At 57.3% G+C, this 126896-nt stretch overlaps 2 protein-coding genes and 1 non-coding gene across 12 annotated transcripts; 1 reads left to right on the plus strand and 2 right to left on the minus strand.

The window, feature by feature from the left end:
• Positions 1 to 6456: 6456 nt before the first annotated feature.
• Positions 6457 to 6646, plus strand: LOC116663410. The gene has a single exon (XR_004319662.1). It is a non-coding gene; the product is annotated as a U2 spliceosomal RNA (small nuclear RNA).
• Positions 6647 to 11571: 4925 nt separating this feature from the next.
• Positions 11572 to 78047, minus strand: NACC2 (NACC family member 2). Of its 7 annotated transcripts, none has more exons than XM_032478762.1 (7): positions 77253 to 77788; positions 41811 to 42239; positions 41288 to 41444; positions 20511 to 20675; positions 18479 to 18584; positions 18060 to 18157; positions 11572 to 16642 (listed from the first exon to the last, which is right to left on the minus strand). In XM_032478762.1, exons 2-7 carry the CDS (start codon positions 42174 to 42176, stop codon positions 16137 to 16139), a joined length of 1398 nt encoding a protein of 465 aa, XP_032334653.1. In that variant the 5' UTR covers positions 42177 to 42239; positions 77253 to 77788; the 3' UTR covers positions 11572 to 16136. The 7 variants fall into 7 exon arrangements, with proteins under 7 accessions (XP_032334653.1, XP_032334648.1, XP_032334652.1 ...); XM_032478757.1 differs by adding an exon at positions 53774 to 54052 and having other exon boundaries at positions 41288 to 42239; positions 77253 to 77787; XM_032478761.1 differs by lacking the exon at positions 77253 to 77788 and adding an exon at positions 77817 to 78047 and having other exon boundaries at positions 41288 to 42239.
• A 14550-nt stretch (positions 78048 to 92597) lies between these two features.
• Positions 92598 to 96635, minus strand: TMEM250 (transmembrane protein 250). 4 transcript variants are annotated; one of them, XM_032478765.1, is made up of 3 exons: positions 96263 to 96596; positions 95403 to 95595; positions 92598 to 94871 (listed from the first exon to the last, which is right to left on the minus strand). In XM_032478765.1, the coding sequence occupies exon 3, from the start codon at positions 94764 to 94766 to the stop codon at positions 94347 to 94349; it is 420 nt and encodes a 139-aa protein (XP_032334656.1). In that variant the 5' UTR covers positions 94767 to 94871; positions 95403 to 95595; positions 96263 to 96596; the 3' UTR covers positions 92598 to 94346. The 4 variants fall into 4 exon arrangements, with proteins under 4 accessions (XP_032334656.1, XP_032334655.1, XP_014407350.2 ...); XM_032478764.1 differs by lacking the exon at positions 95403 to 95595 and having other exon boundaries at positions 96263 to 96594; XM_014551864.2 differs by lacking the exons at positions 95403 to 95595; positions 96263 to 96596 and adding an exon at positions 95991 to 96240.
• Between the last annotated feature and the right edge of the window lie 30261 nt (positions 96636 to 126896).

Raw genomic sequence — 126896 nt, forward strand, 5'->3', positions numbered from 1 at the left:
AACACTGCAAGTGATCAGACGAGGTACGGCTGGACCTCAATACCCAGAGAATCATCAATGGGTCTTTAATTTCCATACAATAACTGTCTTATTAAATCTAAATTTAATGTGCTTTTGGAGTCCTTAATTGAAAGTGTTACTGCACCGCCATCTGCTCCACTCTCCAAGTACAACTGCGGGGAGCACGTGACTCAGAGCAGCGTCAGAAACCAGGTGCTGGGACTGACAGCACAACTCTCACTCCTGGAGGTGGGCCCCTCCTCCCGCCAGGCTGGCCCGCAGGGCTCTCTCCGGGTGGCACAGCCCCAGAGCTGGCCGAGGAGCCCGACCGACTGGGGAGGGGGACGTTGCAGGCCGGGCACTCACAGCTCTGGGAGCTCCGGATCTCGCCAGGGCTGAGGCTCACTCGGCCACCTGCTCAGAGCAGCTGGCCCTGGGCCCATCCTTGCTTATGCTGTGCCTCTGCTCCGACATCCTTCAGAGCCGCTCTGGGACACTGCCATCAGGAAGGCTTTCCTGACCCCTGACCGCTGCCCAGAGCGCCCAGGGGCCTCTGCCCCTCCCTGTCACACTGTGCCAAGGTGTCCCTGGAACTCGTTATGGGTGCCTGTGGGCACTGGACTCAGCCCTGGGGCAGGTCTTGGCTTCTCTTCCAATTGTCCATTACGGTTTGGACCGCTCCATTAAAGGGACAAGGCACTCACTTCCCAGGTGGCTGAGGGGCCGAGGGGGATGGGAGCATCTTCCTCTCACTGACTGGGGAGCTGGGGTTCACAGGCAGATGACTGAGTTAGGAGTCGGGGAGGTGGCGGGTGGGGCGTCCACTGGCTCTGAGGTCCCTCCTTTCCCTTCCCCTGCTGCTTGGCTGCCTCACCCCCCAGTTTTCCTGAAGTTGTCCTGGAAGCCCCCCAACCCAGCCCAGGTCATCCGTAGTCTGGAAGGGGGCCAGGTAGCCCCTCCTGGGTCCAGGGTGCCTTGGGTGGGTTCTGTGCTGCGGCACATGCCTCCTTCCCAGCTCTCCTGTGCCAAGTGTCCCCACGTGGGCGAGTCACCCTCAGCCATATTTCGGCACAAGCAGGAGCAGACCGGACACGAGCACAATTAGGGCAGAAGTGCTTGTCGCCGCCTCCGGGATGCCCATCTGGGGAGTAAAGTGACCCGCTTGCTGCTCCCTCTGCTCACAGCGCAGGGACCCTGGGGCCAGCAGGACCCCCACCTGCAAGCCCCCACCCGCATGAGTGAGGCACCCCACCTGCACAGTGGGCCGCTCTGCGCCCAGTTTCCTGTCTCCCCTCCACTACTCACTGGCCATTTTGTTTTTTCCCAAAATCATGGTAAAACACTAAACATACAGTTTACCATTTTAACCACTGTAAGCTGAACAACTCAGTGACATTAAGCACACTCCTATGATGCTGTGCAATCAACACCACTGACTCGTGCCAGAACCTTCCCCCTCAAAGAGACCCTGTACCCATTCAGCAGCCACCCCCCATTGCTCCCTCCCTCCCCTGGCCCCTGACGACCCTCCACCTGCCTTTGCCTATTCAGGTCACTTCATATAGAGGGAGTCATAGTCTCTTGTGTCCAGCTTCCTTCACTCGGCATCGTGTGGTCCAGGTTCCCCCACGTGGTAACGTGAGTCTGCATTTCATTTCTTTTTATGGTTGAATCATATTCCGTCATGCGGATGGACCACATCTTGTTTATCCTCTGTCTGTTGATGCTCATGTGGGTGGTTTCTACTTTTGGCTGCTGTGAATATGTGGCAGTGAGCAAGGGTGTGCGATTTGGTTTAAACATCTGTCTTCAAGCCCTTGGGGTGTAAGCCTGGGAGTGGAATTGCTGGGTCAGGTGGTGATTCTATGTCCGGCTTTTCGAGGAACCGCCAGACTGTTTCGTGCCGCAGCTGCACCTGCTGTGCGCTGCTCTCCCGTTCTTAAACGGGCTGTGCCGGTGCTCCTGGGAACCCTGCGTTCTCGGGTCAGCCAATGAAGCCATAACAGTCGGAGTCCTGTCTGGGGGCCCCTGCAAGGCACCAGCTGCTGAGTTTGCTGCACGGAACAGTTACTCTATCAGTACTGAATGGAGAGGTGATTTCTGATTTCCATGACATCCTAGCAAGACAGAAACTGTTATCTCTATTTTATGAAATCTCACATAAGTGACTTCGAAAGTCCTCCGGAGGGTGGAGCTGGGAGCTGGTCACAGGCCCACCGGCTTCCCGAGTGCAGGGCCAAAGTGCATCTGCATGCAGGTTGTTCACTGGACCAGGGTGTCCAGCAAGGGGATGGAAGGAAGGGGTGACCCTCCAGTCCCCATTCTGCTCCCCCACTGTGCACAGCAGAGGCCCTGCGAGGGCTGGTGGAGGCCTGGGTAGGTCCTTGGCGACAGAGGGGGATGCCCACACTGTGCCAGGACCATCCAGGGAGCTCTGGGCTGCCCCACTGCTGCACATCAGTGACATGGGTACAATCCACTTCTGTTGCAGGAGTAGGCGGAGGCTAGAGGCAGACCTGCCTCCCTGACCAGGGCCCGAGAGGACCTGGACCCCCAGACTGGTCCAGCAGCCCAGAGGAATCACTGGGAGAAGGCAGCACAGACAAGTGCCAACCTCCATGTGGGGGTGAAGGCTGAAGTCCAGACCCTCCATGTTCCCACTCTCAGCAGAAGGGGACCGGGGAGAGGCCGCTATGATCATGCTCTGACATCGTGCCGCTCGCCTGGTGGACATCACCCCTCCTCCCTCAACAGCTTCAAGGTGGGACTTACTGCTCCATTTATAGAAGAGGAGACCGAGGTTCAGAGTGGCCAGGCTAAGGCGCACAGAGCATAAGTCCAGGGTCCTTGCCTTCACAAGGCTTGTCTCCGATGTTACTTGTCCCTCATGTAATTGGCTGTGGCTGCTGGACCCAGCTTTCCCTGGATACTTGGTACAGAATCACCTGCTGAAATGCTCCAGGGCTCCAAGTGTGTGTCTGCTGGGAGCTGAGTGTTTGCTCCGCCTGAGAACCCACCTGGCCAGCATTCATCGAGTTAATGCTATATACCAGGTGCCAGTGGGCTTTTTGTGACCATGGCCCCTTCAAGTCCCCCAAACCCTGTGAGGCAGCACCAGCATGACCCCATCTTATGGAGGAGAAAACTGAGGCGGCCAAGCACTTACCAAGGCCAGGCAGGGAGTAAGCAGCAGGGACCCCTCCTGCTGGCCCATGGGGTGGGGGCAGGGCAGGGGTGCTCTGGGGAGGCCCCAGCCACGCCCCCGCCCCCAGGATTGCAGGCGTTTCCTCAGAAAGTTTCTGGTGTTGTGCGGAGCTGGGTTCTGCCTGGAGCGCAGCCTCATCACTGACTGCTCTCTAATCAAATTGATTTCCATTCCAATGAGCCCTGCCTGCCGCCTCCATTCCAGGAACCCTATTTTGAACACAGATGTATAATCAAACGACAAAAAGCAGAGGGCACTGTGGACCTCTCTGCCAATCGAATAAAAGCTAAATGGCCCGAGCTTTTAGGCCTAATCACTTCTGTGTTCCCGCTTGGGGTGGGTCTGCAGCAGAGCCAGGCGGATCCCCCGCCCGGGCTTATCTGCATTTCAGCGCCGGACGGTGGGTCGGTGGGGCTGCAGTGATTTGATTTTCCTCGCAGCCAGGCTGCCTTGCCAAGGCCAACACCCGCTTTGCTCTGCTCCCTTCCGCACCGTCCAGCTCCCCTCCAGAGGGGGCTCCACCACTCGGTCTTGGAGGCATCACTCTGGGCCCAGGACTGGCAGCCTGCTTCCCTGGCATGTCCCTGGCAAATGGCGTGGACGCAGAACCTGGACCCCCGCTGAGGCCAGGGCGCTGCAGGTGCTCCAGTTCGGGCTGCCTTGGGGTCTACAGGAGCCGTTGATGGGGTGGGGAGGGGGAGTCCCATAGCCACCTGACTGCCCATGCCCCGCGTGGACACAGACCACAGCACCTGGCTCTGTTCCCCTCTGCAGCCCCCAGGACCCCTGCAGCCCCTCCCTGAGCCCACAGGGACCCTTATCAGCAACACCCACTGCCGCCCCCCCCCCCCCGTGTCCTGGGGATGGAGGATCCAGCTTCTCCCTCCTTCTCTGCCCTCCCACCTCCCACCTCCCCCAACCCTCTCCCAGCCCCATGCCCCTGTGGGGCCTTCATTTCACAAACCCCCCACCCCCTATTCCCACATAGCTGGGCAAACCAGTTCTGGAGCCCCTCCCGGAGGGTCGGAGTCCGTTTGGCCCAGGGCACTCCCACCTGCCCAGCTCCCCACCCTGGTGCCCCTTCATCCTTGTGGTGCTGGCGCCCTGAGACAGCCCCTCTGTGGGCCTCTACAGGGCAGAGCAGGTGTTCAAGGGCGTGGGCCTCCTTCCCACCCCGCTGGCCAGCTGTGAGCTGTGGCCGCGGCCCTCTGCAGGCCTCAGGCTCCTGTCCACGTGGTGTAATGGGGGCTGTGACCGCAGGTCATCGCTTCCTTGTCAGGGATGGGGTGCCTCATGGAGCTGGGGCCCTTCTGGAACTGATGAGGGCCCTGGCTGCTGAGTGGCAGAGGGCTCAGAGGGCTCCGGCCCCTCTCCTCCCCCTGCCCCACCGGAAGGAGCTCTCAGGGGCCATGGTTTGTAATGGATGTGGTGTTGCCCTCAATGCATTACCACTGATCGCAGTTGGTTCCTCTTGACTCTCAGCTGAGGCCCCAGGCTCCATTCCAGGGATTCAGCTCCCATCCTAGAAGCTGAAGGCAGAACAGGGGCAGGAGCCCGTGCAGGGCTCCCATCTGAGAGCGAGCTGCCCGGGAACCTGCCCCTGCACACTGGGACACAGAGGGGCTATGTCCCTTCCAATTCCAGGTCCAGCCGCCCTCCCTGGCCCTCAGCCCTGACCCTGCGCTCTCGTCTGTCCTGCCCTGCAGTGGACAGATGGCTCATGCCTCCCAAGCGCCCTGCAGAGCCTCCACTGGTGGCTCAGCTGGCAGTGACACCAAGATGGGCTTAGAGCAGTCCTGCTCCGGGGCCAGCCGGCCCTCCCTCCCCTGCCACCTTTGTCCCCAACCAGACGGGCAGCTCCGGGTCTACGGAACCAGTTCTAGTGCAGCCACTTAACTGAGGCAGTGGGGCGCCAGCCCCACGGTAAGTCCTGCTCCCCATAGTCAGCAGCCGGTGGGAGACCCTTCCCCAGGGGAGGGGCCTTGGGGTGCCTGGCCCTCCCTCCCACCTGAAGGGGCCTCCAGCTCCACAGACGGGGACAGCCAGATTCTGAGTCCAGGAGAAAGCCTCAAGGCACGTTTCTGCCTCCTGGGTCGAGGAGGACTGCAAGGCTGTGGACAGAAAAGTTCAGAGGCTCTGTTTGGCCATAACCACCCCTCCTCCACCCCCACAGAGGACACAGCGGGCTGGGGCTTTACAGGAAGGCTCCTCAGATGCACACGGACAGGGTAACCCCGGGTCAGAAAATGGGGAAAGACCTGAGAGATGCTTCACTAAGGAGGAGACACCGGCGAGCTTTGTAGGAAGCAGAGTGTGATTTTCTGCCTATGGATCTGACGAAAGTTGAAACCACTCCTGCACGCTGGCGTCTGTAAGAAGGGTGGATACCTCCCCTCGGAGCACCCGGGAGCCGAGCCACGAGGAGCCAGCAAGGATGCGTGGACCACAGCAAGAGTCTGGACCACTGCTGGGGACCCGGAACGCCAGACAGCGCGCTGTCGTGGGCGCCAAGCGTTGTAGACCCAGTGGGCCACCTGACATGTCGAGCCTGCACTTGGCATCCACTCCATGCCCCATCTGCGCATCTAGACCCGCATATTCTCTGATTCTCTGCACGTGGGGCTAAATGATGAGTCGGAGTCTGTCCACCAGAATACATGAGGTTAGAATGCAGAGTCCCAGGCCCACCGTAGCCCACAGAACCACAACCTGCATTTTACCAAGGTGCCCAGGGGATCTGAGGCACAGCTGAGTTTGGGAAGCATGATCTAGCCCACCCTTTTGCTGGACATGTACGGGAAACTGAGGGACAAAAAGGTGGCATCGCACAGGTGTTTTACATTCAGTTTGGGGCACTTCCCACCGTGCCAGGCTGTCTTTCACAGAGGAAGTGGGGCTGCTGGGTGGGCAAAGCTGCAGTTGATGGGGGCTGCGTTAGGGAGGGAGTGGGCACCAGGGAGACCTCGAGGAGTGGGGAAGGGAGAGGATTCCAGGGCGCTGACTAAGCAGGGCTGTTGTGTGGAGCCCTGATGTGCAAATACCTGGGCACTGGGACACAGGGCTCTCTCCAAACCCACACAGGCTACCTGGAAGGAGGCTTCCAGAAAGGGAGCGGCTTGGGGCTTCCCTCAGCTATCTGTTACAGAAAGGAGCCCCTGCCCTTCCCCAGGTTGGTGGCTCACCCTGGTCGTCCCCCCAGCCCCAGCCCACCGTCAGCATGAATCTTGGTCTGGCTTCTAAAATGGCGTTCAATCGCTTCTTGGCCTTTTGGTGAGATCGAGCGTAGTGTTTGTTCTTATCAGTTTAATAACTGCTACGTCACCTATCCCAGGACAATCTATTAAATGGATTTTGGGAGCAGGGAGTTGGAATAGGAGCTTGTTCCATCCATGTCACACATCGACCTGGTATTGCAGAATGTCCAAGAACAGTGCACCTTCTCGGGGAATAAAGCCGACTTTTAAAAAATAAAAATAAATAAAATGGTATTCAAGGCTGACTGACTTGGCCGATCTGGCCTCGGTGCACTTGGAACCCCTCGGGGTGAGGCCAAGGCTGAGCCAGGCTGTCTGCCCCGACCCATGTTTCGCCAACCCCACGTGGGTGCCCAGGGCAGGTGACTTCAGCTCTGGGCTCTTGCCCCCACACAGGTATCCCGGGTGAGTCAGGTTGTAATGGGGACTCTTGTCCCAGCCGTTCTCCTCTTTCTCAGGAGCCCTCAGTCACCTCAGAGGGCAGGCAGGGGCCTCCCCTTGCAGTTGGCACCAGGCCGTCCACACCCTGGTCTGACAAGAGACGCAGATGGGCAGGTGGCGCTTGGTGGTAGGAGGAACCAGACCACCCCTCTGCTGGTCCCCTCTGAGCCTATCCAACCTGCCAACCTGGGGATGCTCCCTCCGCTGGGCCAGGGGTGCTGTCCAGAGCAGGGTCAGTGAGGTCAGTGCCTGGTTCAAATCCTGGCTCTGCCCCCTTCCAGCTGTGCCCAAGTGACTTCCTTAACTCCTCTGAGCCTCCTATTTCCCCGTCTGAAAAATGGGGCTAGAATTGGACCACCTCACAAGACTGTGGTGGGACCTCAATGAGGCCCCTGATGGGCAGCAGGCCGGCAGGGTCAGCTGGGGTCAAACTCGGCCCCCTACCCCTACAAGGCCCCAGGCAATGCTGCCTCCAGTCAGGGGACCAGAAGACATGAGGACAGGGGGTCGAATGCAGGGCGTCCTTAAGTGCTGTCCCTCCCCCACCCTCCCCATCCCCCCTCGGGTTCCTGGTCCTGGCCGCCTCTGCGTCCATGTTTCTGTGGATGTCGGTCATAGAACAATCCCTTCGCAGCCAAAGTGAATTCCCAGAGCCTGAGCACAGCAGCCTTTATGTTTTGGGCGGGCGGTGAGGCTCCGGGCCTCAGGGCTCAGAGGTTCCGGAGACCCTGCCCTCTGTCTGGGGTCGGGGCCCAGAGACAGGCAGGCACGTGCCCCCTCACAGCCTTGGCACCGATGCAGACCTGGAGCCCAGGCCTCGTCCAGTCCAGAGTCTTCAATGGGACATCACTGGGGATGGAGGACTGGGACTTGGGAAAGGGGTGTGGCTGGGGAAGAGGAAGGGGATGGATGGTTGAGCAGCAGCGGTCTCACTGTGCAGGGAGCGCTGCACTAAAGCCCAGGGTGTTTGGGGGCCTCCAAGCGGCTGAGTACCTCAGGTCAGGAAGTGCCCCCCCAGCCATGAGCTGTGCCCAGGCCCCTGGGCCAAGGGGAGGAGGGGGCGCTGGACACCGACAGCTCAGGGAGGACACCCAGACCACCGGGCCTCTGGAGGTCAAGTCCCCCATGCCTGCCTTGGGACTGTCCCCTGGGGGAATGCCCAAGGAATCTCACCTAGGGGCCTGCTTTGAACACTTGCCACTAGGGGTGCCCTCCTCTCTCTCCCTCCCAAGTGCAGCCCCCCAGCTGGGGGCCATGACTGCCTTCTTGAGGGGAACCCCTGCCCCTGCTCCAGGGTAAGGGCTGCCTGAGGGCCTAAGGGTGGTGAGGGTCACAGAGCTGGATGCCCAGAGCAGGCGGCTTGTCAGCAGGCATAGCCTGTATGGGGCACCTGTGCGGGGCTCCGTGGAACTTCCTTCGCCCTGGATGAGCTGCCTCCTAGTGCCCCGACCTCCCTGCAACGGGCCAGTTCTGTCCAGAAGCTGCTCAACCACAGGGAGGCCAGAGGGGCAAATGTGGGGGGCTCCTCCCCAGGGCTGCTCTGTCCTCACCTGAAGGAACCACACCTGGGCCAGCCCCTCCCTCACACAGGAATGGAACCTGAGCCCAGAGCTGGCAGGCCCTAGGCCACCCACCCAGCTGGGGGCAGTCCTCCCGGGCCCTGGTCACGGCCCCTGATGGAGAACCAGGCTGCCTTTCCTGGAAATCGGGGCCTCTGCACCCCTCCCTGCGACGCAATGCGCCATCCATCTCCCAGCCCCGCCTGCCTGTCTGCAGCTGTTAGTCAATTATGGTCCCAGGAGGCTGGGACCAGCTTCCCCTTCTCAGCTCGGTGAGGCCTGCGTCCCGAGGGAGGGGAGGGCAGGGCACTCAATCTGGACTAGACCCCCAGCGCCTCGGATGCTGCCTGGGCTAGAACATGCACACTCCAGGCCCCCCCCCCCCCCCGCCACCGCCACCCCTCTCTCTCTGGGGCCTGGAATCACAGACTTGTGGCTGATCCCTGCCTCTACAAGGGAGCCTGGGGAGGGGAGGCTGGGCAGGACCTCAGGTGGAGGGGAGCATTCCCACCCCAGCCGCCACCAAAGGGCCTCCCTTGGCCTCCACCAGTGGCCCACCCCTCCCCACAGGCCCTAGGGGAAGGACAGCCCTGGGCAGAGGTCCCTGTCCAGGAGCAACCCCCACCCCCATGACAGCCCCCTCAGGCCCCCTCCCAGCTCCAACCCTTGCTGGTGGCCACAGACGCCCCAGGGAAGTGGGGCCCAAGGAGGGAGATGGCCTCGTGGTCGGTCAGGGTCTCACTCTGTCACAGCGAGAGTTCTGTCGACACAATGTCACCACATCCACCTTCTCTCATCCCTTATCCCCGTGTGCCCAGGCCTGGGTGGGACCACAGGTGGCTGAAAGGCCTGGGAGCTGGGTGCCCCCGGACAGCACAGGGAGGCACTGCCTCCTCCTCCCCTGTCCACCCTCCCTTCCCAGGCCCAGGGCCCTAACCTGCTCCCACCTGCCACCCCTCTTTCCCTCTACGGATGAAGACCCCGCAGCAGTCCCTTGACGAGCGTCCGCGTCCACTTCCCCGCTTCCAAGTGCAGCCTCCTGGCCAGCCCTCCTGACTGAACGGACGTGGCACGGCCGTGACTGACCCACCCAAGCTTCCTCGGCAACAGCAGATGGACCAGGACCCCCTCTCAGCTGGGCTCAGCGAGGGGTGGGGGGCAGTTGGAGACCCCCCAGAAGCCTCAGTCTCCCCTCTAGGGAGCAGAGATGCCCATCCATGGGGATGCAAAGGACACACCACTGAGGGCTCGTGCATCATGGGCAGGAGCTGGAGGATGGTGGTCACCCCTCCGGCCGGGCCCTCACCCCGCCCCTGCCTCAGCCGTGCACAGGCCGGCGGGAGCCCTCCCCCGCCCAGGCTCAGGACCCCACCCCCACCCGGGCTCTGACCCTTTGTTCCGGAGGACAAAGGGCTCAGGGCTGAGCCTCCGGGTCCTGCTGACTCCTGCACCCCCTCCCGGAACCGGACAAAGGGGTGGGATGCAAAAGTTCTGATGCCTCAGCCAGTTTCCGTGGTGGCTGCAAGGGCAGGGAGGCTGCTGAAGGACGGAGGCGGAGGGGACAGAGCCAGGCTGGCAGGTGCCCGGATCCCTCCTCCTTGGAAACTAGGAGACTCACACGGAGAAGGGGCTGGACTGGGCTTGTCCCAGGGGAGCCAGCAGGACACTCCCCATCCCCTCCCACTCCTGAGCCTTCAGGTCTCCCTGCTGTGGGGGCTCGGGCATGCCTGAGTGGGGTCACTGGGAGGCTTATGAGGGGGTCTGGGGCCTCCCAGAGGTGCGGCCTGTGGCCCAGAGGCCAGGTGTCTCCACCAGCCTGGGGCAGGGGTGGCCTGGAATCCACCCATCCAGCAGGGCTGATGCCCTGGGCGGGAAGGGGAAGGGGCCTGCATAGACCGAGTTGGTGGGTGAGCTGGGCTGAGGGCAGCAGGGAGCAGCTCTTGAGAAAAGACTCAGGCCCTCACCCATCAGGGCTGGGCAGTGGGATGGGGCCAGGCTCCTGGGGCGTTTCTGGAGTGACAGTGTGATGTCTTTGTGGGAGGGGCCAGGCTCAAGGTGACTCCAAACCAGCACCCCCACTGCTGCAGGGGGCCCATTGGAAACCATGTCCACCCATTCTAGACTTTGTGCCTGCTCCATGCTGGCCATGGCTCGGGGGCCCCTCCTGGGGATGGTGCCCGAAGCAGACCTACAGACCCCGCCCCCGGGGAGGCCAGATAAACAAGTGAGCAAGTGAACCCATCACAAGCTTGGGAGGGGCAGCTGCTGCGAAGGCCGAGAAAGGGGGTGGGGCTGGGAGTACTTCTAGAAGCAGGTCAGCAGTGGCCCTTCTGGACAAGACCCTAGCAGGACAGAAGGAGGAGGGAGCTGCCACCCAGGTGTCTGAGTGTGGGAACCTCACGTGAGGGCCGAGGCCGGACCCATGTCTGCAGGACACACTGACGCAAAGCCTCGCCGCCGCCGTCACTGGGGCCCAGGGAAGCCCAGCGGGGGAGCAGAGCTGGAGACAGCCACCAGGCCTGGATCCGAGAACCCTAGCCCTGGGCTGGCCTGGGGGGACAGTTCCAGAGATGGTCAGTCGGTCAGAAGATGTAGTGGACTGGCCTGGCCCTGGGGGTTTCCACTCAGGCCAGCCAGTAGGCCCCACCGACTTGCAATTCTGCTCACCTGGAGGCAGCCCTGGCTCAGGAGGAGGTGGGGGGAGGGGAGGGGGCGGCAGCACATCCGGCGGGTGGCAGACAGGTGAGCCAGGTGAGGTGGGTGCCCCAGTTTGCAGACAATAAAAATAGAAAGCTGAGCCCCCCCCCCACCAGTTCACATGGAACTCAGGGCCCTCCCCCAAGCACAGCACCCCTCAGGACATCCTGCCCACGAGTCCCTTTCCCTTGTAAGATATTGGGGGAGGGAGAGGTAAGTGGGCTAGGTGTGGACAGTAGGCAGCAAGCCGGGGATGGCCCGTCCCCCCAGCCAGGGCTCCTAGGTCCTGAGGGTGTCCCGGGATGGTTGGTCACCCTGCCCCCAACAGCCCTCCCGCCTCCCCCGCCCCCCTCCCCACCGCCCGCTTCTCAGAGTCGCCCCCCAACCCCACTGGCCCAGCAAAACGTAGGCAAGCTGGGTTTGAACTGACTTTATTATTCTGTAAATGTGAATTTTACAAAGCGCTTTACAACGAACAATCACATCCTTTTGTTTGTTTGTAACGGATTTCCACCTCCTGAAACTGGCTCTGAGCACTGGAAGCCCCTCGGTTTCCTGGTCGCTGGCGGATTCTGTGGTCTGAGTTACGATACGGTGTCAGCCGTGGCTAAAAAGCGACAGTCTGGACTCTGCCGAGTAGCAGCAAAAGGAGAGGGAGGCGCAGGAAGAGCAAACAGAGGCTTCCTCCTTCTTCAACCGAAAAAAAAAAAAAGAAAAGAAAAAAGAGAAAAAAAGGTAGCCTCTTCTGTGGCTGAAATTAAACTCAGTGTTACTGTGAAAAGAGCCTCTTTTATTACAGCACAGGGACAGTTCGTTTATTTATTCATGTTTAACAGTCGTGAGTTACAGTACTACTTAACTCCTCCACAGACACTTTACGACAACCGTCTCCTTTTTAAAAGTCTCTTTTTTCCAAACACTCCGTCCGAAGGATGAACGGTCTATTTGCACCCAGTGCCATCCAAATGTTCAAGTCAAAAATATTTAGACGTTTTATACGTAGTTCTTATTTTTTTTTGTCTGCTAAAAATAGTATTGCAAGTTTTGGCTTCTTTTGACATAAAAATTACAATCATGTGCAAAACACTAACAATGAAGCGACTGATCAGAATTCAAGCAGGTTGTCCAATCTGAATGCTTTCGATTCTGCATAATTTTCCTTTTCACTTTTCTCCCCCAAATAAACAAAAGACACACAAACACACAAAACCCAGAAACCCTTGCCAGATTAGAAACCTCTGGTTCCGAGCCCCGCCGGTCTCCGGCCCCCAGCAGGGCCGGGCTCGGAGCGGGCTGGCTGGCGTCACCGATCTGTGCAGCAGCAGCGTTCTGAAACAGTAGTTAAAGCTCAAGATGGCTATGAACTCTCAGTTCTGTGTTTAGGATTTACTGCTGGCAGAGGCAAACAGGTTTTCTCTGAGTTTTCAGTTGGTTAATGGGCCATAGGCCTTTTTCTACTTGCAGCAAGACATTGCCATAAAAAGAACCCGTTAGAGGGGAATCTAAGCACTAAATGGCTGGGGTGGCACGCACGGGGTCAGTGCCAGAAGGTTCCGGCCATTTAAGGGGGACAGGTCAGGGCCAGGCACACCAGAGTCCCCCCAGACCATGGAGCAGGCTCCGTGGGCCGGCCTGCCCCTGCCCCTCCTGGGCCCAGCCTCTGCATCCCTCCCTCCCATCCCTAAACACAATCACTGCCAAGGAATCAGTTTTCACAGAGGAGAAACACACCCAGCTCCCGGAGCCCCGGCAACAGGACAGCGGGCTGCGGCCACAGGCTGCACACCCAGAGGCCTCTCCCCTGGTCTCTCGTCCACATTCAGGGGCAAGGTAAGACAATCGAGTCAAATGCAAAGTGAAGCAACCACAGAGAACTCTGGGCGAGACCAGACACAGTGCAGAAAGACAGGATTCAAGTACCGAGGCGCGCCGGCCGGGCGGCCCCCAAACTCACAGTATCTGTCACATCTCCCGGGCCTCCTCCTGGACCTTTGCACTCGTCCCAGCTACCTCCTGCCGCACACCCCGTCCTGCTGGGGAGGGCAGGAGAGGGCGAGCGGCTGCTGCAGCCGCCGGGACGCGGCCCAGCCCTTCTTTCCTCGAAAGGCGCTGATAGGACTTAGCTCTATATAGACTAAGTAGTATATGCGTATTGCTAACAGCCAAGCTTAGGGATAAAGGTGCACACATCTTACAAGTACTGAGTGGCTCGTCTCTCGGTCTACAGGGTCTGGGTGAGTCAGGACCACGCTCACAGGACAGGAATTAGTTGTCTTGTAAACAGAGGGGGGGAGGGTTCGGTTCTCTGAACTGGATTTCCTTGGGAAAAATGATTAAAAGATGCTAAGGCACTCTGGAAGGCCGCTCCGAGCCCAGGCCCGCCGCCGCCTGCCCCGCGGAACATTCAGGACGCGGAGGGAGCGCCCCGGCAGATAGAATCAACAGCCATGCCCGTCTGCAAACGCTCCCCACCCACGTCCACCGCGGGACACATTAGTGCAAAAGGCTCGGCCTGGCCCACCCGGGGCGCAGGGAGAGCGCAGAACCATTCACATTTGATTATTATTAAAGTTTCACCTACAGCTCTTGCCTTCCTTACCCAGAACAACAGAACAGACGGCGATTATAAAACAAGTAAAGGACAGAGGTCACGGGGACATTGTGCTGGCCTGAGCGGAGAGGGGGGTGTCAGGCCTTCTCCGGAGGCCACCGCCTCCTCTGCCCGCTGAACCCCTCCCAGCCTGGCCTCGGGTCGGGGCGTGCCCATGTCTGAGGGAGGAAAGGGGAGAGCGAGCCCTTCTGTCAACAGCCGGATGGGCGGCCAGCTCCTGGAGGTCCCCAGGGGTGGTCAGACAAAAGTGCAAATGCGAGGCAGGGGCAGATGAGCTGATCCGGAGGGGAGATGGTGGGGTCAGGGCGGCCTCACCACCACCAGTGCCCCGCCCCACCCCCTGAGGACCTGGGGGGCGTGGCCCCCTCCCAACTCCAGGAGGGCTTGGTCCTGGTCCCTCCTGGGCTGTGGGCCGGGCTGTGCCCCCTCCAACCCCACCTGGGCCTGAGACGGAGCAGGCCTCCTCCCAGAGAGAGGGCCGCCTCTGGGCCAGGTGGGGGGTTCACAGCCCCAGCAGGAAGGAGCTGTGGCTCCTGCGGGCCGGGACCCCAGGGCCTGGCCTTCCCTGTGCCTGGGCAGGGAGGGGAGGGTAGTGGGGCTGATTAGCCCCCAGGTGCCCATCCAGGGCCCCCTGCCCTGGTCTGGAAGCCATGAGAGCTTTCTGGAGGACAGGCATGCATATGCCTGGCTGGAAGGCACCCCTACTCCTACCCCACCCCTACCCGAGGTCTCCCAAGGGCCCGCCATACGGGAGGGTGGCAGTCAGCAGGACGAGGAGCCTGGGTGGGAAAGCACCCAAGCCTTTGCACAGGCTGTCCCAGGCTGGGACCCGCGGGGGGCCAGGCGCCCCCTCAGCTTTGCAGGTCAGGGGGGCCAAGCCACATCTGTCGGGCAAGGGGGCAGGAGGAAGCAGCAGGGGGTGAGGGGTGCCTCTGGCCACACCTGGAGGCTGCCTGGGACTTGGGGGAAGGCAGCCTCTGAACAAATGGACACCAACACTTGGGACAGCCTGTGCCCCTTCCCCAAAGACATCAATTAAATGCCACAGTGAGCATTCCAGCCTCAAAGCAACAACTCCTACACCCCACCCCATGCATTCCCAGCCTTCTGCACCTGTACCCCACCCCAGCTCCACGCCCACCCACCCACTGCCTCAGAGGCAGGCACACCCCAAGGCTCAGAGCACGTATGGGGGAGCCCAGCACTGAGGGGGCCTTGCTCCAGCCCCAGCCTGGACTCCAGCTCCCGCCAAACAGGGCCCCCACCCCTTCCTCCATTGCACACCCCGATGCACCTCCCTGGGACCCCTGCCCCCAAAGGGAGGTGAGTGGGACCTGGCCCAGGGCTGGGGTGCGAATAGGGGACATGGTAGACAGATGGACCCAACCCTATGCCATAGTGGGTTGGGGCAGGGACACCCAATCTTCCCCAATTTTTTTGCTCTTTTGGGTTGGAAAGTTTCCAAACCATATATGAAATAGATCTGAGTTAAGACGAAAATGAATAAACAAACACAAACCCAACGTGGCTGAGGGCTGCGTGGGCTGCACCAGGGGCGGTGGCCCCACCCCACAGGATGGTGGACGGCCAGGCAGGTGGCCAGGTGGGAGCCAGTGGGTGCTCAGGTCCCAGGTGGACATAGGGTCTGTGGAGCTGCAGGGGTGGGGCAGACCCCACGGGCGTGGGGCAGGAGAACAGATACAGCCAAGAACACTTTGTCCACGTGCAGTGACTAGCAGGACCCACCACCGTGCCATCACCACTGTTCCCTGCACACGGGCTCACACACGCTCACACACGCTCACACACTCCCACACACGCACCCACATCCCACACAGTGGACCCGGCAGGCCTGGCTCCGGAGTCTCAGAAGGGAAAACGAGGAGTTTGGCCCCTGGGGGCCCAGCCCTGGCCCGTGGCCCCAGAGAGGTGAGGGGGTCCCATGGGTAAGGAACAAGGGTCCCGAGACACATGCTCCCACAACAAGGCCCCTGGCTTCGTCCCGGGCGGGCGGAGGGAGCAGGAGGGGCGGGAGGCCGGCGGCGCTGAGTCCCAGGCCAGGCGGCCTCTCGCCCCCTCCCCACGACGGGGAGGGGAAGCTACAACTTGGAGACTAACCTCTCGAATATCAAAAAGGAGCCCCGGGACCTTTCTCACAACTAGGTCGCCAGTGGCCTAATCGTTTACAGTATAACGAATGCATTTGTTTCCTTCATAAATTTTAAATACAAGCAGAATAAAAATCACATTTTTTTCAGGCAACAGTAGCAGTCCAGTAGGTAAGTGGCTTGATCACATTTGTCTGTATTAGTAACGCATGCAAGCAGCTTCAGTACCAGCTCCGCGCCGGGTCCTGGCCTTGTCGTCGCCTACAAGGTCCCCGAGTACGGGCCCTCCTGTCTTCTGGCCGCGGCCGGCGTCGCGGGCCGGCTGGTGCTGGCGCTGCCCTGATCGAAGGGCTGCGGGGGGCTCTGGCCGTCGGCGGGCAGTGGCTCGGGCGCAGCCACCTCCTGGATGACAGAGCCGGCCCCGTCCGCCTCCTCGCCGGCTTCGAAGGCGGGGTTGGTGGAGGCGCTCAGGTCGACATTCACGGCGTCAGTTCTCAGAGCCACGATGGTGGCTGCGTCACCCCGCCGCTCAGCGTAGATGCGCTGCTCGAACACCTGCGCCGCGGCGGGCGGGAACTCGGGGTCCAGGGGTGTGCTGGCGGCCGAGGCGCCCATGACCGTGCGGTACATCTCCACGCCCTCAGGGAGCATGGACTTGATCTTGGGCAGCCAGCGCTTCCGGACGCGGCGGGCGTTGGTGCACATGTCTGCGGCAATCACGTTCATCTCGCTCTCCTTGAAGCTGGGCGCGAAGTTCTGACAGTATACTGCGAGGACAGGGTGCGGGGAGGCGGCGTGAGTGGCCACCCACCTGCAGGAGTCCCACGATGCTGACCCGCTTCCTCCCAAGGGGCCCCAGGACTAAGATGTCCTGGACAAGCTGGAGGTCAGAGCGCTTCTGGGCCAGAGCGGCCACTGCTGGGCCGGTGTGGGGGTAAGGGGACCTCCAGAGTCTCCTCCACCGCTCCCCTCTGGCAAGGAAGACCACGTGGCCACACAGGCCTCTCTCGGGTCAACTTTAAGACCAGCGGTCACCTTTCTCACTGTGGGTTCTGGAGGCCCCACCCTGCTGCTTTGGGACGGTCTCTGGCTGGGATGCTCAGAGCACATGGGGCACAGGCTGTGGTCCAGCAGGAGCACAGAGGGCCTGGGGCTCTGGCCCCTCCTGACCACTGGTTGGCTGTGTGACCTTGGGCAGGCCTCCATCTCTGGGCCTCACTTTCCCACTCTGTCCCACCCACCTTGTGTTTGAGGGTCTGGTCAGACAAGCCTGATAGCATCCCTGCCCTGGCCGGAGTGGGAACCAGACCAGGACCTGGGCACCCACCTAGCTGTGAGGCTCAGGCCTCTCCCGGCCTGACTGAAGGAAGGCTGGTAAGGAGTGAGGCGGCAGCTGGTGGACACCTGTCCCAGCCTGGGGTTCCCAGCCAGAGACCCTAGCCCAGCAGCAGTGGCACCATCAGCAGCAACGGTAACAAAGCTCCCTCCCTTCCTCTCTCCACCAGGACCTGTGAGGTCCCGGTCTCCAAACAGCAGGGAACCCAGAGGCAGGTCCCCAGAGTGAGCCCCTCACACCATGAGCCCTGCTGTGGGGCAGCATCAGTCACACCCCCTCCCTGCATCTTCCCAGAGCCCCTGCAGGCACCCCCACGCTTCGGGATGCAATCACCGGCTGCAAAGGCCTTTCTTTGCTCTAAAACAGAATTAGTCTCAGGAGTGATTTTTTTTAGGCGAGAAAACTAAGACAGTGCTTTGGGTGCTGACAGCTACCGGAGGACGTGCTCTTGGCCAGTCTGGCCCATGCGTGCCGGGCACCAGCGGCTTCCTCCTCATCTGGGGGCCCGGGGGCGGCGGTCTGCTGCGGAGAGGGACTGGGCTCCGCCCCCACACGCCCAAGAGCGGAGGCAGAAGCAGGCTGAGCAGATGGCAAAGGCTCAAAATAACCCCAAAATGTAAATAAGGGGTTTTGTTCAAAAAGGAAAATTAGATCTATTTCACATATTAAAATAGTTTCGCAGCTGAATTCATCACGCTTGGAAACCTACCAAGAACGTTAACACCTCGCAATCGGCCCCCGCGAGCTGCTCATTTCTCCCCCGGTGCTGCCGCCCAGCCCGCCCCTGGGGGAGGTGCCGCCGTAAAGGCTGAGACCCGACCCCCCGGAGACCCCAGCCCTCTTCTTACGTTTCACAGCGTTTAGGACTCGGCTGTCCAGAGGCTTGCGGCTCGGGTCACTGGTGGAGGAGCGGATGCCCGTACCACAGCTGTTGGCCAGCGTGTTCCTGGTGGACGGACGGGAGGGGAGGCTACATGAGGCCAGAGTGATCACCAGGAATGGGGTCCTGCCTGCATGCCTGCCCACTTCACCCTTAGACTGGTGTTAATTTCCTGGGGGCTGGGGTGTAGGGTGGGGAGCACCCCGCCCCTTAGGGGAAGGAGCCCCCTAACCCGCCATGACACGGAGCCTTCACTTTGGGGGGCCACAAGCCCTCCCCAGATCCAGGTCCTCCAACAGCCGGGGGCTGACAGCAGTGTGAGCTGGGAAGGTGTGGGGCCGTAACGCAGCCTCACCTCAAGGAGGTCCCAGAGGTCTCTGCGCCTACCTGTCAAAGAAGGTGGCGAGCAGGCGCCGCAGCAGGACCTTGTGCTTCACTCCTGCGCACAGGTGGCAGTTCATCAGCTGGCCACGAGTGATGTAGACACCAGAGCCTGCGGCCACCAGACACAGCAGTGAGGTCCCCCACCCAGGGCCACGGCTGCCCCGGGGTCTGTGGGGCCCAGAGAGGCTACTGCAAGGCGAGGGGGGCTGAGTGGGGCCCCAGAGGCCTTCCTGACTTCTAAGAGCAGCCCCTACCCCAAGGCCCTCCCTGCTGCGCTGAGGTTCTGTCACCAGGAGGAGGCAGCCTCGGTCACATGCTTCAAAGGGCTGACCCCAAACTGCCCTCCCCGCCTTGAGGGCACTCCTGGATCTGCCCTGGCTTTGGGAAACACTCATCCCATCTCTCAGCTCCTTTCCAAACACCAAAGAGCCACAGCAGTGATGGGGGAGCTGGAATTATGGAGGTTGGGCTGAAGCTTCCCCAGCTCCAGCACCGACCTCTCCCCGTGGACCTGCGGAGGAGGGAAGAGTCAGCCCAGGGCAGAGGTGGGACCAGTGATGCTGTTTACCCTGCAGGAGGCTGGCAAGGCCAGCTCCCCACCCTCTGAGCTCAGGCCGACAAAGGACGGGGACAACAGCCAGCTCCGACCCGTCCCCACCAGAGCCACAGGGAGGCCTCTGTTGACCAGGACGTTGCCCTGGAAAAAGGAGCTCACGCGAGCGTCATCTGGGCCAGCTTGGAGCAGCCACGCTCGAGGAACCTGAAGGGCCCATGCAGAGCTCCCAGGGCACACTGGGTCCGGGAACCTCCACAGTCTCATGTGGGCCTTTCTCTGTGATCTGACTTTTTACAGAGCCATACGGAATCTTCTTATGGGGATACAAGGACCAGGCAGCGTTCCTTTCTTGGGGGGCAGGGCAGAAGGTGCAAGGACCCCAGGGAAGGCTGCCACTCCAGCTTTGGGGGGCCTTCCCCAGCTTAACAATTTGCTCACCCTCCCCACATGAGGCAGGTCTCCAGGGAAGCCCGCAGCCACTGGTCAGGAAGCGCGTGGATGATTCAGGCTGAAGACCACCATCAGGCGTCTGCTCAGCATGACCCCATCATCCCTGGCCACAACATACCAGGTGCCCCAAAGGCCTCACGTCCATCCCTCTCAGGTCCGCAGAACCTCAAACCCAACAGGAGAGCAGCTCACCCTGAACCACACACGCCAGACAGCCCCTCGCTGGAGGCAAGTCTGTAAAGCGGGGCTTAGCAGGAGGCCTGGGGCAGTGGGGTGCGGCCAGGGAAGGCGCCGCCCGCTCCCCTCCCAACCCCAAACGCTGGCGTACAGACCTCCCTGGGGACCGCCTGGAGCACTGAGGACGAGGGAAGGCACTTCCCCGGCCAGCCTGCGCCCAGGAGGGGCCCGGGTGAACCAAGGGAGGAAGTTGTGGAGGATGAGCGGCTCAGGCCCAGCGGCCCGGGTGCCAGACCCATCAGTTCTCATCTGCCGGTCAAACAGCCTTAAAAACCCACAAGGCGCCGCAGGGCAGAGTGACTCCCAACACTGAGGAAATAAGCATTTCCAACAGGCACCAGCCCTAATGGGCTTTGGACCCCAGTGTGTTGTTTGTTGTTACAGAAGAAATTAGTCCATTTCTGACTGGGAGCTGCCGTCTGGAACCTCTGGTCATTACCACCCCCACAACGTGGCAACTGGACACTTGGGGGGCTGGGGGTGGGCGGGGACACTAGTAAACTGTGCGGGACTTGGCTTTATCTGCGACCTAAATTGAAACACAATCGTGATTGCAGCCCCTGCCAATCAGAAGTACGACCAGCCCAGGGGATTCAATTAAAATGCTAAATTAATTCAATTGAATAACTCCTCTTAATGACACATTCTTCTAAAAGGAAATTAGAGGAAATTTAAGATGTTCTTTTTTTTTTTTTTTGACTGATTGGTGATGAGTACATTGTTCATAGCTCAGAAGAAAAGCTAAATGGGAGGACATTTGCATACAACGGACAGGGTCGGGCGAAGCCTCACCTGCCACCAGCTCCAGCTTCTCGCCAGGGTCCCCCTCAGAGTAGAGCTTGGGGTGGCAGCGGTACCCAATCTGGCTGATGAGGCTGGCGGGCAGGGCCACGAGGTCGCGGCGGATGAGGACGCAGGAGCGGCTCTCCAGCGGCACTGGCTCCGGCTTCTCTTGCACTGTGAACACAGAGCGCACCCGATGAGGGGTGTCCCAGCCGAGCCCCGGCAGGGACAAAGGAGAACGGCTCTCCTGCCCACCCAGACCTGGCCGGGTCAGACCCGCTCCCTGCCCACCTGGTGCAGCCCTCTGCAGAGAGGAGTGGCATGAACGTGGGAGCAGAGAAAGCAGGTGAGGGAAACCCACCCAGGCTGGTGCCCACCAGGCAGAGGCCTGCAGGGCAAGCAGGAATAAAGCTCAGGGCTGGGGGTAGGGCTGGAAGGGGCAGCACATTTCAGGGCGCTGGACAGAGGACGGCCCGGCTGGAGCAGGGCGGAGGCTGGGAGGGGAACAGACTTCGTACTGTCACCCCCTCCCCCGGCCTGTTTTCTCACAGCAGCCCCCGTTCCACAGGTGGGGGGACAGCCCCTCTGTGAGCGGGCCCTTCCCCAGAGGCTGCACCATGTACTCCCGGCCAAGAGCAGCTCCATAAATATTTGCCCGCAGTAAAGCCAGGCGGTGGCAGAGCCTCAGGGCAGACACCATGTCTCCGAGGGCCGGCTCCAGCCCTCCGGGCTGTCTGGGAATGTCCCTGACAAACCACTGCTGGGGGGACATTCGGGGACCCCTGAGTGTACCCAAACCTGCAGTTGTGATGGGGTGCTGGGCTCAGGGAGTGGGGGAGGCCCCCTCTGATGTCCCCATGCCACACGTGGGCACAGGAATGGCACACAGGACATCGGGCAGATGACTGGCCCACCTGGAGCCTCCTACCCATCCATGCACCCACTGGCGGGGGAGCTGAGGACTGCCCCTGGCCTGCAGGGAGTGCCCAGCCCCCAGGGGGTCCAGCAGGCAGCCAGGCAGGGTGAGGCCAGAAGCCACATAGAGGCCCCCATGGTGGACAGGACCCAACCTCACCAGGCTCCACACACCAAGACCCTTCAAGCAGGCCCCCAGTTCCTGCCCTGCACCTTCCCTGCATTTCCCTGCCACCCCCTCCTCATTTTCTTGCCGAGGATCCAGCCGCCCCTGGCAGTGTCGCATGACCGCTGGCCACTGCAGGGTCGGCGAGAGGCCTGCACAGAGCAAGGCTCCCTGCAGATCCACTTCCTCACCAGCCCTGCAGCCTCCCCCTTCAGGCTCGCCCGCTTCACCCTGTGGCCTGCACTCAAGGCCGTCCCGCCCAGACAGAGGGCAGGGGCCCTGCCTCCCTCATCTGTGTCCCCAGCACACGGGAGACTCTGCGTCACCTCCCAGGAGGGCCACCTGCTCCCGACTGCTGCTGCCATTGAGAAATCACAGCTGCCCCAGGGTGGGCCCCCGCCCACCTGGCTGGGCAGCAGGGCTTGAGGTGAAGGCCCAGGGCCTGTCTCCACCTCGCCCACCCGGCCACAGGGTGCCCAGGCGGGGTCTGCAGGCTGGAAGGGCCCCAGCTGCTCGGATGGCCTCCCAGGGCTGGGTTTTCCTTGCTGAGGACACCGGCGCACGTCAGAAGACTTAATGACCCCTAGGCGGGAGGGCGGCTTGTAAAACCTCCCAGGGCTCAAAAACCCAGAGGTCGAGGCCAAGTTGGAAGCTGCTCCTCCCTCAGGCTCAGGGCAGTGGCTCTGCTGGGAGGAGACCCAAGGCCACTCAGAGATGGTCAGAGGCAGGTGCACCTGGCCCCTCGGGCTGGCTGGTGTCCTATCCTCTCTTTACTGTGACACCCCCTGAGGGGTCACAGGGAAATTCAGCAGAGGCACCTGAGCCTGGGAGTAGGGGAGGCCAGGTAGGACCTGGAAGCCACGTGAGGGTTGTTGTAAATGGGCCTCAGGAGGGAGGGTGGCAAGGAAGGGTCCCCAGTCCCAGACTTCCAGAACTGGGGACAGTGTGAGCGTGAATTAGTCCCAACTTATCTTTGCACCAAGCTCTCGTGGAATAAGGGTCAGGGTTGCCCAGCCCCTGGACAGTGAGCATCCCCAAACCACAGGATGGTCAGTTCCAGTCCTGAGGGTGGGCTGGGGGTGCCGAGACCCACCTGCTGCTCTAGCCTCTCCCCATCCCCCATCAGGGACGCCCAGGCCACCCTCCACCCTGTCTTCTCGGGGTTCAGCCCCTCCTGGGTTGGCACTCGCCAGTGTGCCCAGGATGTGGGTGGCACCCTGTGACTTCCGTTGCCTGCAGCCAAATTCCGGACGAAGGAGGCAGATTTCCCAAGTGAGCAGAGCCCCGGGGGTGGGGGGGGCTGCAGCACCGATCAGGGCAGCCATCAAGAAGGGTGGCCCCTCTGGGGTCAGGGAGCATTTCCACCCAGCACTCTGAGGAAGGCCGGTGGGGTAAGATCAGCAGAGAGCGGGCAGACTCTTCCAGACCTGGAATTACCCAGGGGCTCAGGGGAGCACAGGAAAAAACAACCAGGGTGGTATTTTAAAACATAATTGCCCGGCTGCCCCCCCACCCCCCAGCCTGCTGTGACTACGCAGACTCGGAGAGCGGAGCGCCAACGCTGGCGCCATGGCATTTACAGAAAGTGTGCTCACCAGCATAAATGATCCCCATCCACAACTCCTCGTCCCGCCATGCTTCTCCAAACAGCAGCAGTTGTTTGCGCTCCACGAGCACGGCCCCCCCCCCCAGCCCCAGCCTGGCTCCCCGAGAGCCAGAGGCTGTCAGATCCAGAACAACCGAAGGAGCCTCTTCTATTTCTGCTGTGCCACGTGCCGGGTCCTGCGCCAGCTAAAAATACCCTGAACAGCGTGGCTCATCTGGAAAGGTGCTCTGAATGGATCCACGCACCCCTGCCCCTTCCCAGCCCCAAATGCCCCCTGCGGCCAGAGCTGAGCTTCCAGTGCTCCTCCTTCTAGGGAACAGGTGCCGAGTGACAAGGAGGTTCTGGAAGCCCAGAGTGACTTGCAGCGGGCCACAGTGACAGTCCCTCGAGTGTCCCTGGTGGCCTCTGGGCGGGTCACTCCAGTGCCTGATGGCAAGGGTGGCGGGAGGCCCCCCGCTGGGCTGTGGGCAGGGGCGCGACAGCCTGCAGAGACTCTGGGGGTCCCACTGAGGTCCCCCTCCCCCTCGGAGGCCTCCTGATGCCCCAGGACCGTCACTGAGGCCGAGTGGTCACCTGTACCCCCAATGGTCCCAATTATAACCAGCAATGTTGGTTTCCAGGATCGAGAGCTCCAAACATTTAGGCATGTGAAGTCTGGAGAGAAGCACATGAAAGCAATTAGCTGTTTGTATCAGGAAGTGAGTAATCGCTCTGCATGTAGGAAAGGTGAGTCACGGTCACAAAGGTCTCGACAGAACGATCTAGAGCAGCAGCTAATCTGGGCAAATGGGCAGCAGAGATTGAGGGCAAGCAGACAGCTTCCCTGGGACCACAGGGGCCCAGGAAAACGTGAGTGTGTTCACGGGGTGTGGAGTGGGCCCTGCAGGGGATCCGACCGGGGACCAAGAAGGGTCCCTGTTGTGCCTTCAAGGCCCTGCTGCATCCAGCTGGTGACACTCCTGACCCACGGCGGAGGGACATCACGCCAAGTGAGGTGAGCCCAGCACAGAAGGACACAGTCTGCAGGACCCACTCACAGGATGTCCCTGGAGGAGTCAGACCCACAGAGACAGGAAGTGGACAGGGGCCGGGGGCTGGGGGAGTGGTTGAGGGGAGTGTTCAGTGGGGACAGAGCTTCAGTTGGGGATGATGAGAAAGTCCTGGCGGTGTTGGCTGCACAACAATGTGAATGTGCCTGATGCCTCTGAGCTGTGTCCTTAAAAGTGGTTTTAACGGTAAATCTTACATTATGCATATTCTACTACAAAAAAAAAGTTGTGTTTTGTTTTTTTTTTTAAAGAATGAATGGAAGGAGGGAAACCAGGAGAGTCACGCTGGCCTCAGCCCTTGAACTTTCGCAACCTCCTGACTGGGAATCTGAAGAAAGTACTGGACCCTCTCCCCAGGCAAAACACCAAGATGCCTGCCCCCGGGGGTGTTGTCCGTCCGGGAGGCCCCACGGGATGAACCTTGTTCCCACCCGCAAATGCACAGAGTTTGTCCTGGGGAATCACCACCAGAGACAGCCAGGCAGCCCCCACCCTCAGAAGCCCCCAGTGTGGGTGGCCATCAGCAGTGACCGAGCCACCCTGGTACAGCCGTAGTGGGGCTCCGTGGAGGCTGGGCAGGCGGTGGGGTGGACAGAGAAGGTGACGCCCGGTCTGCAGAAATGTATGCCATTTGTTAAGATGGTGGAGTAAGAAAACAAACCCTTACTCCTTAATTATATAGAAAAATACAACTGAAACAAAATGGCAAGGAAAAGGCTGCCACACAGTGCCTGATGCCGGCTTCCTACGAGGCACAGTGACCGCACCTGCCGGGCGCAGACTCACGTGGTTGTGCTTGGCAGGCCCGCGACAAAGGTGCCCACGTTCTCTAGGAGGAGGGGAAAGGTACCGAGTTGTGGGTCATACACAGGCACAACCGAGCTGAACCTCGTGCCTTATACAGAGAGGAACATGAACGAGACACAGACCGGGGTGTAAAACATAAAACTACAAAATCTCCACGAGAAAATCTGTGATCTCAGGTTCAGCTAAAAGCTCAGCCGTGACCTCAAAAGCACAGCGCCTAAATAAACTGGACTTCACCCAGACGAAACCTCCCTGTCTGTGAAAGATGAGAAGACAAGCCAGCACCGGCCGTGGAGGGATCTGCGAACACTGCATCTGGCAGAGCTTTGTGCTGAATATCTGCGGAGGACTCTCAAACTCAACAGAAGGAAGGTAAACAGCCCAGTTTTCAAAATGGGCAAAAGATCTGAACAGACACCTCACCATGAAAAGACACCCAACAGCATGAGCCACTGGAAGACTTTGATAAACTGGGGGTTCGAGATCTGCAGATACTCACTACTACATGTAAAATAGAGAAAAAACGAGGTCCTACTGTGCAGCCCAGGGACCTGTATTCAGTATCCTGTAGTAACCTGTAATGGAAAAGAGTCGGAAAAGGAATATATAAACGTACGTGTATAGTGAATTGCTATGCTGTCCACCAGAAGTTAACATTGTAAACCAACTATATTCAATTGAAAATGTAAAATAAAATTAAAAAAGAAACATACGAATTAGAACCACGCGGAGACACGACTGCTCATTGACTAGGACGTTCAGTGCAGGACCCCGAGCCCAGCAGACGTGGGGGACGCGGGGCCAAGGGAACTATGCAAAACGGCCGGAAACTGCATGGCCGTCGTCACAGTCAGACACACACTTGGTGGACGGGCCAGCAGCTCCACCTCTAGGTGTTTATCCAGAAGTGAGAAATGAGGGCTGGCCTCACGGAAGCCTGAGCATATCCACACCGGCTCTAGTCACAAATGCCCCAGGCTGCAAACACCCAAATCCCGCATCAGCTGAAGAGATGGCTGGGTTGCCACCCACACCACGGGTCACTCCAGGACCACAGGAAGGCACAAAGCACTGATGCACAACGTGGGTGGACCCCAGGGTCACGGCGCGCAGTGGAAGGAGCCAGTGTCATGAGGTTTCCTCCTGGGGGGCTCCACATGCAGGATGGGCTCCCAAGACACAGCCCTGGGGACAGAGAACAGTTCCAGGGCTGCAGTGGACGGGGCGGGGTGACTATGGAGCAGCGCGGTTGGGCCCTGGGGGTTGACGGAGCTGTTCTGTGCAGTGGGCACTCACACCACACCACTCCGAGCCCAGGCGGCCACCCAGCCCTCCCCAGTCCCCTTCTGCTCAGACTGGGTGGCATCTACTCACAACAGACACACCGCAGGCGATGAACTCCCTCAGCAAGAACGATTCCAAAAGCTGCATTTTAAAAAGTTGCATTAAAAATAAAGTTGCCTGGACTTGCAGGGCCAGACCCGAGAGAGGGACCGGCCGCTGTGGGGCTGGGCAGGGAAGGCAGCAGGGCTGAGGGTGTGCAGAGACTGGAGGGGCCACGGCCCGGGAACTGGCCCCTAGGCCTGACTTCCCAGCTTCCCTTCGATGTATGTGCTGACCACTAAGCAGCACATGTGCAGGCCCAGATGCAGAAAGCTCCAGCCAAGAAATGAAAACACAACCTCAGCCGAGAATGCGGTGTCTCACCTATGGGTCAAACACTGCACTTCGGGGCCTGCCAAGGAGGCGGTGCTGTGGGCAACACCAGGCTTTACGCCGAGACCCAGAAACAACCTCGGCCTGGGAGCAGGGCAGCCAGGAGCAGCCGGCCTGACTTAGCCCAGGAGGTCACATCCCTGCTGGACAAACTGAACAGCTTCTCACACGACCTCTGACAACAGCTCCCAGACCCTCTTTGGAACAGAGCTTCCAAAATGTCTTCACACAATGTCCAGTATTCAATAAAAAATTACCAGGAATAGGAGGAAGCAGAGCCAAGGGATTTAAGAACAAAAAAAAAAAAAGCCCACAATTTACAAAAAGACATTAGGGCAACCTGCGACAGAGAACAGGCAGACACCATCTTTCAAATAACAGCTCAATTCGTGTGAGAAATGTACAAGATGGATAATTTCACCAGAAAACCAGAATCAATAAAAACAATCAAATCCTAGGTAATATGACTGGCTTAAGAGGAAATTAAACAGAGCAGAGGAGAAGATTCGTGAACTGGAAAGTAACTCAATACAAAATATCCAGATTCAAGCAAGAGAAGAAAAAAGAAACAGAAAAGTCAGAAAACAGAACAAAAGTCACTGGGAACCAGCGGGAGGAGGTGAAACCACAACCTGTGTGTAAGGGGAGCCCCCGGGGGAGGAGGGAGGGCGTGTGGGAGGCTACGACGCCCGAGGTTCCAAGCTGATCAGAGACCTGAAGCCTGGTGAAGAGCGGGCTCCCAGACGAGAGGGCGAGGGTAAGGCAGGGAGACACAAGAGCGCTGGAGAAAATAATATGCAGATAAATGTAAACACGGCTATTTAAAATGGCGACAAAAGGGCTGGGACAGCTAGAAATGTGCACAGAACTAAAATACCCACACTCAGCACGACGGGGGTGGGGCACAAAGGAGGAAAAAGTGACGGAGGACTTCGTACAGGGTAGGGGGCGTTGAAGGGATGCTGTGAGTCAATGAATGTTGAAATCTCTAACCCTTAAGAGAACAGTATACAAACTTACAACAGGCATGGGAAGGGAAATAAACAGAATAAAATGCTTGATTAAACAGAAAGGGGGGAGATAGAAACAGAAAATCAGAGGGGACAGAGGGAAAATAGTGACGATGGCAGATGAAAGAAACCCTAAGACCTCAGTAATTACATGAAAGGTAAGTGGACTACACACTCCAATTAAAAATTTAGACTGTGTGAAAAGACACCTGCACCCCAGTGTTCATAGCAGCACTATGTACAATAGCCAAGACACGGAACCAACCTAAATGTCCATCGACAGATGACTGGATAAAGAAGTAGTGGTATATATACACATACAGTGGAATACTACTCAGCCATAAAAAAGAATGAAATAATGCCATCTGCAACAACATGGATGGACCTAGAGATCATCATTCTAAGTGAAATAAGCCAGAAAGGGAAAGAAAAAAATCATATGATATCACTCATATGTGGAATCTTAAAAAAAAAAAAAAGGACACTATGAACTCATCTACAAAACAGAAACAGACTTGCAGACTTAGTAAACAATCTTTTGGTTACTGGGGGAAGAGGGTGGGAGGGGATAAATTTGTGTTTGAGATTTACAAATGTTAGCCACTATATATAAAACAGATTTTTTAAAAAGTTTCTTTTGTATAGCATAGGGAACTATGTTCAATATCTTGTAATAACCTTTAACGGAAAAATATATGAAAACGAATATATGTATGTATATGCATAACTGGGACACTGTGCTGTACACCAGAGGTTGACACACTGTAACTGACTGTACTTTAATAAAAAAAAATAAAAATTGGGGTCAGTTATAATTTCTATTCTCAAAAGAGAATAAATAAAATTCACTGTAATTATAAAAAAAAAATTAAGATTGGATAAAGGAACAAAACCCAAGAGACGACCTTAAACAAAAGGACAAAGAAAGTTTGAAAGGAAAAGATGCAAAAAAAAGATGCAGCATGAGGACACCGCGCAGGAGGGTGCTGGGGCAGCGCCGCGGACGCGAGACCACGCCGACCTCCACACGCGGACTTCGCAGCGCTGCCGACTGCTTCGCGGTGCTAAGAGGACCAGTCGACAGGAAGATGAAACAGCAGGCACCCAATCAAAACCTCATAACAGCTGGCGGAACTGAAAGGAGACACGGCGAATCTGCAAGCACGCTTGGAGATTTTTATATCCCATCTCTTTAGCGATACAAGAAGATGAAAACAAATCTGAAAGAGTTTGCAAGATTTGCCTTGACTATAGGTGCCGCTTACTAGGCTGAACAGTGCAATTTTCCCCCAGTGCACACGGAACATTTGCTGGGGGGCACAGTCCGTCTCACCAAACGTCAGGGCAGCGAAGTGGTCTGAGTATAGCCTGTGACCACGGGAAATTTAATTTAGAAGTTATCACAAAAAAGTGACCAGAAAATGTAAAACATGTTTGGAAATTTAAGCAATACACCACTACATAACCCAAAGGTTAAGGGGAAAAAAAAGTCACTAAAGCATTATGAAATATGTTTAACTGAATGATGATGAAAATACGACATATCAAAATGTGTTGGACAGAATTAAGCTATGCTGACTGGGGAATGAAACGGGCAGCTCTAAGTCCATATAGTTTAATTAATTAATTAACTAAATTAATTAATTTTGAGGGGGAAGTAATTAGGTTTTTATTTACTCCCCCAAGTGCATGTATTTTAAAAGGCTGAGAAATCAGTGATCTAATGATTGATGACAAAAATTAGGAAAAGAATAGCAAGTTAACTCAAAGAAAGCAGAAATAAATTGAAGTTAAAACATATGTTTAAGCACAGTTGACCCTTAAGCAAGGTGAGGGTTAGGGGTGCCAACCCTGCACAGTCGAAAGTCCACATGTAACTTTCGAGCCCCCCAAAGGAAACCTCAGCTACTAACCAGAGGTCGTCAACCAGAAGCCTCACTGATTATAAGTCAGTGAACACACGTTTTGTATGTTATTTTGTATTTATACTATCTTCTTATGATCAAGTAAGGTACAGAAAAAATTGGGGGTGGGGGGAAGGTCCAACTTCAGCGGTAGAGTGTGCGTCCAGCATGCACGAGGTCCTGGGTTCAATCCCAGGGAGGGCACCCCTGCGGAGCCAGGGGCTCCGAGCTCAGGGTCTGGCCAGAGGCAGACTGCTAGACACCAGGCACTCTACCCACCTCCAGGAGGTGGGCACTGAGGAGGGCGTCACAGCTCCGGAGATCCCCCCACCCCTAAAAAAGGGGCCAAAAAAGTTAGGAAGCCGAATCCAGAGGTCTGCAAAAAGAACACAACATCACAACGAGGCTGAACTCATTCCAGGAATGCAAGGTTTTTTAATATTCGAAAAAGCAGTTTATAACATTAACAGAGCAGAAGAGGAAAACTATATGACCACGTAAATATTTAGAGAAAAGCTTTAGTTAACATGCAACACTTATTTACGAAAAAAAAAACAAAACCTCTTAACCTAGGAAAAGAAATTCCCTTAATGTGATAGGGTATCACAAAAAGCCGAGAGCAGATATCCTACTTAGAGATGAAATATTGGAAGCGTTTCCTGAGTTTGGAAAGGAAACAAAGATGAATAGGAAGCTCTGGCCAGGATAGTTGGGCAAGAAAGTAAATAAAAAGGTTAAGGATAGAAATAAAGAAATAAAACTGTCACTCTTAGCAGATGACATGACTGTACACAGATAAAGTCCAAAAGAATCTGCAGATAAACTATTAGAATAAACAAGTGAACTTAGCTAGATAGCCAGATTTTTAAAAAAATAATCAAATTTGTTTCTATATACTAGCAACAAACAATAAAAAAAAAGAAACTAAATGTCATGTAGATTAAAACAAAAAGTGAATTTCAAGGAATAAATCTAGCAAAAGATGGGCAGAAAACTACAAAATATTTACAAGAAAAACTGAAAAACACGTAAATAAATGGAGAGATACACCCAATCTTGCAGGCATCAGTTCACCGCAGACTGACCCACAGAGTCAATGAAATCCCAACCAACTTCCAGCAGAAATTGTTGTGTGGCATATGACAGACTGATTCTGAAAGGCATATACAAAAAAAGTAGCCAAAGCAAAGCAGCAGTAAGGAACAAAAACCTGGAAGATTTACACTACATACAAACTAAGAGCATGAGTAGTGGCACAGGGATGAGCAAAGAGACTGAAGGAGCAAAACGGAGTTCAGACAGAATTCACACATTTTACAGACGTCTGGGGTACATCCCAGGGGACACCGCGGTGCAGTCGTGGAAAAGATGGTCTTCTCAATAAAAAGGGGTAGATCACCTGGAAAGTTATACAGGGAAAAAGTAAAACTTGAGCGCCATATCACACCACATCAAAATAAATCAATTCCAGATGTACTATGAGAGCCTTCATAAGAAAACAGGAGAGTCAGAATCTCGACTGTCCGAGGAGAAAAGCAGATGCAGGGAAGACAGGAAGCTGGGAGAAGTCTAGGACGTTGCATTTGATTTAAATTTAAATATATCAATTCCAAGAGATTTATAGATATTAAATACTACATATAAAACAGATAAACAGCAAGTTTCTCTTGTATGCACAGGGAACTCTATTCAATATTTTGTAGTAACCTATAATGAAAAAGAATAGGAAAAGGAATATATGTAAGTACACGTAGGACTGAAACATTAGACTGTGCACCAGAAATTGACATAACATTGTAAACTGATTATACTTCACTTAAAACAATTTTTTTTAATCAATTCTGAGCTCTGACTACTAAAAGGGTATAAAAAAGGACACCCCAGTAGCAATAAGCAAACCTCGCACCAAGATCTTGGTTACTAAACACCATTCCCCACTGAAAGGGAAACGGGCACACTCCACAGCTGGGAACATGAAGTCTAAGATGCGCCTGGGACGTTCTGCCAAACAATACAATACGAAAAATGCTTAAAAAACCCCACAACTCTACACTAACACTAAATAAATAAGAACAATAAGTGAAGGAATACAATGAATAGGAGGGGATGGGGGGTGCCCTTCCCTAAAAGACCGCCAACTGATAAACACAGGCGCTACAGAACTCTGAGGCTAGATCACCACTTTGCAATCGTCAGAGCAGCAATCAATCCAACGAGAGCCATCAATAAGTACTGAAAGGGAAGCACGGATCTTCTCTCACAGCGACTCACCTGGCAGGGGTCACCTGAACCAACTGATGTAAGGGACCGCCATCAACGCTGGCCCAGACCGGGGCCGTGTGCCTCCTTCCACTGCTTCTGCAGAAGCCCAGCAGAGACGCACACCACGTACCTGGTCGTGAGGCGAGGCCTGGCAGACCCAAACGGGGGCACCTTCTACAAAAAAACAGCCCGGGTTCTTCTAAGAGGGAAGTGTCACGAAGGAGAAAGGCTGAGAATCTATTCCAGGATAAAGGGACTACAGAAAATAAGCTCAAATGCAATGTGTGACTGAGCCGAAAACTGGATCAGAAAACACCCAACACAGGTACAAAGGACACTATTGAGACAACTGGAGAAATCTGAGCACTGATTTATGGAGGACTGTGTCAGGATTGACTTTCCTGAGTTTTGAACACTGTTTGAACTCTTGTTTAGGTAAGAGAATGTCCTGTTTGTAAGCAATGCTCAATATTTTGGGATGAAAAAGCGTAATATCTGCAAGTTGCTCCCAAATGTTTCAGGAAAAAAAAGATGACACCTATAAAGAGAAAAACAATGCTAAATCAAATGTGGCCAATTCTTCCAGCTAGGGAGTCTCAGGGAAAGGTACACAGGAGTACTTTGGACTTACCTTGAAACATTTCTGTAAATTTAAAATGATTTCAAATCAGAAAAATTTTAAAGGATACACAGAGGAACATCACAATGATCCTGAGGTAAAGGAAGATTTCTTTAAACAAGACATGAAAATTGCTATTGATAAGGAGAAAAAAACCTAATCAATGCATCAAAATTATATTAAAAATGAAAAGGCAAGTTGCCGAGTAGGAGAAGATATTTATGACACATACAACTGATAGAAGAGGCCTCTTCAGTGTATACAGAGCTCGTGAAAAGTTACGAGAAAAGGACAGATCACTCACTCTACAAAAGTGTGGAACAGAAGATTCAACGGGGTGTTTCACAAGGAGCCAACCCAGTTGCTAAGACTATGAAAAAGTGTTCAAAATCACCCCTCGTTGTGGAAACTTAACACCATGATAAGAGACTCAGGACAACAGACCGCAGGTGCTCAATATGCACAACGTCCAGCATCTGCTAAGAAATTAACAGATAATGTGGAGAATCACAAAAAGGTGCCCCTAAGGAGGAGAAAAGTCAGTAGGTATTACCAGACCAAGAAATGACAAAGGGGATGGCATCAGCAGGCAAAGACTTTAAGCCATATATAAAACATGATCAGAACTTTAAAGTAATGTGAAGGCAGGAACTCAGTGAGGGGAGAAACGGAACCTGCAAATAAGAACAGAACGGAAACACAAAGGTCAGTGACTGTGAAGAGTCTGCCATGGAAATGAGTCCATCTAAAGCCTAAACAAGAAAAAGGCCAAAAACTAGTAAGTAAATAAAGCCTCGAGACCTCAGGGACAAAGCATGATCAGCTGGAGTTGTACGGGAAGGAAGGGGCACAAAGATATCTGAAGAAATAGTGGTATAAATGCACACGTCTAAAAAGCTCCACAAACTCTAAGCAGAATTAACAAAGGAAACCACACAGAAGCCCATGGTCATCAAATCGATGAAAACCAGAGAAAAGCAGGCTGGAAAGAAAAGATACAGCTCATGCCAAGGAGCTCAGAGAAGAATGACTATGACTTCCTGAGGGAAAAAAAAAAGCATTTCAGAAGACAAGAGAACGACATCTACTGAAAGCAGTAAAGTGACAGTCAGTCTAGAATTCTATACCCAGCAGAAGTATCCTTCAAAAACGAAGGTTGAGGGAGGGTAGAGCTCAGTGGGAGAGCTTGTGCTTAGCATGCACGAGGTCCTGGGTTCAATCCCCAGCAGCTCCAGTAAAAATAAATGAATAAATAAACCTAATCTCCCCTCCCAATGAAGGTGACAATTGTACAATGAAAACTGATTAATTTTATTGTACATAAGTTATACTTCAATAAGGCAGATTTTTAAAAAAGTGGTATCAAGACCTCTTTGTAATTTTCCAGAGTTCATTCATCCCTAGGATGGTAAGAAATATTAAACGAAATTCTTCAAGCTGAAGAAAAATGATACCATTTGGAAACTCCAATCTATACGAAGTCTGAAGAACCAGACAAGATAAATATGTGGGTAAATATAATACAGTTTTTTGGTATTTTCAATTTCTTCAAAAGAAAATTAAATATCCATTTGAAAAAAATTAGAAACTTGATCTGTATCTCACAACTTACACAAAAATTAACTGAAAATGGGCCACAGACTAAACATAAAACCCAAAGCCATAAAACATAGGGGAAAAAAGTTCTTACAATCTTCTTAGGTAAAGACTCAAATATAATGTGAAAAGCATGAGCTGTAAGAGAAATGACTGATCATTTAACTCAAGATTTTAAAATATCAATGAAAGACACTATTAAGAGAAAGAAGAGATAAATTACAGTCTGAGAGAAAATGTTTATAAATCACATATCCAACACAGGACTTTTATCTAAAATGTATAAAGAACACAATACTCAACAACACTCCATATTCAAGCCACCCAATAGAAAGAGAGCAGAGGACTCAAAGAGGGACTTGATCAGAGCAGATGTACAGATGGCAAAGAAATACACAAGGATGTTCCACATCCTTAGACATCATAAGACACTGGAAAAATACAAATTAAAGTCTCAATGAGGTATCACTACAAACCGTGAGAATGGCTTTTTTTTTTTTAAGACAAAACCAAGTGCCAGCAAAAAACAACCAAAAGGTCCCCTGACTGGCAAATGGATAAACCCACTGTGGTACAGACACACAGTGGAACACTACTCAGCAGTCAGAAAGAACGAACCACAAATTCACACAACACTAATGACCCTCAAATGCATTCTGACTCAAAGGGCCACATACTGTATGATCCGACCAATATGACAGAAAACAGACCAGCAGTTGCAGGAGTTTTGGGGGAGGGGGAAAAAGGGGCTGCACGAGGGATGGTGAAGTGTAGGAGTAAAACTGCTCTGTATTTTGATCATGGAAGTGATCATATGACTATATGCATTTGTTTAAACTCAGAGAACAATATACCCAAAAAAGTAAGTTCTACTCTATTTAAATTTTAAGTGACTAAAAATGGAAAAGAGATAATTGGCTATTTCAAGTAAAAATAGTAACATAAGGTTTACAGCCTATGAAGAAGTGAAATATTTAACAACAATTGCACAAAGGACTAGAGCAGGGAAAATGAAAACACAGTTTTGAGAGTCTGAGATCCACGGAGGGGGCGATATACCTGAGAAGTTTGATGGGGTAAGTTATATTCACGAGTCAGCTCCAGACAATGGAAGCATGGGTGGAGGTGGGAGTCAGGGGGTCCTAACTGCTAGGTCAACAGTGGATCTAAAGAAGAACTCTGGAAAAATTCAATCAAAAAGTACTAGAAAAGAGGAAAAAAGAAAATATGACAAATAATACACAAATAGTGAGGTGACAGATCTGAATCTAACTCCATTGAAAATTACATTAAACGTAAATAGTCTAAAGACTCCCAACAAAAGATAATCAGACTGTATAAAAAAGCAGATCTCAACCATGTGATACCTGTAAGAAACGCACTTTAAGGGGGAGGGTACAGCTCAAGTGGCAGAGCTCGTGCTTAGCATGCATAAGGTTCTGGGTTCAATCCCCAGTGCCTCCTCTAAAAAATAAATAAATATGTAAACCTAATTACCCCCTCCCCAAATTTTTTTAAATGCACTTTAAGACACAGATGGGTTAATAGTAAGAAGATGAAAAGAGCCAACACCAGGCAAATACTAAATATGAGAGCTGGCACAGCTATATTAATACCTACATAGATCAGAAATGGATACATTCCATGAAAGATACAAATTACCATGGCTCCAACAAGATGAAGGGGAAATCTGAATAGTTCTACACCTAAACTAACGGAAGACGTAATTAAAAACCTTCCCACAATGAACAAAAACAACAAAACTGCAGGCCCAAGTGGCTTCACTGGTGAATGAAACACTTAAGAAAGAAATAACATCAAACATATACAAATGCTTTCAGAAAATAAAGGAGAAAGGACAATAAAGTTAGCACATCCTCCTACCACAACCAAAGACACTACAGGGAAACTACAGATAATTAACCTTCACGAACTTAAGAAAGTTATTCCTTAAGAAAGAAATTCCCTAAAAAAGTATCAGCAAATTGAATCCAACAATAGGTAAAACTATAAAAAATAATGACAAGTCGGGTTTACCCTAAGAATGCAAGGGGTGGTTCAACATTTAAAAATTAACTGATGCAATATAACACATCAGTAAAACTAAGGAGAAAACCAACAAAATATATCATTGGATATAAATAATATAATAATCATTTCGATAGATGAACAAAAATACAGCCCCACTTGCACACGGACGTCACGGCAGCGAGATGACAGAAGCCCAACACCACTGCAACTAGTGGCATGTCCACAGCGTGGGAGATTACTCAGCAACCAAGAGGACCAAGGACCCACACTGAGAACCTCAGGGATGAATCAATCTCAAGATACAGTAAATGAAAAAAGTCAAAAATAAAAGACTCTGCCACAAACAATAAATGCTGGAGAGGGTGTGGAGAAAAGGGAACCCTCCTACACTGTTGGTGGGAATGTAATTTGGGGCAGCCACTATGGAAGACAATATGGAGGCTCCTTAAAAAACTAAAAATAGTTACCATATAATCCAGCACATATCCAGAGAAAACTCTAATACAAAAAGATATATGCACCCCTATGTTCAAAGCAGTACTATTTACAACAGCCAGCACATGGAAGCAACCTAAATGTCCATTGACAAATGACTGGATAAAGAAGACGTATATTTATATAATGGAATACTACTCAGCCATAAAAAAAGAATGAAATAATGCCATTTGCAGCAACATGGATGGACCTGCAGATTGTCATTCTAAGTGAAGTAAGTCAGACAGAGAAAGACAAATATCATACGATATCACATGTGTGGAGTCTCCAAAATGATACAAATGAACTTATTCACAAAACAAACTTACAGACACAGAAAATAAACTTATGGTTACCAAAGGAAAAAGGAGGGGAGGGATAAATCAGGAGTTTGAGATTAGCAGATACAAACTACTAAATGCAAAATAGATACACAACAAGGTCCTACTGTAGAGCACAGGGAACTATATTCAATAGCTTGTAGTAACCTATAATAAAAAGAATATGAAAAACAATATACACACACACATAAGTATAACTGAATCACTATGCTGTGCACCTGAAACTAACACAACATTGTAAATCAACTACACTTCAATTAAAAAAAAAAAAAGAAGACTCCATTCTTTGTGATTCCATTTACGGAGACTCCAGAAAAGGAAAAAACCACAGTGACAGGAAGCAGGTGGGTGACTGCTGGGGCCAGGGGTGGGTAGCGGGGAAGGACCTCGGGAGACATTTGAGGGGAATAAACTGTTGTGTATCTTGACGGTGACTGTGGTACTTAACTGATTACAACGACCTAACTCGTCATCTATATACTTAAAATCAGTCCATTTTATTCTGTGTAAACACTTCAATAAACAACAAAGAGGGGGAGAAAAAAAGGCAGGGTCTGTCCCGCGTCCAGGCGTAGGGACAATGGGCACATCCGGGGAAGGAGCAGGACCACCCGGGGCCACCACACATGCTGGCCACCAGCTCTCGGGCCACCAGCCATGCCCTGGCACACCAACTAGGCCCCAGTGGAGGTCCCCTCCTGGGAAAGGGTTCACACGGAAGCTGGCGTCTCCCACAGGGAGCCATGGCTGCGTGCGTGATTCAACATCTGCCCCGTGAGGGGAGCGGGCTGGGAAGGCTGGCCAGGCCTGGAAGCCAGAAGGTGGTCAGAACCACAGAGGACAGGGGAGGGGTTCCAGGTGGGTGTCGGAGCCTCCCTCGCCATGCCCTGTGCTGGCTTAGTCCCCCCACCCCACAGCCTCCCTCCCAGGGGCCAGGGGCAGCCTGCCCTGACGCTGACTGCCCAGCCATGATTCAGTACTGGTTCAGGGTCCAGTTTGTGTCTGTCTGTCTCCACTTAGTGGGGGGACCCATCCTGGCCACCACTGCTCACAGCCTGCAGGGACCGATGTGCCCAAGGAGCATAAAGGAGCCGAGACTGGGGAGCAGACCCTGTATGGCCCCCGTGCCTCCCCACCCCAGAACCAACACTGACCCCTACGGCCCGCACTGCCCTGGAGCTCCCTGCCTAGCAGCTGACATGCTCGCGGGGAGCCCCCTGCGAGGTGGGATGAGTCTGACCCGGCCCCATCAACACCCCCACGTTAGGGCCTCCCCGGTGCCACCACTCCTAACAGCAACAAATCAGAAACATCCCTGCGTCCTTCGTCCTTCGAGGGAAGGGGGTAGCTCAACCATCATCCTCCACCTATGGATAAGGATGCAGGTCGTGGAAGGAGGGAGGAGACATGGGACAGGGCGGGGGGCCGCTGCTGGGGGAGCCATCAGGAGTCCATTCACTTCACCTGTGGTGTTTAAGCCCTTAATTTCCACAACAAGAGGCCTGCTATGTAGGAGCTGCTGATGGCTCTTCCCTGGGGTGGGGATGCCCAGCCACAAGGCCCTGCACACAGGGTGCTGGTCAAAAGACCTCTGAAGGTCACTCAGGCTGACTCTCCCTTGGCAGGTGGGGAGACTGAAGCCAGAAAGAAGAAAGGGCTCCCACGTCCCTGAGGCCCCAGAACTTCACCTTAGAACATTCCGGATGCCACCAGCTCAGAGAGCTCTGCCTGACTCTCATCCAGGCCCCAGGCCACCAGCTGCCCAGGGGGTGTGAGGATGTTCCCGACCAGGCCAGGCCAGTGCACAGAAGGAGCCTGGGGTATGGGGAGCCGGCGCCCAAGGAACCACCAGCCTTTGGGGTTGGGCCCCTCTCTGCCTGCTGTGCCCCCATGGTCCCTCCCCCACAACCCTCTTCCCAGCGCGCCCGGCACCCGGTGATGCCAGTGACGTCACTGCCAATAACCTAGATTTTAACCAAGAAATTGCACACCCTGTCCCTGCCCCACTTATGGGCTCACCGAGGAGAAAACCAGACTGGACCACCCCAGGCCAGCTGGAGGCATACCGCTTGCATGCCCCCTGCCCCCTCCAGTCTCCCAGCTCCCACCATCCTGACCCACCTCCAACAGCCCTGGATGGGTGGGGAAGGGCTCTGAGGGCCGAGGAGTACAGGAACACCGGCCTTGGCCTCAGTAGGACTGAGTATGTTGTCTGACTTGAGGGGAGGGCTGGTGAGACGGTCTCGCCATGGTGAAGGCAGTGGGGCAGCTCGGCTTCCCAAGCCCTACCATGGGCTGCCCACAGCCACTGCCCCCTGGCTCCTTAGAAAATCCAAGGACGCAGGCAGGCCACGACTGTCCTGTGAGGAGGGGGTCCAGGCCCATGCAGCTGGAAGGGCAGGTGCCCACCGACCAGCTACTGCAGTGCTCCCTCACCAGCAATCCCAGTGCCCTGTCCTGTTTCTCAGTGACTCAGACACATCGAGGCCTGAGGCCACACTGGTGGGCAGGGGGCTGTGCAGGGAGGGTGCTAGGGAGCCGTCTGAATTAGGGTCCTCTCGTGGTTCCGAGGTACACCTCTACAGGCCACTGGGCCCTCAGTAGATCCGCTGTGACCCCTCCACAGAGCCCTGTCCAGCTGCCGGCATGGGGCTTCCACAGAGACTGCGTGGTCTACCCTGGCCCCACGCAGCCTGCTTCCTCAGGGAAGGGGCTTGGGAGCCACCCAGGGCCCTCTGGCCCTGTCTTGGTTCTAAGGATCTTCCCCCTACTCTGGTAGCTGTCAGCTGGGAAGTGGAGACAGAGAAGGAAACAGCACACGGGCAGTTCCCAGGGGTCTTGGCAAGGCCTGACCCACACCAGAGCTTGCAGTTTTCCCACTAAGAGAAGAAACCTAGTCCAGATGGAAGTGGTCTTGGTGTCAGTGTCCTGCAGAATTCATGTAAGTATGACAATATGCATTAAAGACAATGAGTTCTAGGGAAAACCAAGGCAGGCCTAGGGCCCCAGGGGGAGCTCTCGGGGGCAGTGCCTCTCCCACAGCTCTGAGAGGGACCCAGGTTGTCCAGACCAGAGGCCGAGACCCAGCCATCCAGTCCTCAGCCACTAAGGGGGCCGGGGGGTCCCAAGGGCCCAAGCTAACCAGTGCTCCTGGCTCCCTCCGCCCTTGCCCCCGGCACTAAGTCTGCACGAGTGTCTGCCTGGAGGTTGCGGAGCAGAATGAGGAGGAAGAGGTGGGGAGCAGCATCTGCCCTGTCAGGGCACTAGGACATGGGAAGTCTCAGGGGAGGAAAGGGTCCCCACACTGCCCTGTGGGGCCTCAGCACGGGCACGTCACTTCCCACTGGCACCACGTATCTAGTCCAGCCCACCGGACACAGGCCCTGCATGCAGATCAGGGCAGGAAGCGGGCCCAGGCACACAGCCAGTTTTCCGGGAACACAGAAGGCTGGAGACACCGATCCGGGGCCTCAGCTACAGGACCCTCCACCCAGCAAACTCTGAACGGCCTCCAGGGACAGTGGCACAGCCTACAGGCAACACCAGGTTTCTCAAATCAGAGCACTTTGGGCTTATAGCTCCCAAAGGCAGGAGTCCCCTCTAGTCTCAGAACAAGTTGAGGGGCAGCTCATTCAATTCAACAGGCACTGTCTGGCCTGTCCTTTGGTGCTGGGCCCAGGAAGATGGCCACTGAATGGGACAGGTCCAAGGGAAACTCTGAACTCACTGAGAGTCAGAGAGAAGGCAAAAGCACTTGGGTAGAGAGAGGGCTGAGGTCAAAGGTAATGGAGATGGCCTGCTGGGGCACTTCAGACAGGGACACTGAGGTCTCGAGCAGGCGAGTGACCAGCCTGGGTCACACAGTACCCTGTGAGACCTCAGGCAGATCCCTGGTCCACTGAGGCCCTCAGTCTCTTCACCTGTCCAGTGAAAGAAACATGCTACACTGCAGCTGGACACCTTCCCATGGTCCTCTCATCTCATCCAGGATCAAGTTTAAAGTCCTTCACTAAGGCCCTGCAAGACAGACCTAGGTCCTGCTCCCGCTTCAGGTCTCAGATGCTGCCAGCTCATCCAGTCCAGTTGGGGACTCTCCCCTGCACACCTCTGGCACAGGGGCCTCCCCGAGCTGTCCTGGCCCCAGGACATGCCCATCTTACTGCCAGGCTATGCGTGCCACCAGATAAGGCCAGGGTTGCCTCGGTGCCCACCCAGGGCCTGAGGTCCACCCGGGCCTGCTGGCGGGCGGCTGCAGCAGTGGCGTGGGGCCAGGCCCCCACTGTGCGTTACCTGCATAGCTGCCCGTGGCCTTGATGTACATCTGGCCGTACTGCTCCTCCACCATGGTGTCGTAGGCCTCATCATCCTCCTCATCCTCCTCGTTGTGGTAGGAGGTGGGGCTGTCGGTGGTGGGCAGGCTGCTGGCCCCCGGACTGGTCCGCTCCCCCTGGGAGTAGGGCACCTGCTGGATGCTGGGGATGAGGGTGGCCAGGCTGGGCACCCCATAGTAGGAGACCCGGGGCAACTTGAGAGGGGCCGTGCCCGCCGCAACCGCAGGACCCACCGCCGCCGTCCCGCCGTCCCGGGGCCCCGTCTCTAGCGGGCGCTTGGGGGCCAGGCCCGGGCCGGCGGCTAGCGGCAGCTCCATGGCTTCATGCTTCACGCGGGTCAGCAGCGGGATGGGGACGGAGGGGGACACGACGTATGGGGGGGCGGTGGCAGCGGCCGGCTGCAGCTGGTTGCAGGGACTCTGGGGCTCAGAGCTGGCGTCCTCGATCATGGCGGTCTGCGAGTCGCAGTGGGGCGAGCTCACCTTGAACATGAGGTCTGTGCCGCGCTCCACGATGTGCTGGATCTGCAGAAAGCCGGCTGTGTACATGACCACGAGCTGCTCGCTGGCCGCCATGGTCAGCCTGCCCGTGTAGCAGAAGGACAGGATCTGCTGGAAGCAGGCGGGCGGCACGGTTCCCGGCAGCTCGAAGGCGCTCTTGCTGTTGCCGCTGAACAGGTCGCGGAAGTAGAGGCTGCTGGCGGCCAGGACGGCCCGGTGGGCCTTGAAGGCCTGGCCCTTGACCACAATGGACACATCGCAGTAGAGGCCCAGCAGGCGCTGCTCGTTGAGGCAGCCGAGCACGGTGTTCCCGAAGTTGGGGATCTCGATGTGCAGCGTCTGCGACATGGCGGGCAGGCACCGTGGGCTCGCCTCAGACTCTCAGCGCGGGAGCAGCCGAGCGGGGCACATCTGCAGAAGAGGGCAGGAGGCACTGTGGTCAGGTTCCTGGATGGCCCCTCGAAGGGCCGAGCTCCGCACCACCCCCGCTCTGCCCCGAGCGCCCTGTGCCCTCCTCTCGGGTACCCCAGACTTCCTCCAGCTAACACAAGCCAGACCAGGTCTCGTAGCCGACCTCACCTACAGTGGGACCCTGGCTGGACCAACAGTGCTGTACAGGACGCCAGATGCTCTGAGCCAAGTTCCCAACCAAGGGATGCCCCCCACGCCACCCTGGGCTGCTCCCAGAGGCCGCCCCGGAGAGAGCGTGAGCCCTGGGGGGGCCGGGAGACACCCAGTCCTAGCAGAATAAGAGAGGCCTACACAGGCGGCAGATGGGCCATGAGGTCCGGAGTGGGGCAGTTCAACCGCGGCGCTCAGAGGGGTGACGGCGGCGGGCCCGTGTCTGCACAACTCTTCTCCCAGGAAAAAGTTAGTGGCAAAGGGGCCCCTGGCTGCCTTTCCCCTGGGAGGGGCCAGAGCCCTGAGCATGGGGCAGGGCACCATAGGGCTGCCTCGTGGGGGGTCTGTGGAAGCTTTGGTTTCGGTTTGCGTTTCAGCCACGCAGCGGCCAGCCAGCAAGGGAATTCCGCCCGCCAGGCTTAGAAGCTGCCCCCTCAGTCCCCTGGAGAGTCAGCGGGGTGGGGGTGCCCAGGGAAGTGAGCTGAAGCTGGGAGAACTCGGCGGCTCCGCCACCTCTGCTCCCTCTCCCGGCAGAGACCTCGGGCCAGAGGGGTCTCTGAGTCCTGACCGGCTCCCGGGCTCCCGGGCTCCCGTCAGGGACCGGCTGCCAGACCAGGAGTTGGGAGCCTGTCGCAGCCCCACCTGCACGTACTCCTGGCCCCCAGCTTCCAACGCTGGCCAATCCCTGCTGGCTTGTTCCCAGCCCAGGTGACCACAGGGGTCGTGGGGAGATGGGGGAGGGCCCGGCAAGGGCTCAGATGCTGCCGGGATGCCACCAGCCCCCAGGGGCTAGGAACGGGGCTCCAGTGCTGTGGATCTGCTGCCGGGCTCGGAGGAGGGGTCCGGGATGGAGGGGCCAGAGAAGGCGCTGGCCCAACTCCGCGCAGCCTGTGGCCGTACAAAGGGCCGCTCTGTCCCGCGGGAGGAAAGTGCAGGCGGCCGCAGTGGCGCCGGGCGGCCAGCGGAGGGAGGGCGGAGCACTGGACCGGCCGGCAGGAGTTGGGCAGGTGGGCGGCCGCTTAGGGGAGGGCCTGCAGCGACCCCGCTGCGGAGAAGTTGCCAGCCTGGCCGGTGGTACCAGCCAGCGGGGGAGACCTACCTTTGGCCGCTGCCGCCGTGGCCCCGGCACTGCCCGCTCAGCCTGGCAGGGGCAGGCTTGCCCACACACCGGCCGCCCGCAGCCGCCAGCTGCTCGGAGAATGCAGCAAACGGAGCGGGAGCCCTTGGGGTGGGGAGGGCGCGAGGAGCCGGGAGAGGAGGAGGAGGAGGAGGAGGAGGAGGAGGAGGAGGAGGAGGAGGAGGAGGAGGAGGAGGAGGAGGAGGAGGAGGAGGAGGGGCAGAGAGAGAGTCTCGGAGCTGGGCTCGGCCGCGGCTCAGCTGCACCCAGCCCGGCTCTCTGGGGCAGCGCACAGCATCTAAATGAAGAGGCCGGATGCAGACGGACATTCAGGCAGCTCTCGGGAATGAATAGCCGCCTTTGATTTGGGAGCCGAAGTAAATGCCAGCTCCCAGCCCCAGCTTTAAAAACAGTGGAGTGTTGGTGCCAGAGGAATGCGCGGCTCCGGGTGTTGGTACAAGACAGACTTTTGATGACTCACTGCAATGCAAACAAAGATGGCAGAAATACTGTACTGTACGTGGAGAGACGCTTCGTGGTGCCACGGCAACTGAGACAGCCTGGAAATTTATAGTGCAGTTTTGCATATGAATTACCCAGCAAACTGCCACCCTGCCATCCAGTACAGCCCGAGTGTCAAAGCATTTAAACTATTCCAAACAGTCTGCAGGGCTGGCAGAGCTGCCTAACTCCTCTAGGGCGGAAGGGGGGTGACGATGATGGGGGAGGGAGGCCAGCAGGTCAGGGCAGGCAGGGCAGAAGCTGGGTAAGGGAGGGGAGCCCAGAAGGGGAGGAAAAGGAAAGAGATGAGAAGATGAGGCAGAAGAAGGAGAGAGCAAGGGGCCAGGGAGGAGGAGGCCCAGAGACAGATAGGGGGGCAGAGGCCCGGCGCCCCCACCCCAGTGCCCCCCTTCTCCACCCCCTCCTTGGGGTTCTAGAGCAGCAGGCCCAACTAGTCCAGCCCCAACACCCCACTCCCAGTCTCCCAGGTGGTCACCCTGGCCCCCAACCCCTCGGCCGGGGCAGCTCTCTTAAAGAAGTGTAACTTTGTGATGGTAACTGTTCCAACTGGGGCCAAGCAACCAGGGGCCCCTGATGCACCAGCCCCAGAGGTGGCAGCAGAGGCTACTCCCCAGGCTAGCCGTGCTGCTGGGCTGCGCGCGTGGGGCCCGCAGTGTCCACCCTCTGCTGAGACTTTCCTGGGCAGGGGCGGCCAGTCCTGCTCCAGAGGACGCACCTCCTTCGAGGCTCAAGTCACGGCCCACTGGATTGCATGGGCCCTGGGGCAAACCACTGGCCTGCCCAGCCTCAGCTTCCCAGCCTGCCACCAACTGTGGCAGCTGCAAGAAGGGACAGGGATCAGGCTGGAGATGGCCAAGTTAGGGTCTCCTGTAGTGTGAATTAGCCCTGGCGCTGCAGCAGGGAGGAGGCCAGGGCGACAGGCAGCACCCCTCCCGCCGGCCCCTCCAAGGCATCCGGAGAGAAAGGAGGAGCCACCTGACACGTCCTCATCCACACACCACGGCCCAGCTTCCAAGACCAGATAGATGCCGCTGAACGGGGGGCAGGAAGAAGTCCACGTGCGGAGAAGAGGCCGCAATGCCTCCACGCGGGCTGACGGCAGCTCGTGGAGGGACGGCGAGCTAGGCCTGCGTTCAGAGTGTGAACAGAAACGGTCCCGCCTGGAGCTCTGGGGACCCAGGACCGTCAGGGCGAGGAGAGCAGGGCTCAGCCGGACCTCCTCCCGCTTGAGACCCACACTGGCAGCGCCGTCTCACCGCTAGCCGGGTGTCGCGTCCTGGCTCGGCTGCTGGGTGAAGGAGTGTGTCCAGACCTTAGGCCCCTCCTCATCTGTGCCTGACAGATCGTCCAGTGCAGTCGAGCCCAGAGCGGAGGCTGGGTGAGCGGGCCCTACCCCATCGCGCTCCCAGGCCACAGGGCCTTGTCCTCATCGCCCCTGGGAAGCTGTACAGGGCCACAGGCAGCTTGGCCAGAAGGGGCTGTGTGGTCCTGGTGGTCTCTCTTTCCTGGGGCCTAGGAGAAGCCAACTGGCCCCCAGATGAGGGGGCTGGGGCCTTGGGGTGGGGGTTTCAGGCACAGCCCCACCTGCCCACCCAGCCACAAAGGGGAACAGACTGGGCACAGGCAAAGCTGACGTGGGGAAACGGAGGGACACTCAGAGCCAAAGGACAGCAGGACCCATGATGGGTAGGGAAGGGCAGGAGCCAACCCCAGCCTGGGAGCAGGACTCAGACCCCAAGGAACCCAGGACACAGCCCTCCCCTGCCCACGACATGAGCTGCCCCCTCCTCTGTGCCGCACCCTGGCCCTCCCCGGAACGGAGCTGCCTGCTTCACTGCCACTTCCTCAGGGAAGCCCACCACCCAGGTGCTACTCATGAGCTTACGGGCTGCCTGATGCCTGGTGGGCATTTAACCCCATGCTGGGCTCGGCTGGGGAGGGCCGCAAGAGAGGCGCTGTGCTGCCCAGAAACACGCACAGCACAGCAGGGAGGGCCCTCCCAATGGCCCCCTCCCCAGACCCACAGCCCCCACCACCGGGAGCCTCCCGGAGAGAGGTGGGGTCTCCTGAGCCAAATGGGGGCTCTTGTGCCACAAGAGGGGTGACCCAGCCTGCCTGGGGTGGGCAGAGGCACACAAAGAGGGTCCCCATTGCCCTGGGCTGGGCAGGGAGTGGGCAGGTTCTGACCGAGACTGGGGGACAGCGCGAGGCCTGCAGAGCTGCCCTTCCAAGGGCGCATCCTGGGTTCCACTGGGCGGGTCCTACAAAGGACTCTGTCTGGGACTCGCGTATCAATGGGGGTCGGGTTTACCCTCCAATGGGGACAGCAAGGGTCCAGGGAGACAGCGTCAGGAAAGAGCCCGGCTGGAGCCTGGTACATGCTACACCTGTAAGCTGCACCTCAGGTGGCGCTACCTGCTGTGACCTGGGCGGGAGGGTAGTGGTCCAGGTGGGCATCTCCATCGGGCCGCAGCCCACCTAGGCCCCCATCTGCCCTTTAGGGACCTGTGCCCCAGGGCTGGGGCCCGACCACTCGCCCAGAGAGGGGACCAACCTCCTCCCCTTGGAGGTGATGAGGCCGTCTGGTCCCCAGCGATGGGGACCACCAGCCCTGTTGCTGCTGTGTCCTCAAGCCACCTGTGCGGGTGAGCCTGCGCCCCATGGCCCAGCCTGGGAGAGCCCAGCGCCAGCTGGTTTCAGGCTGCTAGGCTGGAGCAAGAACAAAGCTGAACTTCAGGAGAAAAGAAAAAAAAATAAAGGTTTGGTTTACACACCCAGGGCCATGAAAGCAGGCCCAGCCGAGGGCTGACCCTTGGGCAGAGGCCCGAGAGGAGAGGGGCCAGGGGCCTGCGGGGACCACAGGGGCGGCCTCCTCGCCCTTGCCTGCCCAGCCCCACACCACCACCTCCTCCTTCTGTGTCTCAGCTTCCCCACCCCCTGCTACCCAAGCAACACCACCTGCTCTGTCTCCTCCACAGCAAGATTCGCATGCCTGTCCGCTTCCGGAAGGTTCTGAAGGGCCGGACGGAATGTCAGAGATCCCTATCAGTGTTCATCCCAGCCATCCTCAAAGCCACTGCAGCACAGAACCCTTCCGTTCATAATGCCCTTCAGAATGGAACCCACTTTGGGAAACCCTGTGGAGTCCAGCCCCTGCAGCTATGCCAGCCTTGGGCGGTGGCAGGGGGTTGGGGGGCGCTGCACACAGACTCCAAGGCCTCCCCCGGAATAAAGGGCAGGGTCTCTTCTCTGTGGACCTGCTCTCGGGACGGCTCGGATTCAGGCCCCGGGATTATGGATGGTCAACCAGAGCCCCTCCCAGCCCCCTACAGGCAGCGCAGCACGAAGTGGGGCAAGAGACGGGCTGGACGAGAAGCCTGTGGGGGGACGTGCATGCACGCAGGGGCCGGGGGGGCCAGGTCCCACAGAAGCCCAGCCAGGGCCAGCCCGGCAGCTCCCCGTTCCCCCTGCACCCAGCCTAGACCCCAAAGAGTTTCCAGTGGCACCCCAGGGTGGAGGAATGCAGTGTTTAATTTCTGCAGGATCACTACCAGCAAGGGAAAGAGAGGCGAGATAAATTAAATTAAATACAATTATTTTGCAGGATTTAATTTTACCCATCTAATAAGAGGTCTGGACCTCGGCAAATGCACGGCCATTAAACACAGCCACAGCAGGGGAGGCGGGGGGCAGGTGTGCCAGGAAACATTCTGGCAGGAGCAAAAGCAGCCCCTGTCACCACCTGCCTCCCCTGACCCGAGCTGGGGACACACCCCCATGGCAGCCCCACCATCTCAGGGTCTCAAGAGAAGCCAGCCTGGCAACAAGGACACTGCCTAAGAGGCAAGGCACTCCAGTGGCCTCATCCCCCAGGTTACTCTGAGTCAGCACTAACACACGTGGGCACGTCGGGGTGTCAGGAGTACCGCCTAGGCTGCTGCATGGGAGGCTGCAGGGAAAGAGTGAGGGGGGCAGGGTGGGGAGCGGCTCACGCTGGCCAGTGGCCTGCAGAGCAACTGCCTTGCCTTCCAATTTCAGCGCAGGCTCTGGTTACCTGGGCCTGAGGAGGGAGCTCCCTTGCACCCTGCCCCTGGGTAACGCTCTGGTTGGCTGTAGAGCTCTGCTCCTCTGAGGGGCAAGGGGGATGCAGCCCAGGGGTTCAGGTACCTGTTTGAAGCAAGGCCACCGGGCTCTGAGAAGCCAGGTCCCCGGAGAGCTGGGCGACGCACCAACCCATCTGAGCCTCAGGTTTGCATTAAACTTACAATACATCACAAAACCATGGCTGGGCCACCACGGGGCCTCGATGCTCATGGAAGGACACAGGCGGGTGGGAGCAGGGCTCCGGGGTAGGGCCTCAGCCCCAGGAGCCCCTCTCCATGGTCCCCACTTTTGCGCTCACCTCCCAGCCCCACCCCCTCCAGGTGGGGTGGAGGCTGAGGCACCCAGAGGGCAAGCTTCCTGCTGCTCAGGCCTCGGGCAGGACTGCACCCGGGCACCACCCTCCCCAGCTTCCTGCTTTCAACACCCATCATCCTGGGCAACCTAGGTCATCAAGGGGGTGGGGACTGACCCTGCTGGACACAGGCACCGAGGCCTGGACTTGCCCTGGGCCCTCAGGACTCTGCTGCGGAGATGAGAATTCCATCTCAGCCTCTGTGCTTGGCTGTCCTGGAGTCGCCTGTGCCCAGGGAAGGGGGCACTCAGGCCTCTGAAACCTCAGGATCACATGGTCACCGGGTGCCACCCCACCTCTGGGACAGCCCCCCCCCCCCCCAGGCTCAGTGTGCTCCCGCCTGACAGGCAGAGGCCAGAGGCCTCCTGTGTTCAGCCAGGCTCCTGGGCAGCCTCCACCCTAGACCACAGTCTGGACCGGCATCAAGCATAAAAGCCGGTTTTAACTGCACTAACAAATGTTTGCCTGGAAGCTTTTTTTTTTTTTTTTTTTTTTTCCCAAACAGAGAAGGGCAGCCTGCCAGAGTCTGCAAATTCAAAAATGTGCTTATCAGTCCTTCCTCTGCCGTCCTAAGGAGAGAGTCACAGATGCAGGACTGGTCCCCGGGGAGATACGAGCCCACATGGAGGGTCCCTGCTGGCCCTCCAGACGGCACCCCTAGGCCCCAGCGCCCCAGGGCACCGGGCAGGGCACTGGGCGGGTCACCATCAGCCCCACCGGCCCCACCGGCCCCCAGGACCATGGGGGCTGGGCAGGGGCTGGTCTATCAGATAGGATGGCGGGCCTAGTGTCATATGGCTCATGGCCTTGGCAGTGAGCTCTGACAAGGGTCCAGTCTAGGGGTCTGCGTGGCCCAGCTGAGGCCACATCCAGGGGTACAATGCAGCCTATGACTCCTTCAGACACGCCACTACCCACCAGTCCCGACTACCTGCCACCAACACACCAGCCTCCAACCCTCCACTCAAATATTTAAATTTTAGTGCTGATCGGGTGTCGGGAGCCAAAGAAACAGAGCAGGAACCTAAAGATACAACAGGGGTTGGCCCAACGGGAGGGGAGTCGCCCCCATGAGCCCACCCACCCATCCTGTGCCCAGCCAAGTCCACAAGTCCACAGACTAGTCACACAGCGGTTCCAGAAGGTTTGCAAAGAATTAACGAGTGTTTTGAACAGAGCCGACAATCTCTCTCACCCATATTTGTAATTTAAATAACGAAAGCTTGAAGAGTGTGCCCCTCGGGCTCAGTTTAATAACTTAAAAAGCCAGATCCGCGCTTGCAGACGCGCCCTCCTCCCCTCTCCCAGGTGGAGGCAGGGTCCCCCGCACCCCAGGCTGGGGGCAGGCCGGGGCACAGGGGCCCGGCGCTGAGAGCAGGAGCTCCCCAGGCTCAGCCGCTGGCCCCAGACTCCCCTCCTCGGCCCCCCCCCCGCCCCCATCTCCCTTGGCGGGCCTGGGGGGCTCCGAGTGGGGGCGCGTGCCAGGCCAGCCGGTCACCCAACTCATTCAAGACAGCGACTCTGCACACACTCCCATATTTAATATTCATAGCTCTCCTCATCTGCATATCACGCCATAAATAGTCAAGGTAAGACACAAAGCTCCCCTGCATTTCTAATTATGCTCAAAAATCTGATGCAAATCAGACCGGCACAGAAATACTAAATCAGCCGCGGGGGGTAGGGGGGACAGTTACCCCGAGACAGGGCCACAGCACACCAGTCCCACCTCCACGCTCCCCCAAGGTGGCTGCTGGTGGCGTGGCCCAGGACCCCTGGCCTGGAGCTGGGCAGTGGGGCCCAGGCCACTCCTTAGTCAGCCTCACCTACCTTGGCCATGAAAAGAGACAGGTGTGGGGCAGGGGATAAGCCCACAGCATCTCAGGGACCACGTCACCCCCTCCCCAGGGGCTGGCCCGCCTGTCCCACTTTCTCCCGAGGGGTCCCGGCACAGGGTCTCCCTACCTGCCCCCCCACCGAGGACACCCAGCCACCCACCCCACACAGAGGCCATGCTCCCAGGCTCCACCTGCCTCCACATTTAACCCTCTGGACACTCTGGTCCAGCTCTCCCAAACAATCTGACTCCACGGCAGAGGAGAATCACAGAAGATGTGCCCCCACCCTCCGGGGCAACACCCCATCCTGGGGAGGGGATCTGGCAGGCCCCAGCCACTGAAGGGCCGTGGGGACAGGACTGGCAGTGACAGCAGCCCACCTGCATGGGCAGGAGAGGCCTCTGGGCCCAGTCCTCCTGTCTGCGTGGAGACGCTCTGCAGGGGCTACAGGATGGAAGGTTCTGTGCCATTCAGAGCCCAGTAGAGAACCAGTCCACACGGTGGGCACAGGGGGACATCCAGAACCCCCACGGGTGGCACTGACACAGCCCTCAAGGTCCCTGTTGGCTGAGTTGCACTTGGAACCTGGAGGCAAGGCTGCCCGGGGAGCCTAAGAGGCATGCAGGCCACAGCAGGTGACCCACCCTAGCTCGGCCTGGCCTCCGTCAGAGCAGGCATCTGCCTCCTTCCCTCACACAGACCCCAACACCCAACCCTTCCAGGGCAGCCCTGAGCACCAGAACTCATACACCTGGCCCCGCCCTGGTCCTGGCCCTCCAGATGCAGCCTGGGGGCGGGGCACCTGGACTGGCACACCCCTGCCCATCCTGGGGTGCAGAGACAGGGCTGCCTGAGGGGCCCACGGGAGACACAGACCAGAGTGACACTGGGGTCACCCCACTCTGCCTTTAGAGAGAGACGCAGAGATGTGCCTGTTGCCCGCATCTGCCTGGCATCTTGCCCAGACCTATTTTCAAGCCCATTTACTAGAAATCCCACAAATTAAAGGAAATACGGATAATGCAGTAAGAATCCTGCGGGCCAAATAAAAGCTACACATAATCGTCCTCACGCTCCTGCGTGAGGAATCTTAACCACAAACCAGGATCTCCCCAAAGCGCCTGTGCAGCAGGCGTGCCGTGTGTGGAGGAGGAAGGTCCGGCGCTCACCCTGGGATCCGAGGCACGAGGCACAAGGCACGGGCCACGGCTGACAGCGGGGCCATAAAAGGCAAGTACTGATATGAAAAATAAAGTCCGTAAACACAATCACCCAACTTTATGGCCTGGGAAGACCGATGACCTGCAGCCACCAGCAGCACAGCGGGGGTGTGTTTTTTGCCAGGAGGTGGGGCCAGGCTGCAGGCAGGAGCCCCCGCCCCTCCTGGAGCAGCTCCTCTGAGGGACAGGCCGGGCCTGGGGTCCCCACTCCCAGCACCTGGAAACGACCACAGATCCACTGCTTTGACCCCCATCCCGTGTTTCACTGTGGTTCCCAAGAGAAGCTGGGGTGGGGGGTACAGAGCCCCAGACCTTCCAGAAAGGGAGGCCCAGGGAGAGGACTAGCCAGCTGGGTTTGCCCAGGAATGAGGGCACTCGGCGGGTACACCAAGAAAGGCCAGGAGCCCCAGGACAAGCTGCTGGCTGAGGTGAGGGGTTGAAAAGCCTGGTGTGTGGTTCCTGAGGATCAGGCCCAGGCCTGCTGATCTCCAAAGCCAAGGGCCCACCCCATAGGCTCACAGGCTCGCCAATGCCCCAAAGGTGTAGTCAGAGGACAAAATGGTCACTATTACCCCAATATTTGTGGGTAAAAAGCACCAAAGATGCAGCTGGGTGGGCACCAAGCCCCTGCAGACCCTCAGGAGCCCTGGGGCACTCCCTGCTTGTTCCACCTGCCAGGGACTCGATATCCAGGTATTTTTCTACCCAGGGACCCAGCTATCCAGCCACCCCTTCACCAGAACCTCCCCCTCTGCATCCTGGAAGCCCACCAGCCCCAGCCAGCCCCTGCCACGCCAGGCGCCCGGAGGGACTGTGGGGGCTGGGGGGCTCTGCACAGGGGGAAGGGGACCCAGAAAGGGCAAGGCGGGTACATGTGTATTTGTATGAGAGAGAGAGAGAGGGAGAGTGACGTCCCTGGATCCCCTGGCCTGAGGTCACATTGTTCATCTGCGCCATCACAGGGTGGGGACAAGGCCCACCAGTCCCACCACATTCTAGGATGGAACAGACCCTCCCCTCAGGGGCTGGGAAGGCGGGTCAGCTCCTCTCCGGGCCTGCTCCGAAGATGGCCCTGGAACCCCCTGGAGGCTGGGGAGCTGCAGGCATGAGCTCACATCCTGCCAGACGCAGGGTAGTCTCCTGCTGTCTGGCTGTGGCTGGGGGTAGGAGGTCCTCCCGAAAAGCCAGGCACACTGGAATGGGTCACGCGCCCCCCCCAGCCACTTGGCCAAGGCTTACGCTCAAGGGGCCTGGTTTCAGGGCCAGCCCTTCTCACCAGGGGGCCCTGGCCATTGAGGGATCACCTGGGAATTCAACCTGCAGGAGAAAGGCAGCAGAGAGAAGGGCGGAGCCCCCGGCGCACATGCTGCAGCAAGTCCGCCCTGGCCCCCTGACCCGGATACCCACATCACCCGGTCAGAAAAGGCCCTGCTCAGCCTGTGACAGGCTGGCAGGCGGGGCAGGGGAGCAAGTTCACAAAACACACGAACATCAATTCTAGGTGGACTGTAGACTCTTCAGAGAATTATCAAAAAAACTCGGAAATAAAGCAAAATGTTGACTGCTTGACACCCCTTACCATCACAGGGGCCACCGTGGGACTATTCAAGGACAGGGACCACCACCGTCTGGGAGGACTGCCCTTCTGCTCACACTCCGCCCAGGCTCTGTCAAGCCAATGTGCAAACTCACATTCATTCTTTAATGTTTATTTTTTTTTTGTCCAGAAAAGATGTGAAGATCTCTCTCTATAGAAAAGACACCCCCAGTATAGTATAGGGAACTATATTCAATATGCTGTAATAACTTTTAATGAAAAAGAGTATGAAAATGAATATATACACACACACACACACATGACTCGGACATTATGCTGTACACCAGAAACTGACACACTGCAACTGACTATACGTCAATTAAAAAAAAAGACACCCCCAAAGGTTACAAGTTCTGCCCTGCTGGACACTAGCTGGTTTGGGGTTGCGCCTGGCAGGTCCAGGATCACTCCATGGGTGCCCTCCCCACCAGCTCCCCCGCCACCAGCTCCCCCCACCACCAGCTCCTTCACACTGAAGTCGACTGGTCCTCAACACGCACTCTCTGCATCTGTATGAGGGCCCTGTTTACAAACTTTAAACAACTACACTTGACAGGTGCCCAGATGAACTCACCAGCAGAAGCAGGTCAAGATGGTTACCAGCAAAGTCCGTCAGTCTGTCTGTATCCTGTCTAATTTGTGATCTGGGACATGTCCCTTTTCTGTGGCGAGGACCAGGACCACCAGGTTGGCCTCGGCGATGCTGTCCAGAGCGCCGGGGGGGGGGGGGGGGCGGGCGCCTGACTTTCCAGTCTGACCACGGGGAGGCTCTGCAGGGTGGCTGAGTGGTCTAGTCTGTCCCTGCTGGCCTTCTGTTTGTCTGTTTGTCAGGCAAGGAAATAGCACATGTCCCCTGCAAAGGAAAACATCTCTTAGAGACTGGAAGAAAAGCTATTTCCTGTGTTTATTTCTGACCCCCACCTGAAGCTGCAGGTTCCCTGTGCATCTAGACTCACAGAAGAACTCACAGATTCAAAGCAGCCCTTCCCTCACACCGAGGGCGGAATTTCTCCCTACCTCTGAAGTGTATTCACGAATTACAGACTCTTAAAGAGCTGTGTCCTCACCAGCTAACAAATAATAAGCAATTTTATTAACCTAATATTTTCAGAATTCCCGGAACGTAATGAAACATAATTTCCAATATTTTAAGTGAGCTAGCATTTAAGGGGGAGGGGACCCTTTTCAGAGAAACCATTATCTTAAAAAGCACTTCCATCTACTATCCTAAATTCCCACAAGCAAGAGGACTCCTTCACAGATCAGATTGCTTTGATAACGGGTTAAAAAGACAACAGGGTACTATTTTCCCTAATTTACAAATCCAGCATCTATTTTATTTTCAAAATCTGGATGTGTTTCCTCATGAGGAAAGTAGTTAATCTGGATTTCTTTAACTCCATATACTGTTTCAAGCAGAGGGGCTAGCATCACTTTTACATGGTGCTCAAGAGTATGAAAAATATAAAACTATCAAGTCAACTATACTGAAGAACCCTGAGAAGCTGACAGCAAAGTGAATAGTGTCAGACTTCCATCCCAGGAATATGGGGTCCTGGAATGCTGGAGTGCTGCTTTAAAACCCCTGTCAAATAGAAACAACAACAGCAACAAAAATACAAAACAAAAAACCTCCGTCAGATAATTCTAACATCTGTCATCTAAAAATGCGTAACACATGAACAGCACATAAAAACACTCAGCACAAAAAAACACTCAGCAAACTAGGAAAGGGGGGAATTCCTCAATCTGATAAAGGACACATGTGATAAATCCACAACAAGGCAAGGATGCCCACACCATACAAGTTCTAAGTCTGAGTGAGGAAAATTCGGCAAGGAAATGAAATACAAGACATATTGTTGGAAAGGAAAAAGTAAAACTATCTCTATTCATAGATGACATGATCTTGAACAAAGAAAATTCTAAGGAATCAACCCAAAGACTGTTAGAACTAAGAAACAAGTTCAGCAAGGTTGCAGGACATGAGATCAATATACAAACAAAAACAAAAGAAATCAAAAAAACCCCAACACAAATAAAAAGAAAAAAAATCAATATACAAAAATCAATTGTATTTCTATACACCTACAATGAACAATCCAAAAATGAAATTCAGTAAGAAATTCCATTTAAAATGATATCAAAAAAGCATTAAGTACTTAGGAATAAATTTAACAAAATTAGTGTAAAACTTGACACTCTGAAAACTGCAAAACTGTTGAAAGAAACCAAAGATCTAAATAAATGGAAAGACACCCATGTTCATGGGTTAGATCTAATATTGTTAAGATGAGAATACTCCCCAAATTGACCTACAGAGGCAATGCAACCCCTAGTCTAAATCCCAGCTGACATCTTTGTGGAAACTGATAAACCTATTCTAAAATTAATCTGGAAACACAAGGGACCCAGAATAGCCAAAACAATACTGAAAAGGTGGAACAAAGTTAGAGCACTCATATCTCCCAATTTCAAAACTTGCTACAAAGCTACAGTAATCAAGAGAGTATGGTGTTGGCATAACGAAAGTCATATAGATCAATGGAACAGAACTGAGAGTCCAGAAATAAATCCATGTGTCTCTGGTCAATTGATATTTCAATAAAGATGCCAAGAGCATCCAATGGGTAAAAAACTGTGTTTCAAAATATGGTGAGTCATATGTAAAAGTCATATGTCACATGTAAAAGAATGAAATTGGACCCTTACCTCACACCATATACAAAACTTAAAATGAATCAAAGACTTAAATGCAAGAGCTAAAACTGTAAAACACTTACAGAAAATACAGGGGTAAATCTTTGTGACCTTGGAATAGGCAATGGATGCTTAGATATGGCAACAAGTGCACAAGAAATAAAAGAAAAAATGTAGGTCTATAAATTAGACTTCATCGAAATTTAAAAGCTGTGCTTCAGAAGATACCATCAGGAAAGTGAAAAGACAAAGAATGGGAAGGAGTATCTGTAAACCACATTTCTGGCAGTTAACCAACAAAGATACAGAGAACTAAACATTGACTGACAGGATCTAATCAGAATTTACAGGACCTTGTACTCCAAAACAACAGGATACACATTCTTTTCAAGTTCCTATGAAACTTACACCAAGACAGGCAGTGTCTTGGGCCAGGAAACAAACCTGGTGACATGTAAAAGAACTAAAATCACACTGAGTGTGTTCTCCAGCCACAATGGGATCAAACTGGAAATCAATAACAGCAAAGTAGCAGAGAGAGCGCCAAACACTTGGAAAGAAACAACAGACCCCTAAGTCATCCATGTGTCAGAGAGGAAGTCTTAAGGAAATCGAATTGAACGGAAATGAAAGTACAACAGATCAAAACTTGGGGGACACCACTTGAGAGCTGAGAGGAGAACTTACAGTTTATGTCCTAGAAAGAAGGGAAAGTTTCAAGTAATCTAAGTTCTCACCTAGAAATAGAACAAAATAAACCCAAAAGACGCCAAAGGAAGAAATACTGGTAAGAGCAGAAGTCAATGAAACTGCAAACAAGAAAGCAATAGGAGGGAAAATCAGTGAAACAAAGAGCTGGTTCTCTGAGAAGATTCATCAAATTGACAAACATCTAGCAAGACTGACCAAAGAAGAGGGAGAGAGAAAGAGAACAGACAAATTATTTATCAACATCAGGAATGTAACGGGAGCATCACTACAGACCTTGCAGATGTCAAAAGGATAACAAGGCAGTAACAGAGACGACTTTTACACGTAAACTCGACAATCTAAATTAAATGAGCCGGTTCCTGGCAGGGGAGGGAAAGCACCCACCACTCACCCAGTACGAAACAGAACACTCGAACAGCTTTGTAACTGTTAGGGAAACCAGATACGTATTCTTAAAACTTCTCAGAAAAGACATCCCTGAGCCAAGACGGTTTCCCTGGAGAACTCTACCAAACATTTAAGGAAGAATTGGCACCATGTATGCACAATCTTTTCCAGAAAACAGAAGAGAATGGGACATTTTCCAATTCATTTTATGATTTATCCTGATACCCAAACCAGACAAAGATGGTACAAAAAAAGAGAAAACTACAGACCAGACATAGATGCAAAAATCCTGGACAAAATATTAACAAACAGATTTCAGCAATAAAAAGAATTAGATCATGACCCAGCGGGATTTATTCCTGGGATGCAAGGCTGGTTCAACATTCTAAAATCAATGAAATCACATGAAAATATCATTCAGTGCATAAGAAAGATACGACAACATTCGACATCTATCCGTGATAAAAACTCTCCGAGAACCTCCTCAACTTAACACAGAAATCTTGTAGTTAATGCTTTCACCTCAAGACGGGGAACACGGCAAGGATGTCCACTCACCACTCTTACTCAGCACAGTGCAAGGAGGCAAGAAAATGCACACAGATTGGGAGGAAGAAATGAAGCTGTCCCATCTGCAGCTGACGGGGTTGTCTATGTTGATGACCCCAGAGAATCTATGAAAGTCTCCTAGAACAAATGAGTGAGTTTATCAAGATCACAGGATACCAGGTAAGTTGTATTTCTATGTACTAGCAACTACTAAACTTAGAAATATAATGTCATCTACAGTCACTCAAAAAAATACACCTACCTGTAAATACAACAAAATGTGCAAAGATTTATATGCTGAAAACTACAACTTACTGATGAACGAAACCTAGGTCTAAATAAATGGAGAGACATACCATGTTCAGGGATTGAAAGACTCAACACAGCAAAGATGTTAGTCCTCCCCAAACTGATATACAGGTTGAGACAATTCCTTTCAAAATTCCAGCAAGAATTTTTTTGGTAGACATAGACAAGATTATTCTAAAATTTATAGGGAAAGGCAACGGAACTAGAATAGCTAAGGCCATTTTGGAAAAGAAATTACATGGGAGGAAGCAGCCTCCCTGATTTCAACACTTATTCTACAGACATAGTAATTAAGAAGGGGGACAGTCTGGCCAACAGACAGAACAGAGAAGCCCCCAATCAGACCCACAAACACGCCCAGCTTCTTACAAGGATGCAGAGCCACCAGTGGAGGACAGACAGCATCTTCAACAAGTGGGGCCGGAACAGCAGCACATTTTGAGGGAGAAAAAATGACCCTTGACCTAAACCTCGCACCATATACAAAAATTAACCGGGAATGCATCAAGAACCTAATATAGAACCTAAAAACTAGGAAAAAGCAAAGGGAGTATCTTTGGGACCAGGGCTACGCAAACAACTCTTCCATAAGGAAAAACTGACAAACCTGACTACCTTATTCAAATTCAAAACTTCTCTTGGCAAGAGGTAAGAGGCGGGTGAACAGACAGGATACAGACAGGGAGGAAACAATTGCAAACTACACATCTGACTGGGGACTAGTATCTCTAAAGAAGCCCTGATCACAACAGCAGAAAAAACTAGAAACTGGTTCCAGTCCTGAAGACATCTCACGAAAGAGGACTCACGGACGGGAAATTAGCACATGAAAGACGTCCACCAGCTTCTGTCGTCCCGGAAATGCAAATTACTACTTCGAGATACCTACATACCTGTCGGAATGGCTGAGACATAACAGTGACAACACCAAACGCTGCTGAGGATGGAGGGGAAGGACCACTTACAGAGACAGAGACCAGCGAAGTGGCCGTCAGAGCCTGAAGGTGGGGGGACAGCACCCTGAAGGGCAGCCCGAGGGGTCCCCGTAAAGGGTGCACTGCATCTCTCAGTATCGTCTTTCTTAATAACAGCTTTATCAAGATGCAGTTCATTTACTGTAACATTCACCCATTTCAAGTGTCTTCACTCCCTTCTGGGGTCAAGGACTATCCCATCACAGGGATGTACCCCTTTGTCTTGTCCATCCATTCTGTACTGTTCACAACAGCACACAAATCTCTAATTATCTCAAAATACAAAGTTGAAAAAAAAAGCAACTGTTTGGTGTATCAACCGAAAATATCCAAAATCCTTTCACCGTAACACCCTATACTAATATGAAATTTATGAGTTAATAATGTTTCAATAGCTGGAAAATTTCTAACTATAGGATCAAAACACTGATCAGTAGCTGAGCTTTAAAACACATACTCTGCTTATTTGCATCCACCATAGAATTCAGGAACACCACCCGGCCACATTAACGAGCTGTGAGAGGCGCGTGTGTGCATGTGTGTGCATACGGGGGGGGGGAGGACCTTGTCAGGTGTGCTCTGGGTTTGCCCAACATGCTGAGACGCTGGTGTAAGACAAGCAGGCCCTCCTCACCTGCCCCGTCACCTGCAGTCCTCTTTATCAGAGAGAAGTGAGTGACGCAAGTTAAAGGTACAACTAATAAAATGGGGCTACTAGTCGAAGCATGACTTGCAGACCACAGCACTTCGAAGGGTGTGCTTCTGTTATCACAGAGAGAAGAGGCATTCTGCCCGAAAGTGAAACGTCTGGGTGTCCCAGGGCGTGAAGGGGACTAGGATGGAGACGGAACACCGGGGGAGGCTCACAGACAGTAATCTTTATTTCCCTGGGTTTATAATACCAGGATACAACGAGTTTGGTAAAAGTCCACAAAGTGTTAAAATTTGGGCAAAATTTGCTTGGTTTTGATGGGCTCATTCATTAGATAATTTTTTTTAAAAGTGCTTACGAACCCTTTACTATCTTTACTATTACATATACTCTTGTCAAACGAGAACCTGGTGTCCTGTTAAAACAGCCACTGGTGCTGGTGTGCAGACACCCCAAGATGAAGTGATGAAAGGTCTTGACCCCTGCCCCGACTTTTTAAAATTAACATTCTTCACTCCCAAACCAGCTAGGCTTCCCTATAAAGGTGTTACTGATTTCTAAGATTTTTTTTTAATGTACTGTCCCTTAGATGAACAGCCAGCCAGGCTAAAACCACTCATCGATCTGCTTAATCGAATACCCACACCCCTTCTGACAACGACACTGATTTGATCCTCCCCAAATCAGACCCTGAAACCCGTGAAGTTGGACTTTACATCTGACTGCTCTCTGCAGTTTCCCAGAGCGCCCGCAGCCAATCATAAACATTTGTTTCCAGCTTATGATTCTGGGAATGCTGGATTTATACGCTATGTCCTGTATTTCTCAGCTCCCTGGTCCGCTGCCCAGGAAGACATGCCCGACCCAGAGCCAGTCTTCCTGGGTTACGGTGGGACCGTCCGGTGCTGGTGCCGTTTCGGGGGACCAGAACTCTCATGTGCTCCATCCAGGAGCGCCACCTTGGTTTCCATCCTCACTGGCCATCCATGTTCTTACTCTGGTGAAACAGCGAACAAATCCCCCCACTACGGCTCCCGTCAGTGCCCGTGCAGGAAGTGACGTCCTCCAGGGTGGCACTGTCAGCTTCCCTGTGAAAGGAACCAGTTCCACCTGGTCATCAACCGGTGGCTTCGGCTCCCTGGAAGCGGCAGGCCGGAGTCGGGGCGTCCACAAGGAAGGGCGCACTGCCCGCCGTCACCCCCCCCCAGGAGGCGCCCTGCGCAGGCTCGCCCCTTAGACAGCTGCTGCCCCCTGAGGGAAGGGGCCGGGTCTCCAGATGTCTTTAGGCCCATGAAGTGACGGGCTGCTGACCAAGGTCCCCGCTGGGCACGACACGCGAGCTCTAACCCTGGCGATGGTCTTGGAGCACTGGGGGAGAAGAGCCTTCCCCCCCTTCCCGACGCAGCGCGAGCCCTCCATGCGGTGGCCTCGCTGTTGCAAACGACGCAAAACATTCTGTACACTGCGTGCCTTCTCCCCGAGGCCTCCGAATTCAGAAACAAATACTTTTCCAGAGTCTCTTTACCTTTCATGGCAATGTAGCTATTGGCAGCGGTTCCATGGGAATCTGGCCTCTTTTATTCCCTGACGGAGCTGGACAAGCTGACCGTGCAGCCGAGCCGGAACCTGGGACCCAGGGACACAAATGGGCTCCCAGGCTCCAGGGCGGGGGGTGGGGGACACAATCAGTGGAGCAAAAACCCCCTCAGCAGGAACCGAGGTTATTTCTCCTTGGAAATACAGACACAGGCTCACTCTAGCAGCTGCCGGGAGCCTGGCCGCTCTGGAGTGGCCGGCCCAGCCCCACAGGGCTGCCCTTACTGTGGCGGGGGATGAATCAGAACACAGCAAAACCCGCTTCTAAAAACTATACTGGAAATGACGACCACACAGGGATGCTGAACGATGCTCAAAAACTTGGAAATATGGTAAAGAGTGACTGCCCTTCCCATGTCACAGGAGAGAACAGCCAACAAGGCCACCAGGGTTGTTTCATTCTCTCAGGAGACCTGTTTGGTCTGCTACTGATGATACCCCAGAATGTCACATGTTAACTTTTTTGTTTGCTTGTTTTTAACGGAGGAACTGGGGATTGAACCCAGGACCTCATGTATGCTAAGCAGGCACTCTACCAGTGGGCTATTACCCTCCCCCCTCTAACTCTTAAACCAGGTTGTGCCCAAAAAAGATGCAAATAGTGATTTCTGTCCAGTAGCAAGGAGAACCCCAAACGGTCTGGTGTTCTTGCCTGTGGGACATTCAGCAATTGTGTAACTAACTGAACAGTCTGAGTGCAACATTCTTTCTTCACTGACTATAAATATTCAGTTCCTCAAATGCTCTCTGAGCAGCTTTCCTGCTCAGACCATGAAATATTACTCAGTCTTAAAAAAGAGAGGAATCCTAACACAGGCTACAACACGGATGAACCTGGAAGACATTACGTTCCATGAAATGAGCCCGACACAAGGCAAATCCTGTAGGAATCCACCCCTGGAGGGGCCTGGAAGAGTCAGACTCATGGAGACAGAAAGCAGGACAATGGGGGCCAGGGGCTGGTGGGGGTGGACCGTAAGTGTTTAATGGGGACAGAGTTTCAGCTTGAGAAGATGGAAAAGTTCTGGAGACAGATGTGGTGGTGACGGTCGCACAACAATGCGAATGTACTTAATGCCACACTGAATTATGCACTTAAAACAATTGAGATTGTAAATTCTATGCTATGTACACTTTACTCCAATTAAAAAAAAATGTTTTTAAGTTATACTTATCAGACCTATATGTGCAAAGCACAAGAATCAAGCTTCAAGAACAAAAGAGGGTCTCCAACAGGTCACAAACAGCCCTAACCATAAAAGAAATTGTTGACAAACTGTATTTCATTAAAATGGAGAATTCAAAAAGTCTACCATTAAGAGTGAGAAGACCACAGGCGGAGGTGTCAGCAAGGCCCGTAAAACAAAGGCCCTGCGGCAGAATGGCTAAAGAATCCTCTAAGCCAGTCGAGAAAAGGAGGCTCAAAAGGGGGAAGGAGGAAAAGCCTGGAACAGGTGTTCACAGATACGGTACCAACAAGGCAACAAGCCCGTGGAGGCAGACAGGGCACCCGTCACCAGGGGGATGCAGATGCGGGCAGGGTCTGCGCGTGGGGTCAGCGGCACGCACCTGGGTCCCGGCGCCTCCCCGCTCCCCGAGGCACCTGGAACCTCTCTAGCAGAGGGCCTTCGTAATAGCCCCAAAGTGGCAAGGACCCACAGGCCACAACAGATTAGATGCTGAAACAGTGGAAAAGCCCGCTGCAACAGAGGCCACCCACCCTCCAGGCATGTGCCCCATGGGATGCACTGGAAGGTCTCAGCGCTGAGCGGAAGCTGGGCCCACTCTGCTCGCTTGTCAAGAACAGTAAACTCTTCCCGGTGCAAGAGGGCGGGGGGCCTGGGCGCCGGGCCTTCACCCTCACCGGTACCCTGAGCGCGCAGGTGTGCTGGCTGTGTGACGACAAGTGAGGCCGTGTACAGAAGACCTGTGCACTTTTCTGTAGGTTGCATGGCAAGTGTGCTTAAAATATCCACTTATACGATAAAAAGAAGGTGAGCGGAAGCAACTGGAGAACTGAACGAGGAATTTAAATATTGGTTTGTGCTTTGTTACATGAAGGTCTGCTTTTTAAAAGAGAAAAATCAGACAGATATGATCACTCTATTAATAAGTTTTTGATCATAAAAGTTTTAAGATTGCATATATAAAATCCATGTACAGATTTTTAAAAATACAGTGTATAAGGGGATACAATGCTCACCCACAGACACTTCGTCCACAGGCCCAAGGCCCAGGGCCCCCGCAACCCCTCCAGGACCTTCACTCCCCTAAGCCTAGAATCCAGAAAACCTCAGGCCCTTTGACCTCAGAATCCATGAAGAGTGTGTGTGTGTGTCAGAGGGGTAAGTCCCTGAATAATCCCAGGTCTTATGTAGCGCTTTTAATTTACGTTCAAGAGAGATACCATTACCCCATTTTACAGATGGGGAAACAGAGGCTCCGAGCAAGGGAAGGAACTTGCTCACTGGCCTGGGAACTGGAACCTGGGTCTTGAGAGTGGACATAGGCCTCTTCATCCACAGACAGGACTCTAGGACAAAATGCTCCCGCACCAAAAGCAGACACCAGAGAGAGAGCAGGACAAAGGCTCAGGCTCAGGGCCATGGGCATTGGCCACAATGGGCTGTGCAAAGCCCAGAGGAAAGAGCCACCAAGATGGGTGGGGTGGGTGGGATCACGAGTCCTTGGGGCCAGAGCACAGCCCACTGCCAGGTCCCCTCTGCATCCTCCGGGGAGGAGGCCCTGGGGGTCCCTGCGAGCATCAGGGAAGCTGTGGGGGAGGCTGGGGGCCAGCACTGGGGAGGACCACTTCCCAGGAAGCCCGGAGAGCCAGATGTCACCGCCACCATCAGCCATCACTGTCACTGCATGCTGCAGCCGTACCTCTCTGATTCCCAACGGCTCCCCGGGGAGCACTGAAGGTAAATACGTTAATTTGACTTCAATCATGGCTTTTTAAAACAAAGTGCACACTCTATTAGTTTAGGGCGCGGAACCTGAAAACTACTCATGCATGATTCTGAGCACCCCGTCCTGGCCAAGGGGGCCTCAAACATAAGGGGGCCGGGGGGCCAAGAGGGAGGCCCACCCACTGGCTCCCAAAACCTGAGCTGCAGCTGGGTACATGAGCCTCGGAGGCCGAGCCAGTGATGTTGCCCTTCAGTGTCTAGGCAGAGGGCACTCCCTGCCAGCAAGGGGCCCACCTCGGGGGCAGGGCAGAGGGAGCAGGGCCTGCAGACCCTGGGCTGCCCAGGGACCCATGGGAGGGCCCGGGTCCCTCATTCCTCAGTCCACAGCATGGTCCTGGAGGCAGGACTAAGCCCCTGGCCTGGGGGACCCCAGGCCTGCCTCTGCTTGCCTCGGTTGCCGGAGGAGTAAGGTGACTCAGTGGCCCGTGGCTGGCAGCGAGGGAGGGGTCCAGTCCACTCACAATGGACTGGAAAAGTCTTCAGGCCGCTTGGGGCCAAGAACCCTCCCTCCCTCTCCTGCCCAGTGGGGCTCTTTACAGGGACCCCACGTGTCGGCCCACTGAGTGGGGTCTGAGAAAGGGTTGTCAACGCTGCAGTCAGTGTGTAGAGTGCCCCAGCCCAGGACTGTGTGGGACCAGCCAACACAGGACACTGTGGCACCCTTGCTCTTTTTTTCGGGGGGTGGTGGCTCAGGTCAGGGTCTCCTCTCTCCCAGGGAAGGCGCACCCCAATATCTCAAGCAGAAGGGGCTCAGGGAGAAGATGCTAGCCAGACACATGAGTGGGTGGCCTGTGGGTGACGCAGACTTGGTCCCTGCCTGGGACCGGCCAAGCTGGCCTCAAGCACCTGGGTGTCACACACTTCCAGAAGGTGCCCTTTGGGGCGATGGGGCCAGAAGTCAGTGAGAGGTAAACAGACCAGTTTCCAGCACCAGCGTTAAGCTGACTTTAAATTCAAGAATAAGCAACCATGCTGCTGTGCTGTGAGCCGCCATGATGACAGCACTTACGGGCCCAGGCAGCCCGCGGAAGCCCCGCTGGGCTCTGCACACAAGCAGCCGCCACCTTAGCCCCCGGAGGCCCGGTCTCCGCGTCAGCCTGGGTGGGAGGCAGCTCTGCTCCCGGCTGCCTGGGGACCACCGGCCCCTCCTTGTGCCCTCCAGGAGGCCCGGGGATGAAGGGAGGTGAGGGAGGAGGTGATCTGGAACACCACAGCTCAAGGCCAAGGACCTTCAATAGTGTCAGGGAAGAGAAACGGTTTGTCCATATGTGTTTGCATGTTCCGGAACCAATGACAGACACGGGAAAGAGTTCCCAAGGAGAGAGACCAAACCAGATTCAGAACCAGGACGGCCTTTGGGCCACCTTCCACTCAGGCCACTGGAAACCCAAAGGGAAGGGCGGCTGGGTGGACATAGGCCAGCCAGCTCCCCAGGGGCTGAACTTGGCCCATCTAGTTAGCCAACGCCCTGCAAACATCACTCCTCAGGCAACCCAGGCCAGGCGAGGCTGAGGCCAGGGCCACAGGCCAGCCCCGGCACCTCCTCCCAGCCAGGATGGGAGGGCAGCTCCCCTGCACAGGTGCTGTCCAGGGAGGCAGTGCCCAGCGCCTGCTTCCACTGCGGCTCTAACGAATTCCCTCGTGAGGTTTCTTGGAAATCAGTGGCTGCAGTGTAATCACAGCTGCCGGGGCTCTGAACAAGCTCGCTCGGGGGCTCCGTGCGGTTATAATTATTACGAAACCGCAGTTAAGAAACAGCGAGGAGGAACCGATACCTTCAGGAATACCCAAGAGCCGGTGGAGGGGCGACCCCGCCCTCACCCCACCCCACCCAGCACCCACTGCCCCTGCCCGCTGATCCCTCATGGCCCCACCTCCGACCCAGCTCTGTCTCCTCGGATGCACCTGGCCCAGGTAGCCACCGCTGCCCACAGGCTCCCATTGTCTTTGCCCCACCCCGACCCACCCAGGGACCCCAGGAAAAGCACCAGTGGGCACACCCGGCTCCGCTCTGGGACACCCACCCCTCCAGCCCGTGTTTCCTGTCGTGAAATGAGCATGGTGTGGGGCACTCTCCACTCCTGATCACGGGCGTCTGCCTCCTTCCCTTCGCCCCATGAGGAAAGACCGACACTGTCACCCACAAGCCACTGATTTCATTTTGCTAACTTTACCCTCCTGTGTGGACCACTTACTGACTAGGACTTTGTGGTGCCTGCCTCAGTCCTGTAACCATCTGGAGCCGAAGGAGTGGTCCCCTGTGTTTCTCGGCTGCGGTAACTCCTACTGCATGAGGTTCACAGGCTGACATGAAAGCAGCCAGCCTGATCCCCCATGCCCGTTCCGAAGGAGAACTCCATGCGGGCAAACAGCCTTTCTGGCACTGGGCTGGAAACCTCAAGACCCTCTTCCTCCGCTGCAGAAATGAAGCCATCCCGCCAGACTGGAGGCGTGGCTGCCCCCTCCCTGGCCCCCCACCCCAGAGAGGAGCCAGAGGTCAAGCAGCTGGGCTGGGGGTTTCAAAGGAGCCTGGACAGGCCGTCGGAGGGCTGGGGGCCCAACCCAAGATCGGGGGGCATGGGGACAGCACTGCTGTTCTTTCCAAGACCCAGGCGGGGGTGGGGGTGCAGCTACGGAGAAGAGAGAATGGAGGCAGGTGGACCATCTGGCCTTCACCTCTCTGCTGAGGTGAACAAGGGCCCCCAACATTCACGTCCACCTGGGACCACAGAATGTGACCCCAAGTCAAACAACAGTCTCTGCAGATGCAATCAATCCAGTCAAGATGAGGTCTCGCTGGATTTAGGGGGGCCCTGAAGCCAATGACTGGGGTCCTAAGAGGGAAATCCGGACACGGAGGAGAGGCCGAGTGGCCACGAGCCAGGGAGCCGGGAGAGGCAGGAAGGAGCCGGGCCCCGCGCCACCTTGACTGGGGACGTCTTTCCCAGGACAGGGAGCGCGAACCTCTGCTGTTCAGACAGTCTGCCATGCTTTGTTTCAACGGCCCGTGGACACTCACAACCCGGCCCCACAGACACTGACCTTGACCCAGGGTCCACAGGAACACATCTGCTCAGACTCAAGACAACCTCCGCCAAGAACCAGCATGACTTGGGGGCAGCTCCAGGTCAGGGGGATGGAGGAGACGCCATAGGCCATCTCCCTAGGGCTCGTTGTGGGGAGGAGGGGACACTAGACTGGGGTGTACCTCCTATTGTGGGGGTCGTTGCAGAACCCCACAGCCCAGAGCAAGAGCGGGCCAGGGGCAATGACCAGAGTTTCTCCATGGGGGACCCTGGAGGGACGGGGCTGCGTCTAGCCCGGATGGGACCACCCCCCTTCCAAAAGCAGTCGGTGCCGCTGTGACCTGACATCACTCACCACTCAGGAGCCTCCATGCTGTGGGGAAGGTGTAGCGGTAGAGCGCATGCTTAGTATACACAAGATCCTAGGTTAAGTCCCCAGCACCTCCTCTAAAAATAAATAAACAGGTAAACCTAATGCCCGCCACCGCCCCTCCCAAAAAAAAGAGCCTCCATGCTAGGATTACTTTGGAAACACACACACCAGGCAAGTTCCCCAGAGTGACCAGACACAAAATTTGCCACGTCACTTCCAGCCGGCAAGGACAGTGGCATGGCCAAAGCACCACTGCCGCGGACACCCCGCCAGACCAGGGGCATTCTGCAAAACTGGCCTGGGCTCCAAGCTTAAGGTCACGAGAGTCAAGGAAAGACCCCAGAACTTTCCAGACCGAAGGAGCCTAAGACTGGGACACGCCCATGTTCACACAGCGCCATTCACAAAGCCAACCGTGGAGACAACCATGTATCCGTGGACAGGAAGGGTAAACCCAACGCGGTCCATCCACGTGGTGGAGCAGAGCTCAGCCTTAGAAAGGAAGCAAGTCCCGACACAAGCCACAGCAGAGCCTTGAGGGCATCGTGCTGAGTGAAGCCAGACACGAGACAAGTCCTGTGCGATCCCACTCAGGGGAGGCCCCAGAGGCGCCAAACCCACAGAGACAGAAAGCAGGTGGTGCGGTCAGGGGCTGGGGCAAGGGGCAGGGAGTGTGTTTAATGGGTACAGGGGTTCCTTTTTTGTCTGGGAAGATGAGAAAAGTTCTGGAGGCGGATGGTGGGGATGTCTGCACAATAACGTGAGTGTACTTAATGCTCCTGATCCATACACTTAAAAGTCGTGAAGATAGTGGGTTTTATATATAACTAGAATTTTTTTTTAGTTAAAATTTAAAAGCAGACCAGACAGGTGCCTGGGCCACGGACTCTACAGGGCCGTTTAGTTGTAAAGGACACAGGGGGAGAGCTGGTGGGCCGGGAAGCCCTTGTTTCGGTGGGTCACATGGGGGCACGCAGGGGTCGCTCACCCTCAAACGGTCCTGGAAGAAGTTGTAGTTGGTACTTGCAGTTTCTCTGTAAGTTTAATACTGCTCCTCTTTTACCTTTTCCTTCATCAGGACCAGTGCTGGGCAGAGGGTGGGGGCTCCTCGACCCGACTTGACACCTGTCACCATGCCCCCATCCCAGAGAAGGGGTGCCTGGTCCTGGGGAACACCTGTCCCCTGAGGTCCCTCCCAAGTCCCAGCCAGATGTTCTAAAATCTTCAGCACAACTCTGAACGTGGCCAGGACCCCCGTGGGCCTTCTGAGTTTGTGGAGCAGAAGCACATTGCCTGACTTCTTAGGAGAGAAGCCCACCCTGGGAGCTGGGGGATGGGGGCTGAGGGTGGGACAGAGGAGTACCCCAAACTTTTCAGAGGCCCCCCAGCACAGCCGGGGGGCTGCCTCCCAAGGATGCCTGGTGGCGGGACCTTCTACCTGCCTGGGTTATTGGGAATGTGACGAGAGCCCGGGCAAAGCTGCATGGCAGCCTCCCAGGCCCTCAGGCCCTCAGGACCCTGGCCGGCCGGGCAGTCATCTGCGCTGGTATAAAGTTGGGGCTGTTCAGCTTGGAGGATGGGGCAGGAAGAGGTGAGGAGAACCCAGGGACCCCACCCCTCCACCAAGAGAGGCCCCTAGGCCCACCCCACACCCTGCCAACACACCTGCTCTCAAACCCGCCACGGCCACCTGGTCTCATGGTCCAGGTCTGGGATTGGCGGGGCCTGGAAGTCTGGGTTTGTTTGGACCCCAAGGGCACAGCCCTTGGCTCCCCACCCCACCGCCTGGACACGGTGGTCCATCTCCAGTCCCGTCCCAGGGTCCCCTCCTCCCACAGCATCTCTGCTCTTCATTCCTCTGCCTCGACTTCTCTGTTATTTCATCCACATGTCATGAACTTATCTTCATTCTCGGGGAGGAAGAGATGCCAGGAAAGAGGAATAGGACGGCCAAGGCAGCCGGAGCGTGTGCAGTAGTTTGGGGTCCAGGCCCACGACTCTGCTGAGAACCCCCTCCCTCTCCTTTCCAGGCCATTTCCTGTGACAAGGACTAAACTGGGTTACAACAATTAACACAAATTCTGCCTCCTGTCCCCAAACTTATGTAACAGCAGACACTTGGTCTCAGGAAAACCCTCCTCTGTCAGTGGCCCCATTTCCGGCCCTCGACCCCTGGCTTAGCTTCTGAACCAAAGGTCCTTCCAGACCTGCCAACCTGTGCTGGCCCCTCATGCCCACCGTCCAGGTGCTCGTGTCCGAGTGTCTGGCTGCTGACCCTCCTGGGGAAGCACCGGGCTGAGCCACATGACGGCCCCTCCGCCCGGGCACTAAAGGGTTTCTGCACCCACCCTGCCACACAGCGTTGACTACGGTCCCCTCCTCCTAAAGTTACGCCCACCCAGAACCTCAGAATGTGACCTTGTTGGAAATAGGGTTTTTGCAGGTATAATTAGTTAAGGCCCTTGAGATGAGATCTCTCTGGATTTAGGGTGGGCTCCACACCCAATGACTGGTGTCCTTATGAGAAGAGGGAAATCTGGAGGCAGAGATGGGAAGGGGGCATCTCCAGGCCTAGGATCACCTGCACCACCAGAAGCTGTTGGAGGCACGATGCTCTCCTGCCTCCAGAAGGAACCTAGCTGCCCACCCTTGACTTTGGACCTCCGGCCTCCAGACTGTGAGAGTAAACTTCTGTTGCGTTAAGCCCCCAGTTTGTGGTCATTTGTTACCCAACCCCAGGAAACTGATCCCACCCACCGCCACTCACCCCCTTCACACTCCAGGGTGACCATGAGACCCACATCCCCTTCCAGCCTGTGGTCTCCAGAGGGAAACAATGTCACTGCCCCCTCCTAGAGCTGGGAGACCCCACGGGGAACCCCCAGAGCAGTGTTCACAAAACAGGGGGAGGCACCTCAGACTCCCGGAGTGGTAGGTGCGAGTGGGCAGTCAGGGCCACCACGTCAATTGAACCCCAGCCCGCCACTCTCCCCGGGGGCTGCCCAGCTGTGGTGCTGAGTCAGTCAATAGGAAGGTCTGTGCACCCGAGGGGCCCCATCTGTGACCTCAGTCCCTTCAGGACTGACAAATGCTTAGGACTCATGAGTCCCCGGGTCCAGTTGCTGCCAGAGCCTGTCACAGTCCACCGTAGCCGCTTAGCTGATTGCCGTGACCACAGCCACCTCATTAAGGCCCGCACGTTCCCGCCAGGACCTGTCACAGAGGCAACACTCACTCAACAAGCATCACAGAGCCCAGCGGAAAGCCTGCAGGACAGGAGAGCCCAGCTTTCACCCTGCCCCGGGGCCTCCACTGGGTCCGTCCTGCCCCACTGCTCCCCGCGTCCCCCCACGATGCCCCGCTGCAGACGAGGGGTGAGGCTGGTGTGGAGGAAGGGCACAGACTCGGCCCAGGGTCCTGACACAGCCAGGGACGGATGGCGGGTGGGCCCAGGATGGAGGAGTATCGCCCTCGGAGGGACCAGCCCCCGCCACACACCCTACTCGCATCCCGCGAGGTTTCCCGGAGGAGCCAGTGGGCAATTTGCATAATATTCTTTGCAAGTTAATATCAGCCTCTGATAATGATCTCGGCATAGCGTGGAGCGCTGAGGCGGCTGCTACAACACTAAGTAATCATATTTTAAATTATGTTTCCCTTTATAGAAAGGTGTTGCAAAAACACACAGACATGAAATCTGTCTGTTGCAGCCCCCTGCCAACCACCTGACCAGCTTCCCAGCACCAGGGCTGTGACTGCAGCACCCGGGGCCGAGAAAGCCCAGCAGGTCGGACCTGGGCACCACCGGCCACAGGCCCGCCATGCCCCCCCCCGCCCGCCCAAGGGAGTCTTCCCAGCAGGGACACCTCCCAGATCTGAACCACTGGCTCAGCCACCGTCAAGGGTGAGTCCGTGCAGAGCTCATGGAGGACCTAGGACCCACGCTCGCCCAGGGGCCCATCTGCCCTGGGGGTAAGCCAGGGGGCTCCTTATTCCCGCAGCCCCCAGCCCCGGCCTCATGCTGGAGACCCCAGTGCCCACGACACCAGACTTCCACGCGCCACATCTCCTGAGAACTCAAAACCAAAACCGTCAGCTCCTGCGGAACTTCCTGGTTGCACAGCACCCCGGCTGGGGGCACCCCAGTCACCCTCACACAGCACCTGAGCTCGGGGACCCTCCCCAGGAAGGTAAGCTCACCCACAACCCTCATACACCCACACCCCGACTGTGGCCATGACACACCCTCCCATCATGGGTGACCCGGGGCCGCTGCAGATACAGGGCCCACATGGACAAGGCACAGCCCTAGTAGACGGAGCGACTGGTCACCACAGGGAGGAGGCAGGCCACACACAGCCCGGGAGTGGCCCACGGCCCTCTCCGAAGCTAGGACCGGCCCCCTCTGAAATGAAGACCCTCTCTGCGTTTCTTTTCTCGTTGGAGGAGCCAGGGCCACTGCTCACTATTTCCTTAAAAGCTTTTCTTTTTTATTTAAAAAAAAATCCAATTATAGCACAAATCTCTCAGCAGGGGTCAGTGTGGAATAAGAATAGCCAAAGTTAATGGACATGACACAGGCAAGATTAATGCCTAAAGGGTTTCAAAAGTTGTATGATGCAGATTTCATTAACATTTTAATTGTAATGTATCTTTTTAATCTTCTCTCACCCTAATAGCTTTATATCCAAAAAAAAAAAAAAAGAAAAAGAAAAAAAAACTGCTGACAACAACAAAAAGTATCAATACACAAAATTTAACAAAGGCGTTTAGCAGTGCAATGGAAACTAAATTAAATGAGCAAAAGTATGTTAACGTCGTAATTTTTAAGAGCACAACAGCTGGAATGCAGCAGAGGCGGCTCCTTCTCCCTTCTTGGCAGAGACAGGGATGGGCGAACTGGCAGGGAAGCCCCACAGGGACCCAGGACTACATCCTTCCTCCTGACCCAGAGGCACAGGGAGCAGCCCCGGCAGGCCCTGCCCCCTCCCCCTTAGCCAGCAGTGTCCAGGAGGTGGAGGGAGGGAGGCCCTCTTCCAGAAAATGCCAGCCATCAGGGCGGAAGCCCCTAGCACCTTGGGGATGGGGAGTAGACATCTAGAAATGTCATCATAATAAAGGGGTACTTTGTGGGGCACAGGCTGGGGTTGCAAATGAGCTGGCATCCCACCCCTAGACCCCAGGTGGCTCTGGCCAACAGGACAGTCACTCATTATGGCCTCTAACTTTCAAAAATGGTGTCTCCAGAAATACACTTGGCCCTGACTACCGAGGGCCCAGGAGATTTTTATTTTCAATCAACAAACACTCCAAGAGCACCAAGCCTGTGCCTGCTGCTGTATGATGCTTTGTGCCAAATCCAGCTCCCCTCAGCACCCCCACTCAGGGACCCACTGGCTGGGCCTGGTGTTGGGCCTGGGACACAGCCCGGCAGCCAGGCTCACTGCTCACCCCAATGACTATATATGGGCACTTTCAGGCCCCTATGGTCCCCGCCCCCGGCCCTGTCTGCTTCCCAGGCACACAGGCAGTCACTGGGCGGGGCCCAGGAGCTCCCAGCCCACCCATGGCCATGTGCCCTCCTGGATGCCAGGGCCCAGGGCCAAGGGGGAGGGGAAGATTCCTTCAGAGAGACCCAGAGCCAGCCTCTCCTCCCATAGGACCAGAGACAGACACCTCCATCCTCCCTGGAGACAGAGAAGCAGCCTCCCCTTCCTTAAAGGGGCATGAACCCATCACTGGCTCTGGCCCACTTCCAAGGAGGGGGCATCTCCAGAGCACCCCACGCCAGGCCTGCTCACCTTCAGTCTCCCAGCATCAAATAAAGAAGCTACTGTGTGGCATCACAACATACAGGCCAGGGCAGGGCTCAGAGAGGGTAAGTTACTCATCCAAGGTCACACAGCCTTGGACTGGATGTGACCTGAGAGAGAGACCTGCTCTCAAGTCCTGCTCCTAACTGCCCCCTTGCCCAGACCCAGGCCCAGCCAGCAGAAGCTGGGGGCAGGCCCCAGAGAGCACAGGGTAACATCAGGTTTCCTCTCCACTCCTCCTGCTCAGACAGGCTCCCAGGCCCGGGCAGGGGTGAATGTCCCTGCCGTCCTTGTCCTCGTGGAGGCTGCCCCAACTCTGAGGATGCCAACCACAAAGGTGGCCACCAGAGAGCCCCGCTCCAAAGTTCACATCCCAAACACCCCTACACCTGCCCCACCACAAGCCTGTGCTGAGACCCTCTCCCTGTGGACGCTGCTTCCAAAACCTGAACTTTAAATGACAAAGGCCAGAGGCCAGGGCAGAGGAAGCCCAGCTCCCAGTGAGCAAGCAGCTGCAGGTGACACAGTGAGGGAGTCCCGGCCAGGGCCAGCCGGGAAGCATATTTTGCAAATGATCTCATCGAGAGAGGCCGGGTGAGAGCAAGGATTTGCTAAAAGAGAAACAGAGGTCGCCAGGATCCTGCGTGCTCAGGAGGCAGGGCAGGGGGAGTGGCGCCTCGGCCTTGCTGAACAGAATGCCTCCCCCAGCCAGCTCCCTGGGCCCCTGGAGCCCAGGTCTCAGGCGGGGGAGGATGTAACCTTCCAGGCACAACCGCGAAGCCTCAGGACACAAGAAAGAGAGAGGAAACAGGTGTGGAGGGGCAGAAAGGGCAGAGGACACCCAGGCCTTGCCCAGGGGTCATGGTGTGAGGGGGTCACACATACCTCTGACGTGGGGTGCAGACATGAGCAGAGCCACCTAGAAGTACCCAAGCGCCAGGCAGCTCACCTTGGGGAGGACCAAGAGGCACCTGGGAAAGCATGCCATTCACGAATGAGGTACTTGGAGAGGCCAGGGAAGGGCCCAGAACCGGCTGGGCTGTGCTCTCTGCAGACCCTGCAGGCAGGCGGGCCTCGCTGGGGGCCAGTGAGGGGCTCTGGAGCCCTTGGCTCTACACCCAGCCAGACTTTATAAGGTCTGGGACTGGGGATGGCTGTGGGCAGCCCTGCTCACCAGAAGCAGCTCTGGGCCCAGAGGGTCTGGTGGCCCCTGTCCCGGTGCAGAGAAATACCCTCAACTGGACCACACCAGAGCCACTACTGCCCTCCTTCAAAAGACCTGGCCCAGGACACCCGCAGGGACACTGGCCACGAGAATGGGCCAGGCCCTGGCCAGCTAACACTACCCTGGGCAGGAACGCGGCCTACCTGGTCCCAAGTGCCCAGCCCTGGTCAAACTCCCCAAGTATGCCTGTTACATGAAGGGCCTTAGCGGGCCCTGGTTCTCAGGAGAGACACACTGGGGAAAATCAGGAGTGAGGGGCCAGGGACTTGGACTACAGTCCACACTCAAACGGTTCCACAGACGTTGGCCACATGCCCCCAGCCAGGGCAGCTCATTCCACCCACTTCGGCCCCGCAGGACAACAGAGGCCAGGGAAGGACCAGGTCAGAGAGGAGCCCAGAGAAGAGAGAACAGGGTCAGCTGGAAGGGAACAGACAGGGGGTGGGCTGCAGAGGAGGCACGGACTGGACCTGCTGCTGCGAGGTGGAGAGAATGAGGCCGCCGGTGGCTGAGGCTTCTGACCCTACCGGTGGCAAGTACCCCAAACTGCAGCAGGAGGCTAGGAGGGAACCAGGCCCCCTGCAGCCCATCCCGGCTCTGCATTCCGGGGAGCACAAACCTCAAAGGAAGGGGTATGGGGTGGAGCCCTAGAAACATCCTCGAAATGGTCAAAGCCACAGTGCTTACCTTTTGTCCCAGGAGGGGTACCAGGCCCACCCCAGCCCAGCTTGCAAGACAGGCACGCGGAGTCCTAGAGGCAAGGGTGCCAGAGGAACCCAGGCTGTGAATGCCAGCTCAGCACTCACCATCACCATCGTCCCTCTCAGATAAATAATGCATCTCATGTTTTAGTTGGAAAACAGGGAGGTTGTAAGGATTCTGTTAGAAGTCATCCAGAGGCCTACCTCCCAGAGAGAGCCCCTCTGAGTGTCCCAGCACCCCCACGACAAATAACCTAGAGGTAGTCCTGGTCAGCCAGTGGTGGCCTCGTGTTCCAGTGTCAGTTACAGCACAAGCATTTCCTCATCATCAAAGAGTCTGCAGAAGACTAAATGGCTGCAGAGCAGAGGCTGGCCGAAGCCAGCTCACGGAGTCAGCACGGTATCAGACACCACGTCTAGCACCGACCCTGCTTGGGTGTGACCACTGAGAACAGATCTCCAGCCACTGAGAGGTGACAAGTGATATCTTGTTCTACTTCTGTGCCCCTTCCAACCAGCTCGCCAAAAGAACGGGGGGCCAACCCCCGTGGGTCTTGCCTCCTCCTGTTTCCTTCACTCAGGCCCCAGCAGAGGTACCACCCAACTATGGAATGACCAACGGGAAAATGCCAGCGGGCCTCCTGGGAGGGATGGGCAGCACAGAGGGCTGTGGGAAGAAGGCGGAAGGTAGTTTGTTAGAAGACAGCGGAGGCTGTGGGGGCTGCTCGACCTTTCACCAACTCCTTCCCACCGAGCCTTGTTTCCTCATCTCTAAAATGGAGCCAATAGTTTAAGATACTTCTCCTGGGGTCCTTGGGGGGTTTAAACAACACTCACATGGAGTGCTGAGAATCACCTGTGTCCAGAACCACAGAGCGTCCTTTGTCATCAGGACAAACTGGAGGGAGCACAAGAGGGAAGCAGAGCAGAAGGGAGGGGATGGGAAGGGAGACCTGGAGAGAGACCCAGAGCAGACCAGACCAGCCAGGCACAGCGGTGTGCATTCAGGGTGCTCAGAAGACCAGCTCTACCAGCTGGCGAGTGCACGACGCATGCCTCCCCACCAGCCCCCCCACCATCTAGCACAGGCTCCACTAGAACCCGCAGCCAGGGGACACGCAGCTGGGTGCCCAACGGGGCAAGAAATCCCACTAGAAAGAAAGAGCCCAACGTTTCAGATCCAGGCTTGGAAGAAGAGGAGGAAGAGGATTCCACTCACAGTGGCAATGCCTGTGAGCCCAGATCCAGGACCTACCTACCGCAAACCCACAGGTTTAAACGGCACCAGGAGTCAGTTGGCACTCACCGGTCCCAAGACCAAACTTCGGAAGAGCTCGGAAGAGCCCGGAAGAGAGGACCCGGAGGTGACCTCTGACCTCATGACCCCCCACACTATGCGGGCAGACGTCAGAAGGGCTTGGGACCCCTGCCCTGCCCATAGGAGGGTGGGCAGCCGGCTCAGAGCTCACCTGGAGAGCTTCCTGGAGAAGGGGCTCGGGGCCCTAAGACCTCAGCTCCGTAGGGACACGGCAGCGGGGGACAGGTGGGAGCCCCCTCCCAGTGCAGCCCGCCCCCAGGTAGGGTGAGCACAGGGAGGCCGGGAGGCAGTGACGCCCGCGAAGGGGGCCCACCCGGAGCGGGAGGGCGAGGAAGGAGAGGCGCAGGGCCAGGCTGATGCGCAGCCGCGCGGCCAGCCTCGGACCCCGGGCCTGGAGGGAGGGGCGTGTCCCCGGGGCCCCAGCCCCGGGCCGAGCCCGTGCGGGCTTCCCCACCCCGGAGGGCTGGGCTCCGTCCGCCCGGTCGGGGGAGGCCGAGTGTCCCGAGCGCCCGAGAAGCCCGGCGGGAGAGGAGGCGCCCGGAGCCGGGGTACCCGCTCGGTGGGGCGGGGTGCGGCCCGGCCCGGCCCGGCCCGGACGAGCGCCTCCCCAGGCCAGGGCGCCGCCGGCCACCTCCGGGGGCGGCGCGCGGCGCGAACTTGGGCACTGCGGCAGGCGAGGGCGGGCGCGCCGCGGAGTTCGCGGGAAGTGCGGCGGCGGGGCCCGCGGGCGGCGCGAAGTTGGGGTACCTGCGGGCGCCGGCCCGGTCCGGCCTGCGGCAGGAAGTGCTCCGGCGGCCCGGCGCTCCGGCTCACATGGACTTTCTCCGGCCGCGCCCAGCACCGGGCCGCACCGCGGCGGGCGGGGCGCGCGGGGGAGGCGCCGCGGGCCGTTTAAAGGGACAGCGCGCCGGCCGCGCGCGCGCGCACTCGCTGCCCCGGGGCGCGCCGCCCCGCCGCCAGGTGGGCGCCCGGGTAGGGGAGGGGGATCCCCGGCAGGGGATCAAGCTCCGCGCCCCCTCCCCGAACTCCTGCTGTGCGACTCTGCGCCGGGCACTGAGCTGGGGCCGGACGCGGGAAGGACCAGAGCGCCGACCCGCACCCTCTCCTGCCCTCCGGGCCCGGCGCGGAACCGAAAGGCCCCTGAGCCCCAGGTCCTGGGGTGGCCCCTCCCCGCGGCGGCCGCGCTTGCACGGGGCAGCCTCCGGGATGTGGCGCCAAGTGGGGCCGCCGGCGGGAGCGGGTGCGGGGCCTCCGCTGCCACTGACACTCGGCGGCCTGAAAGCGGGGTTGCGGGAGTGCCCTTGGGCGAACCGCGGGTCGCCGGCGCCTCCTGCGCGGAGCCTGGGAACTGCGAGCTGCGTCTACACGGCCGGTCGGGTCTGCTTTCAGGCCCGGCGTGATCTGGGCGCACTGGCCGTTGGTAACTCCCACCATCCACCCACAGTGGCTCCTCGTTTGCTCTAGGCCACCCTCCTGTGGACAGAGCTGAGGTTTTAAAACTAATGCGCAGAAATGAAACCAGCCACAGATCCGAGAGGCCCAACAAACGTCCCCCTCAGTCACCCCCACCTTATTCTGGGGGCCTGGGGTCAGAGCAGGCCGCAGTGATCCTCCAAGGCCAGAGACGGCCTGGCTCCTGAACCCCACAAGGGTCCTTGCAGGAAAATGAGGGTGGTGCCAGGACAGTGGTCCTGAGCATAGGGTCACCAGGAGGAGGGGGTTGATGTGAAGAACAAGATGACCACCCCTCCCCCAGCACATTCTGGGCCCCTTTGAGGGGTCAGAGGCTGGGGCTAAAGCCCTGCAGGACAGTTAGCCAAGGTCATTCCTAGGACAGTGGTCAGAAGCTTGGTCTAAGTACTCCTGACCTCAGTCGCAGGCTAGCTCCTGGACCTTGGTGGTAAACTGACCCCTGACCCCAAGTTGAGGGTCTACACAGAAAACATCCCCCCCACCAGCTCACTCCTGCTTTGCCCTCTCGGGGATGGGTGTGAACCCTCAAGGACTCTCTGGGTACAACCCTGGAATCCCACTTAGACCTAAACTGCTTCCCAGGTCCCGCACCCCTCAGCCCAGCCCTCTCCCAAGCCGGCAGGACAGTCTGGCTGTCCTGAGGGGACTCTACCACTCAGAGGCACAGTCACGTGGCTTGGCATGCGATCCTGGCCCAGGAGGTGCGCCAGAGACTGACAGGTAAACTGCCGGCACCGGCTCAGCACAGGGACTAGCTGAGGCTCTGGGGTGGTGGGGGGCGGGGGAGGGGGTGGGAGGCCAGGCCCTGGCCTAGGGCAGCTCTGAAGCCCCAGGATTGGTGCCGGCTCCTAAGTGTCATCTCCCATCTCAGCAGTGCAGACTCCTCCGGGGCCCTGGGAAACTGCAGCTTCTACAAATGACAGCTGGGAGCAGGGCTGGACATTTCTAGCTGCTTCCAGCTGAGGGGTCCAGGTACAGGGAGCTATCCACCAGGCTCCAAGGTCCTCCCATGCCCAGGGCTAGGGTCACGGGGTGGATGGGACCCACAGTGGGTCTGAAGGTGTGCCCGCCTCCCTAGCTCCAGGGCGAGACTGGGCGGGGTGGCAGCCGTTCTGCGCGCTCCGAGGAGCCTGGTCGGCTGAGGAGGGGCTCCCATGTTGGCATTCTGTTGGTTTTCATCACTTGTATTTTCTAAATATTAAAGAGATTCTTCCTTCCTTAAGGAAGGACATTTGGAAAGCACTACAAAGTTTTTAGAAGACAACAGATAAGTGGAAACTGGTCCCCAAGGATAATGGGCTTCAGTGCAGCTCCTGCGCGAACGTGTGGGCGTGTCTGTAAGCCACGCTGGACGTTTCTGTTGCTAACGCCGAGCCCCTGCTAAAATCCAGGTCTGTGCTGTGGGTTCTGTGCGCGTTATCTCACTTAGCTTTCACAACAGTTTATAAAGTTGACTCTCTGTTTATTCCCGTCTTACTGGTGAGAAAAATGCAGCTTAGGAAGAAAAGGCAACTAGCTTGGGGTCACTCACTGCGGGTCCCCCAGCAGGCAGGGCAGGGCATGGTCATCCACAGCCCCTCCCTCCATTGGTCATTAGACCTTCTGAAGACGTTGGAAACGATTAGCCTGCTGCTGGCTGATAGGCAAGCGGGGCGGCCACAGTCCCCTCTTGAGGGATCTGATTAGCACTGCAGCCCATCTGAGGTGCCAGTGAAGTTTTTCTCAGCACAGGGAGGCCTGCCCTGGCATCTGGTCCTGCGTTTTCATGGCCTATAGCTTGATTTTCCCCCTTTTGTCTGATGAGCCACCAGGGCAGGGTCTCAGAGTGCACTTGGGAGTAAGGCAAGGATAACCAATACCTTGTCAACTGTCTGTCCTTCCCCAGACAGTGGAAGCGTTGGGTAGCCTGCCAGGTGCTGCTGCGGGGTTCTGCGGGTAGCTGAGTGCTCAGTGGAGGCCTGTTGGAGGAGTGGCTAGGAGGAGCCGGGCCTCCACAGAGGGAGAGCTGGGGGGCCGCCTTCTGCCTCTGGGCTCCCCATGTCCACACCAGTCACCTGAGACCACTGTGCCAGGCACCCAAACTCTGCTCTCTCTACTCTTGTCCTGGGCTCCAAGTAGCAGAGGGGCTCCCACCCTGGGGACTGTGGTCTTCAGGGATGAAGGGACCCCTGAAATCAAATGCAAATGGGCGGGTCTGCACGCACTGTTCTGAGAAGAGGCTACTTCTTCCATCTGAGGCTCGGCTCCAAGGTTTAAGGCCCGTTTAATACACCGAACCCAAGGCTTAGCCAGGTGCTTCCTCGACCCATTCACTTGGGTCCCAGTGTGATGTAATGAAACAGACCCTAACCGTGTCCCAGGACCGCTGCCCCACCTCCTCCACCTAGGCAAATGACGTCTCTTCCTTCTGGAAGCTCCATCCTTCAGCAGCTCAGGCCAACCTTGGATTTTCCATCTCACTTCTGACCCCTTCTCCTTACTCCGCTGCTACTCTCCTGCTCCAAGCCCCTCATCCTCGGGTTCCTGCAGCAGCCCCATAACTGGTCTCCCCATCTGCCCTGCTCTTGCCCCTGCCTGGGTCTGTCACCATGTGGCAGCACAGAGATGCTTCAAAACATGTCAGATCATGTCCCTCCCCTACTCAGGTCCCTCAGTGCCACCCCCCTCCATCTCAGTTCTCAGAACACAAGCCTGGGTTGGGGAGGGTAAGAGCTCAGTGGCAGAGCATGTGCTTAGCAGGTATGAGGTCCTGGGGTCAATCCCCAGTACCTCCACTTAAAAAAAAAAATAAGAACACAAGCCCAAGTCCTTACCTTCCGGAACCTGCTTTGTCACCCACACCCACGCCAACTTGGTCCCTCTCCAGCTCTAGCCATGCTGGCTTCTGCATGGGTCCTCCAAACGCTGGCCTCCTGCTCCAGGGCCTTTGCACCTGCTATTCCCACTGCCTGTGCCTTCTTCCCCCAATGTCTTTGAGGCTTACTTTGTCACTTCTTTTGGGTCTCTGCCCAGATGTCCCTTGACCGTGGGCCTTCCTGACCCTCCCATTTGAAAGAGCCACGTGGGCCATTGCCAGCCGTCTCTCCCTGATCCCACCCGGGTACTAATCCATTCTGACATTCACAGCCCTCGTCTCTCCTACAGGCACAGGTGCCCTGGCCCTGGCCCTGGTGGGTGCCCAGCACAGATCAGATGCCCACAGACATCTGCAGAATATGGGAATCTGAAGGGTGCTGTGCGCTGGCTGACAAGGGGCTGGAACCCTCCACCCTTCCGCCCGAGTTCTGGTGCCACTTTTGTGTCCTCAGAGTGTCCCTGGTGCCCAGTCAGTAGGAAGGGAGGCATCAGGCAGGGGCCCAGCCTTGGCCACGACTGCTGGGCTGAGAAGAGATTCCTGCATCATGACCGGCAGAGCAAGAAGGCGGCGCTTCCCCACAAGGGTCCTGTCGGCCCCTTGGCCTGGGCATCCCAGAGAGCAAAGGGAGGTTAGTCTGCCTCCTGGCTCGACTCTCACCTGTAGGACACAGAAGAGCCCGGGGCGGGGGCATGGCCGGCGTTTGCCTTCTCAGGAGAAAGCCCCCTGTCTGAGGAGCTGTTTACGGGGGCAGAGAGAACACCTGACTTAGGTCTAACCCCTCCCTTGGATGCGGCTCCCATGTGGGGGCTTCCCGGGCCTTCGTGGGGAGGAGCCCGGGGAGGGCTCTCCTGCAAGTGTCAGAGCGTCTGTGTTCTCACCAGGGACACATTCAGTGAAGACCCCCCCTCAGGCCAAGCGGCTGTCAGGAAAGCGGTGAGGCTCCCTTTCCGGCTCGGAGAGGGGCCCTGGCCGCCCTGTTAGGGGCCGCGTGCCAGCAGCCCACAAAGCACCTCTTTGTTAGCGCCCTGATCCGTGCCAACCAGGCCATCCACCCGCGGTCAGGCTTTGAGCAGGGCGCCTGCCCTCCCCCAGACTCACAGAAGTCAGGCTCTCCATTTTAGTTGGGTTTCTGCCCACCCTGCTCAGGGTTCACTGAGGCCACCCCCTCTTTTAATGCTGGAACAGTCCTGATCCAATCCTCTGCCCCCAGAAAGTCAACCAGGGCCCCACGGTGGCACCACTGAGGCTTTGAGGGGATGGGGGTACTGCTCACCCTCCCGGCCATTCTGGGCCATGACAGCCCAGGGACCTCACCAGCCGGCCACCCCAGGGCCCGGGCCACCATCCAGCCAAAGCCTGGCACAGATTGTCAGACCAGGCACCTTGGACCAGCGCTGAGAACCACCCCTCAGACCTCCAGCCTGCCCCTCCAAGGAAGCCATCTCTGCTTTTGTTACTGGTGGAGTGTGGAGATCCCGCTTACCAGCAGGGGTATGATACAGGAAGGTGCTGGCTGGGGCTTGAGTCTGAAGGGTGCCCCCTCCCCCGCTTCCGCAGATCCCCCAACAAAGGGACTGGCAGCCCGACCTCCTGGAGACAGGCACCCATGGCCGCTCATAGGCCCTCCAGGCCCCTTGGCTGTCCCCACTGCCATTTCTATTTTTACGACAGCTATTCTGGAGAATCGGTAAGACCCCCAGGAAGGGCTGCCCCCCCCCCAGGAGTCCCTCCGACATCCTGCCCAGGGCTGTGCTGGGCTGCAGGGCACTTCTGTGGTCACTTTTGGCTCCTTTTTGTGTCATTGCTGAGCTCACCCTGAAGCCAGGCTTGGCCCACAGGCCCCAGCAGCTCCTGGCTCTGCCTGCCAGGTGCCCCTGTTGCCCCCTGCAAGGCCTGCGTCGGGGGCATCCACCCACACCAGAACTAGGACCAAGCTTGTCCTGCAGTGAATGTGTGGACAGACTCCCTGGTTCCAGCCCCAGCCCTCCAGGCCTGCCCACGTTCCCCTGTGGGGGGTGAAGTGGGCAACTGGACCCTGTATGGTGGGGGTGGGGGTGGGAGTCTTAAACTTAAACTTCTGCCTTCGATAGAAAAGTCTGGCTGTCCTGCTGACATGGGAACTGGGGACAAGGGTGATGCCCAAGGACGAGGTGCAGGGAGGGAGGGGGAGGGACAGCGGAGAGAAGGACTGTCTGGGGCCTCGCTCAGTGTCCCTTTGTGCTCAGTGACTTTGCACCAGGCCCGAGTGGCTGCCTTCTGCCCACTCCCCAGTTTGGTCCTCTCCCCACCCACCTCCACTGTCCTAGGAGCACCGAGGCTGCCTGTCTGTGCTGGCCATTCTCACTGCCCACTGCCACAGGGCCTTTGCACCTGCAATTCCCCTGCCTGAGACACCTTCCGTCCTGCATTGGCAAGTGAACTCTGGTTGGTTCATCCTTCAGGCCTGGGTAGTCCACCTGGGTCCTCAGGGAAGCCATCCTGACCCTCCAAGCTGGCACTCACAGTGCTGGGCCCCCTCCTTGCAGCCCTACGTACAGCTGAACTTCACTTGTGAGCACATGGCTTACTCAGCCCCCTAGGACAAGGAGACAGGGCTTGCTCAGAGGGCACAGCGGAGGCTCCAACAGCCTGGGAAGGCTGCAGGTGAGGCCCGCTCCCCACGATTGGAGGTGGGGGGTGTTGGCGAGCAGGCCAGCACACCCACCTCCACAGACCAGAAAGACATCAGGTCCTCCTGGCACTCCAGCTTTGTGCCAGGCCTGGTACTCGGCCCCAGGAATCTGTGGAGAACGAGGCAGGTGAAGGCTGCTGTCCTGTAGCTGTGGTCCTATTAGGGGAGACAGACAGTCAAAAAACCCCAAAATACCATGGACCAAAAAATGCCATGCACACAGTGAGATACCACATGATCCATTAGGCTGGCTAGAATAAAAAACAAAAAGTAACCAGTGCTGGGGAGGACATGGGGAAACTGGAATCCTCCTGCAACGCTGGCGGAAGTTGAAATAGTGCAGCCAAAACATAGGATCACCATGTGACCAGTACCCTCCCCCCCGGGTGTACACCCCAAAGAACTGAAAGCAGAGTCTTGAAGGGATGTGGGCACCTGTGCTCACTCACAGCAGCCAAAATGTGACAACAGCCCAGGTGTCTGCAAAGGGATAAACAAAATGTAGCGTGTGCTTACAATGGAGTATTGTTCAGCCTTAAAAAGGAAGTCCCGACACAGGCTACATGGATGAATCTTGAAGACATTGTGCTGAGTGACATAAGCCAGACACAAAGGACAGATCCTGTAGGATCCACTTGTAGGACAGCCTTAGAGGAGTCAAATCCATAGAGAGGAAGTAGATGGGGGGGGGGGCTGGGGGAGGGGATGGAGGTTACTGGGCACAAGATTCAGTTTGGGAAGATGAGAAAGTCCTGGAGACGGATGTGGTGATGGTTGCACAACAATGTGAATGTGCTTAGTGCCTCTGAACTGTGCACTTAGAAGTGGTTAAGATGGTACCTTTTATGTGATGCATATTTTCCACAAGAAAAAACAAAGTGCCCTGTGGGGCACTGAGAGGAGGAGGCTGCCAGCCGAGGGGGGACCTGAGGGATGAGCAGGGGACAGGTATCTTGATGTCACAGGAACAGGCTCCCAGTGGGGAGGGGCCACGTGCAGGGCTGGTCAGCAGGGCCTGGATTTGCCTTGTTCTGCCCCTGGTGAGTGGTGATGGGGTCTCCTGGCTGCTGGGCAGAGGAGAATGTTCTATGAGAACCGCTGGACCTCTCCTGAGGGTCCAGGGAGGGTTGAGGGACACGGACTAGATCTGGAGGGGGACCGAGGGGTTGGGGGTGCAGCGCTCAGCCTGTTGTCAGACAGGTGGCCTATGGTGGCCCTTTCCTTAGGTGGGGATGGGGGAGAACATTCTTGGGGATCAGCTGGGTGGAAATGACAAGTGGCCGTTTCTGCTCCAGTGTCAAGGCCCTGGGGGGTCAGAAGCTTGGGAAGGAGGACCCCGCTGTCACCTGTGGTCACATGGTCTCTCCTGGTCTTTTGTTCTATTTTGTTTTGTTTTATTTTATTTTATTTTATTTTTAATGGAGGTGCTGGGGATTGAACCCAGGACCTTGTGCATGCTAAGCACGTGCTCTACCACTGAGCTCTACCCTCCCCCTCAACCTGGTCTTTTCTTAACCTCTCGGCGTCTGGCCACACAGCTGGCCTTCCCTCCTCCTCCGAACGCCCTTTCGTGCTTCTGGAGTCGGACTGCTGTCCTAGGGTTCCCACTCCCTGCGCCTCCTCTGCCTCCCACCCATGCCCGGAGACCCGAATCGCAGTGTGGGGTCCCGGGTGACAGGCGTGCTGGCATCTGTAGGATGCGTCCTTGGGCCAGGCCTGGCCTGCCCTCCCTGCTGCAGGACCAGGACCCCTGCCTAAGACTCACAGGCCCTGCCGGCTCTGGGCCCAGGGTACGTGGGAGCGGACACGAGGATAGGTGGGGGAAGCTCTGACAGCTCAGACCCCAGGCTCCAAGGCACACTGTCCCCGGCCAGCAACGCGGGGTCTGGGGTCTTCATGTGAGGCGGCAACTGACTCAGCAGGGGCCTCCACCCGAGGCCGGCAGCGAGTGCCGGGCCCCTCTGATTTGGATCTGGGTCTGGTCCTATGAGGAAAACCAGGTGCTCGGGGTCTGAAGGCACCAGGGGACTAAAACCCATTCCTTCTCCTGGGGTGGTGGGGTCCACACAGTGAACTGAGGGGAGGCCCACAGGGCACAGCTGTCAGCAGAGCCTCCCCACCGGGCAAGGGCCGGGCCCATCCCCAGGTGCCCATGGGTCAGCCCTCATCTGGCCCCCTTTCCCAGGTGGTACCCTCGGGACTGAATGTGGTGACAACTGTCCACACCCAGGGTGCTTGGGGCCACAGGGGTGACGGAATCCAGCCATGCCCTGTTGCCACTGCATCACCTGGTCATCTTTCTTTTGCCCTGGGAAGTTCCAGGCGAGGACCTGGTGGCTCAGATCCAGGTGAGGTGCTCAGCCTGGGTGAGCCAGGTGGGCCTTTTTGCCACCAGATACGGCCTTAGCTCAGGCCTGGGCTTCATGCTAATGGACAAGACGCCATCCATCGCTGGTCCCAAAACCCCTGGAGCCCAAGCCTCACCAGGAGCTTGCACCTCAGGGCCGTGGATCTGACGGGGTTCAGGAGGTGAACCCTCTGGGCACTTCGGTGCAGGAAGAGTCCATCAAGGACAAGGCACCTACAAAATCAAGCGAAGGGCCAGGAAGGAGGTGGGCTTCCAGGGATGTGCCCCAGAACAATCCAGAACACCTTGCAAGGGGCCAGCGGACAGATGCAGGCTCCTTGTCAGGCGAGTTCGGATCCTTTGCACAGAGGAAAACTGGGTGAGTATTTTGGTTTCTTGTCAGAGGCTGCAAACCCGTGGCCCTCTCTGTGCATGAATTAGGGCAGCGCCGTTTTGGTTTCTGTCTGCCTCCCCTCAGTTTAAATTGGATGCTCCAATCTTCTTCCACTTTTGTCCTAAATTTCCCTCTAACATTTAGTGCAGCTGCTTAACAGCTGCCTTCTCCTGAGAAGGCAGAGGGTCGGGCGGCTGCAGTGACTCGCCTCCTCCCAGGAGGGTCGGCAGGGTCTGGCCGAGTCATTCCAGGGTAAGCATGGCAGCTGGGGGGATGGTCAGTGCCTCTGTGGGATGCAGGTAAAAGCCAGACGTGCTTCCCGGAGAGGAAGCCACAGGACGCAGACAGGACTTGGAAAGAGGCTTCAGCAGCTAGAGACACCCAGGTGAGATAAGTAGAAGGACTTCCAGGGGCCAGGTCCTAAACAGTGGGGCCGCCTTTCCAGGAATAACTCAGCAAAAGGCAAGCACCTATGCCTGTGGGCACTTCTGAATGGAGACATCCCGCCCGAGGGACCCAGCTTACGGAGGCCTTGAATGACCTTGGACACACTCGTTCAGAAAGTGAGTGAGGAAGTCCTACTGAGTACCAGCCCTGGGGACACAAGGGATATGTTATAGACTCAATATGGATCCCCCAAATTCTTACGTTAAATCCTAATCACCAGGTGAAGGTATAAGGGGGCGGGGTCTTTGGAAGGTGATTAGGTCATGAGGGTTTCTCATTCAAGAATAGGATTTCTGATCTTATGAGAGAGCTCCCAGGAGCTCCGCCCCTGCCAACTGCTGTGAGGTGCAGAGATGACAGTGTCCGGGGGCCGGGGAGCTGCCCCCACCGGACACCGAATCCGCTGACACCAGCAGCCTGGGCTCCGGCCTCCAGGACTGCAAGAAGCAGATGCTGGTAGTTCCTGAGCCACCAGGTCTGTGATGTTGTTACAGCAGCGGGAAGGGCGGAGACAGGACCCTGTTCACTCATTCATTCAACTGTGCGCAGAGTGCGAGGAGTTCTCCGCGAGAAGGCCTAGCGTCCTACAGCCAGTCCCCATGCGACGTGTCCCTGAGGTCAAGACCAGGGCCATCTGATCTGCCCTCAGGCAGGGCCTGCAGCCTTGGCCCCTGGTTTCTGGTGCCTTCCTCCGGAGAAGGGGGCCAGGAGAGCCCCCGCCCACGGGGGCAGCCTGCTGCACCCTCCTCTCCGCAGCTCCCACCCCAGGAGGAATGCTGGCTTTGGGCTCACTCCTCGGAGCCCTCTCCCTCCCCTTCTGGGAAGAGTCACATCCAGCAGCCTGTCCACTCTGGGCAGTGAGTCCAGATTCCCCTGGGCTTCCTCTCCCTTATCTCGTGGGAGGAACTGGTCATGGACAGAAGCAACACCCTCCTCTCCTTCTGCCCCCGCCCTGCTCAGGGGCCAGGAACAAGGCCCTTCCTCTTGTGAACCAGCTCGGCCAGTGACCGGCTGACCCCATGCGGGAAGCAGCAGAGCACATGGAGCGAGTACTCCAGCCTTCCAGCTTTGTACAGCCAGCTGTCTTCTCGGCAGGAACCCAGGGATAACAGCCATCAGGGGCCTCACGTTCCCAGGGGGCCCGAGCCCTGACGTCCCCTCAAGGGCACCTAGGGGCCCTGGGCGCAAGGGGTGGTAGGGTCAGGACCTGTCCACCTGCTCTGCTCAGAATCTGGATGAAGAGGGCAGGACTGAGGACACACACAGGCACACACATGCGAGCGCACACACAGGCACGTGCACACACATGCACGCACCCCCAGCCGCACAGCAAGGGTCAAACAGGGCAGCGCCCTCTCTGAAATGCACCTCGGGACCCGACGACGCTCGGGGCGCCACCCCGGGGGATGGATGAGGGAGGATAATCGCGTTCATTAGAGCGCTTTTCTGCACTGAGGGATCCGGGAAAAACACACAGGGTTATCACGGTACAATTTGAAACACATGCAAATAATTCATGTGACCATTAAGTCACAGAGTTGCTGCAAAGGATGAATTCACACTTAACACCCAGATTTATAGCATGGAAGGACTGCCCGTGCCCCGGGCAGCAGAAGCCCCTCGGTTCTGAAAAGCAGATGCTACAGGTGGGCTTCGGGGGCAGCCCAGACCTGAAGAGCAGGGGCCCCTGGGCTAGCGGGAGTGGGGGTGCTCCAGCCTGAGGGAGGCCCAGAACAGCCAGCCATGGTGACAGCGCAGCAAGGGCCGAGGGGCCGACACCTGCTGGTGCCCTGTGGAAAGGACTAGAAATCCCTTCTCTGGTCACATGAAGGGCAGCCGGTGGTCAGAGTGGGCTGCAGCATTCCTACCAGCGGGGGCTCCAGGGTCAAGGATGGGTGTCCCCTGGGCCCCAGGTCGTGTGTGGGGACTCCCCACATACCCAGCTGTGCTTGGCCCTGGGGCCAGACCATCTGTCTTCCAGGCCTCAGACATCCACTCACCGCCTGTCTGAGGACAGCCTACCCCTTCTGGGTCCACTGGCAAGGAAAGGGCCCACAGCCCCGCCTGATGTCACCCGTCCCTCAGCACAGGGACACACCTCCTCTGGGGGCCACTTCTTCTGTGACATGACCACCACCCTGGACTGACTGATTCCAAATGAATATTCACGCAACATTTCAGCAAGGACTAGTCATTAATATTCAAAAAAGCAGAATGGAGCCTGGTCCCCACTGTAACAAATCAGGGTGACTACACAGCTGATGGGAACATGGCCTGGACCTTTCGGACACACCCATCAGCCTCCGGAGCTTTGGTCTGAAGACACCCTCCAACTGACCAGCCAACCGTGGGCACGTGGGTGGGGGCAGGATGAGCTGTGGGGTGGCTGCCCCAAGCCCCGCCCACTCTGACAGCGGCCCTCCCTCCCACCCTCCAAGCTCCTCCCTGTCTTCCCGCTGCTGCCCTACGCCTTCCGTGGCCCTCCCTGTCCTGGGATTACTGAGGAAGGGCTCACATCTCCCATCACGCCTGCTCACGGGAAACACTTGAAGAACAGAGCCGGCCCCTTCCTGCCTTGGGGAGTCCTCCTGCCTCAGAGTCCACCGGGGGCCTGTCATTCTGGGTCCTCAGGGGTCCTGGCTCATGCCCTCCCCCTACTGGCCCGGGCTGCTCCCAGCAGCTGGTTAGTTCCCAGTGGTGGCAGTGCCCGCGCCTTTCAGCCTGTCCCCGCCCAGAACAGCCTCCAGCCCAGGGTGGCAGGGGACCAGCCAGAGGTGGAGGAACTCTGCCCGACCTGGGCTCCTGGGCAACCGCATGCGGCTGGGGTGGTGTGCCCCCCATCTCCGGCTTTGGACGAGCTGACTTGCAGGCCCTGTGGTGGCCGCACCCTCCTGTGGGCCTCTTCTGCATGAGGCTGTGGATGTGACTGCATCCATCAGGCGCAGTGCGGGCCACACAGTGAGAGCCACAGCAACCCTGCCAGAGGCCCCGTGTGACACAGCTGCCAGCCTGCCCGGGCATGCTGCCCGGCGGGGGCTGGGGGAGGGGCGGGCCCAGGAGCGCTGAATCAGCTGCTCCCGCTTGGCGCTGTCCCTTCCCCGGCAAGGATGCTGGTGGTGGTGGTGGGGGGGGGGGCTCCTTTTCTGGGGAGCTGTCAGAGTGCTGGGGATTTTCGGGAAAGTTGCGTGGAGCTTGGTGCAAGCCAGGCTCCTGGGGACAGAGGAAGGGCCTTCCCGGAAGACAGGGCCCTTTCCAAACAGAACCAAAAAGGGAGAAGAGAGACGGCCTGTGAGGAGGGAAGGAAGCATGTTCCCTCCCTCCCCGAACATGCTGACTCAGCACCAAGCGCCTGCCACACTCTCTCGTCCAATCAGGCTCTGGAAGGGACAGGGACCTCTCAAGGTCAGGGAACATCAATATCCCGGGCGAGTCCCAGTGGACGGCCCTTCCTCTGCAGCGGCAGCTGGGGGTCACACTCTGGTCCAGAGCGGGGCCTCACCTGCCCCGGCCATGCTCCAGGTGACGGCTGCCTCCCTCCCCCTCGGCTGTCCACCCAGAGGGTCAGGGAGGTGGGACGACACAGGGGTCTGAGCCGCAGCCAGGAGCGGCTGCCGGCTGCTGGGACAAAGAGGGCACGCTCCGAGGGCGCCTCGTCCGCCACGCCCACCTCGCCCGGGGCCTGGACAGAACCTAGGCTTCCTCAAATAAGCCCCTGGTTTCTAGAAATTCCCCTTCTTGCCGAAGCCTCCTTCCCACCGGCTAGATCCCCAGCAGAGGGACGGGCTGGAACCCAAGCCTGGCTCCGTGGGCGTGGCCTCAGGGAGGCCGTGGTTTGGGCTTTTTCTCCCACAAGCACCCCCAACACCTGGTGCGAAGGAAGCCAGGACTCAGCGACTCAGCCCCAGTTCTTTGTTGGAGGGAACCGCCTCTCTTTCCCTCCCTCCTCTCCTCCTTCTTTCCTCCTTCCCCTCCCTCCCTCCCATGGTCTGGCTTCTGCCCCAGGCTTGACCTCCTGTCTCGAACACCTGCTGCCCTCTAGACACTTTCCTGCCCAGGGAGCACCCTCCCTCAAATCTGATCATCCTCTTCCCAAGCCGCTAGCCTCCCGGGGCCCCCTCTGAGTCTCCCACGCCTGGGCAGTTGCTGACCGCTGCTGCCGCCCAGGTCTCCCCTGGGCACTGCTCCTCCGCCCTCCCTTGGCCAGCCTCCCCTGTGGTCACTGTGTCTGCCCGCCCTCCCCCACCCACCGACTCCCAAGCCAAGGCGCACCTGTCGTCACCACTGCCATCCAGGTGCTATCTCCCCTCCCAGTAGAGGCACAGCTGGACTGGCGTTGCTGCTGGGGTCCCTGGGCTGCAGACACAGCCAGCTCCCCAAGTGCAGCGCTGTTTGGGCCCAGGAGACCCAGCTCTGGACGGCGCCCAAAATGGTAACTAGAGCCCAGTCTCAACAGAACCGGGCTGCGCTAGCCACCCCCACGCAGCCCACCTTCCTGCGGCTGGCCTGCTCCGCGTGTCCTCTTCGAGAGTGGTGACCGTCACCCAGGGGGCGCTGGGTTAATTCAGCCCAGAGGATGGGAGTCCAGCAGGAAGCTTGCCCCCAGCAGCACCTCAGCTCTCAGGGGCTCGTGGCACTGGAAACCCCACTACCACCTGGCATGTACCATCCACTGTCCAGCAGGGTGATCTGGAGCCCTGGGGGGCTGTCTGATCCGACTTCAGCTGTGCGGCCACAGCAGCCCTGGCTCCCATGCCAGGGGCCCTCCGGGGCTGGTGGCTCCCACACGGGACAGCAAAGAACCACCTCATCACACACAAATCGTGCTGGACAGAGCTGGTCCAGAGAGCCACCGAAGAGACACTCCATCTTGCCTGAGACAAGGGGAGGCCAGGAGAGGCGGCCTGTGGAAACGCAGAAGGCGGGCGTCCTGGAGGTCCAGCACAGTGAGAGGGCAAGTCGGGGACGGTGCTGGCCGCTGCCGCCCACTCCCAGGGAAGCTGGCGCGCCTCTGAACGCCACTGCTTGTGCGCCCAGATCTGTTCCCCAGCATCGCCCAGCGACAGAGACACAGAGACCCTGGGCCCAGCCTAGGTCTGGGGGTTGAGGCCCGGCCGGGCTTTGTCAAACAAACTGCCCCTCCCTAGGGTCCTTTTCTGGGCCAAGGCTCTTGTAAGGGTTTTACCAACTCTGCCATTAAAATCCAAACCCCAAAGGCTCAGATGGTTTTCTTCTGAAACATCTAGTTCCATGAAATTCCAGACAGCAAAAGGCTGCCCTGTCACGGAACCCACAGCTCCCCTTTCAGTGGCACTTTCTGGCCCCCAGGCTGCATGCGGGGACATCAGCCTCATCAAGTGGGAAGAAGCCTTTGCGAGTGAGACAGAGTGTCCCCTGCACAGGAGCCAGGGACGCCTTGACAGAATAAAGACACCAGGTAACGACGAGTCTCACCTCTGAAACTGCTTTTTGGTGAAGAACGAACCGTAACTTTGGTTTTCTGCCAGTTAATTCTCCTGCGCACCAGTCTCTTCTCTGAAACCGAGTGCACCCTGTATGCACAGGCCAAGTCCTCCCGCCATTCGGCATGTGAGGGCATCGCCTGTCATGAGGACGAGACACGCTCGCCCGTGGGTTGAATCCAGCCCTCACGGACCTCACCAGGGCCCCTCAGCCAGCGCCGACACATTCTCGCTGCCACCCCAGCCAATTCTCCGGACAGGCTCCGGCAGTGGGACCCCCTGGCCTCAAGGTCAGGGTGGGCCCCCTCCCCCAATAGCCCATCACACCAGTCCCTCCTCCAGCACAGCAGATGACTGCTTTTAAAAGTCCATGGTTTTACTTGTGAAAAATGGCCTCTGTGAAAGAAGGAATAAACTTTTTGAGCTTGAAGCAATCACTCCATCAAGATGTTAAAAAAATAAGTTTAATGCAGGTGGCTCATTTCATAAAGAATTTCACAGGCACTCAAGACACCGAGCAGCTTTGTGTCCGCACGGCCACAACCCCTCCACCCCAGCCCTGTGGACACGTGCCCACCTCACAGGGGGCCTCGGAGGATCTGAGTAATGTGAGTCAATTAACACAAAACAAAGCTTTTAGGAAACAGCATGATTTAGTGCAAAAGATTCTCTGCAGCTCCGAGAAGTGGGGTCCACGTGAGCTGGCTCCAGGCGACTCAGACAGGCCCACCCCAGCCTCCTCCTCCGAGCAGTGGATGACTGACGGACACAAGCTGGCTGCGCGCTGAAGAGCACAGTTTACAGCCAGGTGTTTTTCGCTTTCTCTCCCTGATTTGGGTTTCCTTCCAGTGGCACACAGCTGTCCCGACAGCTCCCCAGGCTGCAGGGCTGCCTGGCCAGGCCGGGTTGAGGGGACCCCTGCCCGTGCCCAGGGGTGTGGGAACACAACTTGGGGTGACACAGCATCGGCCTGTCACCCCAGTGTGGGGCCCTTCATCCCACATGTCCCTCTGCTGTCCCAGCACAATCTTCAGAGTGCCTCTCACCTGCCTGCAAGGCCCACAGCCGCCTTGTCCCTGTCTGACAGAGAAGGCCAGGGTGGGCCACCTGGGTGAGATGCTGGCCCCCTGGTCTACAAGCCAAAAGCCCCCCGGACCAGGGCTCCTTCCTGGCCCACATTCATGCCTGCCTTTCACTCCCAGCTGTTCTAACTGCTGCCGGGGGCAGGAACAAAGGGGCAGCAGAGCCCCTCCATCGGAGGTCTGGCCCTGGTGTACCCCTGACTCCAACAGCAGCTTCTCTGCACTTGCGCCTCCTCTGACTCTGCTCCCAACACACACGACTCAATCCTGGATGCTCCCTTAAGGGAAGGGACTGAAAGCAGCCCCCAAAAGCCAGAAAGAAACTGAGGTGCCTCTTCAGAAATCCACATGTGAAGAGATGACAGCATCCAGCCAACATCCTCAACAGACCTGGCCAGGAGGACGACTGGTCCGCCTGGACCCTCCCCTGGGCTGGCCCCTGATCCAGGAACCTGCCAAGCAGACCAAGGTGACCCTGAAGCCCAGCCTGGCACTCAGGACCCCACCGCCTCACAGGGTGACAGATAGAGAAGAGTCTGTGGCTTGAACCCAGACTTGAGTGGCCCAGGGCAGAGTGAGCAGCTTCATGGCAGTGTAGTGCATCAGCTGGGGGAGCCTGACACTTCCCTAAGGCTGGGGCAGGGGTCGGGAGTGCACCCGAGGAGGCTGTGTGGCCAGGAGAACCACCCTCCAGACTTGCACCTGGGCAGCACACCCCTCCCTGGGGCCTCCCACACCACTGGTGACACCAGTGTCCTGGAGAGGGGACAGGGACGCAGGCCCTCCAAGTGTAGACTGGACCCATGGGCCGCACCACACAGCATATCTTGGAAAAGTGCGGGCTAAAACCACAAGCAGGTAGCCCGGGGGACACTGGACCTAAAGCACATACAGAAGGTTCCAGGCAAAAATCAACAGGAGGGAGGGAGCCAGTGTCCCCTTCACAGAGAAGTCTCAGCCCTTTCCTCTCAGGGGCCAGACCCAGGCTGGCGGTGGGTCATGTCCGCGGGAGGGAGTGGAATGGGCCCTGACCCACTTGGCCAAGAAGACCACGCAGCAGGGACATTGACACCGGGTCACAATGATCCACCCCAGAGCCAGGCCCGGGCCCTCACATGTCCACGAAGACCATGAAGCACCAGCCCAGTCCCCCGACCAGCAGCATGGTCACGTGGATGCCGTGGATGAGCAGCTCGTTCAGGAAGCGGAAGTCCACGCGCCGGCGGCCGAGCAGCAGCAGCAGCACCGACAGCTTGAGCTGGAAGCGCAGCAGGACACGCACACCCAGGTACTGCAGGCAGAAGAGGGCGGCCAGCGCGCCCCACAGCGCGGCCGTGAAGAGGCTGCAGCTGAAGTACAGCAGGAAGCGGATGAAGCCGTAGAGCCAGCGCGCCCGAATGTACACGTCGAAATTGTTGTACTTGGTGCGGGCCAGGCGGGAGGTGCGCGCTGGTCCACAGGCTGCGTGCAGGCAGGTGGTGTGCGGGCCGTGGAAGGAGCGCACCCGCCGGGGGATGGGCATGACCGGCATCGGCGCTAGCTTGCGGCGGTGGCAGCGTCCAGGCGGCGGTCAGCATAGGCGTCATGGGCACCTGGGCCTGAGAGTCTGAGGCTGAGCCCCGGGGGAGGCTTGGGCCTGCAGGGAGAGCGACAAGGGGAGGAGCCAGGTCATCCTGGGACACCAGGGGCTACAGGGAAACCGAGTCTGGGACTCGGGATCTGCTCACACACCTTCCCCCCTCTCACACCTGGGGTTATTCTTTTTTCACAAATGCTACTGAGGATGCTCCAAAAGGTCCCACAATCATGTGAGAACCAAACTGAGAAGAAGGGCCAGGAGAGTGGCCACAAGTCCCCGGAGGCAGTCCATGCCAAAACCGATGAGGAAGGGCCAAGAGAAACCTTGGCTATCCTCAGCCACCCCCAGACTTGGCGAGACTCCCCTTCACTGGACTCACCGTCTGCCTTCTATCTGGAATGCCCATTCCTGGCTGCTCTATCCAAGGTGATTAAGTCCCTGAGTGGCAACCCACTACAGGATCACAGGAGGGAGAGGGAGCCCACAGGGCAGACAGAGCAGTTCTCTTCAGCAACTTGACAGGCCAAGTGCTGGAGACCAGAGAGCTGCGGTAGGGGGCAGGCAACAAGTACAGAGCTCTGGGCTCACCTGCAGGGCCTGAACCCTGGTGCTGTCATCCACGGAGTGACCTTGGGCAGATCACCTTCCCCCTGAGATCGTCCCTGCTCTGCAAAACGGACACTGGGCACCCAGGGGTGCTGTGAGAAGCTGGTGTTACAGGGCAAGAGCTGCCTGAGGATGACTGCTGATGGCCGGCGGTATCATCACAGGGGATGGGGCCCTGTGGACGGAACCACCACAGGGAAGGAGAAACACAAGTGGCTCTTTCATTTTGCCTAGCAACTGCCATTATAGCCTAAATGATTCGTGGGTGGAGATATAGAACTGGAAATACAGGACGTGTATAATCAAAGCAGCAAAGTTGGTTACAGGCTCCAGGGAGACACTGCCTGAGACATCTGCCTCCGATCACATGGCTTTTAGCCTGGGGGCCTACTGAGGGACTTCTGCTCGCTCCCGCTCCAGCCGCAGGTCGCAGCAAACGGCCGCCCACGTGCAGCTCCGGCCAGAGGTGCAGGCCAGGCAGGTCCACCCTCCCCTTCGCACAGGCCCAGCCCTTCCTGCAGACTTCGGCCAGAACCCGATCTGACAGCAGCTGCTCCATCCAGGCTTCACCTGGTCAGCCCGCCAGCCCCCGGGAATGGCATTCAGACGTCGTTGCTCCCTTCAAGCTGCAGGATCGCAGCCGGCGGCTAGTAGTCGTTCGCCATCCTCCCATCACCACCTGGCCGCAGGCAACGCGTCTACGCCACGGGCTTCCAGGTCGGGGGCGCCGGTGCGGCACCAAAGCGCTCACCTCTGGGGGTGCCGAGCTCCCGGCCCCGACCCCAGAGGCAGGACCGACCCGCGGCCCCCCGCGCCCCGCCCGGGCACCCCTGCCCGCTCACCGGGTGCCCTCTCCGCGCCGGCGTCCCGAGCCGCCCGGCCCCCTGTCCCTCGGGGCTGCGGGAGCAGGGCGGAAGCATGCTGCCGACGGAGCGGCCAGGACACTCACGCGTCCCTGGCCCGGGCCGCCCCGACCGGCCGGGGGCTCCCGCGCCCGGCGGCCGGCCGCGTTTGGCCCAGCGTGGGAGCCGTAGCGCCGTCCCTCTGCGGCCACCGTAGGACTTTCTTCACGCCCCCTCCGCCTGCGCCGACACCGAGAGCGCCTCCCTTCCCCCAGCTCGGCGCCGACCCTGAGCACCCAGAACTCGGCGCTTCCCAAGGGCGGGGGTGCGTGCGTGCGTGCGTGCGAGGGCGGCGCACCGCCCATGACGTTAATGCCAGACGACACCGCCCCTCCTACGCCACTGGCCCGCGGCCTGTCCTGCGCATGCGCAGATAGTGCATCTACGCCGCGCAGCCTCTGCGCATGCGGCGCTGCGCCCGAAGCGGTTGAAAGTGCGCAGGCGCGCGCCCTCTGTGGTGCTACGCCAGCGTCTGGAGAGCACCTGCAGTTGGCCCCGGGACCCGCGCGGCCCAGCGTGTCTGCCGCCCCGCGGGTCGGGAGCGGGTTGGCTGACACACCCCATAAACGTAGGCATCCCCAAATGTAGGGAGTTGGGGGCTGGCCGGCTGACAACCCACAGACACCAAGGTCCCCAAATGCTGAGGTCTGGGGCAGGCTCGGGCACACCATCCGTGGACACACGTCCTCAAATGTAGAGAGTCAGGGTGGGATGGCTGGCAGCCGCAGAGACCTGGGGTTGCCTTTCCCAGGAGAAAAGAGTTCCGTGTAGACGTGTTTCAATATTTTAATCCGACCAGGTCAGGGTAAGGCAAACACCTGACGCTCCTTGGATGTGGTTGGCAAGTTCCATCAGCCGGAATTTTACCACGTTCGGAGAACCTGCTAGTTGCACACACGAAGTGGCTGGTTCTGTCCGCCAAGTGTCGGGGTGCCGGTCTTGTTCGCTGTTTTTGCTACTGGGTGTTCTGATAGAGACCAGCTTCTCGGACATTCTTTACAGCGAACAGCGGGCCGTGCCTTGCTCCTGGCTGACCCGCGGGTCCGAGAGCCTCTTCACCTGCAGGAGCCCCTGACTGCCAGCACGTCACCTCCCCACGCAAGTCCTAACCCTAGCCTGTCCACACCTCCCGGTCATGTAGGAAGGGGCCCGATGCTTGGTGGTCCTGGCCTTTCAACTGCTACCCTGCTAGTGAGGAGGGCTTAGCAGGATCGTGGTGGAGAGGGGAGGAAGGGGCAAAAAGATCTGAGGCTCAGAGAGTTTCTTTTTAAGTTTCCAGAGCAGCAGGAGAGGATGAGAGAGAAGAGAGATATTTTAAGAAATGTTTCTTAAAATGCATCTTCTCTGCGGGCTGGAATTCCACAGCGGCCCCCTGCTCTGCACCCCACCCGAGGGTGGTGGTTTTCCTTCCCAGCCCTGAGTCTAGCCCTGTCCCCTTGAGATACCCTATGGGGGCCCCCCTCAGTCTGTGAGGAGGTCCCTTTGCTCTTATCCCTGACTTGTACCTTCACAATTGCTTTTGCTCCACCAAGTGAGCTTCTACTCACCCTTCAAGACCTCAGTCGATACCCCCTCCTCTGGGAAGCCTCCTCCAACTGTGTGCTATCCCTTCTCTGGCCCCACTACCCCCCTCCAAGGGGGGAATTCTGACTGCTCTCTACCCTGCTCTTCCTCCACCTCAAAAGCTGCAAAGATCCATTTATGGACCAGTCTCTCCCACTAGCTAAGTTTACTTACCGTGACCCATACAGTAAGATGTATTTTTACGTTATAATTTAGTCTACACATGCACATGTTTAAACAACTCCAGAAGCTTCACTAAACAATAGTTAGAAACAATACTTCTCCTGACCACGCGCTCCGATACGTTCTGTTGTTTCATTCGGTAGAAGTGCTAAGTGCCACCCACTTGCAGCCTGGCAACCACCGGGTCAGGAGCCCCGAGGACAAGGATGAGGCTGTGTCCTCAGGGCCAGCTCGGTGGCAGGGCAGGGGAGACCCCTGGCAGGTGCTGTGTTTGCAGGCTTGCCCTGGTGTGGGGGTCCAGCGGGGGAGTCCCGTCACACTCTCCATCCTCCCAAGCACCCCTCTCCCATCTGCCCCGGGCCTTCCTGCGGGTGTCCGAGCTGTGGGCAGTGGTCTGGCGCCACCTCCTGGGATGGGACAGTGCCGCAAGCCAGCTGCCAGGATACTGCGTGAGCCCTCACAACAGGCATGTTGTGTGTGCTGTGGGGGCAGGAAGCCTCCGTCAGCAGGGATTCTAGAGAAAGCCCCAGCCCCCTCTGAGTCACGCACTCTGTGAAGTGCGGAGGGGCCCGAGCAGAGCCCCCCAGTGTTCAGCGACCTCGTGGTCCTGATAAACAGCTATGCAGTCACCTCACCATCAAGAGGCGGACTCCAGTCCCCTCCCCTCGGCTCTGGGCTGCCTTGGAGACCAGATCCTGAGGCCCAGGTGACACCTCATGCTATCTGGGTCGCTCACCGACTTGAGTCTTCTAAGCTGAGCCCCCAGATGGCACAGGGCAGAGCAGCCCTCTCTGGGCCCTGTCCACATCCCTGGTCATGTCACTCGTCCCGTGAGCGGAACAAGATGCTTGCTGTCGTATGGTACCAGGTTTGGGGCAGCCTGTTACATGCCTGAGTGCTTTGGGTGAACGTGCCATTTCAGATCCTTACAACCACCTTCAAGGTAAACAGTCTCACCTCCACTTTACAGATGGGAAAAGAGGTTTTTGCTCGGGTGAGGCCTGATTCCAAAACCCAGGGTGAATCCACCACTCTTGGCTAATGTGAGGCATGCGTGCTGCACCACCTAATCCAGATTCCCTGCAGGACATCACTGGTTGATTTGGTACCCCGTGGCAGACTTCACTAGTTGATCCAGCACGATGGTAAAATCCCCAGTCATCTTCCCAATGGCCATGTCCCTGCTAGTCCTGGGTTACAGAATTCCAGCCTATTTGTGGGGGCAGCATGCCCTGCTAACAGCTCACAGCATCTCCCATCCCTGATGTGACTCCTCTATTGTCCCCAGGAACCCAGGGAGGGTGCCCCTTTCCTCAGGGTGGACTCTGGGCCGGTGTCCTGACGGCCACCTGCCAGTGTGTCACAAGGGCCAGTTGGGCACCCAGAGGTTACCATGGAAACAGCGGACTGCATTTATGGAGGGCAGTGCAATGAGGTAGTCAGAGTGTGTGCCCCAGACCCAGCTGGCCTGGTTTGGCTCTTCCTCCACCACTTTCTAGCTGTGGCAAAGGTCCTCTGTTCTCTGGGTCCGCTAGTGCCTCCTGGGTGGTTGGAGAGAGGGGGCGTGGCCTCGCATCCCACCTCTGCCTCCCCTCCTCCCAATTCCCCCAGCTGGCTGACTCTCCTCCATCTTTCCAAGTCCAAAGTTGACATGAGCTGGTCACTCAGTCTCAGAGTGGTCGTGCCTGGGCAGGGAGGCCTCCCACCACCCGCCCCCCAGTCCCACCTGTCTGGAGCGGAAGCTCCTGTTCCCAGCTGCAGCCCTGGAGCCTGGCACACAGCAGGGTCTGGGACTGCTTGACTAGTTGGTTGGTTAAGTGCCTGGCCTGGGCTGGGCATTAAAAACTGGAGGCCCAGGCTTCGGAGGGAAGCAGGCTTCAGGCTGGACTGCCCAGTGCCGTCACGGGCATTAGCTCTCCCGGCTCCCCTCTGGGCCCCCCATGTGCCCAGTGTAGGGGTAAAGGGTGCTAAAAGGCTGCGCTGGATGCTGGGGCAGCACGCAGATCCCCGGCTGTGGGCCTGGGAGTGACCCTGGGGACTGTGCCAGGTGGCTAGATTATAGTTTATAGATGACAGATTTGCCCTGATTTCAGAAGTGTGTTGGTCCCCCGACTCCCCCAGGTTCTGCAGTGGGATAAGCTATGTAACCTTCCTAAGTGTCCAGCCTCCAGCTGTGAGGGGGACATCACATCCCAGCGGCCGTGAGCCAGGACCTCATGACTGTGGAGCCCTCAGGCAGGGCCGGGGCGGGATGCGTGTTCGGTAAACACTGATGTGGACTGAGCTCCCGGCCAGGGACCCAGCCTCCCACCATGGGAAGGAGGAGTCCCACAGCCATCTTCCTGGTGGCCCTCACCTCATCCCAGTGGCAGGGCCATGGCTGTTCCATGCACGTGCCCTTCTAAACCTGAGACGCAGGCCGCGAAGGGGGCCGGGGAGGCTGACGTTCAAGGTTAGCGGCCCCACCGGCTCAGCCCCTTCCCGCGCCCCCGTGCCCAGCCCCAACCCAGGTTGTATTTTCTCTTGTGCTAATTTCACAAAAGACATAGCTCAGGCTCCTGTTGATTGAACAGTTTTGTGCTGACAGGAGTGAAGATTTGTGGTGGGGTTTATCATCACCCCAGAGTGTGGGCGATTTGTCTGGCTCCAAGGAGCCCGGCGGGACAGATATGTTTTATGGCAAGCTTGGAAGACAAACATAGGCATTTATATGTCACTTGTTGCCATATAAATGCTAACTTGTACTTCTTTCAAAACTTTTAATGAATTGTATACATCCGGGAGATTTATAGGGTGACCGGAATGGCTCAAAATGTTACTTTTAACATATTTGTCACTTTGGCGATGGCACCAAAAAAATCTGGGAGATATTGCACTCAGAAATAAATCATACCTAGATGCATCTTAAAAGAGGTTTATTTTGGTCGTTAATGGTTGATGGGCCTCCCCCTCCCAGTGCAGGATTTAAAGTTAAATTATGTCAAAATCAAAAACAAACCTTAGACTACTTAATCAAACATGCATAAAACTGTCAGGCCCAAATAAATTCTCTCAATTAAGTTGCTTCAGATTGTGATTGCATTCGCTAATTTAATCAGTCCCAGAATAATCTGGAGGCCCGGAAATGATGAATGGCTGTGTGTACACGCGGCAGGCAGTGGGGGCAGAGCCAGAGTGTAGTGGGACAGGGAGGGCAGGGACCACACCTGTTTCCACCAAGCAGCCCTTTTCCTTCCCTCTCATGGGGGTGGAGTCCGTCAGCTCGAATCCACATTGATGTGCTGTCCTGGGAAGGCAGCAGCCTTCACATGTGTCACCTGGGAGTCACCACCTGGAACCAGTTCCACTCTGGTGTTGCTTGGCTCTGGAAGGCCTGGTGCTCACAGCAGCGTGGATGCCAGCTCCCTCCGGGTCTTTGCCAGAGGACAGGAACTGTGCTGCGGATGGTTCTGTGCCCACCGACATCTCCCCCTGAGCCTGTCCGTTCCTACCTCTGATTCTTGATTAATGAGAGTTTTGACTTACACTGCCTTTTGGCTTTTTGAGGGGGATGAGGAGTAGGGAGCAGTGACAGGCAGACAGGCCAGGATGAACTTGTGCCCCAGGCCTGGGCCTGCAGTGGGGGGAGGTGGTCCCTGCTCAAGGGACCCACCAAGGTGGGCACAGAAGTGAACTGGCCGAGCGAGCCCTGTGGTGGGGACCCGGGCAGTCCCATTTCCCTGTCACTGCTTCCCATCCGACAGAGGCTGTGCACCCTCTGGGACCTCCCAGACTGGAACAAATCACCAAAGAGATGTGCACGAGGCTTTGTGCTTTAAGAAGGGAACAGAAGCTTTGTGGAATGTTTGGTTTCTTTTTGTAAAACCTGGTGAGTCAATTTCAACCAGAACGAAAATCTGCTTATTGGACAATTCTAACAGACAAGAAAGGGAAAATACAGAGAGAGACTGAGAGACAGGGATGGAGAGAGGAGGCTGGGTGCAGCTGGTCCAGGCGATCAGGGATGGGTTGGATCACTCTGTGTTTCGGTCCAAGCTCCTGACTGCTGCTGGTATCTCGGGACCCCAGCTTGGGACCCCCACCTCACCGCCAGGGCCCCTCTTTACCCCTCTCCCCACATTTTGGCGGAGGGCCTCTGTTAAGCCATCAGCACGCACTCCGCCTCCCCTGTTTGCCCAGCCGCCCTGTGGAGCCCTCTTGGGAATGAGCCCCCACTCAGTCCTGGGAGACAAGAGGACAAACTTCGTTCCCTGGTGTCTGTTCTCTGCCCGGCAAAGTTCTCTAATATTATATTTCATTGTTAAAAGAGGGATTCTGCGGTGTCTCTGTGTTTGCATTCTGCTCTCCCACACTCGGCCTTCCGTGAGGAATATTTTCCACGTCGGTGGACACTCTTCACAAGTCTGGCATCTAAGGCCACGTGCATTCCGGTGCACGACGTCCCGTCATCACCGCATCATTCCTCTCCACTGGACTCGAGTGCTGGTGCCAGTTGCTGAACACCCCAGTATGTAAACCTGTGTGCATACACGTTTCATATTCCCTTGGGATGAATCGCTGAAGCCAGTAACTTTTCAAGGCCCCTGACATTTGCTGTGGCTGGACCCCCTGCTGTCCCCACTGCAGCAGAGGCTCGAGGTTCAGGGCTCGGGGTTACTGCCTGAGGTTCAACCATCTCCACCCCTCACCTGCTCTCCCTGGTACAGACTGAGTCTCCTGAGAACGGCTAGCCTGTCCTGCCAACCAAATCCTGCCTCCTGCCATTTCCAAAATAAGCCGCAAGGGACGTCCATGTTGCAGAGAAAGAAAGCTGTGAGCTGCTCCTTCCTGGGGCTCTGGAGCGGCTCTGCAAGGAAGGGCCTGAGGGGCCCCCATCTGTAGAAGCTGCAGAGGGTGGTGGTCCAGGACACAGCAAAAAGGACACTTACTTGGAACACAGTGTCCAGGCTCAGGATGGCCTCAGCCAGCAAATGTACTGAAGGCCACTGGGGCAGAAGAACAGCCTGTCCCCCGAGCTGTCAGCCCACCAGAGCGCCAATCTCAGTAAATAAAGGTGGTGACGCTGGAAAGCATCATGCTCAGTGAGCTCCGCACGGAGGACAAGCACTGTGTGCGTCCACTGGTAAGGGCCCTGGAGGTGTCGGACCCACAGAGGCAGGATGGTGGGGGCCAGGGGCTGGGGCAGGGGAAGGTGTCAATGTTTAGTGGGGACAGAAAGGAGTTTCAGTTTCGGATAATGAGAAAGTCCTGGAGATGGATGGTGGTGATGGTTGCACAACGATGTGACTGCACTCCTAAAAGTGGTTATGATGGTAAATTTTATGTTATGTATATTTTACTACAATAGAAAGAAAAAAGGAGGGAGGTACAAACATATATTCCTAAATGTTTGAATTTGGGTAAAAACACTGAAAGAGTAAAAAGGTTGGGGTCCAGGGGGAGGGGCTCTCTCCACGTGGACAGTAGGGTGTGCACCTGATGTCCCAGCTGATGGACGTGGCTTTTGTCTGCAGACCTCAGCCCTCATACAAGCCCCCGGGGGGGGGGGGTGGTCTTGTGCAGATGTCCACCGAGTTTGCACGTGTACCTTCTGCGTCAGTGCCTTTCAAGCGGACCTGCCCTCTCCCTCCATCACACCCTACAGCCTTCCAGATGCTTCCAGCAGGTCCTCCTGCACCTGCCCCACTGCTGACCCACAGGTGCGAGTTTGAGCTCTTTCGGAGGTGCTCTGGGATATGCGGGTTAGTGGCGGGAGATAAACTAAGCGGAACCTGGGGAGGGACAGAAGTGAGGTCAGCGTGTGCCCCAGGAGGCAGGCCAATGCTGAGGGACCCCGGCCCGGCCAGCTTCCTGGCTGGCAGAGGCCAGCAGCCCCAGCTTGGGCAGCAGTCCCCCAGCTGGTATCCCCCTGGGGTCCCCAGCTCTTTGGAGCAAGGCCCCTGGACTTGGATGCTCCAGCGTGGGTGCATCGTGAGCAGTAAAGGGTACTGGGAGCTGCTCTACTGACCCTCAGAGAAGGACAGCGGACACTGTGTGCCCCCAACACAGAAACTGCTGCAGTCCAGCAATAGCCCAGCCTCAGCAATGCTCTTGTGTCCTGGGGATGGTGCCCCCCACAAAGGGATGCTCCCCACCCCACTTACCAAGCAGTGACCCTTTCAGGCAGGGGTGCTGAGGCCAGACCGCCCTTGGGACTCCTACATCCTGGCTGCATCTCTGGGGTCTGGCCACCCCTGGGTCTAGCTTCCTCCTGTGTGTGAGGGTGGGATGGGGGCAGGGACAGGAGTGCATTAGCTCTCATCAATGCTGGGTTGACATCAGGGCAGACCAAGGCCCCTCCCTTCCATCTCCTCCGACCTATGTCCTAGGGCCCTGAGAGCCCCGCTGTCAGCTCCTGGAAGCACTAACAGTCTGAGGCCCAGGACTCAGGTGCTGGATCGAGCCAGCCCTGAAGGTGGCCCCAAACTGGCTCTTCTGCACCCATGTTGTGTGTTGCTGCTGCTCAGGCTGTTTAGCGGGGGCCCCCGGTGGTCTGGGTCTGGAGGAACGGCCTACCCTCCATCCTCCCTGCTAGCTCTCACGAGTGGTAAGGGCTGGTGGGGCAGGTTCTCTGCCCTACATGGGGACAGTCACAGCATTCAGCACTCACTCCTGGGCAGTGACCCACTGTGTTTCATAGACCTAAGACTGCACGGACTGCAGGCCCACCAGTGTTTACAACTGGGGGAGGAAGAAAAAATATTGCCAAACACTGACTCCCCGCCCTCGTGGACAGGAGGAGGCAGAAGCTTCCGAGGCGTCGTCACGGACAGGTGCGCATCTTAAAGGAGCAGGTGCGCATCTCGGCGCCTGCACAGTAAGGCATCTCAGCACCCTCTGCTGTGGGTGACGGAAGGACTAGCCCAGGGCAGAAGCGGGATCCTGGACGGTCCCAGCGGCGTCCCGGCTCCGCGGCCTGGCTGGGCCTGGCTGGTGCGCGCGGCGGCCGGCAGGGGGCGCCCCCGGGCCGGGATGCGCTCGGGCCGCCGCCGCGTCTCCCCGGGCCGGTGGGAGGTCTCCCCGAGACTGCGCGGAGGCGGACGGCTGGAGTGCCCGGGGCACCTCGGCGCGTCCCTGCTCACCATGGGGCATCCCCGGTCACCCCCGCGCACCCGGGCACCCTGGCGCATCCCGCGGTGGGCCGGTCGCCCGCGCTGTCTGGGCCAGTTTCCTCCTGGGGCAGCTGAGGGTGAAACGGGCCGCGCTGTCGCTGGGCCCTGGCTCTGGGGCGTCAGCAAGACTGGGGGTGCCGTGCTGCGGGTCGCGGGGAAGCCCCGCGGGGAGCCCAGGCTTCCCTTGGAGCATCTTGGGTGCCCTATTTTTGTATGTGAGCGAAGCGCTGATCCCAGGAGGAACTTGTACTCCCAGTGCATGGGGACCCGAGAGCAGAGCAGGTGGGGGACACACCGTAGCGTGGGCAGCGCCCAGCGGAGGGCTGTGCGTCCTGACCCACCCACTTCCAGGGTCCCAGACCCCCGAACTGACCTCACAGGGCAGATCCCACTCCCTAGAGAGGCGCGTGGGGTCAGCGAGGGGTCTGGAACCCGCGCTCTGTCCAGCAACGCTAGGGGGCGGCTTCTCCCTTCCCACTGGCTCCTTGGGACCCCCTGGTTCTCTGGCTCCGCCGGGGTGGGGGTGGGGTGGTACTGAGTGGGGGTGGCAGTGGCGGTGGCAGTGGCAGTGGCTCTGCAGCCTCCCCTCCACCAGCACTGAGACGTCCTGCACCCCAGTGGTCTTCCTCCTGAAACAGGATTAGCCCTCATCAGGTGGGGTGTGCAGGGGGCTGCAGGTTTTCCTGCAGGAACTCACAGGGTGGGGGATAAGCCCCCAACACAGGCATCTGCCTGTGTATAGAGAGAAAGAGAGAGACAGAGACGGAGAGAGAGATGCACATACAGAGGGAAGAGGTGGGTAAGAAAATGGAAGTGCTGAGGTTAAGAAGCCTGACTGTGGACAGAGATCTAGGATGAGGGAGGCTGGCGCCAGACACCTGCCAAGGAGACAGCAGGGGGCATCAGGGGTCATGGGTCCAGCAGGACCTTCAGGATTCACACTCTTCAGATGAGGAGACGTGGGTTCGGGGTAAAGGAACGCATACTCTCAAGATGGGCAGCCAGGTGGGGGACTGACCGCCGGCCTTGGCACACATTTCCCAATGGCCGTGCCCAGACTCCGTGTGGAGGACACACACCTGGGAGGCGTGGTTTAGCCATGTCCTTCTGGTGGCCAGATGGGAACTGCAGTGGCCCCTCCATGGGCTGCTCAGACTCCTAGACAGAATCACTGCCACGCTGAGCTGTTTCGTTGTCAAATGCTAAATTGAGGAGCCAGGGCAGCAAAAACTGTAGGGCATGAGCCAAGGCACCTGATCGGCTCTCTGTCAAGGGCTCGGGGAGAGTCTACAGGAGACAGTCACTCAGCGCTGAGCAGCCAGCTCTGCGGTCAGCGGCCACAGGGCAGGGTTACCTGTGTGCCTTTGTGTCCAGTGGCTCTCCCAGGATGCTCCTGTCCAGCCCGCCTCCCTCACTGCTGTCCCCCTCACTCCTGGTGTCCAGTAGACATCTATCAAATGCGTGAATGATTCCATGAATGAACAAATGCCTTCCTACATGAATCAGCTTGCTGCCCTGGGAGGCAGGACGGGAGGCGGGCGGCCCCACTTGGCTGTCTGAGCCGTAGGGAGACACTTGCGCCCACCCCTCCCACCTTGGGGCCATTTATCTGCAGACTGGGTCCCCCCAGGAGACAGAGCTCAGCAAGGGCTCCCATCTGATCAGCCACAGAACACTCCCCACTTCATGCCAACTCCAGGTAACAGTGGGGGACTGCCACCCCTGGCGGGGTCATGCCATGGTGGCCCTGGCCGGACACAGGCAGAGGGACATGGTGCTGCATTAGCATTGCAGCAAGGTCCCCTGACTGTTGATATCAGCACTTCAGGGTTATTTATGAATTCATCTATTTGCCGGGACAAGCCTTTCTGCATTCGGTTGCCATGGTGGCCTTAAAGCCGGTATCTTATTAATTCTGCATGTTATGAAATAAATTTAGATCAGACAATCACAGTGAAGGTTCTTTTTTTTATTATGCAGTTTAGTTCTTGACACCCTGGGGTAGGACGTTTCCAGCACACAGCATCACATGGACACACATCTATCAGATTCTGGGCGCCTGGGCAGGGTGTGGAGACGCTCAAAGCCCTCAGCCTGAGACTGGGGAGGGGGCAGGGCGTTTCAGGGGCGAGGGGGGCCTGGGAGGGCCCAAGTGGCCTCAGAAGCTCCTGAAGGGACCCCACAGAGGGATGGGCTGTGACAACAAGGAGGGAGGCCGGGTTCCCTCTGGGGCTTTTCAGCAAAAGCTCTGGCCAGGCCTGGCGTTTGCTTCTGCCGGCCGCTAAGGCCCTGGGCTCAGGGCCAGGAGGGCGTGAGCGGCCCAGATGGGCAGGTGAGGTGAGAGGGTGGAGGAAGGCCCAGCCCGGGGCTCTGCAGGGGGCTGCGGGCCGAGAGAACCAGCCTGGACACAGAGCCCAGGGCTGGGCACTGCCTTGGCCACCTTTGCCCCAGGGAGCCAGTGAGACCCCTGGAGACGCAGCCATGGTAAGAGGAGGTGGTCAGAGCTCGGCTGAGGGGTGCTGGTGCCCTGGGCCAAGTAGCGGGGCCAAAGCTTGCTGTGTGACCTCGAGCTGTGCCAGCTCTTGGGGGCCTCCGCTCCCTCTGTCAAATGGCTGGGCTTCAGCAGTGTCTTTCCAGCCGGGCCAAGAGGTCTTGACCCTCTGCCAGGCCTGGTGCTTTGGCACAGGGACACAGTCCTCTGTCCAGGGTGCTGGAGCCCAGCTGCCTGGTGCCCTGTCGCACCTGCTGTCCTGAAACCAGCCCTCACCCCGCCACCCCTACAGGCCGGTGGCCCACCCACCCCTTGCCCGCCAGCCCCATCACGGTCTCCTCAGATGCTCCTGGCCCCCCAGGGCCTGATCAGGACATCGACAGAGCTGCGCTCACCATTTAATTAAGCTTAGTTTAATTAAAAACCTGGGGTTCGTTATTAGACTTGGTAATTGATTTAATTTGCTGTGGAATTCAAGTGCCAAACTCCTCTATCCCGTGAACTCCCAAATTCTGGGGGGTGGAGTCAGATGGACAAAAAGGAAAAGCTTTTTGAAGTGGGAGGTTGGCTCCCAGAGCTCTGTACACAGGGCCCTCACTGCCTCCCCTCCCCCACTGCCCCTCCCCCACCATCCTTCCCCCACTGTCCCCCCATCTCCCTCTCCTCCCACTCCTTTTCCCACCCCTAAGACATGCCTTAGGCTTTGTAGGTTGAAAATTGTCCCCTGAGCTGGGGCCCAAGTGCCCACAGTGGCTCAGGCCTCTGTTGGTGCCTCCAGCCCAGGGGGTGGATGGGGTCTCCATGGGAGGTCCCAGAAGACAAGGACATGTGCTTTGACTCAGTGGGCCCCTGGGGGGACACTGCCCTTTGTCTTCCCCCAGAGCACGAGCGTGTAGTGGGCCTGTCCTACCAGGACCCCTCCCGCCACAGTCCCCACCGAGGGCGTAGTGCCAGGCGGTGGCTGCACTGAGCTCCATAGCCCAGGGGAGCAGGGAAGGGGCCAAAACCTGGGGTTTGCAGCAGAAAACTCATCACTCATTGTTCAAGAGAGAACGCTGTCACTCTTAGCCGGAGGTGTGGGCCTCAATGTCACTTGGAAGATTAAACTCCTGGACTGTCTAGGGCAGGGTGGGGGCGCGGTCTTTCCTTATGAAGCACCTCGAAAGGACTGGCCCCCCACTGCGGCTGTGGCCCTGCCCCCAGCCTGAATCCTGGCCAAAATTTATTATGCCTGTTTCACATTGTAATGCGGACTGGCTGTGCTGTGTCCTGTACATATTGATTTTGCTCTATTTTACTGGTTTTAACTTAATGACTAGAAACCCCAAACAAATAAAATTTCCTTTAAAAACTCAGGGAGATCAATGAGTGAGGGCCAGAATCACTATTCTATGAGCCGAGGGGACGGTCCCCTGGGCAGCCCCGGCGTCATCGCTCACAGCCAGAGGTTCCCCAGGGAGGGAGTCCTGGGGTGACGGCAGGGCGTGCGTGCCTGGGACCTACCCGCTTTCCTCGTAAAGCCAGAGACCCCCCCCCACCCCCGCACAGTGGAGCCGTTGGAAAGCCTGTCTCCGGGTTGTAAAACTGGAAAAATCTAAACTTGTTATTCATGTTTCCACAAGTCCCAGGTGGCTTCCACCCTTGGTGACCTTGGAAGCTGACCAGGTACCAAGTATAGAGATGGCCCAGGCCAGGCCAGGTCACAGACGCCCAGGGAGGCGATGGCTCCTTCTGAGTGTGGTTCGCCTGAGAGGCTGCTGGGCAGGGTCTGTGGAAGGGGCTGTCGGTGGCCCAGGAAGGCCCCCTGGTGACGTTTCCCTTGGGGACAAGCAGGGTGGGACCTTGTGTTTGCCTCTGCTGGAACCCATCGCCCAGCAAGCACCCCGGCCCTGGGTGCAGATGTGGGTGCGGGACGCCTCCCAGAAGTGCCCCGCCAGAGGGTCCCACCCTCCCTTGCTGGGGCTGAGGGAGGAGGTGGGTGGCAGCCCTGTGGCCCATGGGTGAGGCCCCCTGCTCCCCTCACCTGGTCTAGAGGACACCCCATGCTCACTTGGAGGCTGCCGCCTGGTCCAGCTGCCTTTCTGACCCGAGGGTCTCCAGTCCATGTTAGGAAGGGGAGCCTGAGGCAGGGCCCTGGACTGCGCTCTGCCCCTTCCCGTGAGACCTGGAGCACGTCCACCCCACCCAGGGCTCCAGGCTCGTGGGTGCTCACTTCTGCAGATCCGTGTCCTCAGAGTTGATGCGTGAGTGACCCAGCGCAGGGACGGGCACGGAGGCGGGAGAGAAGCCCAGCGCAGGAGGCAGCCCCACCCGCCACTGCCTCCCAGATCGGCCCCAGCACTGTGGTGGGGGGCACTGACAGGAACCCCACTCTGTACGGAGGTCGCTGAGCCAGGCCTGTCCCTCCAAACGCTCGGGCCCAGGAAGGCACCTCCTCGTCCCTCCACAGTGCTCAGTCCCAGGGGTCTGGGTCAAGGAGGGGCAGGAGTCTTGGGGCAGGCTCCCACCCCCACTGCACATGAACATCTCTTGGGGAGGTTTTGACCCAGCTGGTACCAGTTACCAGGAAATCAGAGTCAGGAGGGAGTGTGCGGAACCAGGTGGCACCCTCTAACCCTAACCCTAGCCCCCAGGGCAATTCCCCACAGGAGGGCCAGGAGCCCAGCCCATCCTCACTCGCCCTGGGAGGTGAGTTCAGACAAACCGCTGGTTTCTACCTGGGGACACGGAGCCTGTCTGAGTGCAGGCTCTGTCCCAGGGCTTGGTGGAAGTGCCTCGCTCCGCAGAGGTCTACACACTTCTGAAGCCCCCACCCACCCAGGGAGGGCAGTTCCCAGATGCCCCTGGGTCATGGGGTCACGGGTCTCCTCTGGGGCAGGCTCATGGAGGAGGTTTCTGGACTAACAGGGGTGTTACTCCCCACCTCAGCTCCACTGTCTAGGGGCCTTGCTTTGAGGAAGATGGGGTGGCAGGGCCACGTGGGAGACGCCCACCCTGGGAGACGCTGGAAAGCTTAACCTGCCCACCCCGACCTCCAAAACATCGGCATCGCCGCCACGAGCACGTTCACTGGGTTAGAAGGTCACTGTCCAGACGCCCCATCACAGAGCAGGAGGATGTCCAGGGATGGTCCTTTCCCTTCTTGCTCCCGTGTGCAGGTGGCCTGCCTAGGGGCTCAGAGCCATGCGAGCGCCCGCTCTGACCGTACAGAGCAGAGCAGGCAGGTGGCTTCAGCTCCCAGACCAGACTCCCCATCTGCAAAACGGGCTGGGCCTTCATACGGAGGCCTTGGTGACAGTGAGGACTCCACAGGGCGGCACCTTAAAATGCTGGTCCTTAAAACACACCTGGTCCTCAGGACGAGGCGACGAGCTTTAGAAACGGTAATAATGGAAGATGGGAGGGGTCTTGTTTGTTCACCTCTGCGAGAGGGTTTGGGAGACCATGGCCCCATGAGACAGACGGGGACACTGAGGCCTGCGGAGGTATGTGGCTGGGCCCGGTGGAGGTGGGCTGGGATGTGGACAATGCGGGTGCATATCGTGGTCCTAAGTACCTGGGACATCTGGTCCAGGATCAAGATCAGCAGAAATATCAACCAGGGGATGTCCTTGGAAGTCCAGTAACTTAGGGACAACTAAGGAACATTTCTGTAATGAGGAAATTGTTGACTTGGGTCTGGTGGGGAGGTGGCGTGCATGCTCGGGGGTCACCCTTCTCAGGCGCTGGGGGCCTTCTCAGGGCGTGGGCAGGGCTGCGGCCGCTGCTGGGCAGATCCTGCGGGGCCCAGAGTCTGAGGTGTCCCCCCCTGGTTGGGCCGGGCTTGGGGGCAGCGGGGAAGGCAGGGGTGCCATGGCAGGCTCCAGGCCGAGCCTGTTCTGGGCAGGACTCAGGAGTCTTGAGGCCAAGACTGCAGAGGCTTGACACCGACTTGTTTATTCCTGTCTGCCCATCTGGGGACCCCTCCCCCTCCCCCTCCAGCTCCTCCTCATCCCTAAAGCAAGGGGTGTGCCTGGCTTTGGGGGCTCTCCCCTTTCCTCTCCACAAGCATCACTCCTAGACCCAGTAGCCGAGTCCGGAAAGTTGGGATGATGTTGAGTTGTGAGGATGAAATGGAATGAAAAGAGGGGAAGGGGCTGGGGTGCCAGCTCGTTCTGTCCTGAGAGCAGCCACTTTGGGGTGAAGGCTCCCCCTGTGCGTCTCCACGTTAGACTCTGAGGGGTCTGAGAGAGCAAAGCTCTCCCTGGGGACCAGAGGTCAGCAACCTCCCCATGGCCCCAGGGGCCTGGCTGCCTCTCCTGCCCTCGGTCCCCAGGCACCACATCACCCTGCAAGTGTCCTGTGATCACCCACGTGGCCCCTCTGGCCCAGGCCTGCATTCCTGGTCTCCCACCCACTCCAGTGTTGTCCGGCCTTAGCAGGAAGGACGCTGCCCTGTAGATCTGCCAGTTGCTGCTTCTGCGGCCGGAATTCAGGCCTTGGACAGGATGGGCCATTCCTCTTTCCCACCTCCAGGGTGGGGCAAGGAAGGAACTTCCCAGCCAGGCCTGGAAGAGCTCCCTGACATCCCGGAGCCAGCCCAGAGGTGGCAGGTCGCCTTCACGGAAGGGAGTGTGCACATACATGCGGTGTGTGCATCAGCACGAGTGCACACACGTGTGCAAGCAAACCTGTGCACGCATGACTTGCTGTGTGCTCCCAAGACACGAGCAAGTACGTGTGTGTTGTGCTCGGGGCACGAGTGTATGTGTGATACGTTTGCCCATGTGCACACACGGTGGTATTTGTGTGTGACAGGTGTGTCTGTTCACGCGTTGGGGGTGTGAGTGCGTGTACTCGTGAGTGCCCGTCCGAGCCCGGGCACCCGGCAGACCCCCTTGTGGACCAACACCCCTGCCCCAGGCAAATCCCGAGTTGTGGATGGAGCGCCACCCCGTCCCTGCCGAGGGGGCGGGGCGGGGCAGGAAGTGGCCACGGCCCAGCGCCACGCCTTCTGCAAAGTCAGTTTAATCTGATGCTGCCACCTGGGTGAAACCCTCGCCTGCCAGATGTTCCCAGGGGCAACTGCTAATGCCGGCCATCAATTATGCAAGGGGAGGGATCCCTCCTTTCTTAAAAAAGCAGCAGCAGCGGTGGAGAAGCACTCAGGTTACCTGGTCTGCAGGTGCCCACGTGAGAGGAGAGGCGCAGCCCCGGGCAGGCCTGGAAGGGCTTCCTAGGGGCCTGGGCGAGCCCCTTCCTGCCTGTGTCTCTTTCATCTCTCTATCCTCACAACATCTTTCCCAGGGGGCCCCTGGCGGGGGCCCCTGGCGGGGGCCACGCAACAGAGGATTTCTTCTCTCCGCTTGGCTTGGCTGTGCTCCCCTGGGGCCGCGTATCTTGGGGGGATGTGGTTAGGGTGGCTTTGTGGTCGCGGAGGCTGGGTCCTCTGTGCCTGGGAGTCCTGGGTGTGTGGCCAGGCCTCGGTCCTGTGGGAATCAGCCAGCGGCAGGTGGGGGTGCGTGCAGAGCACGCCCATTCTCTGCCTAGGCTGAAAACGCCTTGCAGTGATCAGACCTGAGATTCAGGCCGGGAAGGCCTGCTAGTGGTCGGCCCAGCCCCACATCCTCCATGGAGAAAGGGGCAGGGAGCTGCCCGTCACCCAGGGCCCGTGGCAGGGCGGGGAGAAGGAGAGCCCCAGAGCCTGGACTACCAAGGACACCCACAGACCTTGGGACACAGGCACCGTGGCCACAGCAGTGGGACCTGGGGAGACGCCCACGTCGGGATCCACGTGGGTTCTTTGTGCTGCAGACCAAGGTCTGAGATCTCATCTTAGAGTCAAACTTGAGAGGCCAGAACTCCCCCTCCAGTTTCACAGAGTGAGAGGGTGCGGCCTGGGGAGGGGAGGTGGTGCCCTCAGGGCCAGAGCAGCGGGCCCAGGTTCAAGCCCAGGTCTCTAGCGCTCCAGTCCCGAGCTGACTAGGCTGCTAGGCTGCCTTGGGGTAGCCCTCACTCGGTGGTCTCCAACCCTGAGTGGAAGGTGCTGACCTGGGTCCATTTCACAGATGAGGAAACTGAGGCCCAAGGGCTGGGGTTGTGGTCACCCAATCAGGGCCACCTGGCATGTGAGGAGCAGGCTGGGATCCAAGCCCACTGCCCACCGGAGCAGCCCAGCACCTGGCTGTCTTGGGCACCTGCAGCCAACACAGGCCCCCACACCCCAGAGGAGACTACCCGCACTGCCCCCTACCTGCCCATCACCAAAGCACAGCCGGGGCAAAAGGACACTCGTCCTGCTCATTGTGTGTCTGATAGCAAGACATCTGATCGGGCTGGTCGGGCCTCATCAATACCTGTTTGCTGGGGCCTCTCCAAGTCACCTGAATTATGCACGAGGCCCAGCCACGTGGGTGGCAGATGGAGGCCCATGCAGTAACCAGAGCCCGGGGCAGGCGGGCAGTCTGGGCAGCATGCAGGCTGCTCTTGCCCCAGGGACTGGCCGTGAGGGTGGAAGTGGGCAGTCCGGCCCCAGGAACGCCCTCTTTGAGCCCCTTGTTCTTGCTGTGTGGGTCCTGGCGGGCAGCTGGGGGCCTTGTCCTCGTGGGGCTTGGACGGGGACGCGCGCGCTGACAGGGCAGGCGCATGACCCAGCCTAGGAGATTGTGTGGGAGGCGGGGTGTGCAGCCGAGGCCCGGGCTCTCAGGAGAGGTGCAGACGCAAGCCGGGCAGCCCCAGCTGAGCTGCAGCAGGGGACGCAGGGCCTGGGTGAGGCTGGGACCAGGGATTCACACCCAGCTGTCCCTGGAGCCTGGCAAGGCCTGTCTTCCATCGAAACCCCAAAGTCGTGAAAGTTCCTCCTGTGGCAGGAGTGGAGGCATTGCCCAGGGGATGGGAGGGGAGGTGGGTGTGCCAAGAGGGTGGCATCCTCGCCCCCAGGGTCTGGGGCCAGAGCACTGAAGGTGTGTAGGGCAGAGATGTGGGGAGACTCCTGCCGGTGATGGGGCCTCCCGGATCACAGGGCTCAGAACTTTCCCACGACTCCTGTTTCTCCCCAACCCAAGGTGGCCTTTCTGGTCCTCATGTCTGTTGAAATGGCAGCACTGAGAGGTCTGGAGGACTCACCAGGTGTCTCTCGGCCTCCTCCCACCCCTGGCCCCCAGACTGGCCCTCCCACTCCCCTCCCTAGCGTGGGAGGGACTTCCAGACCCAGTATGCCCCCCGAAGAGCCCAGCCCCCCAGCCCCAGGGCCAGCGATGCCAGAGCCCTCCCCCGAGCACCCCTGGTCCCCTGGGTGGGTGGGGGAGCCATGCGAGTGTCTCTCCAAACAATGATTTATTTCAGAATTAAGTGTATTACAGCGAGAACTTGCCAGTTCCGTCCTGCCAGCGTGCATAGGAAATCTGGCTAATTAAATATATTATGCAATGTAGCCTTGATTGTTGGGAGTGAATCAGTTTAATTACGGTGAGAATCACGCATCATAATTAACGTTCTGGCTCTAAATCAAAGACAGGCACTTTCTTGCCCCGTATTCTGGCATGGGAGACACAGAGGGGCTCCCGTGAGACCCAGGACGCAGGGCACTCCCCTCTGCCCGGCCTACCTGCAAGTTCCCTTTTGGGGAGATGGGGCCTCAGACAGCCAGGTGGCTTTGTCCTCCCCCTAGGCCAGTGAGCAGGGCTCTGGGTCCAGCTCTGCCCCTGCCTAAAGGGGACTAGTCCGTAAAATGGGGAAACAAGCCCGTGGGGCTGGTGGTAGGGTCAGCGAGACGCACAGGCGGCCCAGCTCTGGGACAGGGTCTGCTGGGGTCTGAGCCCAGGGAGCCAGGCTCTGCTCTCCACAAAGTCCTGGCCTCACAGAGCCCACCCTCCAGATGGGGAGACAGACAAGCAAGATACATAACTGGGGAGCGGCCAGGGTGTGGTGACAGAGGGCAGCAAGCCAGGGTGCTGGTCCCGTCGGCCACCAGGCAGTGGCCTGTGAGCCGATTCCTGAGTGGCAGGAAGGAACTGGCCACATGAGGCCCTGGGGGAGGGGGAGCGGCAGGTGCAAAGGCCCTGAGGTGGGGCCAGGAGGCACCCGGGGAGGCCCGGCTGAGGAGATCCTGGCCGCTCTGGGCCATCTGCTGTCTGCCCGCCTGCCTCGCCCTCCCCCACCAGCACCCGCCCAGCAGACAGGGCACCGAGAGTGGCCGGGTAGAGGTTGGCCACGTCTTTAGAGCCCTCGTTCCAGGCATGTCCCAACTTTCTCACATCGTTTACTCCTCCTGAAGCAGCTGCATACTGGTTTGGGGGCCACGCAGGGGGGGAGGGAGGAGCCATGACCCCAGATGAGCCCTCTGGGGTCTGCTCTGGCTTGGGACCCACGGCTGATGGGTCCTGACCTGTCTCTGCCATGGAGCTGGAGGGTGGCGGTACCTCGGCAAAGGCTCTGGTCCCCCACCCCCTGCTCCCCAGCCTAAATCCCACTGCCTCAGGGCCATCCTGGTGGGTCCTGAAGACCCCCTCCGTCTCCCGGAGGCCCTCGGGAAGCCACTGGATGGGCGGGGTCTGTTCTGTGTGTTCAGGATGGGATGCCGGATCTATCTCAGGCAGGAGCCCTGCCTGTGAGACCCAGGACACAGAAGGATGTGAGCGCAGGGGTGGAAATGAGCTGTTCAGGGATGTGCATGGGCCCCAGGGGAGCCCCCCATCCCATTCTGGGGACTTCCTGGGGTCTGGGGCTTGAATTCCTGTCACGTTCACCTGCCAGTCTGATGGGGGGGGCCACAGGCCACGAGAGGGACTAGCGTCAGGGACCTGCCTTCCTAAGCCAGGTGGAGGGGCTGGTGGGCCCGACCCCGCTGGGGGTCCTGCAGCAGGACCTCTGGACGTTCTCAAGGTCAGGGCCAATGGCTGACAGGACCAGGCCCCCCAGCGGATGGCAGGGGTCAGGGGCCGGGGGCGTCAGACAGTCGTGTCCAGGAGAATGCCCAAGCAGCTGAAGGGCAGAGCACAGGGGGCAGCCCCGCAGCCTCCTGGCTCCACTTTAATTTCATGTCCCTGATGAAACAGCGGGACCAGTCGGCTGGCCGTTTAGCAAGGTGCCCCCATTTGCATACTTAGAAGATGCCGCCGGCGGTGGGGGCAGGCTGGGGGCGGGAAAACGCGCTCCAGGCTGATTGAAGTCAGGCTCGCTCTGGCTAAAGAGAATTTAATTTCCAAGTGCACACTCAGAATAGATTGCGGCCGTGGCCGCCCGCTTACGCCTGTGCGCCCAGAGTAGCTGCGGAGAGTATCTCTGGGAGGCGATGAGTCTCTGCCCGGTGTCACTTCCCTTCAGCATCTCTGTCCAGCCTCTGGCTTTAGCTGGAGTTCCTATTGATTTCTTAAATGCTAGGGGTCTCCCCGCCATCTGGAGAAAGGGGAGTTTACTCCCCGTGAAGGTGACAGGATGGACCGTCCCCTGGCTCTCCATTTCCCAAAGAACCTGGGGTGCAAGGGTCCCCCCACCTTATTCAGCTGGAAGCCCCACGGCACACCCCTCACCCCAGGGCCTGTGGAGGAGCCTGGACCCTGAGAGGTTGGGGTAGAGTGGACCCTGCCCCCTGGGCCCTCAGACTCCTGGCCTGTCCTCCACGGGGCCAAAGCCACACTACACCTCACTGCGTCGGGGCTCAGCAAGTCTGGGTGAGGGGGTGCTCCCCTGGGGGTTGGGGCAGCTGCACTCTGCTGTAGCCCCCGTCACCGGGCCGCGCGGCAGTGCCGTCCCCGGAGATGCATCAGCAGGTGATCATGACCGCATGCAGCCCCGAGGGAGTACTGAGGGGGCTACCCCAGGGGGACACCTGGGCCCAGGCTCTGAGCAACCCAGGTCGCTCTCACAGCCCTGCAGACACAGCTCTGCCATCCTTCAGTCCTGAGGGGGACTGGAGTCAGCACAGCGCCTTCCTCCTCCAGGAGGTGCCCCACCTGGGACTGGGGTCTGGGCTCAGGGCCCTGTCTGCCCGAGGGGAAGAGGGGCACAGGCTCCGCCAACGCTCCAGGTCCGGACTGGAGCACAGGCCTCGACTCCCAGCCAGACTGTGACAGGACTCAGGGCCCCCTGCTGCCCCCTCCTCGAAGGGCTGCTTGGTAGGTGGCAGAGTGACGTCCCTGAGACACTGCAGCAAAGAGGGCCACCGGGGCTCTGTCACCTGCCAGCCTTGGGACTTTGAGCAGATCACTGCATCTGTAGACTGAGTGTAAGAGCGGCCCCTGCCTCGTAGGCGCAGTGATTAAATGAGCAATTACATGGTAAACGTTTGCTGCAGAGCCCACACAGCGAGGCTGCGTTGGCAGTTCTGGCTCTGACTGCAGCTAGTTCACATCCCCACGTGGACTGGAGCCGGGAGCTCCTCCCTCCTGGGACCAGTTTAAGTAGCTGGATTTCAGTTTCCCCAGAACTCAGCCCACGACAAGGAGGGAGCAAGCCAGCCCCTCCCCTCCTGCCTCTCACCCTCTGTGGACCTGGTGGGTGGGAGCTGGGACAGCAGACCGGGCCCTTCGGACCCCTCTAGGGTCAGCTGAGGACCCAGAGGGGGGAATGGGACCTTCCATGGGATACAGAGGGTGAGGAGGTGGCCCATCTGAGCCGCATTCCAGGCCCTGGAGTTCTGTCCTGGTTTCCACTCCTGGGCCCTTGGGCTGGCTAATGTCAAGGCCAGGGCCCTGGCCGCCAGAGGGGACTGAGCAGGTGGCTGTGAAGGAGTGGACAGCACCTCTGGGAGGCCTCTGTTCGGATGTCCCGCGTGTTACTCTTTGTGCCCCAGAAGCTCCAAGAAAGAGCCATTAAGCAAACACTGGGGTCTCCACTGCCTGGATTGTCAGCAAGTCATTTAAAACGACACGACGCATAGCAGGGTTTCACCAACACAGGGAACACCTTGCGCTAAACACTTAACCACAACCAAGAAAAGGCAAGTCCACAGCTGAATGCTGAGTGGCCTTGGCCCGAGAAGACGGGCAGTGGGAGCAGAGCTGCCTCCGGGCCCCGGGCCGGGGCTCTGTCTGTCCTGCCTCTTTGCACCTTTCTGCGTCTCGTAGACTTAGGGCGACGAGCACGTCCGACTCCGACCGCAAGGGGACACGTGGGAAATAAGGTGCAGCAGGCAACAGCCTGGCAGCGCCCCCGAGGGCTAGGCGCAGAACTGGCACGGGGCCCAGCGACCCCACTGCCAGGGGCGTGTGCGCCCAAGGGAACGACCGCTTCCCTCCGCTAACACTCGCACAGAGCCTTCCGCGGCACCGTTCACGACGGCCGAAGGGCGGAAACGTCAGCAGATGATAGATAAACCAAGCGGGGTCCATCCAGAGGAGGGAGCATTGTTCACCCCTCAGACGCGTGCAGCCCTGACCCCCACAACACGCGGGGCCCCGGAGCATCACGGTCCGCGAAGGAAGCCCAGCACAAATGCACACACGTTCACCATCCATTCCTACCGCGTGTCCAGGATGGACATCCACAGAGACCAGCAGCGGATGAGTGGTTGCCAGGGATGGAAATGGAAGTCTGAGGGGCGACAGCTCAAGGGAAAAGGGTCTTTTCTCCTTTCTAAAAATAGATTTTAAGAGCAGTTTTAGGCTCACAGCAGTAAGCAGAAGGTACAGAGCTTTCCCTCATACCCTCTGCCCCTGCGCCCCCACAGTCTCCCCCACTGTCCACGTCCCCCTCAGATGTGGTCCATCTGTTACAGCTGACGGACCTACATCGACACGTCACTGTCACCCAGAGCCGGAATCTGCATGAGGGCTCACACCTGTCCTTGCTCCTTCTGTGGGGTTGGCACACATGTGTAAAGACGTGCATCCACCATTACAGCACCACACAGGGTCGTTTCACTGCCCTTGGAAAGCCCCTCCGTGCTCCGCCTCTTCCCCCCTGCTTCCCCCCACCCATGGCGACCCCTGACTTTTTCACCGTCCCCACAGTTTCGCCTTTCCCAGAATGCCATATCGGTGGATTCACGCAGGGTATAGTCTCCTGGCATCCCAGTCTTACTGAGATGTAATTGACATGTAACCTTGTACGAGTCCAAGGTTACGGCGTGAAGGTTTGATACACGTGTACATTGTGCAGTGACCACCAAGGAAAGCCCAGTTAATCTCCATCAGCTCACGTACAGTTTTTTTTTTCTTGGGATGAGAACTTCTGAGACCCACTCTCTTAGAAGCAGCATGTACCATGTTGGGAACTCTAGTCGCCGTGCGTATATTACGTTCCAGGCCTTGTCTTGTAACTGGAAGTTTGTGCCTTTTGACCACCTTCACCCATCCTAGTCCCTGCCGCTGGCAGACACCAATCTGTTCTGTGTTTCTATGAGTTCAGTTTTTTATATCCCACGTGTAAGTGAGATCATGCAGGATTTGTCCTTCTCTTAACTTATTTCACTTAGCAGAAGGCTCTCGAGGCCCATTCACGTTGTCACAAATGGCAGAATTTCCTATTTTATGGCTGAGTAACATTCCATTTTATATACATACCACATCCGTCTCCGCGCATCCATTGGTGGGCCCGAGCTCTCCCGGCCTTGGCTTGTGTGAATGACGCTGTAACGGACACGGGGGTGCAGATGTCTTTTCCGGACAGTGATTTCATTCCCTTCCGATGAATGCAGGCAAACCTCACTTTATTGCACTTCACAGATATTGTGGGGGTTTTTTGTCTTTTGTTTTTTCCCACAAATTGGAGGTTTGTGGAGACCCCACATCGAACAAGCCTATGGGAGCCATTTTTCCAACAGCATTTGCTCACTTTGGGTCTCTGTGTCCCATTTTGATAATTCTCGAAATTTTCAAACTTTTTCATTCTGTGGCCAGTGACCTTTGATGTCACTATTGCAAATATTACAGCTTGCAGAAAGTTTGGATGACAGTTACATTTTTTAGCAATAAAGGATTTTTAAATTAAGGTGTGTGCGTTGTTGTAGGCATAATACTATCACACGCTTAGCAGGCTGCAATCTAGTGCAAAAGTAACTTTTATTTTGTTTTCTGTTTTTGTTCGTTTTGGGGGTGAGATAATTAGCTTTACTTATTTATTTATTTTAACAGAGACACTGGGGACTGAACCCAGCACCTCATGCATGCTAAGCATGCGCTCTACCACTCAGCTATACCCTTCCCCGCTAAACATAACTTTTATTTTTTGTTTTTATTTTTTAACACCTTTGTTGTGATATGGTTCCTGTACAGAAAACTTTATTTCAGACAGACCATTTAATGAATTCTGACAGATGTGAACACCCATGAAACCACCACCCCAATCAAAATAGCTAACATTCCCATCACTCTCCAAGAGGTGCAGTGTTCAAATTCCCAATTTAAACATAACTTTTAGATGCACTGGGAAACCAAACCAACCAACCAACCAAACAAACAGTGTGACTTGCTTTACTGCAGTGGCCTGGATCCGAACCAATGTGTGTCTGTACCCAGGAGTGGGGTTGCTGGATCACACAGTCGTTCTAGTCCTAATCTTTCGAGGAACCTCCATACTGTTTTCCACAGTGGCTGCACCAGTTTTCATTCCCACCAACAGTGCAGCAGGGTTCCCTTTTCTCCACATCCTCCCCAACACATCCGCCTTACCTCTCTCTTAATCACCATTCTAGCAGGTGTGAGGTGGTTTTGCACGTGGTTTTGATTTTCATGAATGTAGCCTTTGCAGATTGGCTCCTTTCAGTTACTAATAGTATTTACAGTTCCTCCGTGCCTTTTCATGGCTTGAAGGCTTATTTCTTCTGAACCCTGGATAATATTCCATCACCTAGATGGACCACAGTTTATTTTCCTGTTCACCTCTTGAAGGCATCTCAGGTGCTTCCCAGTTTTGGCCATTAGGAATAAAGCAGCTATAAACACACGTGGGTGGGTTTTGTGTAGACATAAGTTTCCAGCTCCTTTGGGTAAAAACCAAAGGGTGCAGTTGCTGGGTGAACGGTAAGAGTAGGTTTACTTTTGCAAAAAACTACCAAACTATCTTCAGGGTTTCCTCTTGAGGTGATGAAAATGTTCTGTGGTGATAGTTGCACAAATCTGTGAATCCGCCAAGAACCCCCAAATTGTGCACTTCAGGTGGGTGACTGGTACCACATGGGAATTATGTCTCGAGAAAGTTGGTTTTTTAAAAAAAAAAGCAGCAGCCCCTGCTCATGGCAGATCAGGGAAGCAGAGGATGGATCCGTCCTCCTCCGGGGGCTGGGGCACCCACGGGGGCGGCCGGCCAGATGGCGCGGCCCCCTGGGCTGTCCCCCATGCCTCTGCCCCGCGGGGCCCCAGGGAGCCAGCCGGGCCGTAATCAGTGCTGGTGACAGGCTGAAAGGCCAGATTAAAAGCGCTGAAGGGACCTCCGTGGGTCGAGGTCAATAAATCTTGCTGGCCGCCGCAGCCTCCCTCCCGTTCTGTTCAGCAATCTGTCCGGCCGCCTTTCACAGGCCCAGTTGCTCCCCACCACCTCGGGGGAAGAGCCACAAATCACTGTGACAGACCAATCAACAGGCCGGGAAATTTTTATACACGCTGTCTCTTGAAGGATGACCCTCCCTCAGCAGCACATCAGAATAAATCTCTTCAAAAACTTTCCCCGAGCCACCTCCCCCTCTGTCCCCAAGTGGCTGGTGGCCTTGCCGTCCCCTGCCGGCCGGTCCCACCAGCTCCCCACCCATCCAGCTGGGCCTGCGGCCACCCTGGCCGCCTGGACCGGGGGCTGATGGATGACGGGGACCCCTCTGACCGAGAAGTCTGTCCAACTCCCGGTCACATCAGGCCCTGTGGGTGGACACTGCCAGCCCTCATGGTGGCGGGCCTCCGAACAGGGCCAGAACACCCCATTTCAGCAGGAAAAAAGAAAGCGTTACAAAATAATTCATCGGAAACTTAAAACACTCAGACACCAAGAAATTGCAAATGGGGAAATATGATGGATTGTGGGTGGAAAGAAGGCGACTTCTACAGGCAAAATTGATCCCTTGGAAAATGTTTTTGTCTGCTATGAAAAATGGGCAATATCTTGCCAGGGCTTGGGAGCTATAATCCCGAAAATAATTTGCTTTTGATTCCCGCTTGGCCTCTGCTGCTCCTCGCCCCTCTGCTCGGGAGCCTGGGGCCGGCTGGGCTGGGGGAGCTCCTCTCCCCATCCAGGGGTCCAGAGGAGGCACCACCCCAGGCTCCCTGTCTGCTGGGGGCCTCGCCCACTCTGTGTCAGGAGGGCGACTGAGAAAGGGTCTCTCCTCCGTCGACAGAGCCCAGCCCAGCTGCCCTCAGTGGACTCTCCAGCCCTCCCCTTCAGTATTTCCCCATCAGCTTGTCCCCGCACCAAGAGCTTAGAAAACAAAGCGAAAGAGAGAATCGTCGCCTCCTGCGAGAGCTTGTGGAAACCCCATCTTCTTTCCTTCCTGTGCACCAGTCGCCCGTTCAGTTCGTGGCTAATCTCAGCATGAACCCCTCCCCCTGCAGATGGGGAAACTGAGGCCAAGGGAGGGACATCTGAAAGAATCAGAAGCGGGTGCACCCGCAGGGCGGGGGGCTTGGCCTCGTGGAAGACGTGGCAAAATCCCGGACCCCGGCCCGCAGGAGACAGCCCCCAGAATCCACCGCCTGCCTGCACAGAGCCTCCGTGAGGGACGGAGCTGTGAGCCCTGGGGGCCACCGGGCCAGGGCCATGCCCCCTGAGCACCAGCCCACCTGGAGCTCATGAGACTGGAGATCCCTGGCTCTGCTCAGGTCCACAGGGTCGGGGTCTCTTGATGGACAAGGCGGCTATCCCACGCTCTCCCATCGAGCCCCTGGCCCGGCACGCCCTGTAAGCATGATGACCTCCCCCCACTGAATGTCTCCTCGGGTCCACGGACATTGGACCAGGGCCAGAGTCGTGGATGAAGGGCTGCCAGGAATGGGGAATGGGGTCCTGAGCAGAACTGCCCACCGCAGCCTCATTCCTGCAGCAGCCACCACGTCTTTAGGGACATGGACAGCTGGCTGTGGAAGGGACCCTAAGCGAGGGGCCCTGGAGCCCCAGCTTCTGCAAGCAGAACCTTGCTGTGGCTGGTAGGGGTCACCAGGTGGCCCAGGGGGCCTTCCCCCTCCCCCAGGTCACCATCATCTTGTGCCTTTCCTCTAGCAGGAGATCCTGTATGCAAGTCATGGGAAAGACGGTCCTGGAGGAAGAGAGAGCCAGAGGGGTGAGCAGCTGCCTTGTGACCCTGCTAAGTCCAGGCCTCTTGCCGCACCAGCTGACCCTGCAGGGGGAACACAGGCGAACTCTGCGCCGGGTCAGTCAGCTCCAGGAAATGCTGTGTCTGCAGAAGTGAAACCCAGGGGCACCCACTCCATTTCACTTTCTGCTTTTGCAGCCAGGAAGCAGAGCCATGTTCCTGCACTGGAGCTGAACGCATGCCCAGCTACAGACCTTCCACAAGCGGTTCACCCACCAAGGTCAAGGGCAAGCCGTATCTTGACCTTTGAGGTCTGGCCAGGCCTGGCCTGGGATTCCTTGATTGACTGACCGAAGCCACCTCATGCCCAACATTATAGAGCCCCCTACACAGGGTCCTGGCAGTGGCAGGGGGAGTCAAACAGCCCCTCCATTTCCCTGGGAAAGAGCAGCCCTCACCGTCAACCTCCCTGGAAGACTAAATTTCCAAGAGCTGGTGCTCCAAGGCCAGCCAACTCTGTGCATGTGTGCCCGGTGCCTCCTCGCACTTTGGGTGGTGCGGGGACGTAGACCCCATCCCCCAGCCCATGATCTGTTTCCATTGCCTTCCGGACAATGGACTGGGCCAGTCTACAGCCTGGTGAGGCCGGCCCTGCACGCACATGCGGGCCTATTCTTCACAAAGCTGATGGTTTCTGTGGCGACTTCTCAGCAGTACATCACCTGCTGGATGCCCTGTGTGATTCTGTCCCTCCTCCTGCCTTTAATGTCCCTTGCCTGGTGGGTGGAATTGAGAAGGCTCTCTCGAAAAGACTAATTCTCGACTTGGCTGAGGTCGTTGATCACAGTTGCTTTCAGATGCCAACTTCCAAGGCGAGGAGGGTGCTCAGAAAGCAGGCTCATCACACGGAAGCTGGGAGCTGGGGGCACCGTGACTCCCCCCACAAAGCTGGCGCCTGGATGACCCCAAGTCTCTGCTGCTCCTGAGGGATCTCAGGCCATGAGTGCCACCCCGGGAGTCCCAGATCTGGGAGGGGGAGGCTGAGGCGGGTGGGGTTGCCTGGCCCCTCACTGGAGCTGGCAGACATCCCACGTGGCCTGGACCCGAGCGAGGGGTGCAGGGCCGTGGGCATGGCCAAGTCACCACGGCCACCAACGCCAGGTCCACTTCATGGGAGCACAGCCCAGCAGGACCCTGACTTAGCCCACACCCCCGCCCCCTCCCCAGAACAGGGCCCTCCTCAATCCACCCCCTGGGGGAGTGGGCTTCTGTACGTGCTCAGCCTCCAGGGCACCCGTGTTTGCTAAAAACTCCTGGTGATTCTGCCTCCGGTAGCTGGGCTGTGACCCCTGCTGGTCTCTGGTCACTCAGAGTAGCCAGAAGATGCGTCCCAGGAGCCAGACACTAAGCTGGGGGTCGGCCCTCAGGGCTCATGTTGGGGGACTCCCTGTCCATCCGAGGCCAGGGTCTGCAGGGTGGGGAGCAGGGCAGGAAACACTGTCGGGCAGGCTGGCTGGAGCCGCAAAAGCCAGAGGGCCTGGTCTGGAGCCCTACTCCCCGTGGGCCTGCAGCTGGGTCTGGGGCTCATGGCTCACCTCTCTGGGCGTCCCTGTGGGAAGGCGGGAGGCTGAGGAGGTCAGCCAGAGCTGGGAGAGAGCAGCCTTGCTCTGCATCCACAGATGGACCCGCTGCCTTGCCAATCGCTTTCCCTGGACGGGCAGGCAGGCAGGCTCCCAGGGCCCGGGGCCAGCTGGTCCAGGCCCCTCACCTCCTCGTCACCACCTGGAAGGAGGGGCCGTGGTGGGGCGGGGGGTGCGGGAGGCTGGCAGCCCGCGGCTGATTGTATTAGACAGACTGTTATCGATCCAGCTCCTGCTTATCCCTGGTGCCTCATTTCAATAAACAACAGTTTGAAAGAATTAGCAGGGGACATGGCTCGCTCCCCTCCCCCTTTCTTCTTCACCCTGGGCTTCCTTTGGTTTGTCAGGAATGGAAGATTTATGAGGATTCAAGTAAGATTCTCACGTGTCCCTGGGACACAGGATTGGCTCATCGAGGGCACGGCAGACCCCTTGCTGTTTACCTGCCCTTACACAGGGCAACAGGCATGGGCTGCGGGCATCGGGGACGTGGCAGGGTGACCGGGAGGTGTCACCAATGGCACTGGGTTGGCTTCCGGAGAAACTTTCAGGAGGCGGCGTGGGATGGCAGGAAAGAATAACCCCAGCTACCCACCCACGGTTACCAGGCAGCCCTGGGTAAGCGGTCGTCACATCCCCTGCGCCTTAATTCCTCGTTTGCAGAGGCAGGAGAGATGCTGGATGTGTGTGTGTGTGTGTGTGTGTGCGCGCACGTGCGCGTCTGTGTGTGAACACATGCACTGCCCATACCGTGTTATAACTGTATCATCACATGGTCGACTTTATCTCTTGGTTTTCACCCATTGCAACATTTCCACAAATTATTCAACACTTTGAAAAGTATTTTTTTAATGTCTGCAAATTCCTCAAGGGATCATTTGTAACATAAAACCCTTCGTAGTTTCCCTGACATTTAGACATTTAGACATTTGGGAGGATGCTATTTCATAACTATTACAAATAATATTGTTAAAATTGGCCACGTGGGTTACAGCCCAGTGGTCCCGTCAGCCCACAGTCCTCTTTCCCCAAAGCTGGCATCAGGGCTGCCCCCACATGACCCCCACTTGAAGCCACCTTCCTTCCATCGCTCCCAGCTCCTCTTCTGAATAATTCTCTTCACAGCTTTTCCTCTTTATTGTCTGTCTTTTCTAGAAGGTGAGCTGGATAGAGTCTGTACTTGCTTGATCACCAGCGACAAGAGGAGTGGCTGGGTGGGGAGGGAATAGCTCAGTGGTAGAGCGTGTGCTTAGCGTCCACGAGATCCTGGGTTCAGTCCCCGGTACCTCCATTAAGAAAATAAGAATAAATAAATGAACATAATTACCTCCCCCACCAAAACAAAACAAAACAAAAAAAGAGCACTGTATTAAAAAAAAGAAAGAAAGAAGCA

Source organism: Camelus ferus, chromosome 4 (assembly GCF_009834535.1).
Source record: "Camelus ferus isolate YT-003-E chromosome 4, BCGSAC_Cfer_1.0, whole genome shotgun sequence".
NCBI lineage: Eukaryota > Metazoa > Chordata > Mammalia > Artiodactyla > Camelidae > Camelus > Camelus ferus.

Coding starts and splice junctions, on each gene's coding strand:
- NACC2 (XM_032478761.1), bottom strand. CDS start 42,176: ATGTCGCAGACGCTGCACATCGAGATCCCCAACTTCGGGAACACCGTG. Junction 18,585..20,510: donor GAAGCTGGAGCTGGTGGCAG/GTGAGGCTTCGC, acceptor TGGTGGCCGCAG/GCTCTGGTGTCTACATCACT. Junction 18,158..18,478: donor CTCGCCACCTTCTTTGACAG/GTAGGCGCAGAG, acceptor TCCGTCCACCAG/GAACACGCTGGCCAACAGCT.
- TMEM250 (XM_032478763.1), bottom strand. CDS start 96,627: ATGGGCGGTGCGCCGCCCTCGCACGCACGCACGCACGCACCCCCGCCC. Junction 95,596..96,262: donor CGGCGCGGAGAGGGCACCCG/GTGAGCGGGCAG, acceptor TTCCGTCCACAG/GGCCCCATCCCCTGTGATGA.